At 27.9% G+C, this 123393-nt stretch overlaps 4 protein-coding genes and 1 long non-coding RNA gene across 7 annotated transcripts; 2 read left to right on the top strand and 3 right to left on the bottom strand.

Annotated features, from left to right (window-relative positions):
* The first annotated feature begins 7099 nt into the window (after positions 1-7099).
* Positions 7100-9763, top strand: LOC136081907 (uncharacterized). 2 transcript variants are annotated; one of them, XM_065800300.1, is made up of 3 exons: positions 7100-7275; positions 7378-7434; positions 7570-9164. In XM_065800300.1, exons 1-3 carry the CDS (start codon positions 7260-7262, stop codon positions 8055-8057), a joined length of 561 nt encoding a protein of 186 aa, XP_065656372.1. In that variant the 5' UTR covers positions 7100-7259; the 3' UTR covers positions 8058-9164. The 2 variants fall into 2 exon arrangements, with proteins under 2 accessions (XP_065656372.1, XP_065656371.1); XM_065800299.1 differs by having other exon boundaries at positions 7104-7275; positions 7570-9763.
* A 10926-nt stretch (positions 9764-20689) lies between these two features.
* LOC136081905 (uncharacterized) lies at positions 20690-21547 on the bottom strand. The gene is made up of 2 exons (XM_065800298.1): positions 21139-21547; positions 20690-21037 (listed from the first exon to the last, which is right to left on the bottom strand). Exons 1-2 carry the CDS (start codon positions 21247-21249, stop codon positions 20834-20836), a joined length of 315 nt encoding a protein of 104 aa, XP_065656370.1. The 5' UTR covers positions 21250-21547; the 3' UTR covers positions 20690-20833.
* A 792-nt stretch (positions 21548-22339) lies between these two features.
* On the bottom strand, positions 22340-24325 carry LOC136081904 (uncharacterized). Its single transcript, XM_065800297.1, has 2 exons — positions 22845-24325; positions 22340-22735 (listed from the first exon to the last, which is right to left on the bottom strand). Exons 1-2 carry the CDS (start codon positions 23142-23144, stop codon positions 22475-22477), a joined length of 561 nt encoding a protein of 186 aa, XP_065656369.1. The 5' UTR covers positions 23145-24325; the 3' UTR covers positions 22340-22474.
* A 669-nt stretch (positions 24326-24994) lies between these two features.
* LOC136081906 (uncharacterized) lies at positions 24995-30308 on the bottom strand. Its single transcript, XR_010639239.1, has 4 exons — positions 29796-30308; positions 29550-29651; positions 29328-29438; positions 24995-25130 (listed from the first exon to the last, which is right to left on the bottom strand). It is a non-coding gene; the product is annotated as an uncharacterized LOC136081906 (long non-coding RNA).
* A 53-nt stretch (positions 30309-30361) lies between these two features.
* LOC100206706 (protein PF3D7_1417600) lies at positions 30362-83971 on the top strand. Of its 2 annotated transcripts, XM_065800295.1 has the most exons (17): positions 30362-30641; positions 35160-35341; positions 36252-36667; positions 36741-36816; positions 39458-39623; positions 39798-39870; positions 40020-40199; positions 46230-46334; positions 54268-54351; positions 59054-59337; positions 59422-59445; positions 65772-65987; positions 67469-67778; positions 67931-68187; positions 68265-68293; positions 68489-68611; positions 80911-83971. In XM_065800295.1, exons 2-17 carry the CDS (start codon positions 35240-35242, stop codon positions 81094-81096), a joined length of 2631 nt encoding a protein of 876 aa, XP_065656367.1. In that variant the 5' UTR covers positions 30362-30641; positions 35160-35239; the 3' UTR covers positions 81097-83971. The 2 variants fall into 2 exon arrangements, with proteins under 2 accessions (XP_065656367.1, XP_065656368.1); XM_065800296.1 differs by lacking the exon at positions 46230-46334.
* The last annotated feature ends 39422 nt before the right edge of the window (positions 83972-123393 follow it).

Raw genomic sequence — 123393 nt, 5'->3', positions numbered from 1 at the left:
GTTTCAAAGAACTTTCGTTAAAGGTTGTTTGCGTTTTCATTTAAGTGTTTCCAATGTAATAATGAGAGCTGATTTTTGAAAGACTCAATATTTGATGGTTTAAAAAAACGTTTTTTTATAACTTTATTTAATTTTTGTTGTGGTTGGTCAGTGTTTATGGTTAGAAAAATAGGAAAGTGGTCTGAAATATCTGTTTTTAAGATGCCCAATTTTATATCACTGTTGAACAAGTCTGTGGAAATAATATTATCCAGCAAGGTTGCTGAATTTTTTGTTACTCTAGTTGGACGATTTATTAAAGGAATTGCTCCAGATTCAAAAATTACATCATAAAATTTCTAACTTTGTTATCGTCATTGTAATCAAAACAATTCATATTAAAATCACCAATTAGTAAGTTTTTTTTCTTTTCCTTGTTACCTTTCGCAATAACCTTTTGCTGTAAAAACATGCTCAAGTTCTCGCTCACGCCATCTGGCGGTCGATAACAACAGCCAATTAAAATGTTTTTTGTTCGCTCATTAATAATCTCAATTGTTAATATTTTTCCATCGTCGTCAGAAACGCAAAGATCATTTCTAATATTTTCATGAACGTAAATTAGAACTCCACCACCACGCTTATTTATTTGCCTTTCAAGAGAAATCATTTCAAAATGAGAAAGATAAAAATTAGAATTTTTATTAGTGTCGTTTGAGGTAGCCCAAGTTTCAGTTAAGCAAGTAATATTAAAAAAGTATTTAGTTTCCTCAAGTAAATTTTGGAACTTTTCAAAATTACAATTAATGCTTCTGATATTTACGTGTAGAATTCTAATTTGAACGTTGCTTTCCTTGTTAACATTCTTAAATAGAATTCCTTTTAATTCACTTGGATAATAGTAAGAACATTTGATTTTTGCATCATGAAAATAATTAATATCTGGGTCGGAGTTTTCGTGTGATGAAAAAAATTTCGTTTCAAAAAAATTAAAGGCAAGAGTTTCAAAGTCACTTTTTAAAGCCATGATTCGTTATATAACAAATAAATTAAAAAGGATTTCTTTTTAAGAACGAACACATTTACTTCCGAAATTCTCTAGAAAAAATTTTATCATATTTTATAACTGCATACTTACCATCAAGTCGCAGCTTTTTTGACTTGATCCCACATATATATATATATATATATATATATATATATATATATATATATATATATATATATATATATATATATATATATATATATATATATATATGTATATATATATATATATATATATATATATATATATATATATATATATATATATATATATATATATATATATATATATATATATATATATTATAATATATATAATATATATATGCCTATATATATTATAACTTAAAATGGTGTTTTCACAAGCCAGCTGCTTAGTGATGCAGCAAGTTCTGTTTTGAAGGGAAAAAAAGTGTTAGTTAAGCTGCTAAAGAATTCGACATCAAGAGAATGACATTAACAAGATACATTTTAAAACTAAACTATGATGGTTACCCATCCATGGGTTTTTCAAAACCTAGATTAATTTTTTCCCAAGAGCAAGCGAACGCTTTAAAAAATTATTTATTCCAAATGGCATCTATATTTTACGGCTATACTCCTAAAGATATTCGTTCTCTTGCTTATGTGTGTGCTCTTCAATACAAAATCAAAATACCAGATTCTTGGACAATAAATAAGATGGCTAGTAAAGAGTGGATGACTATAGTCATTCACTCTTTACCAGCCATCTCAATTGAAGATTTCTTTTTAAAAAACTATAGTTTTGTAAAAAGAAATCCTCAATTATCTGTAAGGAAACCTGAAGCAACTAGCCTTGGTAGGGCAACATCATTTAACGCTGCAAATGTAAAAGTGTTTTTTGGTAAACTAGGTGATATATACAAATTCAATGCTTCACAAATATGGAACGTTGACGAAACTGGTGTATCTACAATTGTAAACCTAGTAAGATTGTGGCTGCAAAAGGCAAGAGAAATGTTGGTATTATGACATCAGGGGAAAGAGGCACTAATGTCAAAACGGTAACCGCTGTATCTGCCTCAGGTAATACAGTGCCTCCAATGTTTGTGTTCCCTCGCAAAAATTACAAAGATTATTTTGTTAATAATGGTCCTACGAACTGTATTGGGGTAAGTAATGAAAGTGGCTGGGTTACAGATATTAAATTCAAAAATTTTATGCAACATTTCATTAGGCATGTGAAGCCTTTAAATAAATATAAAATTCTGTTGATTTTGGACAATCACTCTTCTCAATTACATTTTGAAATACTAAACTTAGCAAATAAGAATAGAATAGTCATGTTGTCTTTCCCATCACACCGCAGCCATAAGCTCCAGCCACTAGATGTGTCATTGTTTGGACCTTTTAAAAAGTACCTATCAGTTGCACAAGATGCATGGCTGAGAAACAATCCTGGAAAAGCCATAACAATTTATGATATACCAAAAATTGTATCTGATTCATTGCCATTAGCTATAACAGAAAGAATTATATTAAAACAGCAGCAAACTAAGAAACTTAAAAAAGTTAAGAAACAAAAAAAATTATCTACCTGTCAATCTTTTTCAAATAATAATAAAGAGCATGGTAATAAAGAGACTCAGTTACATAGTATATTAAAAAAAGTTAAGAAACAAACAAAAAAACTGAAAAGAAAAAAATTTTAAAGAAACCACAAAAACGTTCTGCCGATCAATCCTTTGCAGATCATGGTAATAAAGAGACTCTGCTGCTTAGTATATTAAAAAAATTAAAAAAACAATCAAACAAAAAAACTAAGATGACAAAACAATTAAAGACAAGTGCAGAACACGATTATGCTTGTCTTGTATGTTGGGAAACTTATTCTGAAAGTCTACCAGAAGAAAATTGGGTCCATTGTCAAGGTTGCAATCTATGGTCTCATTTAAAATGTGATTCACATTCTGGTCAAAATTATATTTTGACTGCAAAATGGAAATTGAAGACTAACATTAAATGTTTAGTTTTTATTTTATCATAATATTAACAAGTTTTGTTTAAAAATGTGCTTAAAAAGTATATACTTATTACTTGAAAGTATATACTTAATTAATAAGGAAGCTATGTTTTGTTTTTATGACAGAGTTAATAGTTGTCACAGAAATGCATTCATTTTTTTATTGCTCAATTTACCCCACACAATGCTCAACTTACCCCGCTGGGGTTGGTTGAGTAGCCTAATAAACTTTAGATTATATTTTCTGAAACAAATCGAAATAAGTTTTTTGTCTCAACCATTTTTTAGCAGATCAAATTATCTTTCTAATAGTGAAAAAATTATATTATTCCGATGTACCGTTCAAGAGATCTATTAGATTTAGTAAAAATTGCCCAACTTGCCCAAGCCTATTGTACTGTTTCGTTTTTAAGTTTTTCATTAAAGTGTTTACTTTAAGTCATAAGAAAGTTGATTCAATAATTAGATGTATTGAACTTGGTCAAATTTATCAATATCACCAAATACAGTGAAAAGTAAATATCAATCAACAAAATAAGTCTGTTAAGAGTAAATTTTATTTAACAATGTAATTACAACTCTGCTAAGCGAAAGCTCAAAGATATGATTTTACAAATTGATGGTTTATTAATATACATTCAATAACTTTTAGTATTTCAAAACGAGTATTTTTTAGAACAATTTAAACAGCAATTCGTTATAAAATACTAAACGAGAGTTTAGTATTTTATAACGAATTGCTGTCTAAATTGTACAAAACACATCAACGAACGAAACAAAAAACATCAAAACGTTTTTGTATTTAATGTAAATGTTTTTATTAGCCGAACGGCAAAAATTTAAAAATGCAAGAATTGAATTCTAAGAGTTTTTCAGAATAATTATGTTATCTTTATTAAAAAGTAATTTAAAAACGTTCTAGCTTTTTGATATCTCTAACTCATTTCTATGCGTCCGTTTAATTTTCGTACCTTTTAACCAAAGCAATCCATTAAATAACTTTGATACTTTACTTCTCTATTGCCCCCCTTTCCATCTTTTTCCTTTCTTCCCATTACCTTTATTATTATATTCATTCTCGCTTTCTTTCAAACCGTCGATTCTCAGGTTACTCTCTTAAGCCATCTTTTCTCTGGTTATTCTTTCATTGAAAAGATAAGGATTATAAAGGATAGTTTTCCCTTTAGCCCTATCCTAATAGTAAGATATATTACAATGGACAAACAGCAATTTAAACATATAAGGCATTTAACTAATAAGTATGACCGACGCCATCTGGTTGACATGGGCACAGAGCCCCATCCCTTTGGTCTAAAGGACCTTTTTTTTTATTTTAAGAAATTTCAAGATATAGAGGATTTTTTTTTAATTTGCAATTGTGTACACACATTTTGAAACCTGTGTTGTCGGCCCTGATAAGTTGTTATGTCTTTTAACTTATTACTAATTTGCCATTTTGTGACATATTAAAATAAGATTTATGACGTAAGACTTATTAACGAAATTGAGCAGTTGAGTTAAATAAGTTAAAAGCAAAAGTTTTGATTATCGAGAAAAGATGTTCTGAAAATACAAGTGCGAACCTAATTTTTTAAGTGCTAAATAATATGAAGTAATTAGCGAAATTAATAAAAGTAACCAAAAAAAGTAACCTAGCGTCAACGTTTCTGTTTGCTTTTAACACAAAATGATTATTTATAACACAAGATGATTTCGTCTATTGACAAGTAAAACTCATTAAGTGATACTGCAGCTAATTTGAGATAATCAAGTTTTAGTTAGTTTACTTTATTAAAATTCCATTTATCGAGATATCAATGTGATATTTTGGATTAATAAAATAAATAAGTTTAGTTATATATTACTAACAACATTTATTTCATAAATGCTATTTATAAGCAGAAAACACACTTAGTGAATTTTACCTGCCAGAAAAATGAGAACATAGAAGGATGTAATGACAAATACTTATTATTAAAATGACATTTATTGTATATATATATTTTTTTTTATTTTTTATCTTTTTGTACATAATATAAACAAATATATTGTATACTGGCGGGATTATTGCCTTTATGTAATTTCTTCCAAACAGCCAGATTACAAAACTATGATAAAATTATACCTATATGTACATCAACAAAAGTATGATAGTGTAGTGAAAGATGGAAAAAAAGATAAGAAAAATACATAACACTGAGATAAAAGTTCAGATAAAAAATGTTTTAAGATTACATCGTAAGATGGCTTTGGTAATCGTTCTGGAAGACCAATATTAATTGAAGGTAAACTTTTGTACCACGGAATAACTTCCTCTGGAATTTGACCAGCATCACATAGCTTTACAAGGTCAGTCTTTTTTGCTTGTGATATTAGAATAAGACTAACGTATCCCAGCTTTAGTTCAGCAGGGACTGTTCTTCGACAACCTCTTCCAGCAAGAATAATTTTTTTATAGTCAGAAGTGTGGTCATATCTGTAAAATATGGTTTCAGGAAATGTTTTTTCGAATTTCAGGCATTTTATTTTTGCCATTACACTTTATCACCACACTCGTTCTTATTCCTATTTTTAATAGTAATAGCCGCTAGTTCATGGAGATTGTAGAAGTCAGTGTATTTTAAAAGATGTACTTGGTAATTACCTTTGTTTTCGTTTCTTTTAGATCTTGCAGTTTTAAATATTTGTAACCAATCAGACATTATATAAGCATTTTTTTTTCTTTGCTGACCCTATTACAGAATGCATAGAATCACATTCTATGTGTGAATGTCCCGATTCTAAAAATCTTAGCTCAACTCTGTTTAAATTGGGTAAAATTTGTACAACGTACATCAAAGTAGCAGCCACTTGCTGGTTTCTATTCTGACCACGACAAGTATCACAGAATAAAGAAATATCTGTCACAGTCAAAGGTAATGATTTAAGAAATTGGAACAAAATTGAACCTATCTCATTGCTACCACGCTTGTCTTGTAATTCGTTGCACGCATAACAATGAGCAATCTCTCCATTTCTTACATAGATGGTTAAATTATAAACGCAAATCTTTCTAGAATAATAAAATAGAGAAACATTAGAAAAAGGCAACTGTAGAACACTTTGTAAGTCAAAAGCAAGCGCTGTCAATTCTTCTATATTTACATAGTTTAAAGTGTAATCGTATGCGCAAGGCATTATGGGATGTGTAGGTAGTATAAAAATTAACTCTCATAACAAATTTTTATGAAACTGTAAATTGTTTTCTGTATATTATATTGCGTTTTTTCTTCAATAAGTTATAGTTTTTAGTCTAAAGAAATGCCTTTATATTGTGCAGCAGTTAACTGCACAAATACCAGTGGAGTAGCCGATAAAAATGTGTCCTTTTTTCGTTTTCCAAGAGACAAAGAAAGGTAAATACTTAACTTTACTAAGCTAGCGATTCCACGGCTAAACAAAAAACATTTGACGTTTGACAAAAAACACGTAATTTTCATAAACTTTGCTCTGTTATATCTTTTTGTATGGTTAAGCCAGCGCCTTGAGGTTTTTTGCATCAGTTAGTGTTACTCAATTTCTTTCCAACCATGTATAGAAAGTACTAAGCTTTGTATGGCTTCATTTATATATTACCCATATTTTGAGACCACTTTTCATAAAAAAACTTGCCGCGGGAACGTTTTTTTAAAACGAAGCTTTTGAAGGTAAGGATTCCTAAGATCTTAAACACATCTAATTTTTATGAAACTTTCCATATTTATTAAGAAAAGGACGGGGAATCTAATGGAATCTGGACGTTTTTTAACATTTATACAAAAAATTTTAGTTCTCAGCGTTTAAAAACTTCAAGGTTGATTTATATAGAAAAAAAAGTGTTTTTGAAAAACGTCCAGGTGGAAATTGCAAGTTTAGCCTTTCCTCTATTTAAAACAAGTATTTACTTAAGTTTACCTAAAGAATTGGTACTTAGGATTTGCACATATAAATTATGTGTATATATATATGCTTTTGTTCGCGTATTTAATGACGTTATCTGTTTTGATTTTTGCGTTTGTTTTGGTTAGATTATGAAAATTAAATTGAAAGTGAAAGTATAATTCTTAATTTTAATCAAATGAAAATACATCTTTTACTTTTTCCCAGGTAAAAGGTCTGCATTCTTCAAGAAAGTTAAAATCTTGATTTTTACTATTTTAACTACAGGTTGCTCTTATTTAAACTGTTTTTTTCAAAACAAAAACCTAAAAATAGTATTCAACAAAAGCTTATGAAAATGGAGTTGTGTAAGAAATTCTTTATATCTTTTTATATTTATTTGCCTCTATTTGTTTGTTGATTAAATACTATGAACTCTTGTAATAATTATTTTAATTCCTTTTTTTTAGGTGTTGACATTAACAATAGTCTCACCAAAATGGTTGCTCCACCTATAAGTCAAGAAAGTAAGTCAAAATTATAAATTAGGAATACTGTAGCACAAATTTTTTTCATTTTATTAATTCAATTTATTGAAACCAAAATAATTCACCCCTTATTTTTCTTTATGTCACTTAAATTAAGTTTAATTTTAATTTTAGTATCTGACACTGTTATGGATTATCTTAATATTAATGGAGGCATTGTATCCCTCAAAAATCCAGATTTGGTTTTAACCAATCGCCATTTTTTACAAATTTGTAAAGAAAAAGATAAATTTAACTTGACATGGCCAAATCTTTCAGTATTTTTTACATCCTTGTTTAAATACCCTATATCTAGAGTTATGCTGATCAAGTGCCTTCAAAAGTCAAAAGGTTTTATTGCAAAAGTAAATCGTGCCAAAAATTTTGATTTAAGAAAGTATTTTTTAAGCTCTGCTTTATCTTTTATTGGTGCTTTTCTGGATGTTGTTGGTTTGTTACCTTCTGATGCTTGTTCTACCCCAACTTCTATCCACAATAGTGAAATTGTTCCAAATCAAATTACTGTTTCTGTATCTTCTTATTTGAACTTGCAAATTGCTAATGATAATTTTTTTGTGTTCTGTTACCCCAAACTCTATTGTATACACCCCTTTAGGAAATGATTCTGAAAATTTTCTTCTTGAAGCGCAAGTTAATGAAGTGAATCTGCCAGTTTTCAATTCAGATAAAAAACTACCTATATTATCAGATGATTTGGCCTATCAAATAAAAAAATACAAACAGAGAATTAATTATCTTAAATTACAAAATAGACAAATTAATAAAAGATGTAATGAATATAAAAGAAAATATCAAGCAATCTTGTCAAAATATAATGTCAGAAATGTCAACAAAAGAGAAGTTAGAAAGGATTGTAGGATTAACCAATTGTTGCAAAAAAATTTTAGATTAGAAAAAGAAATTGATATGGCTAGAAAACGTTCACAATCAGATGTCTATCTGAGGCATGGTATTTTAAGAAAAAAATTGAAAACACTGTTTTAAAAACATCTGATGAAGCGAATGATTCAATCTTAAAGGAGAGTTTAAATTACTTTGAAAATCTTTCAGAAGAGCTGAAGGAAAGAGTTAACTTTTTTGAAAAAAATGTAATTGATGTTTTTGAAGGAGGTAGATATAATGATGAAATTCGCTCTGTATATTATGACCTTTTAAGTAAAAATGTTTCTGTTAACAATGTTGAATCAGTTATCAGAACTGTACTACAAAAAATGGCTGGAATTTCATGTGGCACACTTCCAAAAAAATCTTTGGCTGCTGAATTTTTTAGTGAAATGAACCTTTTATCAAAAGCACAGGTTAGAGAGGCTATATTGGATAGTACACACAATGTTCTTCATACAGATGGCACAAAGTATAATTTTAGAGAGATTGGTAGTTTTCAAGTCACAACGTCATCTGGAAGCTACACGTTTGGGATAGAAGATATGTTTTCAGGCGAGGCACAATCTTATTTTGGAGAGCTAAAAAATTTACTCACTGATATGTCTCAGATATTTTCTCCTGAAAAGGAAAACTATGAGGATGATCTTCGGAAGCTTATTTTTTCGTTCAAATCTTTGATGACAGATCGCACCATAGTTAATTCAAGTTTTTTTAGCCAATTTAAACATTGGAGAGAAGCAATTTTGCCTTTTGTTGTTGAAAACTATGATCTACTTCCTTTAAATGAAAAATTAAAAATTTCTCAAATGCATCATGTTTTTTGTGGCTTACATGTTATCCATAATTTAGGAATATATGCAGAAAAAGCAATCATAGAATGGGAAAAAGTGGTTGAGCAGGAAGGCAGTGTTCATGGTGGTTTTATAAATTCTCAAAACTCACGTACCTTTGATATTTTGTATGAACTTTCAAAACTTACAAGCTATAGACATGGCGATCAACGGAACGGGAAAGCTGATGAATGGAGGGCATTTTTGCGTAAAAAGTTTTCAAAAAATTTTATGGTTTCATTTCTGCATCATCGGTTTAACATTATATTTTTACTTGGTGGAGCAACGTATTTTCATAAAGATCATCTTAAAGAATTTGTTTTTAATCTTGATGGTTCAAATTTCCTTCATGAATCAATTAGGCATGATATTGACAACATAATTTTTCATGCTTCAACCAGAGCTCTGAGAATTTTTAATAAACTGATATCAGGACCTCTTTTTCGTATTATTGAAGAGGAAGGTCATGTTTTTTCTTTAAATACCGTTTGGTCGCAAATGTTTAATTATTTTGTTTGTTGTTCTTCTGATGCATCAATAATGTTAAGTGGTTCTACATTTTTTGATGTCAAATATCACTAAGGATGAATTGTTTGATTGTTTGTTTTTTAACTGTAATGACCCACTTTTGGATGCCTTAACACAAGAATGTGTTAAGGCATCCAAAAGTGGGTCATTACAGTTAAAAAGGCAAGGCTAGTTTTACTAGCAAGGCGAAATAGAAAAGGATATATCAGAAAGTACAGAGAAAAAAAAGCAAATATATTGCAGTACAAAATTGATGAGATGGACAAGCGCAACTTAGAAAAGGAAATAAAGGAGCAAAAGGCAAGCGAAGAAAAAGAGTTTTTGACAACAGAAATTGGGAAGGATGGTGGTTTAATTTTGTGTAAAGAGGATTTGGAGCAAATCTTAGGTACTGAAAATGAAATTGTAATGAAGTTGCAAAGACAAATTAAATTTCGAAAACAAGTACTACAGCAAAAATTTCCAGAAAAGTGGCTACAGTTAGGAGAAAAGGTAAAAGGTGAAAATTACAAAAAATTTGGTATAGAGGCGTTAAAAATAAACCTGCTATCAATTTTTAAGTTTTTAAAAGATGCTCCAGAACAACGAGCAAATACAATAAAATGTTCAGTCATCAGACAGAATAATGAAAGACAAGAAATGTTGTTAACATTAAAAAAAAAGGTCAGATTAGAGGGTGACACTAGATTATTAATGGAAACTAGAAAAATAATAAGAGCAGGCACATCAAAGGGAGGGGTTCCAAAGTTTTTAGGAAAAAGAATTAAACATAAAATGGTAGATGAAGGTGGAAAGGATGTATGGTATTCAGGGCTCGTAGTAAGTGTTTTAGATGACAATGAATTTGATGATGAATGCGAGTTTGAGATACTATATGACGGATTTGAGGATAAATACGATATTGAGTTAGTCAAAGAGTGGAGGATGAAATGTGTTGTGATAGAGGGAAAGGCTGATGGTTATGTGGAGGGCGAAATTCGAAAAAAACAAAAATGTTGTTAATATTGTTTTTGACGCAATGTCAATTCAGCTTCAATTTATTGCATTTATATTTGCTATTATTATTATTATTCAATTTAATGTCTTTATGTTTGTATTCTGTTTGGTCATCTGGAGCAGTGTTTGCGCACCCACAATTCTTTATATGTATATTTGATTTCTGTTGGACCTCTGCAGCCATGACAACATACTGGTAAGTTATGCTTTCTATTTTTGCGCTGATGTACCATTAATATATCTATCCTTGTGTTTAGGTATTTGTGAGTCATTATATGTATATTTTTGTAGGTGCATCTACAAATCATAATATGAATACCTGTCTTCTGTTCACCTTTACAGCGGTGTTGATCTACTGATTAGTAATTATTTGTATGTTTGTGTTTACGCACCCGTAAGTCATTATATGTATGTTTGTGTTTATGTACTCGTCAGTCATTATATGTATGTTTGTGTTTATGTACCCGTCAGTAATTTTGTGTATGTTTGTGTTCTGTTGGACCTCTGGAGCGGTGTTGACGCACCCGTATGTCAATATATGTATGTTTGTGTTTATGTACCCATCAGTCATTATGCGTATGTTTGTGTTCTGTTGGACCTCTGGAGCGGTGTTGACGCACCCGTAAGTCACTATATGTATGTTTGTGTTTATGTACCGGTTAGTCATTATGTGTATGTTTGTGTTCTGTTGGACCTCTGGAGCGGTGTTGACGCACCGTAAGTCACTATATGTATGTTTGTGTTTATGTACCGGTTAGTCATTATGTGTATGTTTGTGTTCTGTTGGACCTCTGGAGCGGTGTTGACGCACCCGTAAGTCAATATATGTATGTTTGTGTTTATGTACCCATCAGTCATTATGCGTATGTTTGTGTTCTGTTGGACCTCTGGAGCGGTGTTGACGCACCCGTAAGTCACTATATGTATGTTTGTGTTTATGTACCGGTTAGTCATTATGTGTATGTTTGTGTTCTGTTGGACCTCTGGAGCGGTGTTGACGCACCCGTAAGTCAATATATGTATGTTTGTGTTTATGTACCCATCAGTCATTATGCGTATGTTTGTGTTCTGTTGGACCTCTGGAGTGGTGTTGGCGCACCCGTAAGTCAATATATGTATGTATGTGTTTATGTACCGGTTAGTCACAATTCTTTATATGTATATTTGATTTCTGTTGGACCTCTGCAGCCATGACAACATACTGGTAAGTTATGTTTTCTATTTTTGCGCTGATGTACCATTAATATATCTATCCTTGTGTTTAGGTATTTGTGAGTCATTATATGTATATTTTTGTAGGTGCATCTACAAATCATAATATGAATACCTGTCTTCTGTTCACCTTTACAGCGGTGTTGATCTACTGATTAGTAATTATTTGTATGTTTGTGTTTACGCACCCGTAAGTCATTATATGTATGTTTGTGTTTATGTACTCGTCAGTCATTATATGTATGTTTGTGTTTATGTACCCGTCAGTAATTTTGTGTATGTTTGTGTTCTGTTGGACCTCTGGAGCGGTGTTGACGTACCCGTATGTCAATATATGTATGTTTGTGTTTATGTACCCATCAGTCATTATGCGTATGTTTGTGTTCTGTTGGACCTCTGGAGCGGTGTTGACGCACCCGTAAGTCACTATATGTATGTTTGTGTTTATGTACCGGTTAGTCATTATGTGTATGTTTGTGTTCTGTTGGACCTCTGGAGCGGTGTTGACGCACCGTAAGTCACTATATGTATGTTTGTGTTTATGTACCGGTTAGTCATTATGTGTATGTTTGTGTTCTGTTGGACCTCTGGAGCGGTGTTGACGCACCCGTAAGTCAATATATGTATGTTTGTGTTTATGTACCCATCAGTCATTATGCGTATGTTTGTGTTCTGTTGGACCTCTGGAGCGGTGTTGACGCACCCGTAAGTCACTATATGTATGTTTGTGTTTATGTACCGGTTAGTCATTATGTGTATGTTTGTGTTCTGTTGGACCTCTGGAGCGGTGTTGACGCACCCGTAAGTCAATATATGTATGTTTGTGTTTATGTACCCATCAGTCATTATGCGTATGTTTGTGTTCTGTTGGACCTCTGGAGTGGTGTTGGCGCACCCGTAAGTCAATATATGTATGTATGTGTTTATGTACCGGTTAGTCATTATGTGTATGTTTGTGTTCTGTTGGACCTCTGGAGCGGTGTTGACGCACCCGTAAGTCAATATATGTAAGTTTCTGTTTATGTACCTGTAAGTCATTATATGTATGTTTATGTTCTGTTGGAATTGTATGTATGTCTGTGTTCTCTGGCACACCATTCATGCACGCGTAAGTCATTATATGTATATTTATGTTTTGTTAAAGAGAAAAAAAGTTTTTAGACCATGAAGGAACATATACAGTAAAATGATGCTGAATGATTACTCACACAAATAAGAATTTCTGTAGCACTTAGGGACAGTCACAGTAAAAGGATGAGACCTAATTGAATGATAAGTAATAAAAGAATGAATTTTAGCAGATGGCATAAGAGACACTAGCTCCTTAAAACATCACCCTTTATAGTATTTGTAGAAAAGAGTAAGAGAAGCAACACTATGACAGTGCGACAATGGTTGGATACAGCGGCATGGCTTGGTATTCTATAATTATTTTTATTTTTAATTTTTGTTAATAAACCTGTGTCACCCTCTAATCTGAGGTTTTGTTAACAACATTTCTCTTTTCTTTTTGATTTTTTTTTTTTTTGAAATTTATTTGTCTTTGCAACTTTATCACAATTTCAGTCACAATAAAAGGATAAGACTTAATTGAATGACGAGTAACACGAGAATGAATTTCAGTAGATGGCACAAGAGACGCTAGCTCTTTAGAGCAGTGCCCATTATAGTATTTGTAGAAAAGAGAAAGAGAAGCAACATTACGACGATGTGATAATTGTTGGAGGTTGGCTGCAAGAGCAGGTCCAACTGTTTACAATGCATTTTTGAACCTTGACTAAAAGAGAAAAGGCATTATTGGAAGATCCGCCCCAGATGGGGCAACAGTATTCCATACTAGGAAGGATTTGAGATTTATAGAGATAAAGAATAAAATCCGGAGTAAGAAAGTGTTGAGCTCGATAAAGAGATGCAACCTTAGCAGATGCTAATTTTGCAATGGATTTGATATACAGTTTCCAAGAAAGATAGGAAGTAAGAGCTAATCCTAGAAGACGAAGGGTAGATGACTCATGGAGTACATTACTGTTAATAAGTATAGGAAGATCTAGATTATGGCGATAACGATTAGCTGAAAAAAATTAAGTTTTCTTTGAGTTAAAGTTCACCAGCCACTGTGAGCCTAATGCTGTAGCAGAAGTGAGATCCTTTTTAAGCTCAAATGCCCTCTTCAAGCAATCAGAGAGTGTTGCGTTCTTATCAAGGCTGGAATAAATGGTAGTATCAGCTGTAAAATGAGGCGATTGAAATCCATAGTGATGATCAGAAAGTAAGTTATTAGATTCAAGAGGAGAGCATAAGTGTTTGTTAATTAAAGACTCAAAACCCTTGCTTATAATTATAAGACCATTAGATATATCTACCTTCTTCAAAAACCTCAATTACAAGTTACAAATTAAAATGTCTTTATTTGATAGGTGAAATCACCAGGTAATATAGGTAGTATCCAAATTAGAAACTGGAAGATTCTCTTGATTAAATTGCGTTTTAATAAGAAAGTTTTTAGAACCATTTCCTTAAGGGATGTATGCAATAGAAGTTGGGGTAACAGCATGAAAAGTCATCATTAGCAATTTTCAAAATTAAATCAGAAGGTACAAAAACAGTAATTTGATTGGGAACAATTTTACTATTGTGGATAGAAGTAGGGGTAGAGCAAGCATCAGAAGGTAACTACTTTTAAAGTTGGAAGTTACTGGAAGAGCCTAGATAAAGTTTATATATATATATATATATTTTTTTTTTTTTTTTTTTGTTATTCACCTCCTCAAGGCCAAGAAGGCCACTACAGATGAGGAGGCTACTTAATAGTGGTTGTAACCCTCTCTCAACTCTATAACTCCGAAACACGAACCTTGAAGAACAAGGCCGCTGCTCGGAGAAACTAGTTGAGCGTGGTACTACCAGGGATGTGGTAGGGATCGAACTCGGAACCTCTCGCTTATGAAGCAAGCGTTTTACCGCGACGCCACTACTGCATATATAGCTAGATAACAATTAACAGACAACTTAAAAAATTGCAAAAAGATGGGTAAGTCCATCATGCCAGACTTTACCGAAAGCCTTTGATATCCAGAGCAGTAGAATTTGCCTAACCACCTCTATGTAATGCTATGTAGTACCATTCTATTACAACAGTTAGCAAGTCAGTTCTTAAACAAGATGATTGAAATCCATTTGTTTCTTATGTCATCTGCAAATAGAGCCACCTTTAAGCTTTTCAGGATGATCACTAGTTTTGGTTAAAAGTTAACCCATTACTTAGTGACACAAGTGTGACTTAGGAGCGTTTAGTGCCACAGGGTCTGTGTGTTTTGTGATTGTGATGTTATTGTTGTGATGTTTTGTGTTGATAGACAACTTGGCTTACCTTCTCGATGGTGTCTATTGTTAAAAATGATTATTAGTTTGTTTCGTTACTGAAACTTGCTACTTCCAATCATTCACTAAAAGCCAAGAAATAAGTTTTAGAATAAAAACATTTTTCTATGTTATTTTCATTTTTTTTTATCTTAGGCGTTTTCATAGGTTCACATAAGCAATCTTAAAGAGTAAGTTTCTTATTTTATACTTATTTAGTTTTAAATGTTTTAAATTTATATATTTTTAAAATGAATTAACAAAATATTTTTAACACGTTATTGTGTATCTGTGTTTCTAATAATAATATTTTTACATTTTTAGATATAATTTCTGCTGTTATACCTGCCTATTGCAGTTGTAAGTACTCCAAATTTCAGAAAGTTCGTTTGCTGTAAGTTATTTTCATTAAAAATTAAATTTTAACTTTATTGAAGAAACTTCTGTTTGTTAAATAGGTTATTCTGAATAATTTCGACAGATTTTAATGCCCTTTTGTAGTAATTTACTGACCAGTCTGTAAATTATACAATAATTTCAAAATGATGTATGATTTGGATTCCATGATTCCTTTATGCATATTTGTATGGTGTAATTATAATAAAACCCCAAATTTTATTTTCCAAAACTAAGTAAATAAGTGAAAACCATCAGTCTGTAAAATAGATGATTCTGGTTAATCTTGTCAGATGAATAAAAATGGGACCATTATAAAAAATAACGAATCAAATTTAATAACGGTTGAAAAATATCAAATATATTCAAAGTGCCCAGTTGGTTTGTGTAGCCCTTTTGCAGTAATTTACTGACCGGTCTGTAAATTATACAATGATTTCAAAATGATGTACTATTTGGATTTCATGGTTCCTTTATGCACATTTGTATAGTGTTATTATAATATAACCCCAAATTTTATTTTCTAAAACTAAGTAAATAAGTGAAAACCCTCAGTCTGTAAAATAGATGATTCTGGTAAATCTCGTCAGTTGAACAAAAAAATTTTGGGGTATTTTATTTTCTTATAGTTGTTGGATCACAATTGAAAATTTAAAGTCAAATGTAATAACGGTTCAAGAGTTATTCAAGAGTTAATATGACACCAAAACTAAGTAAATAAGTAAAAACCCTCAGTCTGTAAAATAGACAAATCTGGACAATCCCGACTGAATTAAATAAAAATATTTTGGTATTTTATTTTCTTATAGTTGGTGAATCATTATGGAAAATTTTAAGTCAAATGTAATAACGGTTCAAGAGTTATTCAAGAGTTAATATGACACCAAAACTAAGTAAATAAGTAAAAACCCTCAGTCTGTAAAATAGACAGTTCTGGGCAATCCCGACAGAATTTAAAAAATTTTTTTTTTGTATTTTCTTTTCTTATAGTTGTTGAATCATTATGGAAAATTTCAAGTCAAATGTAATAACGGTTCAAAAGTTATTCAAAAGTCAATATGATCCAAAAATACTCTCTTTTTCGGTGCCATAACACTGCAAATTTTCCATACTTAAGCCCTATACCTTTCGTCAAAAAATCATCAATTTTTGCACTACAAAAAATTCAATAACTTTGGATCCGCTTAACTTCAAAGGTCGAATGACCCCTCATTTTTTAAGTCAGGTCAAGCTCTATACGATGATATAAATTATATATGTTTTTTTAGATTATAAAAAAATCGTCTGGAATGGCTAACTAAGCATTATGATTTAAGTACTTAATTTATATAATTTAGTACTTAATATATATATATATATATATTTTTTTTAATTTAACACATCATTTTTGTAACACAAAATTAAAGTAGGCTATTGTGCAACTTTTCAAACTTATGACATAAGTTTGAACAAATACACATAAGTTATGTGTATTTGTTTTCTTTTAGAATAAGTTTTTGTTTTCATTTTATCGAGTTATTTTACTGATTAATTTATGTAATGTAATTGTAATTCAATTAGTATGCAACGAAAAGTATATGTTATTCTTATTTTTAAAGGTGCAAGAAATGGGTTATAAATTGTAGAAGAGGAGATCTAGATAGAAAGTCTGTTGAAGTTTTGAACAAAGAATATCGTTTGTGTAGTAACCATTTTGAAAGTTTAATGTACTATTTTACAAACAATGGAGGAAAACGTCTGCTTTATAATGCAATCCCTACATTTTTTAATGTTAAAAAAATACAAAATGAAAATAATGATAGTAAAGTTGAAAATACTCAAGCCAATATAGAAACTGTAAATATAAAAAAGTACAGAAAAGTCTTAAATTCATTGCGTACATCTCGTGTTACAATATGCAGGCTACGAAAAAAAATAAAACTATTAGAGAAAAAAAAGCATAAAAGTTGCAATAACTTAATTAATCATATTTTAGATTTATCTAAAAACTTTCTTTCAGATGATCAACAAAAATTTTTTACAAGTCAAATAAAAATGAGTTACCGCCATAAAAAAGGAAATCGTTGGACAATATCAGATAAATTACTTGGACTACGAGTTATTTTTCATAGTCCACAAACTTATAAAATGTTAAGTAATATATTTTCTTTACCAAGTCGCAACACATTGAAATTGTTTCTAACAAGAGCTTATGGCGATATGCCAACTGGATTCTCACAAAAGTTGTTTACTTTACTAAAACTTCGTGTTAATAACATGAATCAACAAGATCGTAATTGCAGTTTAGTATTGGATGAGATGGCACTTAAACAACCCTTAGATTATGATAAAAGTGTAGATGTTGTTTTTGGAATAAAGAACAAGAAACCACTGAATCAAGCTCTAGTTTTTATTATCAGAGGTATTGCCACTAAATGGAAACAACCAATTGCATATTTTTTCAGTAACTCAACTGTTTCAACAGTTAATCTTATTAAGTTTATTCAAGAAGCTATATCAAAAGTTCAGGACTGTGGATTGTTAGTTCGGTGTATTGTGTGTGATCAAGGATCAACTAATATTGCAGCACTTAAAATTCTTGGTTTTTCAAAAATAAAATCTTATATTCAACACCCGTCTTTAAAGAATAGAATTCATATTATCTTTGATCCCCCTCATCTAATTAAAAGTGTTCGCAATAATCTTATGCGACATAACATTAATATTGATGGTAAAATTGACTGACAAACATCTCGATCCTGGAGCATTTCTAAAAATGAGAGTTAATCTAGCAACACAAGTATTAAGTCATCAGGTTGCCACCGCATTGTCTTTGTGTGTCACTGCAAATATATTACCGTCAACTGTAAGAGTGACTGCCCAATTTGTTGAAAAAATGGATATTCTTTTTGATCTGTTAAATTCAAGAAAGCTTCAGGGTGATAAACCTGCTTGTTGTGCTATAACAACTAATGGAAATAACATTACATTGTTAAAAGAACTCCAAACTTGGATTAAGAAATGGAAGTTTTGTGATGTACAATCCCAATCCAAGATAGCTAGTCATTGGGGGTTAAATGTTACAATTAACAGTATACTAGAATTGTGCCAGGAGCTTCTCTTGGAAGGATTTCCTTTTGTTTGCACATCTCGCTTCAACCAAGATTGCTTAGAAAGTTTTTTTGGAACTATACGGAGTAAAGGAGGGTGGAACCGACTGACAGACTGACTGTAAGACAATTTCGAGCAGCTTACCAGAATGCCCTTTTGCTGTTGTCAGTAGAAACTAGTAAGTCTAATAGCAACTGTCTGGCAGAAACAGATTTTAGTGTGGCATTGGATCTAAATTCCTTATTTGAAAATTCACAAAAAATACTAACTAAAAAAGATTGTCTATTTTTTGATAATAATACAAAAAATAATGTTCTTTTAAACAGATTTCCTGTTGCTATCCTTATAAAACAATCTATTGAACAATCACATACATATTTCTCTAACTTGTTAATAAAAAGAATCTCTCTGTGTCAACATTGTAAGGTAGTACTTTGCAGTGAATCGATTGATTTTACAATAGCTGGTAAGAATGGTATGGAGACCAATAAACAAACAAACATCCAAAATTGTTATCCAAATTCATTAGTTTCTTTGATTTCTAATATGGAAGTAGTTTTCATAGAATATATTGAAAAGTGGCTTGATATGGAAAACCTGGCTTTTAGATTATCTTCCAAAATAATGGAAATATGTTCTTTTGAGTTTTTATTCAAATATCACTTCGAACATGCTTTTTACCTACAAAAAAAAATAGTCCATATATTCGTCATATCACGAATATTTTATTTTATTAAACTGTATAACCGAGATCTTTCTCCACGCAATAAAAAAAACTATAAAAAGATGGAACGTTTGCTACACAAATAATTTCAATTGTATAATAATAACAATTATATATATATATATATATATATGTATATATATATATATATTATATATATATATATATATATATATATATATATATTTCTGATTTTTCTAGTTTTCAGAGTTGTTTTATATTTTTTTATAGCAACCAGATTTAAGTGGGTTCATATTTTAAGTCAAAAATGTAATTTAACAAATCGAGTCCAAAATTTGATTAAAAAACCAATAAAGTATTTAGAAATATTTCATTACTAATAGCATTTGTTGCTTTATATAACTTTATATATATATATATTCGTTTTTAATTTGTTTTTTAAATTTTATTCTACCCGGGCATCCCATAATCCTCTGCAAACAAATTAACATTTTTTTACGCAAGTCGACAGCCCTTGGTCAAAAGTGCAAGTAATGAATGTGGCATCATCCTTGCATCTCAGCTTATTATTATTTTCCTTGGCTATATTACATTGGCTTTTTCTTATTAAATGTAGAGAATATTCTGCTTCTAACTCTCTTTTGTTGATGGTAGAAGCTTGATCATATTTTGAGCAAGTTGCGCATAGATCTTTTGTTTGGCTTGAAAAAGGAAAAATTATAATTGTTACAGAAAAACCACCTATAATATTTTTCACTGATAGGTTCTGTAATGTTATGTTCTATACAGAAATCTTTTCGGTAAAAATCATACATCTTCCAGATAGATAAGCTACTATCTAGATTAGAGTTGCAAAAAAAACCGTTTTTTTTTAATTGTGTTTTTTTTGCAAAAAAAAACATGTTTTTTTTGTGTTTTTTTTTGTTTTTTATAGTTTTTTTAGATTAAAAAAAATTATTTACTTTTATTTAATTTCTATTTTTATTATAAATGTAATACAATATATAATAGTAACATGATATATGATAAATATATAGTACATCACTTGAAAATTTTTTTTTTAATTAACAAAAGACTCTGTATTCTGGCTTTCTTGTTCATTAAGGTCTTCTATTGTAAAGTCAAATCCGTATTCTTCAGAGTCACTTGATACCTCTGACTATAAACTCTGTGAAGTACCATTGTCCAGAAAAAATTCTTGGCTTTGACTTGTTGATGATTCTGAATTACATTTTAGATTTTTGAGTTGTAAATTATGTAATATAAATACTAATTTTGAAGCTCTGTCATTTGTTAATCTATTCCGTTTTTGATTGTGGATCCAAGATTGTCTACTAAATGATCTTTCGACTGCAGCACTTGTTGGTGGGAGTAATAAAATTTTACTTGCAATATTTTATAGTATTGGAGCACAAGAACAACATATTCCCTTCCACCAACTTACAGGAGATGAATGTTTTACTGAAGCCCATATAAAAGGTTTTGCAAAAAGTCCTTCGTTTGATCTATAATCAGCTATCTCACCCAAAATTTTGTCATCACATTCTTTAATAGAAGAATCCATTTTTCCTAATTTATGTAGCGTTTCAATGGCATCAATCTAAAGAAGATGTTTTAAAAAAGGCATCTTAATTCATTTTAAATATAATTTCCTTTTTTTTCAATTAATTTAAATGAGGATTAAGTTTTGAAAATACTCACCATTTCATCTCTAGAGATATGACATCCTTTGTAACGTGGATCCACTAAATTTGCAGCAAGATGAATGTTTCGAATGTGAAATTTCCTTCTTTTGGCAATTATTTCCATCATAGCATTTTCCTCGCTTTTTAGAATTGGACTGCAAAGGATATTGCCCTGAAAAGACTTTTCTAAATCTGAAAATGTTTTTGCAACAATGGAGAGACTTAATTTATCTCCTTCAACTGCTGCAATGGCTATGGCTATTGGTTTTAATAACCTGATAAACCCATCCACTTTATCCCAGAACACTTCTGACAACAATAGGTTTTGAATAGGCTTAGCAAGAGAATTTGCTTCATCGTCAATAGCTAATCCCCGTAGTGCTAATCTGTTGTTATGAAGATTTTTTATACAATGTATAATTGAAGCCCATCTGAAGAATATATTTATTTATAATTAAATATTTATTTGCCTAATGTTATTTCCATACTAAGTATTTTTAAAAATTTATAATAATACTTTTTATGTTTTATTTTTTATGTTTTTATGTTTAATTTTATTATAAAATTAATTTTTAATAAACCTAGTTGTTACTGGAAGCTTTAGTGATTGTTGAATGATTTGTTCTGATTTCTGCTGATGTTGTTTTAACAAAGCTGATAAAATTTGAGAGTTCTTTATCCCTTTTACCACCATTGTGCAATTTCTTTGGGAATCTGCTATTGATTTCAAGTTACTCGCATCAGTAAAAATTAAATTTAAGGTATGTGCCAGGCATCCATAAGGATATATGTGAGGAAATTCAGTAACTATTAGTTGCCATGCTTTTTTCATATTGGCTGCATTATCAGTACAAACACCAAGAACTTTCATAGGTCCAACATCGCATATTATTTTTTTAACTATATTTGCCATATATTCGCCAGTATGACTTTCTGCGCCTAAATAAAGAGTTATACGTTTAATAATTAAAATAAACTATAAAAATTTAAATATTTTTGAAAAACTTTACAACTTTGGAGAATATAAAATAAAACTTGCTATCTGACAATTCTGAAGACATGATAACTAAAATTAATCTAAAAAGACTACCTGTTTCCATGCTGGTCCAAAATATAGGTTGAGGTACTGTTACAACAAAATTAATGATTCCTTCATTCCTGTAAATAGTAAAATCTATCTTTATTACTGATTTTTATTATTTATGAATTATACACATGAAGTTAGAATGCACCTAAATTATATATGTGTAGCTTACATTGTTACATAATTTTGTTATATAACGTTTAAAAGTATCTAGGTATTGGATACTCCTATACTAGTGCACAAATCAGAACGTAGATAAATAGTCCTACTATTCTAAATCATATTTTCCTTGCCTGATTTTGCTCCACCCATCACACAAAATTGCTACACTTAAAGCTGTTCCCACAAGTTCTTTAACGGTTTCATTATAAACCCTTTCAAGTAGGGAATTAGACAACATATCACGGTTAGGTAATTTAAATGCAGGTCTCAATTTTGCAAAGCTGTTTATCCATAGTTTATTTTCAAAAACTCTTAATGAGCACCCAGTACCATAGACAGCGCGTGCTAAATCCATTTGCGATTCATCCTGTAAAAACATGAAATTTACAAAAATTGTTATTACAAAAATTACTTATGTACTAAATAAGGTTTGCTAAATATTTGAAAGTATTAAATATTCTAAATATAATTCTTACTATTTGTTCATTAGTCATTTTGTCCGAGAAAATGTAGGATGCAATTTTATTTTTCTGAGGTGTGAATGGAACTCTTGTTGAAGAATGCAATCGTTTCAAGGGAGGCTTATCTGAATTGGTTTTATTTGGCTTACAATCTACAAACTTAGGGATTGTAGACCTACTTTGGTTTCCACAACAGCTTGGGGTTCGAAAGAAGGACTCAATTGGAATTTGCAATATAGCAGATGATAAACATATTTTTTCCTTTTTTTCGATACATTGAATAGGTAAGTTTTCAGGAATATCTTCTTCCATCATTAGTTCAGTTTGAACTTTCTTTTGTTGAAAAAGGCATATCGTTCAAATATTTGTTTTTTATTTGATCTCCACATTTCATACATTTTGCAATGTGCTCGGTCATTCGAGTGCCATTTTTTGATAGCTTTAAGCTGCAAAATTTGCATATAACTTGTTGAGTTTTAGAACCTTCAGATTCTAAAGGTGCCTCATTGAACAATGTAGCTACAAAACATTTCTTTCTGCCTGGCATTTTTTTTTTTAGATTTCTTTTTTTTTTTTAATAAATATAAACAATATTTTTAAAATTGTTTAATATTAAGTTTTTTTCATTAGTTATGCAAACTTAGTTATTGTGTTATTTTTATTTACTTGAATACTTTTTGAATGAATAAAATTTTAGATATCTAATTGCAATTTGAATAAACGTTTGAAAAAAATGATTTAAATTTTCTAAACTCAAATGAATCCAAGATAAAAAAACTTATAAAAAACAAAATTAAATCTTCAAAATAAACCAAACTATTTCAATTTTAAATTCCAATAATTAAAACTAGTTAAAATTTCAATTTTAAACTCTGTTTAAAATTGAAATATATAAAATAAAGAAATAAACTATTAAAATTTTACAAAAGTAATAAACAAGAGTAAACATTAAAGTAAATTTTATATAACTGTTGGTTCATTTTTGTATTTTGCAATGCAGTGATATTTCATTCATTTTTATGAATGAAATAACACTGCTAAAATAACATTTTTATTTCATTCATTCAGTAGTGTTATACTTACAATTAAGTAGTAGCTACTAGTATAGTTTTTTTGAGATATATTAAAAAAATTACTTAATTTTTTTTTAATATTTAATACTGTTTTTTTTTAAATATGCATTTTATTTAATAGAAAACATTCATATTTTGAAGGTTTAATGCCTCTGAAACTGTTTCAAGTATTATTAATATCTTAAATTTAATAAATACTAACAAAATAAAAAATAAAAAAAACTATAAAAAACAGTTTTTAAGAAGAAAAAAACCGTTTTTTTTGGGTTGCAACTCTATAAATTTGTAAGAAATATTATATAGGGTAAAATACATTACATTTAATAAAAAACATGTATATTTTGAAGGTTTACTGACACTGTAACTTTTTAAAGGATAATTGATATATAAAATTTAATGGACACCTAAAAAAAACAAAAAAAACCATTAAAAACATGTTTTTAAGACAGGCCTGTTTTTTTTGAGTTGCAACTCTAATCTAGATACAATTTCTTTGTAGATGTTCGCTTATAATGCAATTCCAAAACAGGGAAGCTTTCTATGTCTTTTTTTACACAAGCTACTATAGATTCCTTTGTTTTTTTACCAGGTGTATTTCACCATCCTTTATCCATGCCCACAAATAAACCAAAATTGGCACCTAGGATTGCTGTATTAATAGGCCCATTTGATATGCATAAAGTCTTCTAAAAAAATTTTGCACATGCTCTATGACTGCCATTATTGTTTTCTAAAAAGTAAGTTTTAGACACATGACGTTGCCTTATTACTATCAGCATCAACTTTTTTACGTTTTTGTAGCTCTGTTGCTACACATTTAATTATAAAATCCTTTTGCCTATTATAATCGGAAAACCCCCAATATTTCCTACAGATTTCTTGTCTGTCCTCTTCCAAAAAATTATTTGTACAACCTAAACTTGCAATTTGAACAATTAAGAGTTTTTGGTGCTTTGGCAGGAAAACACTTTTTTTTATTACTAAATGGCAAACAATTTGCCCTTTGCGATTTAGTGATATTTTCCTTCCACCTTTCTGGGTGACTTGTTCTATGTCTGGTCAACAATTATTCTTTTTCTTCACACATATAATCAGAAAAATTGGAAATTTCAAATTAATCTCGTTCGTGGAGCTGGAAGGTAGTGTCATCATCGGAATCTTCACTTAAATCATTTTCCTCGTCGTTATAAATCTTGCGGTCTACGTGCCGCCGCGAGTCAATTTTCACCTAAAAGTACAAATTATTCATAAACGAAACTTAAGTAATTACCCAGTGGGCACAATGACGTTGAAATAACGTTGAAACAACGTCGCAAACCGACGAAATGCTATGTTGAAACAACGTTGAAATTTGGTGGAATTGGAAACAAAATCCGACGTTGAAAACCACAATGTTGAAACAACGTCGATGAAAACGTTGTTTCAACGTTGTTATAACGTCTTATCGACTACATATCATCCATATTTCAACTTCAATAAAATAAAAATTAAAAGTTCAACGTTGAAATTACGTTGTTTTAACGTCTTATCGACAATATATCAACAATATATGGTTGATATATTGTCGATAAAACGTTAAAACAACGTTCAAACAACCTAATTTTAACGTTAAATTTTGGTCATTTGATAAAAATTATGCAGCCTATTGGATATAACTTATATCCAATAGGCTGCAGCCATGTTAAATTGTCATCGTTAACATGTTAAATTGTCTCGACTTAGATTGCGATAAAATAAGACAATAAAAAAGCAATATTTTGCGCTAAAAGTAGTGTATTTCATGTTCAAAAAATTATTTAAGGGAGTTTATATAAGAAATAGATAGAATGTTAACATTTTATATATACATTTTATATTAAAATATTCGAATCGTCATTTACGCACCGACCGCCACCATTAGATCTGTCGGGTGCATATTTCAACAAGTTACCAGGACTCTAAGCATTTGAATATTGAGATAAAATAAAAAAAAATAAAAATTATAAATAAGTAATTAACGGTGACATCAACGTTGTGTTATATTTCAATTACATCTACGTTTTTGAAACAAAAAATTAGTACATGTTATTCTAGAGTATTTAGAGATAAGAAAAACCAATGTGTGAAATAAATTTGTCATAGCATGTTATCTCAGTTATACTTTGAAAATCACAGATTAAAAAGAAAAATTTCTTAAGAAACTTATTTTTTGCCGCACAATAACTAATAATTACCACAATTTGCCATGTGTTGTCTTATATTTATTTGAGCTATATGATGCTTCAATCGAGTTTTAATTGATTGCTCGTCCCCTTAAATCCCCGTTCAGATTTTATGTATGTTTTAACTTGGTTGCTATGGTATTAAATTTTGCATAGCAACAACTCATTTTTACATTAACGTTGTTTTAACAATATTTTACTTGCGCTAAATACACAATATTGGGGGTATGTATTAAAATGAGATTCAGAATTCTTATGAGGTTAACTTTTTTTGGTTACTATGGATACCTTACTTTGCATAACATAGCAACAACATATTTTCGGTAGTTGTTAGTAATTTAATTACTAACACTGACAGTAATTTAATTACTTTTAATTTTAATTACTAACACTTGTAGTAACTTAATTACTAACAAGTATTAGTAGTCCAGGCGGCATATATATTATAACATTTTACTTTTAAATACAAAATACTTGTTACAATAATTATTTAGATATGGTTTTGTTAAACTTAGACATTCATAATTTTCTCCAAAAAAACAATCTTAGTATTTCAAAACAAAATATTACTGAAGATATATTAAAATTTATTCAGCCAAAATTTGCTGATTTTAAAGACGTTGATTTTAGACATGCTGTTCAACGATTTGTTTACTTGTATAAAAAAAAGTGGAAATCTGCAAACTATACTGTGAAAAATTTTGAAAAGAAGTTTGTGAACTGGCTTAATGAATATTTAATTGTCAGAAAAAAAGACAATGAACCAACTGCAAGTAGACGTGGTCGAAAACCAGTTGCATTTGATAATAGTTCTAATAAAACTAAAAAACGGCGTGTATCTTGTTTAATTAAATCTCATTCATCCAATGAATTATTTTTTGCTGCTAATAAAAAATTTAGAGATGAATCTGTTGTTATTGCTGCCAAGAATGTTTTAAATATATCAAATACAGATAAAGCAACTAAATATTCAGCAGAAGAAGCACTGGCTTTAATAATTGATGCAAGTCTGACAAAAGCTTCCTATCAATTGATTAGAAGCGGAGCCTTGGAGAAAGAATATAACATCTACCCCGCTTACAATGATGTCAGAGATGCAAAATTGAAATGTTATCCTGCAAACATAACAGTGGAGGACTATTCAGCTTCAGTTCCTTTAAAAGATTTAATGACTCATACTTTGCAAAGAATCTGTGCAGTTCAGGAACCTGTGCTAAGGCACTTGATATTGAACGACAAAGCAATAAAAACAATGACACTAACGTGTAAGGCTGGTTTTGATGGTGCTACTGGCCAAAGCATTTATAAACAAGTTTTATCAGAACCCGAAATTAACAGAGATTTAAAGCGTGAAGAATCATTATTTATTACTTGTCTTGTCCCATTGGATTTGACTGGATTTAACAACAGCAACGAAAAGGTGCCAATTTGGAGAAATCAAAAGTCGTCCTCCACAGCCTATTGTAGACCCATAAGATTTGCATACAAAATGGAATCCAAGGAATCTGTGATTGAAGAAGATCAGTACATTAAAAGTGAGATAGAAAGCTTGGGTATGATTTTATTAGAGGTTTGCGGATCTTCTATTGAAGTGAATTGTATTATTGAACTTACAATGATTGATGGGAAGGTTCAAACAATATTATTTGAAAAAAATAACTCATACCAATGCTGTTCAGTGTGTGGTGTCTCTCCAAAAAATATGAATAGTCTTGATATCCTTAATATAGATTATACTAACAGAGAGTTCAAATATGGTCTTTCCAGTCTTCATGCATGGATTCGATTTTTTGAGATGTTATTGCACATTGCATATAAAAAAGAAACAAGAAAGTGGCAAGCAAGATCTAAAGAACACAAAGAAAAGGCATCTGTAGCTAAACAAAAGATTCAGACTGATTTTATGAACAAAATGGGACTTGTTGTTGATTTCCCTAAAAGTGGTGGTTCTGGAACAAGTAATGATGGCAATACCTCAAGGCGTGCTTTTGCACCATATGAACAAACAGCTGAAATTCTGGGTATTGACCAAAACCTTATATTCAGATTTTACATTATCTTGGTAACGCTCTCTTCAGGATATGAAATAGACTGCTTAAAGTTCAAGGATTATTGTTTTGACACTTTTAGACTATATGTGTCCCTTTATCCATGGTATTACATGGCTCAATCAGTTCACAAAGTATTGATACATGGACATGACATAATTAAAAGCCTTACATTACCCATCAGACTTATGTCAGAGGAAGCTCAAGAGGCTAGAAATATAGACTTTAAATCTTATCGCGAAAATTTCAGCCGAAAAACATCCAGAAAAGCAACAAATACTGATCTTATCAATAGACTCCTAGTTTCCAGTGATCCTGTTATTTCATCATTGCGTAAATCAACATCACACCAAACAAATCATAAAGCATTTCCTTCAGATGTTTTACAATTACTTAAACGATCTTCAAACGATATTATTGTTTTATAATTTTTTGATGTAATTTAAAATTGATAACGTTTTCTTGCACTATTTTTTGCTTTTATTATTCCTAAAACATTATTTACCTAAATACTCAATTTTTATTCAATATAGGTGGGTCAAAAATCCGATAAGATATTCAAATATCAATTTACCACTTTGTAACTAAGGAAAGTATCCGGTAACTAAGCAATATAAGTATCCATAACAACTAAATTTAAAAAATTATCACTTTTGTAAGAAGTGTGATCTCATATTGGTACTCATGCCAAATTTAGTGAATATAGCACTTATAAAATATCTGCAGATAACAAAAGTAGGTTGTTGCTAAGCAAAATAAAGGTATCCATAGCAACGAAATAAAAAAATATTACCTTCATAAAAAGCGCAGACATCATATTAGTACTCATACTAATTTTAGTGAATATAGCTCTAATATTAAATTAGTTATGAATTTTGTCCAGTAAAAGTGCATTCTGGCCCACTGTGCAATGACTCGTAAAGTCACGCATGCGTATTTGAGTTCTCAAAACGCAAAACGAACGGTGAAACTCATCATATAGACGTTGAATTAACGTTGATTCAACGTCGTGTTAAGTTGATCGTTTTCAACGAATTTTCAACGTTGATAAAATGTTGATTTTTGGTTATGTGACGTCGCGACTAAAAATCAACCTTAAATCAACGTTGAAATTGCGTCGTGTGTCCACTGGGTAATGTCATGATCAAGTTAAAAAGATATTATAAAGAAAATTACCTCATTAGCATTTTTACTTTCTTCTCTTTTATCAAGTGTATGAGTACATATTGAATCCATGTTAGTTACTACTTTCTCATTCACTTTTTTTTGAGCACAAGTTTTGTTTTCCTACAACATCAATTATTATGAAATAAATAAATAGCAATAAAAATAGATATTGTCAGTCAGGTGAGTTACACTACTAATAGCTTCTTGGTTATCAAAATAAAATAAACTTACAATTGGGTTTGTATTCAAAGTGTAACATTGTGGTAGCTAACTAATTCCGGCAGACTCAACATCATTCGTATGTTTTTGAGCACGAATTGTGGCTTCAAAATCCTAAAGTAAGATAATATCTAAGCATACCAATAAAGTACAGAAACACGAAATAATATTTACAATATATAATAACAGTAAAGTTTTAATAACTTAACATAATTAAGAAAACATTACGTAATTATAAAGGTTAGGTTATGTACTTACTGGATTACTTATAGTTCCGGAGTGTCTTTGTTTTTTTAATGCCAATTCGACTAAGTATTACCCTCTTGAATTACTCATTATAATATTATTTCACACCCAATACTATTTATTAAGTAATTAAATGAATCAAACAAACAAAAGAGTAACTAAAAAGAGCGTGCTCGAAAAAAAATACATTTGACAGATGTCATTACGAACCCGTTTATGGTTATGTATTGCCAACAAGTACGCTCATGACTTTTACCTGCCGTAAGAACTTGCAAAACAGCAATTAATAATATCTCTAGATAAAATACTACGATTTCGGATTGGTTTACGTACTTAGTGACTTTTTCTTGCAATATGTTGTTAATATTTGGGCATCATAGTGTACTGTACCCATAAAACTGTACTTAATGAGTTTTACTCGTCAAACGACGATTTATTTCGTTGATATTGCAAGGTCTTCGCAAATGGCGGATGCGTTTTTATAACGGCAAAAGAGAAAATTAAAGATAAATATAAAGAATATTGAAAAAAAAAAAAAAAAAAAATCTATATATAAAAATATTAATTATTTATTTTATAAGCACAAATAACTTATCAACGATCATATAAATTAACTTGAAGCAAACACACACCAAAAAGCATTCAAAAAGGAAAAGAAAAAATATATATAAAAAAATAAAAAAGAACTTCGAATTTTTTAACACTTTATAAACTTAAATAAGAAAAGAAAAAAAAAAAAAAAAAAAGAAGGAAAAAAAAAGGTAAACAAAAGAACGAAAAGTAAAGTAAACAAATAAAAAGAAGAAAAAGATAAGAAGAATTTAATAATCAATTAAAAAAGAAAGAAGAAAAAGTAGTGTTAGAAGATTTTTTATTTTTTATTATTTCTTTATTTTTTGTTTTAGATAATTTTCTTTTTTCTTTACGATAAAACTTGTAATCATGATTATAATTCATTAGTTATTATTTTTCAGTCATTATGTTATTATTTATTTTCTCACATTATTTTATTTATTCATAGTTAATTGTATTTATTATTAGTCCTCGTTTGATATCTAGTTATTTAATATATTACATTTATTTTTAATATTATATTTTTATAAACTTATTTATTATTGACTTATTTTTATTTGTTATTGTTCTAGTATCTTTGTTGATAATAATATTATTAGTAACAGTTAACAGTAGTTATATTATTATTAGTTTATATTATTAATATACTAGATATTATTATAGTATTAGTTTTTTTATATTCGATATTTATTGTTGTCATTGTTACTTTTAACATTAGTTCGTGGTTTGTCTAATTTTAATTTATTTTGATTGTTTAATTTTATAAAAGTTAGCTTTTAATTACCTTTAATGTGATTCTTTTTTTCTATCATTGTTCTTATTTTTTTGTATTGTTTTAAAAATTATTTTCGATTACTCACGCTAACGGTTACCCAAGTTTTAAATTATTAAATTTAGTCTTTTACTTTGCATTAATTTTTTAAACCTCTATTTTACACTTTAGTCACTTTAATTAGTTAATACTGCATATACATAAAAATATTTTTTCTAAAGATTATGGCATTCAAATCTCTCTGCAATACTTGTCATAAAAATATAACTGATAATCAAAGAGCCATCCAATGTGATCTGTGTAACTCATGGGTCCATGCAATGTGTACTCATATTAATGCGTACTCTTATAATCTTCTTTCAAATGACTCGTCAGATTTTTATTGTCATAGTTGTTTATCTAAGAGTATGGCGTTCAGCTCGATTTCCAACTTGGAGCTTAAATCAACATTATTATGTAAGAATATACCTACTAGTTCATTAAACTCTTTTGAGACTCCAAGTAATCATAAAAAGATCTTTAAAGATCTAAATAAATTTCCCAGTTCTGTTAATTGCAAATACTATGACGTTATTGATCTCAATAAAACTATGCTCCCCAATTCGGAACTATATATTCATCTTAACATCGCTTCTCTGCCATTCCACATTGACGAACTCTGTAGTCTTATCAGCTCTCTTAACAATTTTCCCTTAGCAATAGGTATTACAGAATCTAATTTATATATAAACGATACAAATATAACTGATATATACATAAACGGGTTTAATATTGAGCATTGTCCTACTGAGGCTAAAAAAGGAGGAGCACTTTTATACTTACGCTCAAACTTAAACTACGTAGTTCGCAATGATCTTATGATTTACTCATCTAAATATTTAGAGTCTATTTTTGTTGAAATCGAAAAACCTTGTGAATCAAACATAATAATTGGCTGCATTTATCGTCATCCCTCAATGAATCAACATGAGTTTACTTCTTCCCACTTAACTCCTCTACTTGAAAAGCTAAGTAACGAAAAAAAAAAGATCTTTCTAATGGGTGATTTTAATATGGATCTATTAAGTCACAATGAATCTAACCCTGTTTCTACATATCTTGATTCTTTAACTTCTTACTCACTAAGCCCTTCTATAATTTTACCATCACGCATAACGGCTACATCTAAAACGCTGATTGACAACATATTCACAAACTTTCATTCAACTGATCAATACTCAGGTAACCTTACGATTTCAATTTCAGACCACATGGCACAATTTATTTGCATTCCTGGCATACCCAAACACCCCAAAAAAGTAAAAACTTACAGACGATGCTTCAAAAAATTTAATAAAAGTTTATTTATTGAAGAAATTTCTAATATCAACTGGGAACTCTCTATTAAAAAAGATGATGATGTTAATAAGTCTATGGTTTTTATTTTAAAAACATTTGATGAAATCTTAGACCGACATGCTCCTTACAAAATACTAACCAACCAACAAATTAAACTAAAATCAAAACCTTGGATAACGTATGGAATACTTAAATCTATCTCAGTTAAAAACAAACTTTATAAAAAGTTTATAAAATCAAAAAATATTTATAAGAAAAATGAATTATTTACAAAATTTAAATTTTATAGAAACAAAATTTCCAATTTATTAAAATTTAGCAAAAAAACATACTATATTACGTATTTTAATAATAATCTGAATAGTGTTAAAAACACCTGGAAGGGAATAAAAGAAATAATTAATATTAGACCTTCAACACACAATACATCTTTTAAACTTAAATTGAACGAAAATCTTATCACTGATCACACTGCCGTATCTAATATATTTAACAATTTTTTTAGCACTATACATAACAAACTACTTAGCAAAGCCATACCCCCAAAACGCGTATTTAGTGACTTTCTTAACATTCCAAATGCTAAATCGTTTTTTATTAATCCTGTTACTGAAAATGAAATATCTGGTCTCATTACAAACAAGCTCAAAACTGAAAAAAGTCTTGGTCCTAATAGCGTACCTACATTCCTCCTTAAACTAGTCCCACACATTATTTCAAAGCCTCTCTGTACTGTTATAAATAACTCATTTAAAAGTGGTATTTTCCCAGATATTTTTAAAGTTGCCAAAGTTATTCCAATATTTAAAAAAGGCTCTTTACTAGATTTCACAAATTATCGACCCATCTCCTTGCTTTCTAATATAGGTAAACTATTTGAGAAGGCAATGCATATTAGGCTTTATGCTTTTCTTGAAAAATTTAAATGTTTTTACACCCATCAGTATGGATTTCGTGCCAATCACTCCACAACTCATGCTCTCATTGAAATGACTGAACTGATTAGAAAAGCAATCGATGACAAATATTTTGCATGCGGTGTATTTGTCGATTTACAGAAAGCGTTCGATACAGTAGATCATTCAATTTTGTTAAAAAAATTAGAATATTATGGGATCAGAGGCGTACCCCTTAAATGGTTTATTTCGTACTTAAACAATAGAACACAATTTGTTGCTATTAATGACTCAAAATCTACCCTTGTAAAATGTTCTAATGGTGTTCCACAGGGTTCAGTATTGGGACCACTGCTTTTCCTTCTTTATATTAATGATCTTCATACGTCCATTAAGTTTGCTACTGTTTACCACTTTGCTGATGACACTAACCTAATGCTAATTAATAAATCCTTAAAAAAAATTAACAAACACATTAACCATGATCTTGCCAATCTAGTTCAGTGGCTTCGCTCCAACAAACTTTTTCTAAACTCTAACAAAACTGAACTTATTATCTTTAAATCAAATAAAACAAAAATCTATAAACATATGAACTTTAGATTAAGTGGCAAAAAAATTGAACCTGTTAACTCAATTAAATATCTTGGTATAAAAATTAATTCAAATCTTTCCTTTTTATCCCACTGTGAAGACTTAGCAATGAAACTAAGTAGATCTAATGGTATGTTGGCCAAAGTTCGCCATTATGTTAATCTTGAAACACTTTTGAACATATACCATGCTATTTTCGGCTCACATCTTATATATGCATGCCAAGTATGGGGGCAGTCCCATCAACAAGCTCTTATTAGGTTATCCCACCTCCAAAACAAGGCTTTAAAAATTATTTATTTTCAAAATATTAAATTTAATTCTAATGTGCTCTATCTAACTTCTAAAGTATTAAAACTATGTGACTATATTCAATTTTCAAACTGCCAATTTGTCTGGAACCACCAACACAATAACCTACCTTTAACTTTCATCAATTTCTTTTCCAAAAGTGCCAACTCTCGTTATCACCTTCGTTCCAATAGTAATTTAAACCTGTCTGTCTCTAAACATTGCTCTCATAAATACGGACATAAATCTATAAAGTATCAAAGCATTAAAACTTGGAACAACCTTCCTTATGAACTAAAAGCTCTCAATTCATTCTCAACCTTTAAAACTAGATTATTCTACTTTTTATTAAAAAAATATAGTTAGTGTTTATAATTTCTATTATCAATTTTTGTTGTCTTTAGTATTTTTTTTTTTTTTTTTTTTTTTTTATCATATATTTTGTTGTCATTACTATTGCTTATTGTTATTTCTATAAATATTTACATTACTATTATTAACTACTTTTAACTATTACTACTAATATTAATATTGTTATCATTATTATTATTATTATTTTTGTTATTATTGTTATTATCATTATTATTACATTATTATTGCTATTATTATTAGTGGTATTATTAACACCGTTATTTTTATGTTATAAAGTTATTATTAACATCGTTATTTTTATGTTATAAAGTTTATTATTTTTATTATATATTATGAAAATTAGCATTATATTTATTTGAATTAGATATTATTAACATTAGCAGGTGTTTACTTTATATTAGTAAATTTACTATTTGTAAACTTCCTTGAGTGTAAAATCTTATTTCAGAAATAAATTATTGATTGATTGATTGATATTGATTATTTGATCACGTGAAATGATGTCATGAATACGTCATAAAAATTTTATTTTTTATCAAGGAATAACTGCGACAGATAAAAAAAAGCGAAAGATGTCCGTAACTAAATAAAGTTCAAATTTGCTAAAGCAAAAGTTCATTATGGAAAGATTAGAAAATTTGATTGTTAAAGCACACTATGGAAATGTTGTTAGGCGTTTCAGTATATCTTTTCTGCTTACGTATGCAAAGTTGATAAGCATGGTAAGTTTGTTGTTTATTATTAAGTTTATTTGTAAAGACAAAACTAAATTAGGAAAGAGCTATTTAGAATTTCAAAAAAATATTTTTTAGCAGCACATAACAAATAAAAGTTAAATGAAGTTACAATTGACTAATTGAGATTACTTTTAAACAGCAACTTCAAAATTGTTTGGCTTTTTTTTTTATTAATAAAAGTTACATATTTAATTTGCATGGTCAGGTTCAGTGTTATTCATATAGTTAAAAACTAATCATTGGAGTGACACCTTAATGAAGTAAAAAAACATCTAAAAACAAAAGTATTTCAAAATAAAAATATGAAATCACTCTAATAATAGCAGCAACTAAGAATTATTGCTAGATTACATAAAAAATGTCAATATAAACAATACACAAAAGTACATGACACTATAAAGAATATTCAAAAACACAAAACAACATAAGAAAAAGTATTTAATAATATAAATAATATACATAAGTTATTAAATCTTAAAAAATTGTTCTTTTTGTTTTTATTCATAATATTTAGTGGTAGAAAAATCCAAACCATTTTTATATGTTAATATGGTTCTTTTTATTATTATTTACCATTTTCGAATTAATCACTGCTTTTAGTTTTTTTTTCTTTAATTTCTTTTTTTATAATCTTTTTTTATTTTCTATATATTTTCCTATCACATAACATAATAAAGTTGTATGAGTAATATACACATAATAGTATAATAGCTATTGTAATATTTAAATAAACGTAAATAATTATATATGATTTTGTATAAATTATAAATTGTTTGTAATATAGTTTTGTTGTTATATATATATATATATATATATATATATATATATATATATATATATATATATATATATATATATATATATATATATATATATATATATATTTTAATGCTAGTTGAAAGAACTTCTTGAAATTGATTTTATTGCCAATTTAAAATTCATGGATGAAGAAAATGATTTGATAACTGTAAGTACAGAAGAAGAATATAAAGAAGCTTTAAAAACAGTTTCAAAAACTGATGGTATCTTAAAACTCTTTGTTAATGATGGTTATACAGTACCACAACTTCACAATAAAAAACCACAACTTCACAATAAGAAAGATACTAATCAAGATAAAACAATAAAAGAATGTAAGTTTGATTTAAACACTGATAGTACTGGTTTTCAACATATACAATCATCTAAAAATGAGTTTGTAGAGAACGAATGCAACCATATTTCATCTGCAGATAATAAAAAATGGAGTTTCAATTCTAAGAAAAATGAACGGAAGAAAAAACATAAAAGTTCATCTGATGATTCAAGCAGGTAATTTGGGTTAGATAGTTACATATGTATTTATAATCAGTTTATGTTTTATAACTTTTATATTATTGTTTAGATCTTCCTCATCAGCTTCATCATCATCTTCTGATGAAAGCTCATATTTAAGTGCTCAACATTCATCTGTGAAAAAAGTATTTTTTTTTTTTTTTTTTGTATATATTTTCTATTATAAAATGTAATAAATAAATCAATTAAAGGAAAAAATAGAGTGACACCCTTCTTTTGTAAAGATTTGCTCACTCTATTTTTGCAAAAATTTTATCATCAATAACCAATCATTGCCATACCCAGCAATTGCCATACCCAGCAATGGTTCGGACAATATTGCTTATGACAATTTTAAAATTTTCTTTATAAGGAACAAAAATGAATAAATAATAAGGTCGCTTCATTAATATAGTTTATATAATTTCATATTATTATTATTATAAGTATTATATTATTATTTTATAAATTATTGTTATATATTACAATATTGTTATATTTTTAATTAATATATTATAATTTAATACTTTTACAGTGACTTACATGTCTTTTAAAGCCAAAAGATAGAAAGAAATATAACTATAACATGCCCAACTGCTACCATATTTGTTTGTTAATAATTACCGTAGATTTCCCTAATTCCGAACAAAATCATACTTAAAGTTGAATAACTCCGCTTGCTTTTTGAATTTTATATTTTAATTTATATTATATAATATTTTAATTTTTTTAAATAAACAAACTGGAATCTAAACTGAATCGAACCATATTAAGCAACAAGTATATTTATTATAAAAATATTATTAATTTTTAAATTTAAAAAGTCAAGTTTTTGTTCGGAATTAGGAACGCGTGTTCCTAATTTCGAACGTACATATTAAATCCTGAAATATGGCATTCAATTTCAAAAAAGTAAATAGTTTATACTAGCCTAGACCTCTAGCTTAGAGTTAGGTATAAAGATTTTTAAAATTTAAAATTACATTTATTTTAATGTAAGGGTATAACATTGTATTGGTGCAGAGTGTTGGTGCATAGCTTCCATTATTTTTTTTTAAATCCGTTTAAAAAAAAACCTTCACAGTCACTGCCTGTTTCTGTCAGTTAACCGTCGTTAGTCAAAAGAAATCTCAGTTATTAGTATCAGTTTGGTTGCAGCCTTAGAGAATGCTCCCCCATTAATCAAATAGGAAGCTTTTATAGAGTGGTTTTATATTGTTGGTTTTTCAGGGTTTTAAAAAGTGTTTTGCTTGCAATTAAAAAATTTAATGGTATCAATATATATTTTAAAAATATTTTTTCATATTCTCATTACCTTAGTCTTCCAATTTATTAATCAGTTTTCCTTTTAAAAATCCCACAAAAATAAAAAATGTAACAAATGAACTAAAGCTGTTTGGATTTAGGGACTGTTCGGAATTAGGGAAATCTACGGTATGTGTTTAAAAAGTTATTATTAGTGGTCAAGTCATATGTGAATGGGTTTTTAAAGCAGTTTATTTTAGATACTTACATTAAAGTGCAAGTTGCAAAGATATTCCTTGGACTATGTTATTATATATTATTATATACATTATTATATATTGTATATTTTTATTTGTCAATGTAATAACTTGTAATTTGTTGGGAAAGAAAAAGTATAAAAAAGGAAACAAATTATAATCTTATCATTAGTTTTTATTTCAAAAAACCTATTTGATTTTATTAAATAATGTTGCACATTATTAATGTTTAAGTTTATAATTATGTTGTGATTTATAAGTAATTATTAAATTTATAAGAATTAAATGATTTATGGAGTTTTTAGTTTAGGCGCCCAAACTAATGCCCAAATATCCCATATCGTTTTACTGGTAAAACAGTATGAGATTTGGTATTTGTACGGCTATGCCAATCATAGATGTCCTTTTTTTTAAAAAAAAAGTGTTTCACCTCCTGCATTATTAACAGTATAGTAACAACAAAAAGCAATTAATGTCAAATAAATTTTAAATGGTTGAATCTATATACTTTTAAATGCTTAACTTTAATCTAGGCGTAGTTTTAAAACCCGAACGATTTGTAATTCTTAAAATCTTAATTGTTTTTAAACTTCAATTTTTTGTGTTTTCTGCTCATTTTTGACTATTACTATTAAATATTTTTAAAAAGTAGAATTCAAGTTCTTATATAATTATTTTTATAAATCTTAATCCAAGTATCAAACAAAATAAATCTTTAACTATAATATATAAAATAAGACAAGAAGAACAAGCCTTAATAAAACAGTTAAAACAAATGTGTTTAGTATTTGCAATCCAAAAATTTCTACTTTACTCTAAAGCAAAATGTTTCCAGCATTAAAATATTCATATTTTACCTTTCCGTAAACAGAAAATAAAGTGAAAATCATAATTTTTTTATACTTCAGACAATTTCCCTAATCTCTTTATAGTCATTTGAATTAATTGCTAAAAAAAAAAATGTTTCCACTTTTATAATCTTGCCCCATAGTAATTAGCTAAAAGTTGAAACTCATGAAAATTCATTAAACATTTATAAACAAAATAAAACAATGGTTTCATGGTTTTTTTAAAAAAATGAATCAATCAGGACAAAAAAGAAAAAAACAAAAAAGAAGTCAGCATTTTTTAAAAATGAAAGAGTCTAAACGCCAGGTTTTCCTTTAGATCTCTCTGTAACTATGCTGATATGTCTCTTAATTTTTGTGTTAATAAAATATATCATTGTATTAAATATCAAAAGCAGTAATAAATCTCATAAAATCTTGTTCCATTTTTTTGTTAGTATCTCAAATCATTTAAGAAAGAAATTAACTATGAAACTGAAAAAAAACTGCAAAGTTTGGAAGATAAGATAACAAATGCTGTATTAAAAAAGCTTGAAAGTGGTATCCATTCTGTTCCTGGAAGTAATGTTTTTAGTTTATCACAATCTAAAAAAAACTCTCGTGGTAAGTGTTTTTATTTTAAGTTTGTTTACATGTTTACTTCTTTAATTTTTATAGAAAGAATTTTTTAGAATTATTAAATACTTTGTTTTTTGTTATTGTTTTTTTGTTTGTTTATGTTTCTGTTATATTTTTTTTAAATTTAGTTTCAATTAAATTAAGTTTCTTAATTTATAGCACGACATCTACATACCAATGTAACATGTGACAATTGTACGATAGAGATATTTGGACCAAGATACAAATGTGGGTAAGAACAATTTCACTAAAAATTTTGTGAAATTAATAGCTTAAGCCTAAAAAAGTAAAATTTGAGTGCCCTCAAAGGTTTTTATTTGAGATCATTTTATTATAAACAATGTTTACGCATATTTAATAGATTTAATTTTTCTCCTTCAGGAATTGCAGTGATTATGATCTTTGTGAAGAGTGTGAAAGTATAGAGGGTATACATTCACCAAGTCATGTTTTTTTAAAAATACATTACCCCTCAAGTCATTCTGGCAGAAAATTTGGTTGGATGTCTCGTCCTTTATTGCAAACAAATATCTATGAGGAAAGAGAAAAAGAAAGAGAGAAGTACATGACCTTCATGTGTTTATTGTTGTTACACCATTATATGTGTGATATATCAAGCCTTCTCAGGAGGCGCATGCGGTCGCACATCTTATATGACCATGCATACATTTTTTTTTTTACAATTTAGCCACGTTTTTTTGCATATATTGATAATTTGTGTTTTTAAAAAATGTGCTGAAAAAATAAACTAGTTTTATAAGAAAAATTAAAAATAAACAAATCATAAACTGAAAAGAGACATGAACTTAATGATAAAATAAATATAAGATAAACCACAAATAATAAAAGCATAAAACTTATTTTTTTTTTCATTTAGATGTGTCATATTATATTATAATTAATAGTTCAAACTTAATTAATTCAATATTAAGGTTAATTTTTTTATTGTTTTGTTTGCTTGGTAGACATTAGAAAATATTAAACCTTCAAGTTTTTAAATAATTAAGTTTCGAAGTAATTAAGCTTGGATTAAATAAATTACAAACTTCAATTTTTTTTGTAGGGAAAATTTTATACTTTTATTTTTTCTGGTTCATTTTTTATTTATTTTATCATTCGTTCATTTTTTATTTTAAATTTAATTCTGTATTTTTTTTTTTTTTTAGTTTTTATTTTACTTACCAGTTTATTCTTTGTTTATTTTTAATTTTAGTTCAAGTTTACATTTGTTTATTCAGAGCATTTTCTGAATGTGTTCATTTGAAGCAAGTAAGAAGCCGTGGCCAAGTTGTCAAAACAAAATATTATATGGGTGATCATATAAGGCGTGCGACAGCTCATATCTCCTGAAAAGACTTGTGTAGATACAAATATATCACACATATAGTATGTGGTATATGTATATATATGAGATATACTTTTTATTTTCTACATGAATTTTTTAATCTCAGTATTATAAATACCCACAAAAATGCTAATAGGGTATGCACCATTAAATGCGCGATGTATTTTATGCAACAATATGTGTGTGAAAATGATTATGATAATTGATTATGTTTTAGTAATAGTTTTTTTAGTTACACTGTAATGTTTTGTATCATATTATAAAAACATCAGTAACAGTTGTTTTTCTGATATTTATTCATTCAAGCATTGTAACAATTTCTAGAAAAAATTTATAAAAAAGTGTTGCATTTAAACAACTCTATTTTAGTATATATTTAGACCCCTTTTTATTGAAACGATTTATTATTTTATAAATATTATTTTGTGTCGCGTTTCTTTTTATTTTCATATATAAAAAGTTCATTTGTTTCTTTTCTTTGTGAAATTTTATTTCTAATTTGAAAAGTTTAAAAATGGCACTGAAAGAGCAAGTAATTATATGAAAAGGCTTTAATAATTAGAACTTGAGTTGTTGAGTTTGATACTTTTTTTGCTCAAATTTAAACAAACAAATTTTTATAACTGCTTATTAAAAAAGATTTTATTCAAGTAAATGCGTGTGTATTTATTATTTTCACTTTATTTCACTTCATCTATTAGATTTTGTGCTAGGTATAAAGCTGTAGCTAACTTTTACTGTGTTTCTGTTTAAAATTTTATGCAGTTAGTTATTTAATAATGTTTGAAAAAATGTTTGTTAATTAGAATCAAAAATATTTTCTAAGATTGGCACTAACATTTTTACTAAATGGATAGTTAAACTAGGTGATGTTGTATGCTCAGTTCTTTTTTTGAATTGATAATGCTTTAGGATGATAAGTCAGAATACATATATAACCAGACTTTCATTAGGCTTTATTATTCTGAAGGACAGTGTTATGAATGTTTCTTTCTTAGAAGAATTTAAAGACAATCTAAGCTAAGTTTGAGTGTGGTATTTGTTTCAGTATACTTGGAGGATGATTTGAATCAGCATGGGCATAATTTAACTTTCATGTTGCATTGTATAGATATTGATTGTCATTGTAAATATCATTGTATTTAAATATTTTAACAATATGTTTTTTTATTCGTTTCATTTTATTACTAAAAACTGCTAAACCATTTTCACAATATAAACCAAACTTAAAAATGTTATAAAATAATGAAATTTATAAAATAAGAAATGTTTCTGCTAGCTCACAAATCTCTGCACCATTAAACCCTCCCAAAGAAATATTGAATATAAATCACTTGACTGTTTTATCCAAACCTAATCATTATTAAAAAGCAAAGGCTTTCTAGCGTAAAAAGTTAATTATATGTTCTCTTTTCTTATAGTTTGGCGTTGTTTCTTGAAATTAATAGATTTTTTTAGAAGTCTTTTACTGATAGAAGGGTAGAATTCAATATCAATTATGAGAAACTTATAAAGGTGTTTGTCTTTTATAGCCTTATTCCAATTAATAATATTTCAAGAGTTTTTTCATTGGTTTAACTGTAGGATATTTCATAGGTCTCTATTAATTTTAGAAAGAATATCTTTTTACTAATTTCATAACTTCATTTTTAACAGTGTTCAATAAATAGACTGTTCTGTTGTTTTGGCAAAATTATCTTGATGGTTATTTAAAGTAATAAACAATTAGAAGCTGTGTTAATGTTAATTTTATCAAAACTGCATGATTTTTAAACAGATGTTTACCTTCTATGTTTTATTTTTGTATTCGATAACTTATAGTTTAAAATGATGGGATCTTTTAATAAGTGGTTTCAATTGTTTTTAAATAAATTGTAAAGATTGGATGTTTTATCAACATAGTATAAATGAGATTAGATTTGCAAATATATGTTATATTTTGTTTTAGTTTATTTTGAAAACTACTGTATACTTTTTGAAACTGTAAGTGTAATTGAAGGTGTAAATTATAGCGGGGTCTGAGTTGTGATTTTCATTTTGGATAATAATGTTTTGGTCAACATCTCCCTTTTTTAAATTTACATTTTTCATTATAAAATCAAATCCACTAAAAAAGAAAAAGCTAAAAATTATTCTTCAGGTGAAGAATTTAAATACACAAAGTAAAAGCTTATATTTTGATTATAAATTACCCAGAAATCATTTTATATATTCAAATAGCGGGTCTCTGTCCTCAGCAAAAAGTTATAATGTGCTGTAAATTTTTTTAACTGTAAATTTCAAATTAGGTCATATGTTTGGAGTACAGAATCACAAAAAAATTTATTCTGCAAAATATATGGTTATAAGTTAAATGAAATTTTTTCTATAAAATAAAATTAAATATAGCATAATTGGCCATTTGTATTATTTAAAATAATAAATTTTGGTACATTTGAATACTTAGTTTATAGATTTTGTATTTATATTTTTGCTCCTAAATAGCAAACATGTTTTTGAAACAGGCAGGTAATGGTGAAATCTTTGAGTTCCTGGTTCTTCGAGTTCCTGATATTGTTTTTTACTGCTCAAATCGTTTATTTTCTATAGCTCTTAAAAGCATTTTCTAGCCTTAAAATTAGACTGTATTTGGTTAAGACTGTTTCTGTTTCTTCTCTGTTTTTTTATTCATTATTTGTTTATTATGTTTCTTTTCTGTTTTTTATTTATTTATTATGTTTCTTTTCTGTTTTTTTATTTATTATTTGAAGTAATATATAAAAAAAAATTCAGACGTATAAAATTTGTTATATACACTAGTTTTTAATAATCAGCATAATTTAATATAAATTAAAAATGACTGATTTACAAGTCTACATTTTATGATTTTGTTAAAATCTTTTTTCCAAATTTCATAAAAATGTCTGATTTTTTTATTTATTTATTTTATACACTTTTTAACGATATATTGTTGATTAATATCCAACAATAATAATTCCTTTTCATTCAAAAAAACTGTTCAGATAGACCATGTTGATGCCTAAAAATAATTTTTAATATTGTATTCTTCACCTTTTTTTCAACCGCTGCAATTCACTAAAAGGAGTCATACCTACATGCATAATATTCCTACTTGTGCATAATGTTCCTACTTGTGCATAATATTCAAACTTGTGCATAATATTCCTACTTGTGCATAATATTCGTACTTGTGCATAATATTCCTACTTCTGCATAATATTCCTACTTGTGCATAAGCTCAAAATTTACTGTACTTGCATTTTGGTACATTTGAATACTTTACTTGGATTTTGTGGTACATTTGAATACTTTGTTATATTAATTGATTTTGTATTTCTATTATTGTTCTTAAATATCAAACATGTTTTTGAAACAGGTATGTAATGGTGAAATCTTTGAGTTCCTGGTTCTTCAAGTTCCTGGTATTTTTTTTTACTGCTCAAATTGTTTATTTTGTGTAGCTTTAACATAAACCAATTCTTTTCAAATTTTAATGAATTTTATTATTTGCATTTATGGGTGCATTATTGCAAATTTATAGATTGCATTAACTATTAATGCTTCATTTCTAATTTCTCAAAAATCTAAAAATATTTTCTAAAAAAAAATATAAAATATTTTTAAACAAATATTGTTTTGTTAAAGAAAAATGACCAGTTTATTAATAATTTGTGCTTTTTGTGTATTTGTGTATATTTGAATTCCTCACCCAAAGATCAACAATGTACTTATTTTTGGCTTTCTCTTTTTTATAGGTTTCAGTTTAAAAAATTTAAATTTTAGAATGGTAAAAATTAAACATAAAAAAAAGCGAAATTGAAACAATCATAACTTAGGAAATTCTTCGATTGAGACCTTGAATTTTTATGAGACCTTGTATCTTTTATTAAGTACTAAGGTGAAAATGTAATAAAAATCCAAAAGTATAAGGCTGCTTAGTTTTTTTTTCATAGAACTATCGTTTCATATGTATATGAATTACATACATATATGTATAAAATCAAGTTTAAGGAAAACTTAGATGTGAAACAGAAAACATAATTTTAAAGAAATATGACCTGTTGTTACTTTAAGGATACTGTTGTTTCTTTTCCTTGTTTTTATTTTATTTAGTGAAATAGTGTAAATATATTAAGTATTCAGTATTTAAAACCAAACTTTAAAGTTTTGAAAGCTAGAATAGTTTTTACTTTATTATAAAAACATATGTAATTTTTTTATTCGAGTTAATTTTTACAAAGTCTGCAGTTTAGTAAAATTTCAACAGCTTAATTTTTAAAAAAATTTCTGTTTTAATAAAGAATATTGTTTATTAGAACATTTTAAATTTTATATTAGTATTTATTATTTTTTAAATAGAATATAAAAAATAATTGACACAACAATGAATTTCATGACTTTAAGTAAATCATGCTGTCCCTTTTTTTTTTTTTTTTTAAAACACTATATAGGTTTTACAATACAACATGTGTGGTCGGCAGGTGCACTTGTACTCTTATATTCATATTGGAACTCATTCATTGGAACTCACTCATTGGAACTTAAAGTTGCAATGAAAAAATGTTTTAGAAAAATGAAAAAACTAATTATATTAAATACAAATGACTTTTTTTTGCAGATAGGTTTTCACAAACTTGCAGTGCTAAAATTGCTTTTAAGAACATGAAAAGTGTGAATTTTACAGTGCAAATTAACTAGGCCAATTTTAGGCCAAGTGTATGTATATGTATTATGTGTATAAATTTTTTTTTTACATATATATTATAGCTTCGACTCAGTTCATCGAGCACTTTTTGATAGTATATGCACTTCAAAACAGCATCACTACAAGCATATATATATATATATATATATATATATATATATATATATATATATATATATATATATATATATATATATATATATATATATATATATATATACATATATATATATACATATATATATATATATATATATATATATATATATATATATATATATATATACATATATATGTAAACACATAACACATATAAATACAGATGATATATGATAATTTTTATTATATATTATGCAATTTTTGTTATATACTATAAAAGTACTGAAATGCTTTTTAAAAAATAAATATATAAATATATATATTTTTTTGCTGTGCTCTCCTGATTAAAAAACACACATTTCAGTCATTTTGTCATAAATTGATAAAGTGACTGAAATATCATAAATATTTTCCTGAATTTTTTTTTTTTTTTAATATGTAGAGAAGACTTGTTACAACGAAAATTGTCGTCAGGCTCTGAAGTGAATGTCAAAGCATTTGAAGAAATTGAAAAAAAATCAAAAATCAATGATGCTGATGTATTAAGGTTTGAACCATAGAACTTTTACTGTATACATTTAAAGGTTTTTACTATATATTTAACTTTTATATATACAACCCTCGGAATTAGGGTCGGCATTCGGCAATGCCGACCTAACTGCCGGCCTGAAAGTATTTGAGGTCGGCGAAAAATTGCCGACCTCGTTTTTATGTTTTATGGTCAGACCTTTGTATCAAATAATTTTTGCCGACCTGATGCCGACCTCTAAAAGATTGAGGTCGGCAAATTATTGCCGACCTCAATTTTCCTAATTCCGAGGGTTGTATATATGTATAAAATATTTTTTTTGAGCATAAAGGAATAGTTACAGTAAATGTGACTAAATTAGGAGTCACACAAGAATAAATTTTGGTTGATGAAAGAATAAATAAAAAAAAGCTTGCTTAATCAGCGACTATGTTAGCATTTGTAGAAAAGAGAAAGTGGTTCAACCTTAAAATGATAAGACCTGAAGCTCATGCTTTACAGCTAGACTAGTCCCAACTCATTTACAATTTTGGATCTACTATAAAAGTGAAAGGATATTGTTAGAAGAATTTTTGTTCCTCCTTTACAAAAGAGAATAAAAGGTCATAACACAAAATACCTGACAAAATAGTGGGTGCCATATATCACCAAAAATATTTTTTTCAAAATATATCAATTTAGTCACAGAATAATATTTTATATAGTATATATTTTATTTAATGTATAATTTTTTAAATAGTTATATTTTTGCCCAATAAATGTTGTGCAAATTAATAAAAGTAATAAATATTAACTTATAAACGCACTATGAGTTATACTAATCACTAAAAAAAACAATACACTAAAAACTAAATAAATTGCCAAAAACTAAACAAAACATTCAAGACTAAAAAAAAAAACACTAAAAACTAAAGAAAACACTAAAAACTAAATAAACACACGAAAAACTAAACAAAACACTTAAAACTAAATAAACACACTAAAAACTAAACAAAACACTTAAAACTAAATGAACACACTAAAAACTAAACAAAACACTTAAAACTAAATAAACACACTAAAAACTAAACAAAACACTCAAAACTAAATAAACACACTAAAAACTAAACAAAACACTCAAAACTAAATTAAAAATAAAAAACACTAAAAACTAAACAAAGCACTTAAAACTAAATAAACACTAAAAACTAAACAAAACACTCAAAACTAAATTAAAAACAAAAAACACTAAAAAAATAAAATAAACACTTAAAACTAAAAGTCTCACTTAAAACTAAACAAAACACTTGAGACTAAACAAAACACGTAAAACTAAGTAATAAAAAAACAAAACAAAGCATAATTGAAACAAAATATTTAGTGTCAACTTTTATAAACAGATTTTTGTTTGAAGTCTTTGAAATTTTTATCTGTATGTGTATTAGGGTGGTTCTAAAAACAATATTTTTTAAAAATGTTTGATGGCACCCCCTAAATGTGTTTTATGTAATAAATAAATACTACATTAAACAAATTTTTGAATAAAAATTTTTTTTAGGGGTTGCTCAAGACCCTTAAACATCAGACGAGTCCCTAATATTTTGAAAAGAAAAGTTCTTTAAAAGCATATCATGTTGGGTCTCATAAGAAGTGAAATTTTATAAAACATCCAAAAACAATTATTTTATATAAAGATTACTTGTTTAAATTTTATGGCTTAATAACTATTGTTTTTTAACAAAAAATAAAAAGTACATATTTTCATAGTTTTTTAAAATAAACTTTCTTAATTTTTTTAATTATTTTTGAAATTTTTATAAAATTTTACTTTTTTTGTTTTTTCAAAACATTAGGGACCCATCTGATATTTAAGGGTCTTGAGGGAACCCTGAAAAAAAATTTTTATTCACACATTTTTTAAATGTAGTAATCACTTATTACATAGAACACATTTAGGGGGTGCCATCAGACATTTTCAAAAAATGTTGTTTTTAGAATCACCCTAATTTGTATGTAATTGAGAATCATTATAAGCTATCTATGCTTTTAGATTCAAAAAAATATAAATTTATAAAAATATAAAAACACAAATATAAAGAGTAAACTCTAAATATGAATTTGTTTTTAATTCTGTTTTCTTTTTGTTGTCCTAATACTCTTTTTGGAAACTAAAGCATCGATAATGTAACTTTTATTGATTCCTTAATTAAACCTTGCTGATCATAGCATAACCATTACCTTCTTGAACTCCATTCTTTTTAATTATTGAGTGAGGTTAACATAATAACACAAAATGATTTATTTCTTTTCTTTTTTTGATATCTTTGTTTTTATTTTATGATGCTTTTATGTTTTATTATGGTAAATATGAAGTTTAACTTTATATGTACACTGTGTCAAAAAATGTTTTCATCCACCTGTCCTGTTCATTTTTCAGACGCGATAACTTTTTATTGAACAAAAATATAAGCAAAATTTCAATTAAATGATATCAGTTAACCATTCAAGAAGTATTGTAAAAAAAGATTTTACAAAATAAAGAATTGAAAATTAAATATCGCATTTTAAACTACACAATGCCTGTTTTTTGCACTAAAAAAGTTTTCATCCACTTTACAAAAATCAAATAAAATTGTTATGCAAACTCAATTTGCTAGTGTTTTAATATCTTGTGTTTCCACCGCGAGCTTTTATTACCTCATGCAAGCTGTTTTTCATAGTATCAACTAATTTTTGGGTAATTTCTGGAGTGATTGAGCCCATATCTTTCATAATTACTGATTGTAGTTGTTGCCGATTCCTCACACCATGGTTCCTAATTCTTCTACCCAATTCATCCCACAGATGTTCGATAGGATTTAAATCTGGAGATTGTGATACTTAGTAAGTCTCAATTTTAGGCCTTGTTACAAGATTTTGCTGCATAACGAAAACGCATAATGCATTTCTAAGAAACTCAACTCAGCAAATATAATTTGTTATTGTTAGAAGTTATATTGCGTCACTAGCGTCTTTTCAAGTACCGCATTGTAATTAAAGTTATTTTATTAACACGTTAAAAATCATACAAACAGTTTTTTTTTTCTCACTATAACAAAAGTTACAAATAAAATCTAAGTTCCTATTTAATAAAATATTTTTATTATTTTTTTCAAATATGAACTAAATTTTATTTTGAAAAAAATATTTTTTTCATAAAACATAAAATAATATTTGTTTATTTTCTTATAATTTGATCATAATTTATTTTCATAAATTAAACAAACGCCATTAAAACTATACGTTATTGAATTAACAATAAACAAAATATCTTATTAATAAAATATTTACATCAAAATAAATCGTGCATTACTGTTTCTTTAACAAAAAATCTATTAGTTTACAATTGCGGTTAAATGCTTTTACTTACGACTTTAATTCTTCTGAATAAATGTCACATTAACGACATCAAAAGATAATTTAAATAATCTAAAATATAAAAGTTTTTGCATAGCGCAAAACTGCTGAACGCGTAGGCAAATTGCCTTTTCGCAGGCAAAATGTGAGCTGCATAACGCTTCTTAACAAGGCCTGCAATTTGTGGGCACTTTCTTCCAGATCATTTTTTAGAATGTTTAAATACACATTTTGATCCATATTTCCATCAATGAAAACCAAGTTTCCTACACCTGAAGCACTCATGCACCCCCACACTAAAACACTTCCTCCACCATGCTTCACCGTTGGACACAAGTTTTGTTTTTTAAATGCTTCATTTGGTTTTCTCCAAATTTTAACTCTTCCATCTGATGAAAACACATTAAATTTTGATTCATCGGTGAAAAGGACAGATTCCTTGAATGTTTGTGGTTCATTAATATAAAGCTTTGCAAAGTGTAGTCGTTTGGCTTTGTTTACTTTGCTGATGAAGGGCTTTTTCAATGGTACTCTACTATTGTATCCAGCTCTTCTTAAGGTTATTCTAATAGTTTCAGGATCCACTTTTAAATTGTAATCATTTTGCAGCATTCCAGCAAGTTTTGGAGCACTTATTTTAGGATTTGGATGACTCTTCTCAGAATAGCTTGTCGATGCAATACTTGAATCTTATTTAGATGTACTGTACGTGGCTTATCAGGAGTTTTTTTGGTGGTTTGGTATTTCTTGATAATGGACTGCACAGTTGAACGTGGTTTCTTTACTATTTCTCCTATATTTCGCTGTGATTTTCCATCCATCCATAGTCTAACGATAAGTGATCGAAATTTCCTCTGCAACTCTCATTTTTAATAATTATTCTAACAAAAATTAAAAAATATAAAAGATTCATATAAAGAAAAATAATACAAAAATCTTTACATATCCAACATTGTATTTGAATGTGAAATTCAACATTGTATTTGAATTTCACATTCAAATACAATGTTGGATATGTCAGATAAAACCAGCACAGTAGGGTGACAATTTTTAAGAAAAAATAAAAAACCTCCTGAAAAAAAACTAACTATATACAACAGAGAGAGTTTTAAGTTTCAAGACATAACGTTATTTTGTAATATGTGTTGGTTTGTATAATGATATATTATATTAAGATTTGATGTGTAGAGCAATTTATTACATAACTATATTGGGTAATTTTTTTTATGGTTTAAATAAAAGGTCTTTTTGACATTGGCAAAGCAAACTTTGATATGGAAGATCTTTCATTCATTAAAGAGCAGAAGAATGAAAGAGTTCAGTTCATTAGTCACATTAGGGATAAGGAATTAAAATCAAGAATTTAAAGGAGATGGAGAATCAGGTATGAAGAATACAGGAAGAAAATTGTGGCAGATGGCACTTGTGAACTCATGAAGTCAATAATTGTTTTTGGTTATGGTTCAGAATTGGAACCCAATTGCAAAAAAGCAGTTATGTTTAGAAGGTATTTGTTTGCTTATTAACTTGTTTATATCTTTATTTAGCTTTTATAAAAATACTTTTTTATAATTTATAGTTCATATAGATTCTAAAGATATGAGTTTAAAGCAGAGCAAAAACAGTTCCCATGAAGTCCAAATGCCTAAAGTGAATAAACATGCAACTGCCATTATTGATCATAACATTATTACCTGAGATGGCCTTATAGCAGCAACAACACCTTTAAGTGCAAGAAAAAGAATCAGTTAAAGAATTCATTACACAAGTAATGAACTAGGAGTAAAAAAAAGAAATTAAATAGGGAGACTGTAAGACAGACATGCCATGAAACTGTAGTACACAAAGGTATTAAAATATGAAAAAAACTATAGAGATGAATAAAACTTGTTCTCCATTTTGGAAAAAAACTTGTTCTCCATTTTGGTATGATGGTAAAGTAGTTAGACATATTGAAGGAAAATTGAGCAGAAATTTTAATTTCTGCTTCTGATGCTAAATATAGATTTAAAATGTTTTCTATGAAATCGCTCACTTTTGGTTCAGGCATATACAATTTGAATTTTGAAGCAATGAGTTTTACCGAGTTTTCTTTTGATAACACAACTTTTCCAAGGAATGATTAAAAGCACTTTTATAATATCTTGCTTTTTATTTTAACATCAGCTCTGATAAGTTGAAAGATTTTAAAATTTATTAGCACGTTGTCTGTTATGCAGCTCGTTTTATGGCTGATTCCATATACTTGTTCTTGTTCTTGAACTTTAAAATACGTTCTTTTATTCATTGGAAGAATATTGTATGCAATTCACAAGAAAAGAGCCATGCTCAAAAAAGTGTAATAATTAATACCTACAGAGCCATTCAAATCCCATTCATACTAAAGGCAACTTAAAAGAATTCTTGAACCTAACAATAACTTTTTTTTTTTTTTTTTTTTTGTCAAAAAAGTGTCACAAAAGATTCTGCAGAAAGAAATAATCCAGCAATTGGTTGGCTCTCAAAATAAAAAACAAAGACAAAATATCCTATTATTAGTCAGATATCATTGCAAATTAATCTCTATGAATATTTCTCAGAAAGAAAGAAGCCATCTTTAATAAATATATGTTAAAATATTAGGAAAATGTTTTTATGTAGTTGTTTTTATTTTATACACCATTGTTTTTGAAATTATAGCCCATAAAACTGTTAAAAATGTGTTTTATTTGAATAAAACCTAAGTCCCTTTTAAGTAGACATAGAACAGCTATTTACATAGTGGTATTTTAAATTCCAAAAAAAGTTAAAAAGAATTGTCACCCTGCAGTGCAGTCATATTGAAAATAAAATAAAATAACATGCTGACATGCTGAATGCATACTCTGTTTCTAAAGCAGTTTTTGGTCTATAGCTTATTTGCCAAGCAATTACAAAGATAGATATTATTCTCATATATATATATATATATATATATATATATATATATATATATATATATATATATATATATATATATATATATATATATATATATATATATATAGAGAGAGAGAGAGAGAGAGAGAGAGAGAGAGAGAGAGAGAGAGATCTATAGTTAGTTGTCTTTGGGAAGAGCGGAAGGAAAAAAGTGATTCTTATGCCAACGCATACGTCACTTTTAATTACTTTTGACTTTCGTCCAACATTTGTGTGTTGGACGAAAGTAAAAACCATTAATTTAATTACAAATAAATGGTTTTTTAAAAAAACCACAAAAACGCATATTTAATTGACCAGAATGTTTTAAAAATATTCTGAATGTTTTTAACAATATAAACAATGTTTTTATTTTTATTTTTTTTAATAAAATGTTTTTATTTTTAATTTTTTTAATAAAATGTTTTTATTTTTATTTTTTTTTACTGTAAATCATGCGCGGAGTGTTGCTACATCGACTATTTTATAGCCTGACTCTCAAGGGAGTGCTGCTACATCGACTGACAAATAGCCTGACTTGCAAGGGAGTGCTGCTACATCGACTGACAAATAACCTGACCCGCAAGGGAGTGCTGCTACATCTGCTATCTTTTAGCCTGACTCGCAAGGAAGTGTTGCTACATCGACTGAGGGTTTGGTTGGGGCAGGCAGTCTATCAATTAATAAAAAAAAATAATTCCGGTCTTGCATTTTAATTTTTACTTTTTGTCAACAAAATATGGAAAAAACTTTCGGACAACATCTACGGGTTGTATATATATATATACATATATATATATATATATATATATATATATATATATATATATATATATATATATATATATATATATATATATATATATATATTTATATATATACATATATATATATATATATCTATATATATATATATATATATATATATATATATATATATATATATATATGAGAATATATATATATATATATATATATATATATATATATATATATATATATATATGAGAATATATATATATATATATAATATATATATATATATAATATATATATATATATATATATATATATATATATATATATATATATATATATATATATATATATATATATATATATATATATATATATGAGAATATATATATATATATAATATATATATATATATATATATATATATATATATATATATATATATATATATATATATATATTATATTTATATATATATATAATATATATATATATATTATATATATATATATACACAACATTTTTATAATTATTTTATATAAAAATAAATCTGTTTAATTTAAAATCATAAAAAATAAAGCTTATTCACAAAATTTTTTGCTAATTTTTTTGACTTTTTTTTTTTTTTTTTTTTCAATATTTTTTTTTTCGTTTTTTTATAATATAATTATCATTTTAAAAATTCAATATATGTTTAAGGGTCTTGAGGGACCCCTATTTTTTATTCAAACAATTTTTAAAACTAGTGGTTTTTTATCATATAGAACACATTAAGAGTGTGGCAGCATATATTTTTCAATTTTGTTTTTTAGGACACCCTAATATATATATATATATATATATATATATATATATATATATATATATATATATTTTTTTATAGAGAGATTTATGAAAAACAGTTAAAGAAAGAAGTGAAAAAGAGAAGAAAAACATTAGCCAAAAAGTTAAGACAGCAAGTAAAATTGTATGTTTAAATTCATTTTTCTATGCTTATATCTACCTTCTCTATATGTGTATGGGTTTTTTATTTTAGTCAATCAACACTAATCTACTGAACTAAAAAATTTTTAAGTAAAACATTTAACTTCCTATTTTTTATATGTATTTAAAAAATAGGAAGACCTCTAAAAACTTGAGGTCGGTAAATTATTGCCAACCTCATTATTCCTAATTCCGAGGGCTGCATATATATACAGGCCTAGTTTTAAAGCATATAATGGCACATTAAAATTGTTTTAAAGCATAAAATTTACATATGCCTTAAGCCATTTAACTTAAGCAGTAAGCCATTTAAGTTGAGCCACTTTTATATCATTTTTTAATAACTAAACAAGTCTAAAGATATTGTTTAAGTGGTAAGAGAAGTAATTAAGAAGTAATTAATGTTATAAAAATCACTTATGATGTTTGATTGACGATTACATAATAAAGTTACAATTATATTTGATACAAAAATATAACTACATTTGATGTTAGCGCAATTTATATATTTAATAATTTAAGAAAAAAAAAAGAAATTTCTAATAACTTAACTTTACCATCAAAAATGTTCGCCAAAAGAAAAAAAAAGATGTTATATGGCTTGTAAATAAAAAGATATCATAAAAGAAATATAATAAAAAAACTTCAGTTTATTATCTTGCAAGCTCAAGAATATTAGTTTAGACAATTTCTCATAACAAACGATAAAAAAATATTTTCCGAATTTGAAAAAGAAAAAATAAATTATTGGCTAAAATTTAGTACATGTCAAATTTTATTTTATATTAGAACCGCTGTTGATATTTTATTATTTTTGTTTTTGTTTGTTTTGTTATAATGATTGATTTTATCAAAAAATGAAAAAACATTATTACAAAAACTTTAAATTTCATCATATAAAATTTTTTTTTTAAATGATCTTATAAAGAGTTTATTTTCTTATAATTAAAAAAAAAAAACTTTTATGGATATATTATTAACTCTATTATTAATTTTTCAAAGTAATATTCCCACGGAGTTTTGATTTTTTTAGTTACTTGTTATCAAGAATAAATATACTTGATAAAGTTATCAAGTATAAATATATTTGATAAAAACACAATACATCGTGGTATCTAAACTCCCTCAATATATTTTGTTGAAAAATTAATAACAGAGTTAAATCTATAGAAGTTTTTTATTTAATTAATTATTACAAGTATTTATGCTTGAAGCAATATAGCACTTGCAATGTCTTCGTTTATATTTTTGAGTTTCATTTTGCCAAAAATAATACTTTAGAAAATAATATTTTATAATAGTTACATCAGCTTTATATAATTAACAGATTGTGCGATGTTAAAAAAGTGAAACAGAAATTTCCTTATTATAAAAAAAAGCATACATTAAACTTGTAATAAGGCAAGTGAAAGCGCAACGGTATATATTTTTTAATGAATGGCTTATAGCCTGCTGTCGTAAAGGAGTGCTGCTGCATCTACTAAAGGTTTAGCATAGTACAGCAATCTTTTCCTTCTTTATTCTTTGTTTTTTTTTCCTTTAATTTCTGAAAAATTAAAGCCCGTGTTTTTATATTAAGAGCTCAAAAATGATATTAGGTAATTGTGTACCTCACTATGTATGTGTGTGTGTATATATATATATATATATATATATATATATATATATATATATATATATATATATATATATATATATAATATATACTGTGTGACAAAAGTTATCGTACGCTAAGAAAAAAAAAAATATTCAATATAGACACAATTTTTCTGCTATATTTAATGAAAATTATTTATAATTTTTTTTTTAATAGTATTTCTTTTGTTAATTTATGAAATTTTTGGAATTTATATTGAAATAACATTAAAATTAGGCTCAAAATTTGAAAAAAGTACATTAAAGATGATGACAAAAGTTATCGTACACTTGGCGTACACTAATATTTATTAAACTCCAAACCGTTATGTCCACCATTTTTCATACATTTTTGAAAATAAAGTAAACTATATGATATATAACTATAAACTATAAAATATATAAACACTTTAAGATTATTTTCAATTGTTTTAAATGAATTTTTTGGTTAAAAAAAAGTAAAATGAGCTCGAAACGGGTTAAGACCACTGTAGAAATTCGTAAGCTAATAATTAAGCATTGTAATGAAGGAAAATCGTTAAATTATATTGCAAAAATTGTTGATTCTAAAAAATCCACAGTTTCTTCAATTATTAAAAAGTTCAAAAAAACAGGAAAATTAGCTGATTTGCCCCAAAGTGGTCGTCCAAAAAAACTGAATAAGCATGCTGAACGAAGCTTAGCTTCCACAATCAAGAAAAATCGTTTTGTAAGTGCCAAAACTTTAGCTTGCAAAATAGAAAACGATTTGGGGGTTAAAATTAGTCCCAAAACAGTCATTCGAAGTCTTAAAAGACAAGGAATAGTGAGTCGCGTTTTAAGAAAGGTTCCTTGTATAAAAATTATAAAAATTGTAAGCTTCGATTAAACTATGCTAAAACATACATTGATATGCCAGACTCATTCTGGAATAAAGTCTTATGGACAGATGAGTCTAAATTTAATGTAAAAAGATCTGATGGTAGAATTCCTGTATGGCGTTCATCAAAAAATTGCTTAGAAAATGGAACTACAGTCCGAACATTTAAACACGGAAATGGATCAGTAATGGTTTGGGGATGTATGTCGGCAAAGGTGTTGGAAAGTTAGTATTTATTAAAGGATATATGGATAAACATTACTATAAACGTATTATTAAAGAAAGTGTTGAACAATCAGCACGTAATCTTGGTATTGGTGATGACTTCGTTTTTCTTCAAGATAACGATCCTAAACATAAGGCCAAAGATGTGATGGAATTTATGGAAAAAAAAAGGTTGGGACCTACAAAATCATCCACCTCAAAGCCCTGATTTGAATGTAATAGAACATTTATGGGATCAAATCGATAGACGAATAGATAGAACAGGTGTAAACAACATTGAACAAATAAAAGTCCAAATTGTAAAGACGTGGGAATCAATCGATCCGTCTATTACAAAAAAACTTGTTGAATCGATGCCAAGACGTCTTGCTGCTGTTGTAAAAGCTAAAGGACAAAATACACGATACTAAAATATAAGTTTAGTTCCCATAATATTTATCAAAGTGTACTATTTTGAAAGCGTACGATAACTTTTGTCACCTTCTTTTTGTTACTTTTCTTGCTTTTTCATCAAGATATTAAAATAAAATTTTTTTCTTGTTCTGTTTTTTCAATTTTTGTTTAAATAATTATAAATCAAATAGTTTTTATTCAGTTTTTAACTTGTTCCTTGCATTTCTTTTATTCTAAATTAAGAGTTAGTAATTTTTTTAAAGTGTACAATAACTTTTGTCACACAGTGTATATATATATATATATATATATATATATATATATATATATATATATATATATATATATATATTTATATATATATATATATATATATATATATATATATATATATATATATACATATATATATATATATATATATATATATATATATATATATATATATATATATATATATATATATATATATATATATATATATATATATATATATATTAAAAATTTTCTAATATATATATATATATATTAGAAAATTTTTAACTTTTTTCAGAAAAATCAATTGCTTCAAGCAGGAATATCTTTATTATACTTCAAAACTATTTTGAAAGTTGGAAGTCTTTTTAATTCCATCTTATTTTGATTTAATTTTCTTATATATAATTAACTATAAAACATAAAACATATACTAGAGTGAGTTATAATTAATGAATTTTTAAAATAAGTGTTAGTGTAAACATTTTCCCTCCTATTATTATACATAATGAGATGTAAATAATTTATTTTTTTGATTTTTATAATTTTATAAAAAGCCATATAAAGGTGAACTTATGTAAGCAAAAAAAATATATAAAAAAACATGGTTTTAAATGTTGCAACTTATTTGGGTTTAGATAAAAAGTTAACAATAAAAATTTCAGATATTTTTGTTTTTAAGTTAGAAAAAAACAAGTCATCTTTTTAGCTTGAAAACTTTTACTTTATGCAGAAAAAATAAATAAACCACTGGAATTTTTTAGTTTTATTTACGTTTACTTATTTTTAATGATGCATTTCTTTGTAATTCTACAAAAAATAGCGTTTTTAAAGTGGTTTATTATTTTCGCTATATATGTCGCTATTTTCTGTAACATCATTTTTTCGCTAATTTTTATAAAGTTTGTTTATGTTGATTTTTCATTTTCAATTTATTTAAAAAAAAAAATATAGCTAAAAGTCAACTTTTGCATTTTATATTTTTGAGTTAACTCTTATTTTCTTATAAACTATCTACTCCAGCTTGTAGCAATTTAATACCAAAAGTTGCTGGTACCTAATATACATACATACATACATACATACATACATACATACATACATACATACATACATACATACATACATACATACATACATACATACATACATACATACATATATGCATATATATATATATATATATATATATATATATATATATATATATATATATATATATATATATATATATATATATACATATATATATACATATATATATATATATATATATATATATATATATATATATATATATATTCGTTTAATTATTTAGAGCATGCAAGAGCTATGATTTAACCAAATATGAATTGCTGTCTGAACAAAAAGTGAAAAAAAATGATTTAAAAGATGTTTCATTAATTTCATCTGGTTCTTGTTTTACTCCTTTAAAATCAGATTCAAACATAGATAAAGTTGATACTATAACAAATCAATCTAATGTTTTTGTTGGTGCACCATCATTTGAATTAGTTGAGAATTCTTTAGATCGTGCAGAAAGTACACAATCTGATAGTGAGATTGTTGTTGTGAAATCTGGTGCTAATTTTCAAATGTCAAGTAATATTTGATTAAAAATTTAATTAAAATGTGTTTTTGCTTTTTTAATTAACATTTTTTCAATAATATTATTATAATTTACAGATTCTGGCTTTATGTCTAAACCAGGTTAGTGGATTGTGTATACAGTTTGTTTTTAATGTACTTATTTAGTTTATTTTTGAACATATTTTAAAATATTGTTATAAATATAATTTATAAAAATATAAGATAATAGAATAGTTAAGCAGGTATCATTTTTTATGCAGTCACGAACAAGTTGGTGTTTTTTTGAAAAATGCTTCTGTCTTGAAATTTTTAGCAAAGGTTCTCTTTGTTAATTCAATTCATGGAAAAATTATAAACTGTAATAGTTAATTAAAGTTTAATTTTTTTTTGATTAATTGAATAAACTTCTGTGCAAAAGTTTAGAAAAAAATGAGTTTTATAAATTTATTTCAAAAATCATTTAAAATGTCACTTTTTCAATAAGATAGTTTCAATAGGACAGTTAGTATTTGATGGCATATCCATTTCTTTTCAAAACAGCATTATAGCTAAGGCATCAAATCAACTAGATTTATAAAAAAATCCTTTGATTTTCAATCAAAGCAAATATATGGTCTTTGTTAGTTGTTTTTCTACCAACTAATTGTTGGTTTATGTACCCTCTATGGTGCGTAATAGGATTGAGATCTTTGAAGGCCATTCAAAAACTTTATTTTTTCGTGATTCAAAAAAATTCCTAATGGACCTGGCTTGATGCTTTAGATCATTTATAGTATCTTTTATGCAGTGAATAGGACTCACATTGTCATGACTAAAACATTCCCAAACCATATAATTACGGCCACCATTTTTAACAGTGGGTAATAGAATTATTGGATTGGTTTTGTCTCCTACTAAACGTCTGCGTACCTAATTTTGTCTCTACTGAATATTTCAATCAGTAGTGAAATAGAAACTTTGATTTGTCAGTGAAAAAAGACTTATATGCTTTTTTATTTTGGTCTAGACAATAAGTTTTTGATTTGGTTTTTTAGTAATCAAAGAACGATTGATCTAACGCTAACTAGACAATGCTTTGGATACTAATTGATTTTATGCTAAGCCATTTGTAGTTAATACAAAGAACACAAATAAAAATGATAAAATATAGTCAAATTATTAAGATTGAGATAATTTGATGGGGTGGTTTTTTGTTGTTGTTGTTGTTGTTGTTGTTGTTTGATTCAACTTGACTCTTAATGAAACTTATTAAGTAAACTTGAAATACACAAATACTTAAAATTTATCGAATTCGTTTACTAGTATTGCTGTTGTGGCATTTTTTTTAATTAATATTATTTGTATTACAATAGTCACATTTTTTAACCCTGTCACATGTAATATTAAGTTATATTACAGTACTTTACATTTTACAAGATTCTGTTGAATTAATTCAATATTCTGATTCTACAGTAAAAGGCAAATAAATGATGGTTTTAGAATATAAAGTTGGTTTAATTGATTTTGAGTAAACTAAATTAGAATTCAATTAGAGTAGAAATATTATTATTTATTATTTAGATATTAATAAATGTCAGTCCTGAGGATCAGATGGAATGTAAGTCTGTAGAATCTATTCGGTATAGGGTTGGAATCCGACCTCAAACCGCAATCATTGCAGCAATATGCAATAAATCAGACATGAATCTTGAAAATATTCATATTTTCTTAAGCTCTGTTCATCAAAAGAGTTTTAAGAAGATTGAAGATCTAAGTAAGAATTATTTGTAAAAAAAATATAAGCTAGGATAAATGAAGATTTCATAACATAAGTGATAAAGTTGTTTTGGTTATTAGAAGACCAGATAAGACGATATAAAATGGAAACTTTAAAGGGAAAAAGACTTCTTGTGCACTTCGACAGCAAAAAGATCAAAGAAGTCTAAGATAATTTGAATATTACTGTTACTATTGAAAAAATTTCTACAAGTGTTACTTCATCAGATATTGATGATACAAATGGTTTCTCTTTGGAGTAGTATAAACTGAAAGAGAGTTGACCGGGCAGATGTAATCTTAAATCTTCTAGAATATTACAAAATTGTTGATCAGATCTTCGCCATATGTTGTGACACCACTGCTTCTAACACTGGAGAACTTGTTGGCGCCATTACCATTCTCACAAATATTCTCAACATCCTTTTTCTCTGGTTTATCTGCAGGCAACACATGTTGGAGTTACACATTTCTTATTTTATGGAAATGCTTTGACTACAAAGACATTTAACAGGAAAGACTACAAGAAGCTCTGTAAACTTGTCTTTTATTTAATAGAAAATATACCAGGTTTTCATTTTTATCAACCTGTCATGAAGCCAGGTATTATAGTTATAATATATTTTCAACAATTTTTATTTTTAGTGGAGAGTACATTTTTAATAATGATAATTTATTTATAAAGTTCATGGCAGATGCTCGATACCTGCTGACCTTCAAGATGACTGAGTAGATAGCCCTTGTAATGAATGAAAAAGAGAAGAAGATGATAAAGACTGCAGCATTATTTGTTTGGACCCTGTTTTTTAAAAGTCTATATGACCAAAAAGTCAACTTCCAATGACTTAGCTGCTTTTAAGTCATCATTTGAAATAAGGGACTATTTTCCAAAACTAGGATAAGCCCTTCTTGTCGCTAACATCATCATTAGCTAGGCCAGTATAACAGTTAGTTATACTGGCCTAGCTAATGATGATGTTAGCGAGAAGGTTAAGAAAAAGATGTTGGAGATATCGATCATGTGTGATGTCCCCATGCAGTTTTATATTGGGAAACCAAAGTTACCGGTTATTACAAGGTCAACAGAGCTTACTGAACTGGTAGGTTACCAGAGCTGGATTCTGTTCAATGTAGTTGAGGTTCCTGTTGGAGAGGTAGAGAAATGGATCAAGGGAGGTGCCAGCAAGACATTTAGTTTATTTAAAAAAAATTTATAGTCGTTTGTATGTGTCAATGACTGTGCATTAAAAATTATCAGACTGATCCAAGATTTTGATGGAGGATACAGGTCGGAGACATAAAACAGAATCTCATGCTCGTTGCCAGAGACAGCAGAAGGAAATTAAAGAAGGGCTTGACAAATAAGCAACTTAAAAATGTTAAATTTTTAAACACGAAATATACATTTTAAAGAGAGTTCCTAAAATATGTGTTTTTTTCCTAAAAAAATTAATTTTTAAAAAAAATGAAGTTTAACATGCCTCTTTTAAACGAACAAAAATGCTTTTTTAGTTTTTTTTTAGCCTATTTGGACCATAGAGAATGAGAAAATTTTTTTTTTTTTTTTTTGTACACCCTAATACACATAGTGGCATATTTAGATGTTTGTTTCACAGACAAATAGTTCTTATAAATTTAAGTTAATTAAGAATTAAAGTCTCCTTGTTCTCTAAAAAAATAGTTTTATTATGCTTTTTATTTCCTGATCCACTACTGCTATAGTTTTAAATATTTCATTATTTTTATATGACGTTGTTAGACCCATTCTTTAATTCGTATGACGTTGTTAGACCCATTCTTTATTTCGTATGATGTTGTTAGACCCATTCTTTATTTATATGACGTTGTTAGACCCATTCTTTATTTATATGACGTTGTTAGACCCATTCTTTATTTATATGACGTTGTTAGACCCATTCTTTATTTTGTATGACGTTGTTAGACTCATTCTTTATTTCGTATGATGTTGTTAGACCCATTCTATATTTATATGACGTTGTTAGACCCATTCTTTATTTATATGACATTGTTAGACCCATTCTTTATTTTGTATGACGTTGTTAGACCCATTCTTTATTTTGTATGACGTTGTTAGACCCATTCTTTATTTTGTATGACATTGTTAGACCCATTCTTTATTTTGTATGACGTTGTTAGACCCATTCTTTATTTTGTATGACGTTGTTAGACCCATTCTTTATTTTGTATGACGTTGTTAGACCCATTCTTTATTTATATGACATTGTTAGACCCATTCTTTATTTTGTATGACGTTGTTAGACCCATTCTTTATTTTGTATGACGTTGTTAGACCCATTCTTTATTTATATGACGTTGTTAGACCCATTCTTTATTTTGTATGACGTTGTTAGACCCATTCTTTATTTTGTATGACATTGTTAGACCCATTCTTTATTTTGTATGACGTTGTTAGACCCATTCTTTATTTTGTATGACGTTGTTAGACCCATTCTTTTATTTGTATGACGTTGTTAGACCCATTCTTTATTTATATGACATTGTTAGACCCATTCTTTATTTTGTATGACGTTGTTAGACCCATTCTTTATTTTGTATGACGTTGTTAGACCCATTCTTTATTTATATGACATTGTTAGACCCATTCTTTATTTATATGACATTGTTAGACCCATTCTTTATTTATGTGACATTGTTAGACCCATTCTTTATTTCGTATGACGTTGTTAGACCCATTCTTTATTTTGTATGACATTGTTAGACCCATTCTTTATTTTGTATGATGTTGTTAGACCCATTCTTTATTTTGTATGACGTTGTTAGACCCATTCTTTATTTTGTATGACGTTGTTAGACCCATTCTTTATTTATATGACATTGTTAGACCCATTCTTTATTTTGTATGACGTTGTTAGACCCATTCTTTATTTTGTATGACGTTGTTAGACCCATTCTTTATTTATATGACGTTGTTAGACCCATTCTTTATTTTGTATGACGTTGTTAGACCCATTCTTTATTTTGTATGACATTGTTAGACCCATTCTTTATTTTGTATGACGTTGTTAGACCCATTCTTTATTTTGTATGACGTTGTTAGACCCATTCTTTATTTTGTATGACGTTGTTAGACCCATTCTTTATTTATATGACATTGTTAGACCCATTCTTTATTTTGTATGACGTTGTTAGACCCATTCTTTATTTTGTATGACGTTGTTAGACCCATTCTTTATTTATATGACGTTGTTAGACCCATTCTTTATTTTGTATGACGTTGTTAGACCCATTCTTTATTTTGTATGACATTGTTAGACCCATTCTTTATTTTGTATGACGTTGTTAGACCCATTCTTTATTTTGTATGACGTTGTTAGACCCATTCTTTATTTTGTATGACGTTGTTAGACCCATTCTTTATTTATATGACATTGTTAGACCCATTCTTTATTTTGTATGACGTTGTTAGACCCATTCTTTATTTTGTATGACGTTGTTAGACCCATTCTTTATTTATATGACATTGTTAGACCCATTCTTTATTTATATGACGTTGTTAGACCCATTCTTTATTTTGTATGACGTTGTTAGACCCATTCTTTATTTTGTATGACATTGTTAGACCCATTCTTTATTTTGTATGACGTTGTTAGACCCATTCTTTATTTTGTATGACGTTGTTAGACCCATTCTTTATTTTGTATGACGTTGTTAGACCCATTCTTTATTTATATGACATTGTTAGACCCATTCTTTATTTTGTATGACGTTGTTAGACCCATTCTTTATTTTGTATGACGTTGTTAGACCCATTCTTTATTTATATGACGTTGTTAGACCCATTCTTTATTTTGTATGACGTTGTTAGACCCATTCTTTATTTATATGACGTTGTTAGACCCATTCTTTATTTATATGACATTGTTAGACCCATTCTTTATTTTGTATGACGTTGTTAGACCCATTCTTTATTTTGTATGACGTTGTTAGACCCATTCTTTATTTTGTATGACGTTGTTAGACCCATTCTTTATTTTGTATGACGTTGTTAGACCCATTCTTTATTTTGTATGACATTGTTAGACCCATTCTTTATTTTGTATGACGTTGTTAGACCCATTCTTTATTTTGTATGACGTTGTTAGACCCATTCTTTATTTTGTATGACGTTGTTAGACCCATTCTTTATTTTGTATGACGTTGTTAGACCCATTCTTTATTTTGTATGACGTTGTTAGACCCATTCTTTATTTTGTATGACATTGTTAGACCCATTCTTTATTTTGTATGACGTTGTTAGACCCATTCTTTATTTTGTATGACGTTGTTAGACCCATTCTTTATTTTGTATGACGTTGTTAGACCCATTCTTTATTTTGTATGACATTGTTAGACCCATTCTTTATTTTGTATGACGTTGTTAGACCCATTCTTTATTTTGTATGACGTTGTTAGACCCATTCTTTATTTTGTATGACGTTGTTAGACCCATTCTTTATTTATATGACGTTGTTAGACCCATTCTTTATTTTGTATGACGTTGTTAGACCCATTCTTTATTTTGTATGACGTTGTTAGACCCATTCTTTATTTTGTATGACGTTGTTAGACCCATTCTTTATTTTGTATGACGTTGTTAGACCCATTCTTTATTTTGTATGGGCAAGTTTAGAGCAATAAGCAGCTATTAATTTTTTTTTTTCATAATTTAGATTTGGTTGGTTGCACAAATGAATGTCCTAATTCTTTGAGTAAATATTCCAGTGAGTATAGCATGTCAAATAATGAGTATCCCAATGACTACTCCATGACAGATGATTTCATTGTTGTATCAAAGTTTTTTGATTTGAATGTTCCAATAGATGGTTATCAATACTCATCTTTAGTAAATCCTGCTCTAAATCCTATATTACCTAATGGAAAAAAAGGTACTTTTTAATGATTTAGTTGATGAATGTAATTTATTTATATAATTAATTTATTTATCTTATCTCAAAAAAAAATGTTTAAATAAAAAATATACCATAATATTAAAAATTGCATTAAAATTAGTTTCCTGTTAAAGTATTTTGATTTTTTTTTTTTAAATCTATTTTGTTAATTATTTGTATATTTACATTCTAAATTCATTCAAGTATAGTTTTCATCAAAATACCATCAATAAATTTGATTATCAAATTAGATTTCCTTTCACCACAGTGTTCTTAATTGTTACAAAACACGATTTGATTAGAAATGTCGTTATTGTGGTTGGCATAGGGTTTTTGTCCTATACAAAATTGTACAAGTATTGCTTGGTAAAGAAAAACACATTTGTTTCAGCAATTTATATGAAATAGCATTTCAATGGTTTTTTTTACTATTGAATAAAATATTTTTGAATGTGATTAGCTTTGAGTGTATATGTACTTATGTCCCTGTTACTTCATAATTTTCTAAGTTTCTTTTATAATTTTTTTCTTAATGTAATCTCTCTTTTTTTAATTTTGTTCTTAATTTTATATATTTACTTTATTTATTCTTATTCAGTGTAGTTAAGACAATTTACAAATTATTTGAATTCTTTTATATGAAATTAGCATGATTTTATCAGCGTAGTATATTTGAACAAGAGCTTTAGGTGTTATAATTTTTTTCGATTCAGGTTTTTTTAATATTTAAAGAAATTTTTCTTTTTTTATATATAATTTTCAAAACCTATTTACTACCCCTAATAGTGAATCTAAAAAACACCATTTTGGAATCTTTTGATCAATTTCGCTTATGCCTTAACCCATTATAGATCCTAGTTCTAATTAGATCTGACGTATATTAACTATATATAGTTGTCAAAATACAATATATCTATCAACTTTCCCAAAAAATACTAGAATTCTGAACAAGAAAGAGCTTATAATTATGGAAACTTGCCAATAAACGATTAGAACAGATCATATTTTTAAACTATAATGTTCATTTCACCTAAAAAATATATTTATTTAAAATCTTATTCAAATTTGGACGAATGATTGTGATTTTAAGAAAATTAAAAAAAAAAAAAAGAATATTTGGTCTGGGTTTTTTTGCTACAAACATTTATATTTTATGATACTGCAAAGTTTATCATTTTAATTTTTTTCGTCTTTTTATAATTCACAGATCTGATCATTTAACGGAAATATGTTGTAGTCAACAAAATATACAGATGCTATAACATTTTAAAATTGCCTTAACTACACTAAGTAGACAAAAAAAAAAATTTTTAAAAAAAGAAAGAAGCTATTTGAGTTAACAAAGAACAGGCAACAAACAACTTTTGCGAATTCCACACATAACTGTAATGTAGTTTAATTGTAATATTTTTTTGTTTTTGTGGTTGTAATTATCTAATTTTTTGTTTGCATATTTTTTTTATTTTTTCAAAATAAAGATAAAACTGAAGAAAGACTAGAGTATCCAGATTTAGGGCAATCCAAAAGTTCTCAACAGACATTAATAAGTGAACCCAGCTCAGAAAAACTTGATCATGCATCATATATTAATCTAAATGTTGATCTTGTATCCAATATTAATCCAGGTGTTGATCTTGTATCCAATATTGATCTTAATACTTGCAATGCTCCAACAACAATTTCTGATGTTACCTTACCAGCTCAAGTAGTTGATAAACCTGTGAAGGACTTTAATCCCACTGATCAGGCTCCAGTTGATCTTGTAGCAAATGTTCCTTCGATCTCAAGGTTTGTTAAATTATTTGAACGTTTTTTTTTATTTTCGCTTCAAGTTTTTATCACTAAAATTTATTTCATCATCAAAGTTTCAAATTCTTTTGTTTTTTTGTTTTTAATATCATTACCCATAAATTTTCAAAAATTTTCACTTTTCATTATAGTCAACCTCCTGATATAACTATACCTGGTTCATCGCTTAGTACTGAAAAGTATTTTGAAACAAGTCCTGTATGTCATAATGCTGTTACATCACAACCTGATAACTCACAGTTAATAACTCCAATTGTTACTCAACCATCTGTAGATTGTAGGAGGAAAGTTAACCAGCCACCTTTAGAAAAAGATCCTATTCGATTGTTGGATCAAGCTTGTGCATTCAAAGAAAGCGCCAAGTTGTTATTTGATTCAAATCAATCAGGTGAGGTTGTTTTTTTTTTATATACTTTTTTAATCAGTGTAAATAAATTATTAAATTGTTTTTAATTATTACTTTAGTTTCTAAGGACAACAAAAGTACTTATGAGGTAATCATTACTTTAAAGTTTATTGATTTTTGAATGGTTAATACTAATAATGCATAGCTGAATGTACTATTCCCCTGAGTCATAAATGCACTAATCATATAAATATATTTTAGTTTATTTAACAATGCACAAGAATGAGATACACTAAAAATGTATAATAAAATTGAGCTGAAATGATATATCTATTTTATCTAGACAAATTTCAAAGATGGAAGCAATCCAATATCTAAAACCGGATTTTCAGCATCTAATTTTGTATTTCCGGAGTCAGAATGCCCCATAAAATACAGTTCTTGTTCTCAAAATGCAGTTATTCCAGTAAGTTATTTTATTTTAAGCCTATATATACATAGGGGGGGGGGGTATAGAAATCTTTTGGGTTGCAATTATTTTGCTTGCCCCCCTTTCCTAAATTTTTCAGTTAGAAGAAGCGTAGAAGTAGGCTAAAACTGCTAACCATAGTCAGTAGCAACACTTTGCAAATGCACTAGTTTATTTTACAGGACACTTTGCTTTTTTTCTCATAGAATGCACTAGAACAGCATTCCGGCACCTTTTTTTTTTTTTTTTACATATAAACATTTTTTTCCCTGTTCAAAAAAAGTTGTATTTTAATTTGAAAATAAAAATGTTAGTTGTAAAAATCAAATAAAACATTTTTTGCAGATTTGAAAACATTATAGTGCTGTGATTTAGTATCTATTGTATCTTAGCCATTTGTAAAAACTAAATTTGCTTGAGAAGAATTTACTTTAGCTTATTTTCTTAATAGTTTTGGTTTTGATCACAAAGAATCTGCAGGACATCAAGCTGCATTAAACATGTAAGAAGAAGCTAAAAAAGAGACTCAAACAATATTTTAAAGTCTTAAACGCGCAATAAAATTGTAACAGCAAACATTTTTCGAACTGCATATAAAGTTGCAAAAGGAAATAGTTCCTTTTAATAACTTTGAAAAGGAATAATTGATCTTAACGAAGTTGAAATGGGTTGTATTCTTTCTACAAACCAATGCATTAACATGATCAATCATATAGATAACGAAATGAGGGAAAAATTATCACATAAATCCAAAGAGTAAGATTTTGTAAAATCAAAGAGTAAGATTTGTTAATGGTTAATAAGTCAACCACTTCAAGCTAAAAATAAACACTTGTAGTGTATATTCGGTGCTGTGTAAAGGGCAGTGGAATGAATTCACCAATCAATTTATTTTTGGATTTAATGGAACTTGAAATCGTTACCGCTAAAGGATTATTTTATACTTTACTTGAATGTCTTCGTTCTTATTGGATGACGGAAGAATATTTGAAGAATTATTTAGTTTCCGTAGCATGTGATGGCGCACCAGTGATAATAGAAATCAAAAGTGGCGTTTTCATGTTAATCAATGTTTTTTTTTTTTTTTTAATGGTTTGGCATGGTGCTAATTATAGACTGGAATTATCAGTAGGTAATACTATTAGGGATATTTCAAGTATTAATAAATTCAAATCATTTATTGATAAGCTTTACTTCGTGTATCATGCTTTTCCCCCAAAATAACAGAGAGTTACAATCATGAGCATAGTTACTTAATATTCAGCTGCTAAAAATTGGTCGCACTTTAAATACTAGATGGGTGTCATCTAGTTTCCATTCAGTTTTTGCGGTATTAAATCATTTTGAAGAAGCGATGGTTGGTTATACAAAGAACATAAATAAAAAATCCACTTATGAAGATTTAAAAAAGAAAATTACATCTACTAATATTCTAATGGATCTAAAATTGATGTTTGATGTTAAGAATCTAAGAATTGTGGGAATTTATTTTGGACCTCTAAGACCGCAACATTGATCTGTACAAAGCAAATCAAAAAACTAAAGGACTTGTACAAGTATTCAAACAAAGTAGAAAAAATGGTGGTCTCTATTACAAATTAGCTTCAGTGTACAGAATCTCCGTTTTTATATAGTTTTACTTCATACCAAAAGTTCTAAAAATGATTCGGCTATTGATTTGAACGCCTTTTACAGAAACCTTTATACATAAAAAAGACTCAATTGGGAAAAGTTGCTTGATGACAAAGATGTTGAGTTAGCTCAATGGACTTGCATCTTAGACCAATAACAATGGCCAGAAAAAATTAACACTCAGGTGAAACTTGGAGAAACAGAAATAAAAAATCTGTCAATAAGACTACAATTAAATCAAAGAGAAATGATTCATGGATTCTGTGAATACCTTGTAGAAAAAATATATACTAAAAATTAGTTTATTTAGTACGCGCTCTTCATACTGTCCCTATTTCCTTAAGTGAATGGGACCGAGGGTTTTTACAGATGAACCTGATCATCACACCAACAAGGGCTTCAATAATAACTAAAATAGTTTCAACGTTGCTATTCATCAAATTAGTGGGACCACGGCTAACAAACTTCTATCTTTCAAAGTACGTCGATTAGTGGCTATTTAGTGGAAGGCATCGAACTTTAGACAAGGTGCCAGGAAAGGAGACGATGATTTGTCCAAAGAAAATTAGATAAAACTCTGGGAGTTGTTATAGAAGTTTATGGTTTTGTATAGTTTGTATCTTATATACATGCCATACATGACTCAAAAGCTTATATCAGAAAACGGCTTCTTTTATTTGTTCCTGCTTTATTGGGTATGATGTGTGGGGGATCCTACCAACGACTATACATATGTATAAATTTTATTTACAAATTTAATTGCTAATTTTTGCTTCATTTTTGACTTATAAAGAAAAATACAGGTGAATTCCAACACCTTTTTCTCTAGAAAAAAAAGCGCTATATATACATACATATACATATATATATATATATATATATATATATATATATATATATATATATATATATATATATATATATATATATATATATATATATGTATATATATATATATATATATATATATATATATATATATATATATATATATATATATATATATATATATGTATATATATATATATATATATATATATATATATATATATATATATATATATATACACATATATATATATATATATGTCAGGCCTTGTTACGAGATTTCGCTGCGTAGCAAAAAAGCGTAGCGCATTTCTAAGTAACTCAACTCAGCAAATATATTTTGCATCGTTAGAAGTTATATTGCGTCACTAGCGTCTTTTCAAGTACCGCATTGTAATTAAAGTTATTTTATTAATGCGTTAAAAATAATACAAACAGTTTGTTTTTTTCTCACTATAATAAAAGTTACAAATAAAATCTAAGTTCTTATAAAAAAAAAAATTTTTTTATTTTTTTCAAATATGAACTAAATTTTATTTTGAAAAAAATATTTTTTTCATGAAACGTAAAATATTTGTTTATTTTCTTATGATTTTATATTTGGTTTTTGGTTATTTTATTAACTGTTAATACATTTTTTCTTATTTAATTTGTGAACTCTTTTTAATAATGTTTTTACACAATAAAGTTTTTTTTTGTTATTTATCAGTTACCGATAACATGTTCGTGATCATAATTTATTTTCATAAATTAAATGAACGTCATCAAAACTTTACGTTATTGAATTAACAATAAACAAAATATCTTATTAATAAAATATTTACATCAAAATAAATCGTGCATTTTTTAAACTTATTATGACTAAAAATAATTTTTATATTTAAAAGGAATTTATATATTTAACTCCTTAAGATAAAACTTAAAACACTTTTTTTTTAAACTAATTTTTAATAACAAAAAAAATTATGAAACAAACTGTTTCTTTAACAAAAAAATCTATTATTTTACAATTGCGGTTAAATGCTTTTACTTACGACTTTATTTCTTCTGAATAAACGTCACGTTAACGGTAATCAAAAAATAATTTAAATATTCTAAAAGAAATAAGTTTTTGCGTAGCGCAAAACTGCTGAACGCGTAGGCAAATCGCCTTTTCGCAAGCAAAATGCGAGCTGCGTAGCGCTTCTTAACAAGGCCTGATATATATATATATATTAGGGTGGGTCGTACTTTTAAAATTTTGGATATGGGAGCGCGCGCAACATTTTTTTTATGTATTAGGGTATTAGAAGAGACGTGAATAATTTTTTTTTTCTTAAAAAGTTTATCTAGTGTGGGCGCAGGGCGTTTGAAAAATGTCAGTTTTACGAAAATCTTATCATATTGGCATTTTTCGGCCTTTTTTATATTAGGCAAAGGAAAGGCAATTATTAAAAAACAATCAGACATAATATAGACATAAAAAAATATATATATATTCGGTGCTACTTTTTTAATGCTATACAAACACGATAGACGTAAGAAAAGGTTGCTACCATTATGGATTTTACAAAAAAGTTCTACTCATTAATTTTAAAAATGAGAGCGTGCGTGATATTATTTTTATGTATTAGGATATTAGGAAAGACGTGAATAATTTTTTTTTCCTAAAAAGTTCATCTATTGTGGGCGCAGGGCATTTAAAAAACGATAGTTTTACTAAAAATGCATCAAATTAGCACTTTTCTGTCCTTTTATTTAAGCCTATGGCGATGCAATCATCAAAAAACAACCAGGTATAATATAGACATTAAAATAAAACATAATTTGGGGTGCTACTCTTCATAAAGTCATAAATAAAATATATAAAATGTCATCTAAAAGATACAATATATTTAAAGTTCAACTTATTTACTGTGATCATAAATAATCAAAGCAAAACATCAAAAAATTAATATTGCTTAAATTAATTTAAATAGATCTTTTTTTGATTGGTTCAAGGGCATGATTTCTCTATGTGCTAATGTTGCTCTTATAAACCCATCTCTTCTATCTTTTCCAAATACCGATTGAGAAGCTCGTGTGACTTCTTGGACACATCGTTCAATAGCTTGCCTATGAACAGGAAAACAAGGTACATACATCGGAATATCATTGTATTTTAAAAGTTCATCCTTTGACAATAAACATGTAAGTAAAGGTTCGTGTGCATCCAAGCTCCAATCAATTAGATCAAAAAGTGATTCAGCATTTTCATTATGTATATGATGTTTTCTACTTCTTACACTAGTGTTTCCGTATTTTAAATCTCCTCTTAATTTTAAAATTGTTTCAACTGCAAATTGTCTTTCTGTTTTTTCTAGACTACATAACAACGTTTGAAGAACATTTTCACTATGACCATTCCATGAAGAAGATAAAACGTAGGGCATTACAATGTCTTTAACTTTAAGTCTTTGATGACAAAGAAGTTTTAACTGCTTGAGTATATGATTAGGCCCTTCAGTCCACTTCCACTTTACTTTGATTTCAAACCAAAGTGGCGCATAAACACCAACAATAAACTCCACCAGAAGTTGCAGATTATATGTTTCTTCAACTGAAAGTACGATTTCGGAGCACCAAAGTAAACATATTCTATTTGCAAAATTCAACCACCTTGCATGCGAATGTGGACCAATTTCTTTACTTTTAAGATTTTCCGGAAAAACCCCAGCGTTAATTGCATGGGTAATTTTATAAAGATACTTTTGATCATCTGATAGCGACTTTACAACTTCAGAGTCAAGTTCTATTATTGCATTAGGAAATTCAATTTTTACTATGCTATCTTTGACTTTGAAGCTAGTTGCCTTACCTATAACTTTTCCAATAGAACCAGAAAAATTATTTTTAGACGTAGTATTTCCATCAAGCTGAATCATTAGATGTCTGAGAGGTAGTTCATTTGTATGAAGAGCACAAATTATCCACATTAATTTTTTATCCAATTTATGTTCAAGGAAATGGATAACACCTCCTTTCCAACCAGTGTTTAAATTTGTTGAGTCTGCACCAATGGCAACTAAATAGTCTCCGACATCATGATTCACAATCAGTTCGTAAATATTATCAGCTATTTGCTCAGCTGCAGTCTCTACTCTTTCTTCAGAATTGTTAGTGAAATGAAATTGGTATTTTCCTCCAGGTTCAGAACAAACTGAATAATGTTCTTCTTTTTTTTCCGATGGGTGTAATTTTCCATCTTCTTCTTCTCTCATGTACTTAGTCAAATCTTTTCGTCCATCAAAAAATATACATTGAATATTATCATTCATCGCTACTTTTTCAGCTCTACCTCGGATTTCATTCATGAACTTAGTCTTACTTCGTTTTATTTTGTTGTGATCAACGAAAATATCAGTATTTTTCTTTAAAAAATTTGCATCTTTTGCAGAAGCTAAAGTAGTAGTAGCTATGGCTGCTGCAGCTCTGTTAGATACCCCATACCTAATAGCTGCTTGAGAAACCCTGGTAATATCTAAGTAATTTTTTTTCAAACTGAAGTCAACTTTTTCTGTATTATCTGCATTTTTGTTGCCAATGTCCGAATCGTCTGTTGTTTGAAATTCTACTGCTAAAGGAGAAAATAAATTATGTTAAACAATTTTAATGAAAAAAATTTATAATCAATTTATACTCAACTTTTTAATTCACAGTTTAAACAAAAATTGACAAAAATATTTTTAGTATTTTAGCATTTACTTGCATCCTCACTAAGTGTTCCAGGTATTTTAGAGTCTGATTCTTTTCTACCTAAATATCTTGTTAACCGATGTGTCTCTGGTGTATCAACTAATCCTATTAGTAAAGAACTTTTGTTACCAATTTTATTTCTTTGAGCTTGTAGGAAAAATAGTTCTTGCAAAGGTATCTTTGCTACTTTTGGACATATGCAAGTTACATGAGCTTTAAAAAGACAACCATTGCATCCATTTTCATTACAGCTAAAGATGTTGCACTTACATATCGTCAAGTCAAATAACTTATCAAGCTTGTCCGTATACATATTTCTTTTTTTTGTAGTTCTCAGTTTTCTAATGTCTTTTGCAATCTTCCATTCAAGGACAAGTTTATCGACTGCGTATTTTTTTGAGACCAACGGGATTGTAGAATTTGCTGACATCCAAATACTTTTTATTTTAATAAATATGTGTATACACATACATCTTGTATTCAAATGTGTAACTGATCTATCACGCAACAAAATTCCATACCGTAAACTATCTCTCAGCGTAGGCAGCTCTGATAAACAAAGTTCGAGTCCATTACCCAATAGCTCATGCAATTTAGGGCATTTTAACATTGTTTGAGCTCAAGTAGATTTAGCCATTTATAGCAATGAAATTGATGTTATGTTTGTTAAGAAATATTGGTACTTTTTGTAGTAGGTAAAAAAACGACCTTTATAAATATGTTATAAATTTGTTAATTACATTTTTATTACAATATTTAGGATGCCAAAGTGATCATAAATAAATAAAACTCGTTTAAACCGCAAATCGTCAGGAAACTATTATCTTAGTAATTATCCTACAAATAAGCTATTGGAACTTTATAAAAATAAAAAATCCTACACCATTTCCTGTATTTAAATAATTTTAATGGTTTTTAATAATAATGGAAGGGAGGATATAAGTACAAAGCCCACAAAGTTTGATGACTATGTTTCATGATTCACCTCATTTTATACTAGTAGCATTACGCACATTAAAAATAACAACAACAAGTTTTGTATACCAATTTTTTTTAAAGTTTTTCGTAAAACTGTCGTTTTTTAAACGCCCTGCGCCTACAATAAATGAACTTTTTAGGAAAAAAAAAATTATTCACGTCTTTTCTAATATCGTAACACATAAAAAAAACTTTACGCGCGCTCCCATTTCTAAAATTTATAAGTAGATATTTTTTGTAAAATCCATAATGGTAGCCAACTTTTCTTACGTCTATCGTGTTTGTATACCATTAAGAAAAGTAGCACCGAATATATATATAATTTTTTATGTCTATATCATGTCTTATTGTTTTTTAATAATTGCCTTTCCTTTGGCTAATATAAAAAAGGCCGAAAAATGCCAATATAATAAGATTTTTGTAAAACTGACATTTTTCAAACGCCCTGCGCCCACACTAGATGAACTTTTTAAGAAAAAAAAAATTATTCACGTCTCTTCTAATACCCTAATACATAAAAAAAATGTTGCGCGCGCTCCCATATCCAAAATTTTAAAAGTACGACCCACCCTAATATATATATATATATATATATATATATATATATATATATATATATATATATATATATATATATATATATATATTATATTATATATATTATATATATATATATATATATATATATATATATGTGTATATATATATATATATATATATATATATATGTGTATATATATATATATATATATATATATATATATATATATATATATATATATATATATATATATATATATATATATATATGTATATATATATATTAGGGTGCATCCAACGCCCCATACATTCAAAAATTGATCTGTCCCTATTCTTAAAACTTTCTATTGGTTCTCACAAGACACCCTGTTAAATTTTTTCAAAATTGAATGAGATTTAGGGGGGCCACCTCAAGTCTGAAACTTGCAACAAGACCCTAAACAGAAGGAAAAAAACTTTTTCAAAAGTATGTCATGTTGGGTCTTAAAAGAAGCGAAACTTTATAAAAATTTCAAAAATAGTTATCATTTTTTTGTTAAAAATACCTTGAAAAATTTTTTTGACAAAAACATAAGAAAAAAGGTTTTTTTTAATTTTTTGTTAAAAAATAATAATTTTTATGCAATAAAACTTAGAATAATAATTCTTGTGTAAAATTTTGTTATTTTTGAAATTTTTATAAATTTTTGCTTCTTTTGAGACCCAACATGTCATACTTTTGAAAAAAAAATTTTCCTTCTGTTTAGGGTCTTGTTGCAAGTTTCAGACTTGAGGTGGCCCCCCTAAATCTCATTCAATTTTGAAAAAATTTAACAGGGTGTCTTGTGAGAACCAATAGAACGTTTTAAGAATAGGGACAGATCAATTTTTGAATGTATGGGGCGTTGGATGCACCCTAATATATATATATATATATATATAAAGATTTCTGTAGACAAAATTAAGCATCAAGAGATAACCAAAAAAGTTAAAAATCAAATAGGGAACATAAAGCTTTTATAGGTTTTGTTGTAATATGTATTTTTCATAGAGAATTGGATATGCAAGGTGCTGCAGCAACAGACTTTTTTCCAAACCATTAGATTAAAAAACTTTTAATTCATCATCACCCAAGGTTCCAGAGCCATATATACTACTTGATTTTTTATTTTATTTGCAGTTCTCTAACAACCCTAAATTCTAAAACATGAACCTTGTTAAACATGGCTACTGTACAGAGAAACAGGTTGAATACCCAACTTTCAGAAGTGTTGGGTGGATCTGAACCTCAAATCTCTTAATCATCTATATATTCATAAGTGCATAAGTGTTAGCTGCTTTAATCAAAACCTTTCTCTCCTAACACAGATTTGCAAAAACAATAGTTGTGCACCATTCAACACTCATTCAATATTGTGTTAATAAACTTGTGTTAATAAACTTGCAACAATAAATTTTGCAAAATTAAACTTATCAGATTCCCTTATACAGTCCCAAGAGGTTAAGTTAATTTTCCTGCATGACTGTTTAAATTGAGTTATATTAGGAAGATCATTATTATAGACAAAAAATATCATAAGACTAAGAATAGAATCTTGTGTTACACCAATAGTTACTGGAATCAAAGAATAGTGTTATTTATGATAGAGAATTTTGATATATTTATAATATTATAATTTTTTTAAGAGGATATGAAGAGAGTTTATGGAGAAGACCAGTATGCCAGTCTTAAACAAATATTTTTTGGTATGTCAAGCTTGATAGTCCTTGCCTACCAACCCATCTAATGCATGATAGAGCGTTATTGTTATAACAATTTAAAAAAATCAGCAGTAGAACGAAAGATATTAGAAGTTTTTTAATTTTTGATAAATTTGATTAATTAATTGAATGAATTAATTAATCAAAGACTTTGCTAATGATAGTAAGCAGACTGATTGAGCGATCAGATATTGATTGATAGGTCACTAAGTTATTAGACTCAAGATAAGATGTTAGAAATTTGTTAGTTTAAGGCTCAAAGTTTATGCTATAATAATAAGAAGACTGGTCAAGAAATATTTAGATGCGTCAGAGTAATTTCCAGAGTTTTTTAAAATTAGAACTACATGTGTCATTTTCCAGCTAGCTGGAAAACAAGAGTCAGTTAAGCACTCAATAAATCACTTAGAAGGTATTGAAGAAAGATCTAGAGAACGCTTTTGTAACTATACCGATACTTATGTAGTTTATAACTAGAATGTTGTTCCGATCGCAAACTGAATAAGAGTTTTAGTAAAAAATATGAAAAATAATTGAGTGAAGAGGTGTTGAACGAAAGTAGTGAACGAAAGAAGTGAACGAAAGCACTGTCAGCGAATTCAAACCTGATTTCACAACAAATAGGTGAAATGATATGTAAGTATATGCATGTTACTATTAGAGTCTTAGTGATTCAAAGTACAATTGCAATTAAGATATTGTAGATAGTGCATGACAACCTAAGATAGTGCATGACAACCTAAGCAGTAAGTTATGCAGTAATCAACACAAAGTTGTAACAAAGACTTGTTATGTGGCCACAATAAAGCATCAACATGGACATCATCCATGCACAAATGGCACTGTTTATACTCTGATTTTTTAATTTGTTGATGGAATCAACTTCATCAAGAACTACTACAGTGTTTGGAAACCTAATTATCAGCTTGGCATTGGCTAAAAGTAGGCATTGGTGCACCTCTACTATATATATAAACACAGTTATGGCTGAAAATGATCCGTCCACCCAATATTTATTACAAATTTTATAAACTTTTTTCAACTGTTTTTGAAAGAATTCAAGTTGGGTGAATTGAATAAGAACATTAATAGCATTTCTATGGAGCCAGTCAATTTCACCTGATGGCAAGTTGCCCCAGTAAACTTTTGGCAGTGGCTGCACCAATTGCTGTCACATTCATACCCAAATCATAATTACTGAGTATTGCTTAACAAAAGGTTAACAAAAGATGCAATGTATATGAGATTATAACTTGAGTTTGATGGCCAGCGATATCAGTTTACTATGTTGCAATTTTTGTATTAATAATTCTTAATCTTCCACAGGGTTTTCTAAATTTATGCCATCTTTTCACTTGATATGCTAAATAATACAAGAACAGTTGTCTTAAGCATTTGAAATTTGCACCAATTGTCCAGTGAGACTTGCTGTCTTCTATTAACAGTTATACTTTTCATTACCAAGTTATGTTTTAGCCTTAATCTAAGATTATAATGATTGAATTACATATGTTTTTAGTTACCTATAATCCATAATATTAAATATCATTATCTATAATATTAAATACAAAGCCTTACATATCACCAAAGACTATTAAAGATTAATATGACAACCATAAGATACAGACTAATCCAGATAGATTTTATAAACATCTATAAATGGCTAAACAACTGCTACAACTGTCAAACGATTTTTCCAAAAATAATTATAAATACTATTACAAGGGGACATTCATTTAAACTAGAAAAACTTTATTTTTGTCTAGCTTCTTGTCAAAACTTGGAAAATCCAACTTACGAATTCAACAAAATTCGTTAGACAGTCCCTAATATTATCAAAAAAAAGTTCTTCAAAAGTATATCATGTTGGGTCTCAAAAGAAGCAAAATTCTATAAAAATATTAAAAATAATCATTTTATAAAAGAAATTATTATTTTAGATAAAAAATATTCACTTTTACAAAAAAATATTATGATTTTTTTTTTTGAAAAACTTTTTTTTGTCAATATTAGGAAGCCGTCTGATATTTAAGGGACTTGAGCTACCCTAAAAATCTTTTTTTTATTGAAAATTTCTTTAATTCCAGTATTATTACATAAAACACATTTAGGTGTTTAGAGTAGACATTTTCAAAAAATGTTATTGTAAGGGTTTTGGTTTGGGCACCAATTGTTTTTACATTTATCTTTTTTGCCTCTTCTTTTTCTGAAAAATTAAAACACACATTTTAAGAAATAAAGCACACAAAATATATAAGGAAATATATTGTTAAAGTGACATCATTAAAAAGATAAGATATTACATCATGTTTGGTTATAAATTTAAAAAATTATTTTATTATTTTATTGTGGTATTTTGGCTAATATAGTATAATATAGGGTGTTTGTCAGTGATATTGTACATGTGGTGCAAGTTTCATCAGTGAAACAAGAAAATATCAACACCTGTTAATGAACTTGAAAGAAATATAACTAAAGGAAATCAGGGTGCATCAGGTGTAGTTAAACACGCGCAACATTATGGTGATACAATTAACTGGACTAACAAGTCCGAATATGTTATGTTGCAATGAAATTATTTTTACCGAAATATGACAATGAAATAATAAAAATTATAAATAACTGAACATAATGTAGTTTTTTTATCATTTTTCTTATTTTTCTTTATTATCATACTAAACTTATCTTTTATTTGTTATTTTTCAAAAGCCAAGAAATGCAACATTTAAAGTGTAACCCACCCAAAAGTGACTACCCACTATAATAATAATAATAATCATAGTTAATTTTTTTACAATACAATGTTTTAGAAAATTGTCGATTCTACTTACAATGTTATTCAGAGTTATTATTTTACTTTTTAGCGTGGTCTTAATCCTAATCAAATTTACTACCCAGCAGAATCTAATGAAATGCAACAACTTCTTAACATGGGATTTTTTGACCGCAAATTGAACCAAACTCTTCTGACAAAACATTTAAACAATGTTGGAGCTTGCATTGACGAACTTCTTAAATATAATGATAATAATTGGAACATGCGTCATTAAATAAATGATCATTAGCTTAACCCTATACTTTATGAATTAAAATAAAATTGAATAAAAAAATATTTTTGTCTGGAATTATAATCATCTAATAGGCTTTTATTTGACTAATATTTAATGAATATGGGGTTTGTTAATTTATAGCAACATTATGCAAAAGGAGAAAAAAATTTAAATAATTTTATTTTTCATTTATAGATATGTAAAACAGTATACACATTCTCACAATCGCAGTTTACATTTTCTCAATAAACTTTAGCGACATCATTTTTAATTTATTTCACATTGTTTTCTCAATAAACTTTTAGGATGCCATTGTGTTTAGGGTTTTTAAATTGTTCTTCATTTTTTACTTATTTCACATTATTTCACTAAAAGCAGGTAAAAGTTCAATGCTGTCAGTTTGTTTAGAATGCAGGGACAAATGCAACAAAATCTTTTTTTTGAAGAGTGTGTTACATCTATTTTTGATTTAGTCTTTTGACCTCGTTGCTCAACAGTAGATACTGGGTTTACTGTCTTATATCATGAAAGTAGTGTTACCCCTTTATCTTTATTTTTAAACCATTTCACAGCCTGAAGTTCATTATTGTTAAAATTTGTGCTTAATAAAGAATTGATTCTTTCTCTTTTTTTTTTTTTATAATTTTTTTCTTTGATAACTGGTATTGAAGATATAATTATTCAAAACAGCGTTTTGAATGATTATATTTTCCATACCAGTTATCAAAGTATAATTTATGCTATCAATAGAGCTGTATGATTTAAATTGTGTCCATGACCGTAAGATCTTAAAAAAACATAAAATTTGAATTCGTGTTTTTGGGGTTTTTTTGGGTTGTACTGTTTCATTGATGAATTACTTTTTTGTGAAACAAACTGTTTATCAATCCATAAAACAAACGTTTCTTTGTGTTTCGGTTTAAAGAGGAGTGCTTCAACATTAATAATAGGTCGCATCTCCCATCAATTATCTTTTATTATTATCAATTATATTCTTTGTTTGGTATATTGTTATCATTGCAATTGAAGAACTTGTTTTGTTCAAGATAATTGACAGTCGTAACTTCCTCAGTTTTTTAAAGTATAAGTCATCATTCCAATGCATTCTGGTCGATGGCATTTGAACAATGCTCATAGCATATATGTTTTCAATAAACTGTTCGATTTTATATTTATCAAGTTAAAGTGGTTTGTTAGAATTCTATTGATCATCATATTTATTAGATTTTTTGACAATTTATTGTGACATTTGGTCACTTAAGGAACATTTTACATACTAAAAATACTCAAGAATATGTGCATCACCGTCTGTTTAATTTTCAACCTAATAGTGAAGAAATTTTACTAAATTTTGTCTGGATTTTATACTAGATATGGCTCCAATGGTTTTTTATGAAGGTTTAGCTGAAAATTTTTTTTTTTTTTCAATCTTGTAATCATTATAAAGGAACTTTAAAGATTTTTAAGTGTTTAATTATTATCAGATTTATCCTCTGTATCAGTTGAAGCTTTTTATCCTCTGTATCAGTTGAAGCTTTTTATCCTTCGTATCAGTTGAAGCTTTTTATCCTCTGTATCAGTTGAAGCTTTTTATCCTCTGTATCAGTTGAAGCTTTTTATCCTCTGTATCAGTTGAAACTTTTTATCCTCTGTATCAGTTGAAGCTTTTTATCAGTATATAAATCACTACTATCTGATGTTTCTGATTTTAACTTTTCGTTCTGTCTATACGTTAATCACTACCATATGAAATTTCTGGATTCTGGGCTCCAAATTTTATAAAAGCGTGATGAAGTTTTTGACAAGGATAAGTCTCCATAAAAGCACATTCATCATCAGTCACAAATATGACTTTTCAAAAAACTTTACTATACATTTTAAAAAACACAAATCAGAAATATGTTATTATTTTGTTTTTTTAAGCTAAGGTGCATGATTTGCTTTAAAGCAACAATTACCACGTTTTTTTAGGGTTTTTTTTACCTTTTTACTAATTATAAAATCTAAATATTTTTGAAACCTTATTTTGTCGTGAACAAAAATCAAAGTAATCTCAAAATGCTACGAAAGTTACCACTAAATTAGTAACAACGGTTTCTCAAAAGGAATTTTTTTATTTTTATTGTAAAGTAGTCACAATCAAAACTACAATAATGTATCAAAACTACCAAAATGATGTTATAGTTTACTACCTTTTAGTTGGACTCTGTATTTGATTCCATATACGGTATGTTAATTTAAAGGCACTTTGCAATATAGGGTTAAGTTATTTCTTTGTTGTGATCTTATTTTATTTGTTTTGTTTTGTCATATTAACAATTGTTTATTTTTTTATAAAGGGAGTTGTAATAATAAAGTAAACTAAGGCAGTTAACAGTACGTTATATTAACATGTTTGTTTTTTATCTTATATATAAAAAATCTTTTGAAAAAGTATATTATTCAATTAATTATTATTAAATACGCAATGTAATTTTTTTGCTGTTTTAGCTTAAGTGAGAAAATTGTTCAATATTTTTTTTTAGTTTTTAAAAATGTAGTCGAACTGGTTTTATATTTTTAGCATTCAACACTTGCTAAGCCGTAAATAATTGCAATATTACCGATATGATTTTCAGTTTTGTAAATATTGCACACATTGATGATAAGCTCTTCTATATATTGCCAATATGTTGCAATTGTTTTGGCTTATGTAGAAATAAAATGTTTCAAGTTTTTTTTTTCTTTTAAATTTGTGTCAGTTTTAAGTAATTTTTTTGTGTAAATAGTAAAGTAAATAATTTCTTTTTTAATTGTCCTCTTTTTTTTGCTTTTGTATCGTAGTTGTACCATTTAAACTTTTATTTGCATAATATAAAGCATTTAGTTTCTGGTATACATTATCCTTTTCTTTACCGTAGTTAGCGACTATAGCCGACGCGAGCAGGTATCAAGTGTGAGTGTGGGAAGAAGGGTTGCTTTACGGTTTTTGCCGACTTAAAAAATAAGCTCCTTTAATTCCTTACTTTGCTAACTAAAGATAAACAGTCCAAATAAAAAAAATGTTAATAGTAAATAAAACTAAAGATAAATAGTCCATCCTATTTTTCCGATTAAAGAAAGTTTCCAATTTGCCGACTGAAGTACAAAAAAGTCCCAACTTGCCGTCGGGCGTTATAAAAATTAAGTTGTGTGGGGGAGGGGGATCACACTCCACCTATTAAAGTGGCGTTTTAAATATTAATAAATATTTCAAAAAATGCTGAAATTCGGCACAAATGTTTAAAGATTTAAAAAAATTAACTAATTACATTAATAACATAACTATCTTGATAATGGGCAACAAATTTCTACCAGTTTTTTGATGTTTTTAGAAATTTTAGGCTTTTTAAAAATCCTCTCTCTTTCGTTTGTTACAGTGAATATCTTCACGTAAGTTATGTATATAATATCTATAAAACTTCAGTAGCGTTTTTATATTGAGTTGTAGAAAAATCAAAAAAAAAAAGTAAATAAATATTAAAAAAAAAAAGATTCCAGTGGTTTAATTTGAACCACGGCGTTTTGCTTCTGAAACCCTGCGAGTTAACCCCTCGGCCACACAAGCATTTTGACTGATGATGATTTTAAAAGTGTTTAAGGAACAAAAGTCTTTATAAAATGGAAATATATACCAAAATTAAGGATATGTTGCCGAAATGAAATTATCAAGTGAAAAAAAAACTCAAGAACTTGATATATATTAACATTACATAATTTAAAGTTTATTTACGCTAGATATTTTTGTACATTTTCGTATAAAACAAAGTGCTGCGACTCTTTCTCGCCATTATCTCGGTTGCAATCGCTGCCCAGAGTTCTGTGTCAAACGCGTTCGAAAGGTGGGGTAACCATTGTCGCGGTTTTTACGTAGGATAGCGCTACGCTCTCCTGCTTAAAAACCGGGACAATGGTCACACAATCAAATAGGCACTGCTACTATTAAGTTGAGCATTTTTATACCAATAATATAAAATAAATATAACTATATATGCTTTAATTAATAAATGTAAATGCAATTATATATGCTTTAATTTATAAGTATAAACACAATTATATATGTTTTTACGATAAATTAAAAGTGAATTGATTTAAAAAAATTTTATAAAATATTGCTCAATATTTTGTGAACTTACAATTTGTTTACAACTTACAACTTTTGGAGTCATTTGGAGTCGAGCAAACTACGCAGCAATATCAGCACATGTTGCAGCCGTTGAATGGGAAACAGTATTCACTGGACTAAATGCAAACGAGGATTACCAGCTTCTAGCAAACGTGTACAATGAAGCCACTAACCTACATATTCCGTCAACTATCACTCCCTTTAGAGAAAAACAGGAGCAATCGGTAACACCAGAACTTATTGAGGCGGTCAAAGCTAAACACACCTCTTGGGCCAAGTACATTAATGCAGGTCAAGATACACACAAATTTCTCAAAATATTGCATCGTACTGCCTGAAAAAATATAAAAAAATGGTCAAAGCTGGTAGGCAGAAGTACGAAGGGATTCCGAAAGCAACCCTAAACGCGTACATGCATATGTAAGAAACAAGCAGAGCGTCAGTAACAATATTACATCGCATGAAACAGTCAATAGCAACATCTCAACTGATACCGGCAATATATGAGCATCGTTAAATAACTATTTTCAATCAGTCTTTGTTTTAGAGCCCGAAGGTTCAATGCCAGGCTTTGAAAGTCGTACTGAACCAGTTTGTGTCATCGATCCAGCAAGTTTCTCTATTGATATAGTACAAAAATGCCTAAACAACCTTGATGAAAGCAAATCAACCGGCAACCATGGCTTACATCCACGGGTCCTTAGTAAATGTTCACCTTTGCTAAGCCTCATTCGCTTATCAATAAGTGTTCGTTTGCAACTGGTGTAGTTCCTAACTTGTGGAAAAAATCGAATGTAACACCTATTTTCAAGGAGGAGAGTAGGCTAAAAGCATCCAACTACCGGCCAGTCTTGCTTACTTCCATACCTTACAAAATTATGGAAAGTATTTTACAAAAAAAGAATAATGGAATACTGCATTGCTAATGGTCTAATTTCGCCAAACCAGGTTTGGCTTTGTTCATCGTAAGGAATACGTATCAAACCTTTTAAAAACTCGGAACATCATGATGGAAGCAACTCACTGCAGATACGCAGTAGACGTCATTTACACAGACTTAGCAATAGCGTTCGACAAAGTACCACATTAACGCCTTCTTCAAAAGCTGAGAGCGAACAGTATTCAAGGCGCTCTCGTTGACTGGATCGCAGCTTGGCTAAGCAATCGATGTCAACGATTGGTTATATACGCCATTACTTCTGAGTGGAAAGCTGTCACTAGTGAAGTGTCTCAAGGCTTGGTCTTGGGCCCATTGCTATTCGTAATCTTTTTAAACAACCTGCCGGACAGAATTACTCATCATATGAAACTGTATGCCGACGACAGCAAAATAATAGGGATAATTAAAAAGGAGTCAGTCAACATCACTCTCCAAGATGACGTTGACAGAGGAATGGAATGGTCACATATTTGGCTCTTGCATTTCAACGTTGAGAAATGCAAAGTAATGTATGTTGGGCGCGGGTGTAACAAGTCAACGTACAAATATTCAATGTCTTACGTCGACGGCACCCGTCGTCCTCTCAAAAAAACCGCCGTCGAAAGAGACCTTGGTGTGATGGTCTCAAATGACCTTAACGTCAGACCGCAAATAGAGTCAGCCGCATCAGTAGCAAATAGAATGCTAGGGCGACTTAAAAAAACATTTCGCAGTCGCAGTTTTTATTTATGGTGCACTCTGTATCTCACTTACATTCGCCCCCATCTTGAGTTTACTGTACAAGCCTGGTCACCGCATTTAAAATCAGACATTGCCATTATCGAGCAAGTCCAAAATCGAGAAACAAAAACAATATCGACTATTAAACACCTGTCCTATGAAGATCGACTCCAACGACTCGGTTTAATAACTCTTGAAGAACGCCGCAAAAGAGCAGATCTTATCGAGCAATTCAAAATCACTCGTAAACTCGAGCGTCCGCAAAAATTTTCAAAAAGTAAAGATAAGTATATTCTAAGAGTCCATAACCATAAACTAGAACGTCAGATGGTAAAAAACTGTGGGGAGCGATATAACTTTTTTTCAAATAGAATTGTCACCCCATGGAATGCGCTTTCGCAAGAAGCAGTGAAAGCTCAATCCATCAACGCTTTCAAAAACAACATAAGAAAGTAACTTTATAGATACAATTGCTGCTTTGTCTGTAGCTTCTGTATCTCCATGTTCGTCAGCATAGAGGGGCCTGGTGTAGTACCTCTTCATCAAATTATAAATAGATTATTGTATTTGTATTTGATCACTGAATAATAATAATAATAATCCTGTTCTGCAGTAAGGTAAAGTGTATTTTTTTTTTTTTTTTTTTGTGATGAGCATTAATTTTTTAAAGAAGTATGATTGAAAAGCGTTTTCAGATGTTTACTAATAAAATAAAAGTGTTTTTACAGTCATTTCTAATGCTAGCGACAAACTTCAACCAGACTGGATTGATTGCTTGTAATTTTTTGGAAAATTGTTGCTTCTTTTAAACATTGCAGATCGAGTTAAAGAGCTGTAAACAATAGCCCAAGGGCAGATCCATAGAGGGGTTGGGGCAATGGGGGCAATCCCTCCCTCCCTTACATTAATTAAAAAAACATTTTTTGTATTTAGTGTATGTAGCCGTTTATAAAAAAAGTATACTTGGTTTGTTGATTATGTTAACAAATCATATTACAAATTGATCGCGTGTAGTATTCTTTCATTGAATCTAAAAGTATATTTTCACGACATGACTGTCGTTGTACTATTCTTATCAGGTAAAACTACCATCTTTTTCAAATATTGTTTTTTCTGCGACTCTAAAAATTTTCCTAAATATTTCTTCGCAGTTTTCTGCTTTATGTTTTAAAACAATTAACAGCTCTTTAATACAATTTTTTGCTTTATATAAATCTAAACTTTTTTTATTGAAACAACTAACTGAGCCCATTTGTTAAAGAGAACACATTTACTGCACAGCCTAAGATACAATAAAATCACTTTCTCTAATTGATAATAATAAAGTTCTTGCCTTTGATGAAGATGTTTTGTCATTCCATTTAGATATATTGTCCAGTGCATCAATTATTTGTGGAAACTCAATACCCATCGTGTTTCGCAGAGTGAAAGTAGTTGCGAGTTTAGCTATTTTAATAATAAAATTTCGTTTCGCAGAAGCACTAAAAAAAGCAACAACTTCGCAAATAACTCTCAAACAATTTCTTATTACTTGTACGTTTGAACTCTTGAATAAAATTAAATTTAAAGCATGATTATAACATGGACATCAAACAGCATTTGACGCAACTTGTTGAACTTAAACTACTGCTCCTTTTTGCAATGACGACATAACACTACAACCATCTGTCCCCACACCAACACATTTTTCTAATAAAAAATGTGTAACTTTATTTTCCAACACTTTTATAACAGATTAATCAATAACTTTGACGTCAAGAATAGGTTCATCGTAAATGGATGCATTACTTTTAATTTGATAATTTTAATCATGCAAATCAACAAATCCAACAAAATCTTCTTGAACTGATCCATCAGGCATCAAAGAGCGTAATATTGTTGTCATTTGCGACTGATATGATGCATCAGTTGTTTCGTCAAACACAATAGCATAAAAATTTGATTCTCTAACACGACTCACAATTTGTTCACATATTTCTTCTCCAGGGCATTCAATTAAAGCATTTTTTGTGGTTTTGCTAATGTATGTTGCAGAAGTCCTAGCTGTTTTTAAATGATTTTCTAAATTTAAATTGCCACAATTTATTCTAAATTTTAGCAACTCTCGAAAATTACCTTCAATTGTTGTTACATTGGAATCGTCTATATCTAATTAGCTGCCATTATCTCTGTGGCCTCTAAAAGGAACGTTTTGTTTTCCTAAAAATATAACTGTTTCAACAATAGGTGCCAATAGTTGACAATTTTCTAAAACCTGTTGAAGCCGTTTAGTGTTTACTCTGTTTACAATATCCATTGCTGGTTTACTATAGTTTTTTAAAAAACACCTTCCTGCTTCAACAGTTTTCTTGTGATACGTTGCTTTATCGTGACTTGTTATATCTCTGTCCTTGCCAAACAGTTTAGCAAACACCTGCAATGGCTGCTTAACTAGCATCTGAAGTGTTTGTGAGATCTTGCAGTCCGGTAGTATGAAAATAATGCCTAATATTAGCAGCATAGTTCCTTTTTTCTATCAGAATATACTAACCATTCGTAACCATTCGTATTTTTTCAGATGAGTATGATTAAGATATCGCTTTACTCGATTATTTTTCTTAATGTGAACTGAATGCGGCATTTCGTAGTCAGCTGATGGTTTCCATGGCAATTCTAACAGGTTTTTTATAATTATATCATCAATAGTTGTACCGACAAAGTTTTTAATGTCATTAATAAACCTAGCATTGGAAATCTGGCCTAAACATGTTCGGCTAATTTTAGTGGATGCAGAGTCACGTAGAGGCTCACTTATAATCTGTTCATTTTCTGAAAAAGGCATAACATGTCAAGTGAGATATCATTCCTTTTCTGTTTTCTCCGTTTATGTCTTTTAGTTCTGATTTCTCATATTCAACATGTTGAATAGCAATATTAATACTAATTTCCGGTGATGGTGCTGATGCGTGATGGTGGTGATGGTGCTAAGGAGGTTTTGAGTTCATTCGTTCTTTTAGTATCCTTAATAGTAACAGTAAAACTAATTTAAGTTATTTCAACAAATTTTCATTCTTCGATGCTAAAAAGAATGAATCTTAACTACTCTGCAACCGAAAAGGATTAGTTCTCTTCATTACGTCTCGAAAAAATATTAATAACTATGGCAACAATCTATAACTTTTTTTTTTTTTATAGTAAACTGATATTAAATTAATATTACAAAATTGTTTATAACTACTAGTTTTGAAAGTAATTTTTTTTTTTTACTATTTAGTTTAAGTGTCGTTTAAGTCAATAACATGTAATCAAAAACTTTACTTAACCATTTAATATACTCAAATTAATTGAATTGGTGAGAAGAAGAACAGTACTAGTCCATTTTTTGTTATTTGCACTTTTTTTCATAATTTCATTTAACTTATGTCGATCTCTCTATGTACTACAAAAACAATATTAGTCCATCTTCTTTCATTATTTTTTGCCATATATTTTTCCCAAACTATAACTGTTTAAAACTTAAAGATTGATTACAGGGCCATCCCGAGGGGGGCGTAGGGGTGTCTATCCTTTCTACGAATTTTATTAGTCGGCAAATTGGACACTGGAGTCGGCAAAATTGGATTTGCAACACAAAATTGGAGTTGGCAGTCGTCAAATGTCAGAAAACGTGGATTTTTTCTTTTTTTTAGATTAGTTATTGGCCCAAAAAAAATTTCTTTGGCTTTAGTCGGCGAAAAGCAGACACGTCACCCCCTTCCTTCCTTTAAAATCTCTTCGGGACGGCCCTGATTGATTATCTCGAAATGAAAATATTGGACTAGTACAGTTCTTCTTTTCACCGATTCAATTGCTGCTACCTGCTTAATAAATAGCACTGGTTTCTACTAAAACAACTATTAAATTAATTTAACAGATTTGTATTACGTAAGCTATTCTTTCAAATTATAAAAAAAAAAAAAAAAGAATTACTGAGATAATTGTAGAGATAATTACTTAAAAGAATTTTAGAGAAGCTATCCCTAACGTTCAGTTTATTATGTCACTGAATATATTTGAAGCAATAAAATATTAAACTGCGTCATTAATAAAAAACTAAATGAAAAGTAAAGTAATAAAAAGAAAATGTGTTTTAATGTTTTCTTTTCAAAAATAGAAGCCATAGTAAATAATTAAATAAAAAGAATTTAGTATTTAGAAACTTTTATAAATTCTTTTTCGCTTTTAAACTTTCAACGTACTATCTAAAAGTGATTCAATTAAGATGTGCCTTGCAAATTTTAAACCGGACTACCGAGATACCAATATATGACATCATTTCATAGTTACACCAGTTAAAGTAGTTTATTTAGGGTTAAAGATTAAAATTAAAAGTTAAAGAGTAATATATAAGTATTAGTATAAGAATATGACAGAAAAAGAGTAATATTCAGATGAATATTATATAAAAAAAGATTTGTGAGGTTGCTGAAAAATCACCCCTTCCCCTTACTTGATAGTCTGGATCCGCCTCTGCAATGGCACGGAAACTAAATCCATCCATCCAGTGGTTTAGATCTTGAAATCACTTCTTCAATTGGTTGTTATGGAAAAAAAACTCGTATGCTTTTTTTAATTTTGTTGCAGCTTTTACTTTCAACTTCTTCCGTGTTAGTATCAGGGTTTTTATCAAAATCGTTTAATAAAATACAAATACAAAAACAAATACGTTGATTCTAGATATCCAAATTAAATTCAAATACAGTAGAATCTCTCTAATTCGAATTTTATGGGGAAAAATAAAAGTTCGAATTAGAGAGATTTTCGAATTATAGAAAGTTGATTTTTCTTTAAGGCATTTTACGGCGACTTTGTATTTAATCGAATTATGGAGGTTTTCGAATTAAGGAGATTCGAATTAGAGAGATTGTACTGTATATGCAATCGGCATTTTTCAAATACAAATGCAATTACAAAAAGTCGTAGTTTAGGTTAAGAAAAAATATAAAAATTTTTCAAGACAAAATTATAAAATAGTCTACTATATAGAAAAATGTACTATATAAAAAAATCTACTATATAGAAAAACGAAAACAAGTATCCTTCTTACAAATATCCCTTAAAAACAAATTTTTAATTTATTTTAGCGTTAAAAATGAAAAAAAACAAAACATCTTGACATTTTCTAAATAACACTGGTTAAGCTAGTTTATGAAACTGCAAATGCATTTCAATCAAACAAAAATATTTTAATAATTTTTTAATCAAATACAATGCGAATGCAAATACGCCAAAATAGCTCATTTTTACCAAATACAAATGCAAATACTTATACAAATAAGTATTTAACCCCAAACCCTGGTTAGTATAGTAAAAATTACTATTTATCACGAAGTTTACCGATATAGTTTTACCGGTAAATCGGTAACACAATTTTACCGATTAGTTAGTTTTAGGTAAAAACTCAAAGTTAATATGCACACATCATAAGTAAAAATTTATAAATTTATATTTTAATGGCTAATGACATTCATATAAAGTTGTTTATAAGTTTTTTTTGGTAATAAGATTTATTTATTGTTTCATAGTCAATGTTATAATATTCAAATAATATAATTACAGTTTCTTCTCGACATCTCTACGTGTGATAACAATGCATACTGTGTTAGAAACAGAAACCATAGGCTTAAATCTTATACATGGAGATAAGTGGTGTCCAACTTCTCGAAGTAAAATTACAAAACTTTTATCAAATAGTGAAATAATAAACGAAATATTAGTTTAAAATTAACATGAGGGTGTAGATGCACACTTCAAAATTGCTGGAGTATCACCTTTTAAGGTCTAAGGATTGCATAATTAAGTAAAATCAGAGAAGATAAACGAATCAAATTGACGTTATTAACAAACTTTATTTAAAAACAAGTCGCCACTTCTCTTAACATATATGGAAGAAAGTTTTATAAGAAGTCAATAGTAATAGTTATATGGAAAGAGCAAACTGTTTTGTTTAGATGATAGTATTGTTGACTAATAAAATTGCAGAGTCAACAACATATAAATAAATACAGCTAACTTGCTCCAATTGACTGATCATAAAAAAAATTTTGTGAAAAATTGCATGTAACAAACTATGTAGCTCAACGTAAATTAGGATTAGAAATAGGTATTTTAGCCATGCCTAATCCTAAATTTGGAAAAACTATTCCTGATGCAACAGTTTAACTGGTCAAATCTTTTTACTAAAATGATGGGCATAGCCGTATAATGCCTAGTAAAAAGGACTATGTAAACATAAAGAAAAATGTTGCCATTGTGACCAAAATAGTGTTTTACAGTTAGTGCTTTAGGAACACATTCAGTGTGCGTCTGTGCTATTCATCAAAACTTAATACTGCTTTTGCATCCTCTTGGTGTGACTTTCAAAGAATTATTATCTTACAATTTCTGTGACTATATAAGGTAGAATTGTTACCTTATATTGTCTGTGACTAATAAAAACTGTCTTCTTTTTCTTTCGGCATTTCCCGTTTAGGGGTTGCCACAGCGGATCAAACTCCTCCATCTAGCCCTGTCATGAGTGTCGTCCACTGACACACAAGCCACTCTTATACCCTCCACCACTGCATCCATAAACCTCCTCTAAGGAGTCTACCTCTCTTCTTCTTACCTGGAAGTTCTATCCCCAAAACCTTCCTGCCAATATAGCTCTCCTGTCTCCTGTGTACATGTCCAAACCATCTAAATCTTGATTCTCTAACTTTATCTCCAAAACATGCTATATGTGCTAATCCTCTAATAAAAACTAATAAAAACTGTATGATGTGGAAATGTGAAAGGTTAAACTTAACAAATAACAGAGCCAATGTTTAAATAAATACAAATAGTATGTAAAAAACTGCCAAAACTTGCATCATATATGAAATGACAGCCGTATTTTAGATTGAATATTTATAATATATTTATAAAATCAACTCACAAAGTAAAAATAGTTACCTGTTGTTAAAAAAATCATTTGCAACTTTTTGTGCAACTCAAGCAGCCCTGGCACAGTGGTTAGAGTTCACGTTAAGAGCTAAAAAGTTTAAGGTTTGATGCCGGCGCTGGCTAGATGAACAAATTGATAAGGAAGGCGTAACCTTCCTGATTAAATGCTCTTCCACGGTTCTTCGTAATAAAATTATTAAGTCATCTTGTATTACCATAATAAAAAAAACACGCCTCTTTTGTTTTATTTTTTTTAATATTCTTATTTTTGTATTTTTTCTTAAAATCTTACGCATCAAAAAGCACAGATAATACTGATAATACAATCATGTATTCCAGTCTTTTGAAAAATGTATCACTTTTGATCGCATAGAACTTTTGATTACCACTAACCTCTCGGAAACCGTAATTTTAATCTATTGCAAAGTTAGCATTATGATTGCAAATACTCTTTCTGTTGTTTTGAGAATTTAAAGCACTAAAAATAGTTAATTTCATTCAAATAAATCATTAAATGAAGTTGCTTATCATTTTATTATATATCATAAAAGGTAGTGTCTTTTGTCTTTATATTTATTAAAGTCTTATGTGTTTATTCTACTATATTTCGGTAGCAAAATATGTTATTAAAATTATTTGGTCGATAAAAATATGAACATTATTTAAAAGCTTCACAGACCTTTTTAAAAACTGTTAATCTTGGTAATAGTTCATTAGTAAGTAGTGTCTAATGTTAAATACATATATCGAAATACTGGTAGTAGTAACTTAATTTTATAAGCATTTAACGTGATATTTACTACCTATTGCCTTCTGTTGTGAATATAAAATATAAAAAGTAATGATGATATAATGAAAAAGAATTTATAAACCGGCGCCGCGATCCCTATTTTTTCCGGCGCCACTATTTTTGCGAAATAATTCAAAAAATTTGATCAAGGATAAAACTGACTTTAACTAGTTTAATGTCAATAATGAAACATATCATATTACTTTTAAATGTTACTTTTAAAAGTTCTAAATAATTTAAATTTGATTTAAGTTGCTCAAACGCTTGCGCTTCAGACCGTAAGTGCATTTTTAGAGGAAAAAAAGAGAAAATTACATTCAGTTGTTAACAAAACTTCTGGAAAAATACCATTAACTTAGATGGAAAATTCTCTTTGAATCAATTTTTTGCATTCTTACTAAAATTTATACTGATTTTATATAGATCTTTTTGTAATGGAATAAAGATTTCAATCTATCAGAATGAACATATGCTTGCGGATTACTGCTGGTTTTTAAAAGGAATCTTCAAACAACTTACAAATAAAACTAAAGAACACAATCCCACAAAGCCATTTAATAATTTTCTCACTATACCACCTACTAAAAATTGATTCATTGCAGTGGATTTCTACATGTCACGTATGCTACTACCTCTTAGAACTTAAAATACTAAATACTTAATGCTCCTGGTTAGATAAAGGCTTGCGATAGTATTTCCATTGAAATACTTAACTTGGGCGAATGTAGATTGATCTGAGCCTTGTAAAAAACTTCCTGAGCAAAAAAAGTTTTTGGAATACAGTTTTCTTTCTTGACTCTACTCAAGGTTTTTTTTTGTGTGCCTCTTTCCAATAACTGCTCAAGGTTAGCACGAATCCTGATAATACCAACCTAGTTGACCCAAGATCGCCACTTATAATTGGTGATAGTCTACACATCAAGATACCCTGTAATTCAAACTTTGAAATCTTTTTGTCTGCGGAAAATAATTTGATTTGAATGTTCAAGTTAAGTGAAACTTTGACTTTATAGTGCGATTTAAAAACACTTGTAAAATGAGAACCACTGAATATAATTTAATAAAACTTGGTGCAAATGTAGCATATGGCCACACTAAACTCTGGATAAAACTTAGATTGGTTAAACTGGTTAAAGATTTATGGTAGTTTTAATTTATATGTTGTTAGTTTTTGCTACGTAGACCTCAAAACATTACCGATTACTGTGATATTCGATCACTATTTTTAAAAGAAATGTTACATGAGTGATCTACTACGTAATATCAAAATTTTTATTATAATTGTTTTATTTTCATTCCATAGACAAAAATATTGATTTGCTATTTGAAGCGTGGTTTGAAATGTCTTATCCATAGCGTAAATATTTCAACATTTCCTAAAGTATAAACTACTGCTAAAATGCAAAAAAAAGTACTAAAAAAAGTACAAAACCTGGCAAACAGACTAACAGTTTGTAAAACAAAAAAAGTTTTTGTTAAAAGAGTTTTTATTGGCCCTTGTAACTTTCTTAAATACATTGACTTTCAAAATGAAGTGAAAAAATAACTATATAAACTAGGGTTGTTCGCCGAAAACAAAAATTTCGCACTTTTATCTTCCGTATTTCAAATTGCTGTTGCGAAAGTTGTACATGCACAAATTCATCTTCCGTAACGGATTGTACGAAAAAAATTAATAATAATAGTTCCGAAATAACTCTTTACGAAAAGAAGCTTGCAAAACAAATCATTTCAAAAGAATACTTGCAAAACAGTTTGTTACGGAAGGAGCGTTTCGAATATGCGCCTACGGAAAAGACTCGAAAGCATTCGTTATACTGTTATACAAAAAAAAATGTTAATAATTATTAGCTAAATATAAAAATAGTCTGGGGCAAAGTCTGTATATATATATATATCTGTATATATATATATATATATATATATATATATATATATATATATATATATATATATATATATATATATATATATATATATATATATATATATATATATATATATATATCTATATCTATATATATATATATATATATACAGATATATATGTATATATATATACAGATATATATATATATATATATATATATATATATATATATATATATATATATATATATATATATATACATATATATATATATATATATATATATATTATATATATATATATATATATATATATATATATATATATATATATATATATATATATATATAATGGAAAAAGGTATGCCATGCAAAAAAACAATAATTGAATTTTTGAAATTTGAAAAAAAATTTATTTCTTTTAAATAAATATATAAATAATAAAAAAGCACTAGAGGCCTTTCACTATTTTCATCAGTAGTGCTATGTTTAATGCTTTATCAAATTTTTTTATATTACTGTAGAAAGTTAGATAATAGAAAAATTAAATTGCTATATTGTAACTATGAGTTACCATTGTGACATTTTTTTAAAAAAGGAAGTCTCAGTTAAATGTGTCATGTTTTTGTTTATGTAAATGACTTTTATATGACAACAAAGTTTTTTCACTTTTTAATTCAAGGAAAACAAAGAGTTGGAAAAAGGGTTCTATAGTTTTGTTGTGCAATCTCTGGCATTCAAATACATGATTGTCAAATTGGTCTGTAGAATTTCCTGTTCTGCAACTGGAAATATGACCATTAGTACGGTTTCTTAAATTATTTGTTTTTCCAGTGTAAGTAGATAAACCATTACATGATAAACACTTTAAATAATAAATAACATTTTTGCTATTACAAGTAATGCGACTTTTAATATTCCAAATAGTTCCATTAGACGTCTCAAACTTATCAACTTCTTGTAAATATAATTGGCAAATTTTACAACGAATATCTTTACATTTGAATAAACCCGTTTTTTTGATAGATGAAATAGAATGAAATTTTGAAGAAGTTAGTTGTCTAAGTAAATTTGGTGGTTGTTTGTAGGCTATTACTGGATGTATATTTGAAAAAACCTCCTTTACCCTTGCATTAGTAGATAGACTAAGTAAAAGGTTAGTTTCTGTTAAAATAGGCTGGCAGTTTAAATTGCTATAAAATGTAGTTACCAGAGGAAAAACTTCTTTGGATTTTTTTAAAGGTGCTGGTCCTTGTAATTTGGCATTATGAAATGCTTTTTCTATAATATTATCTGGGTAAAGACAATCTTTTAACCATAATTTTAGTTCCGTTAAACGTAGTTTTTCTGTAGCATAATCCGAGGTAAAAACAATTATTCTTTTAGCAAGATTATATGGTATATTCTTTTTTATGTGGAAAGGATGAAAACTATTGTAATTTAAATAGTCGTGGGTATTTGTTTCTTTGTAAAATATATCTGTTTTGATATGTTTATTGTTTTTAAGAATAACCGATACATCTAAAAAATTAATGACATTGTAGATATTTCCGTTTTTATTGTATTGTGTACCTAAATCAATCGTAAAATTAATTGAATTATGTAGTTCTTCTAGAGACCTTTTAAACTTGGCGATGTCTAGATTTTTTGGCCATATGTTAAAACCATCATCAACATATCTAAAATAAAACTGTTCAATATTTTTAACTTCTTCTTTTGAAAAGTATTTTGGTAAGATTTTCGGAAAAAGCAAAGTTTCTTCTAAAAATCCAATTGTAAGACATGCATAGTCTGGGGCAAAGTCTGTACCCATGGCTGTACCTGTAATCTGATGGTATACTTGATCGTCAAAAATAAAATTATTGTTTTCTACAATGAAAGATGCCAATTCTAAGAGGAAATCGGAGGTGAATCGATCTGCTATTAAATCTTTCTGTTGTTCAATCCAGTATTGTAATGCTTTAAGACCTAGATTATGTGGAATACTTGTGTATAGATTGACAATGTCACATGTTAGTATTACACTGTCTGAATCAATATTTCTAGGGATTTTTCTTAAGAAATCCCAATCATCTTTTATATAAGTTTTTTGTTTTTTTACAAGCGGAGATAATATTATATGAAGAAATTGGCTTAAGTGTGATGTTGGTGAGTCTATTCCACCAATAATAGGTCGAGCTTTTAAATCTTTTGGAGGTTTCATTTCTATAAACGTTGAACTAGATTCTTGATCCTTTTTAATTATTTCATTGCATTTATGAATTTTTGGAATAACGTAAAAAGTACTAGATTTCCATTCAAAATTTGTAATGTAGTCTATTTCGTTTTGTGTTAGACATTTATGTTTAGCAATCATTTTTGAAAGATTTTTGAAAACTCTTTTATCTGAGTCAAAATTTGTTTTTTCATAAGTATTTAAAGAAGATAGATGATCTTGATTAACAAGTTTATCTTTATAGTATGTTGAGTCCATTACAATTAGAGTGTTACCTTTATCTGCTTTTTTGATAACAATGTCTTTCATTTCTTTAAGTTCTTTAAGTGCTATCCTTTCCTGTAGTGAAATGTTATCAACTGATTGAAGTTTGACAGGATTCACTTGCTCAATTTTCGATATTATTTCATTAAGTTCAGATATATTTGTTTTAACGTTATATTTAGATTTCTTTTTTATTATACTAATATCATTATTTTGCAGTTCGTAGAATTTTTCTTTTAATCTAAGTTTTCTTGTAAATTGTCTAATATCAGAGTTAATATGTAAATAATTTCCTTTAGTTGTTGGGCAGAATTTAGGTCCTTTTGATAGAATTTTTATTTGGGCAGTGGTCAGGTATTTGGTGGATAAGTTGATGACCTTAGGTTGTATTTTTTCGGAACTGCATTTATCCAGTTTTTTGAAGACAGAATTTCTGATTTGTTGTTTTCATCAATAAAATCAATTGAGGAAAAACTCTTATGATGTTTTTTCTTTTCTTTTTCATCAAGACTTTTCGAATTTTTCGAGTTAATATTTAGTCGATCTTTCTGGAAAGCAGAGTTTGTAGAAAATGTTTTTTTTAACCATTTTCTATCAATTCGGCCTTTGTCTTCAAGTTTACATTCTTCATATCTGAGTATCAGTTTTTCTTTTAGAGCTTCATTTTTTGTATTACTATTTATAAAGTTTGTCACTTCAGCATTATAGAAATGAAACCTCCAAAAGATTTAAAAGCTCGACCTATTATTGGTGGAATAGACTCACCAACATCACACTTAAGCCAATTTCTTCATATAATATTATCTCCGCTTGTAAAAAAACAAAAAACTTATATAAAAGATGATTGGGATTTCTTAAGAAAAATCCCTAGAAATATTGATTCAGACAGTGTAATACTAACATGTGACATTGTCAATCTATACACAAGTATTCCACATAATCTAGGTCTTAAAGCATTACAATACTGGATTGAACAACAGAAAGATTTAATAGCAGATCGATTCACCTCCGATTTCCTCTTAGAATTGGCATCTTTCATTGTAGAAAACAATAATTTTATTTTTGACGATCAAGTATACCATCAGATTACAGGTACAGCCATGGGTACAGACTTTGCCCCAGACTATGCATGTCTTACAATTGGATTTTTAGAAGAAACTTTGCTTTTTCCGAAAATCTTACCAAAATACTTTTCAAAAGAAGAAGTTAAAAATATTGAACAGTTTTATTTTAGATATGTTGATGATGGTTTTAACATATGGCCAAAAAATCTAGACATCGCCAAGTTTAAAAGGTCTCTAGAAGAACTACATAATTCAATTAATTTTACGATTGATTTAGGTACACAATACAATAAAAACGGAAATATCTACAATGTCATTAATTTTTTAGATGTATCGGTTATTCTTAAAAACAATAAACATATCAAAACAGATATATTTTACAAAGAAACAAATACCCACGACTATTTAAATTACAATAGTTTTCATCCTTTCCACATAAAAAAGAATATACCATATAATCTTGCTAAAAGAATAATTGTTTTTACCTCGGATTATGCTACAGAAAAACTACGTTTAACGGAACTAAAATTATGGTTAAAAGATTGTCTTTACCCAGATAATATTATAGAAAAAGCATTTCATAATGCCAAATTACAAGGACCAGCACCTTTAAAAAAATCCAAAGAAGTTTTTCCTCTGGTAACTACATTTTATAGCAATTTAAACTGCCAGCCTATTTTAACAGAAACTAACCTTTTACTTAGTCTATCTACTAATGCAAGGGTAAAGGAGGTTTTTTCAAATATACATCCAGTAATAGCCTACAAACAACCACCAAATTTACTTAGACAACTAACTTCTTCAAAATTTCATTCTATTTCATCTATCAAAAAAACGGGTTTATTCAAATGTAAAGATATTCGTTGTAAAATTTGCCAATTATATTTACAAGAAGTTGATAAGTTTGAGACGTCTAATGGAACTATTTGGAATATTAAAAGTCGCATTACTTGTAATAGCAAAAATGTTATTTATTATTTAAAGTGTTTATCATGTAATGGTTTATCTACTTACACTGGAAAAACAAATAATTTAAGAAACCGTACTAATGGTCATATTTCCAGTTGCAGAACAGGAAATTCTACAGACCAATTTGACAATCATGTATTTGAATGCCAGAGATTGCACAACAAAACTATAGAACCCTTTTTCCAACTCTTTGTTTTCCTTGAATTAAAAAGTGAAAAAACTTTGTTGTCATATAAAAGTCATTTACATAAACAAAAACATGACACATTTAACTGAGACTTCCTTTTTTAAAAAAATGTCACAATGGTAACTCATAGTTACAATATAGCAATTTAATTTTTCTATTATCTAACTTTCTACAGTAATATAAAAAAATTTGATAAAGCATTAAACATAGCACTACTGATGAAAATAGTGAAAGGCCTCTAGTGCTTTTTTATTATTTATATATTTATTTAAAAGAAATAAATTTTTTTTCAAATTTCAAAAATTCAATTATTGTTTTTTTGCATGGCATACCTTTTTCCATTATATATATATATATATATATATATATATATATATATATATATATATATATATATATATAAATATATATATATATATATATATATATGTATATATATATATATATATATATATATATATATATATATATATATATATATATATATTCACATTTAAATTTTGATCACTTTGCTCCCTGTCGCTACGCCAGTGTTTATATATATTTATAAATTTCAAGTACCGACTTTTGGTTGCTTATTGCCTTTGGCTTTACATTTATACTCTTTTTTTTTTCTCTTTTTTATTTAGGTGCCCAAAGAAGACCTAACGGTCTTGTCACAGGGCACCTCGGAAGTGCATTTAACTGGAAAGTTCACGCCTTCTTCTTTACCGTGACGCGAATATATGTCCACAGTTCGTTTCGAACCTCGATCTCCTGCTTCTAAAGCAAGCGCTCTAACCACTGTGCCACGGCCGCATATATAAAAATACTCTTATATATAAAAATCCAGTAAAATATTTGGTTCCGTTACAAAGTTTAATTAAACTTCACGTGTTGTTTGGCCGTTGTCAGTTCTTACTGAATCGTGCAATTAATTTATCACTACCTTTCAGACTAGCTACAGCTCAAAGACTTTCAGCGATTGTATAGTCCTAGTGAGCTCCTATGGTAAAATTGTTTCCAGGGGCAAAGACCCGAAGAAGCGATGCATTGTACGTGCCCGCTTTTTTGCTAAAAAATCTTGCAATTAATTTTTCGCTTTCCCTCCAAAATAGCTAGAGCTATAAAACTTTCAACAGCTGTATAGTCCCAATAACGTTGATATGTTGCATGTTATAACATTTTCCAGGGCCAACGATACAAGAGGGAGCAAATGCCCTTCCCACCTTCCCACCATAACTTGTTTGTTTTGTTTTTTAATAAAAGAAAAAATTTTAGAATAAATCTTTGAAAATGATGTCTTTTAATGTTTTTTTGAATTTACTTGTTGTTAATAAGGTAATAAAAGCGAAAGTTCATATAACAGAGCACCTCAAAAATAAAAAAAAGCGAAACTGACTAATCATAAAATCATTCCATTTGAAAACAAGTAAGGGCAATTTTTAGGCATTTTAATATATAATTAAATTTTAGCATTCATTACTTAAATTAGGTCACTTTTTGATTTCAACAATAGATTCGTTTCCCGGTTACGCAATTGCATTCGTATGTTAACGTTCTTCAACTAAATTGAAGTTATCTTCATTATTTAATTCTTATTCATTAAATGACGTTTAAAAAAGTTTATTTTATGAAAGTTTTTGTTTATTTATAAAAGTTTACAACTGAAACTTATTAACATCATATAATAATTAGTATTTTAGTTACTTAAATAATTATACGTATTTGATTCATATAACGTAATTAAATACATTTATTATGCCGCGTTTCGTAAGTTTTTTTTCCGTTAAAAACTGTTTCGCAAGTTGGGGCGCGAAATATTTTCGTTTCGAAAGAAATATGGTTTTTATCATAATATTAAAAAAAAAACCTTTAAATGTTAATCGATTTAAATTATTTTCACATACATCACTTACTAACTCAAAATCAATATCATGTAATCTTGAATGTGAAATTGTGTCTGTAAAATCAATGGGGCATGGTACAACAACTTGTAATTCTTTTTTTGGAATAGCATTTGAAACATCCTGCATAAGTCTGAGTTGACGATCAATAGCACGCTCATGCCTAGTAACATCTGCTAACTTTTTTTCGTAACCCATGGATTGATTTGGTATCCAATCTGGGTGAGATTTCTCAAATAGTTTGGAAGGCTTTCCTGTAATATATAAAACAAAAATTTATATTCAGTATTTACTAACCAAAAACTTTAATAATTTAAGTTTTTGTTAATTCAATTAATTAAGTTCAGTTTAACAACAAATTAAGTTGAACTTAAGTTAACTAAATTTGAACTTGCTTATACAACTATATGAATTTACTTTTATAAAAATAAAACTAAAGAAATTTATTATTATTATTATCATTTAATGTTTACTGAATGATTTTTTTTTTAAGTTAAATACTAAACCTGTAATGAAATGATCGGAACAAACTCTATAATGAGTTGCGTTAATATTCATATTTTCACGTTTTATTGCTACAAGTTTTGTTTTTTGATTTAGATTTTGCATCTCAATGATATCCTGGCCTATCGATACGAATACTCTTCCATATTTTTTTGTATTAATATTTTAATATTAAAATTCATAATTACTTACAGCAGTTAAGGATTAAAATGATTAAAATCTTCATTATAAACCAAAAGCTATAATTTTCTGCTGCTAGTTTAGTAAATCAAACTATGCTAGCAGTTCTTTAAAGATGCTTATTGCTCAGATTACAGATCTGATGAGCAGTTTTGACAGTTTTGTTCACTATAGGGTCCCAAGGGGAATCTTTTGCGACTGATGAAATCTTTGATGTGGCAGAAGACGTTGTGAACTTTGGTTATTACGCTTCGGTTGTGAAGAATGCTTTGATTACGTGAAGAATGTTGGGAACCGAGTTTGTATCAACTGGTTGCTGCAGCAGATCCGCAATTTTAAGAAGCTTCCTGCATTCATTTCCCGAGATCTGCTCCCGATGAAACATGCTCAATTAAATGCGGAGGGAGTTTTAAGTATCTTGAAAAGATGATTGACAGCTCCTATAAAGAGTTGCAATTCCAAAGGTGGAGTTATTTCAGAACATTGTCAGGCGCACAGATGATAAACTTTCGAATAACATTGCCAAAAAAATTTGCATGAACAACAACACCGCTAGATTGCTGAAAAGACTTGAGGATAATTTGATTGAGCTTAGTGTTTAGAAGTTTCCAGATATGGCAAAACATTTAGATATGACGTCACACCTTGTACAAAGGTGCATACTTTAATGGGTTTGAAGACCACAAATTATATTTGCTACTTTCGTATAGCAAGCCAAAATTAGTTTAACTTCATTTGCATTAATCAGTGATCAGAATTGTTCAATGTTGGAGTGAATTTCTTGTAAATCTTCTCATATTGCAATACGAATTTGCCTCGTAACTCCAGTATCTTTGCCTTTCCTTAGAGTGAGAGGTTGTTTTGAGACGATGAGCTGGTATCAACCTTTAAGCAGTGTCAACAATGTTTATATAAACCTTGAGAAAATGTTTACCACCACCAATTCCGAGCTTAACAAAATATCCACCAGAAATTTTGAAAGATTGAATAATATGATTCACAAAACTTGATAAATCACTGCAGTGAGCAACAACCCAAACTGTACCAAAATCTCCTTTTCTGTCGGTAACTTTTAGGTCACTGCAGGTGAAAAAATCACACAAATGTTGACATGCTTTTAAGAAATTTTTATAAAAATTTGGCTCTAACATCTTTTGCTTGATGTTAGGTTTACGATTCTGACCAGTTTCTATAATATGTTGTATGATATTTAGTTGTACATTTGACCAAATTGAAATAAAACGCCGTAATTTAATTGTACATTTACAAGAGCTAGAGTGGTCAATTTTGGAGCGCTTGATAGTAATTGGGCACTACTTTGACCCGAAACCAAAATATACTTATTTTATCTTTATATTAAACTTTGTTCAGAAACATTGTTTAAATCTTTCAAATTACTCATTTTTAAAGATTTGAAATTTTTAAAAAAAAATGCTTCCCGAAACCTATATCTTGCCTCTTTTTATAAATGTTGTCTTTGAATATACAAGTAAAAATTATTTAAGTATAAATTTTTACCTAGGGTAAATGTTATAACATTTACCCTTAGGTAAAAAAAAATAATTCCTTATTGGAAATAACTCAAGAAAAAAATAATTCCTTATTGGAAATAACTCAAGATGTAATTTGTTCAGCTGCTCTGGCATCCTTTGCTGCTAAAGATTGAAGGTTTTCCCTGAAATTTATTTGAGAGCATTGGTGGGCCAACTTTTTGCCAATAAGAGCAGAGGATGCGCTGCGACGTACATTTGGTTATTTCTCGATGGAGGTTTGCTCTTTAAGAAGATGTTCTTCTTGCAGCTTTGAACAACCAATTTAGCAGATTAGGCAAGAATACATCGTGCCTCTTGTTTCAGGTCTCACTTGCATTGAATTAAAATTAAACAAAGGAGAGAGTATAACTTCTTTACCCTCTTGTTTCCTATGCAAAAAATTTTCAAACAATAATGTAGAGTAAAAGTCAGATGAACAAAGTAGACAAATAAAAGTTTTATTTGTCTACTTTGAGTTTAACTTATGGAAACCATATTACTTGTATAGTATAGGTATTGAGTTTTTTAAACAGTTTAAAAGTTTTTTAAAAGAGTTTAGAGTTTTAATTCTTTTTTCACTTTTTTTTAATAAGTGCCATCAGTCTTTGTGGTGCCCGAGAAGCACTGATGTTTTTTTTTGTTCTTTTTATTTATTTAAAATAAGTTTTACAATATAAGAATAAATGAAATACATAAAATACATAAAGTAAGAATTACAAATTTTGTTAACGTTACAATAAGAAAGCGGATACTCGCAGAAGATCATAAGATCTTGTTATTGAGAACCACCCAAACAGATTTTAAATAAAAAAATAATCCTTTAATAACTCATATATAAATATTCACTCATAAATGCATATATAATTATTTACACATATGTAAACGTACAGACATATAAATATATATACCTACACAAACATATATATACATATAAGTTAAGATAAAAGATTTCGTATACATAAATTACGATAAAAGATTTCTTAGATTTCTAAAGACTTCTTAATGATTTTTTATTCCATATTAATACAAAACAAAAACAAACTTAAAAATATATAAGAATGTTTTCAATTGAGAAAAGAAGTTTTTTTTAATTTTCATTTAAATAAGAAAAAGTTTCATTTTTGTGAAAAATCAAAAAGTTTTAATGCCTTTTTAAAGAAATGAAGGAATTAATATTTATCAAATTAACATATACCAAAATTTATTATTCATGCTAAAATTTAAATTAGGTCAGGTACCATATTGTTTTATAAATAACTTTTTTAAAAATAACGTTAATAAATAAAACACAAGAGAAGTTGGAGACTTTATTACATCATTTGAAAAACTAAACTCTCCCAATTCTCTATTTCATATCGTGGCCCCTAATTATACAACAAACTAATAGCTAAAAATAAATCAATTTATAATCTAGACTATCAAAACTCTTGAAAATAAAGTTAAAAATCTGGTTCTGAATTTAATAAAATACTCAGAATTTTTCAAACAGACTAAAAATTAAATTAAATACTCATCAAATAAAAAGTTGTAGACCTCAAAATGTTTGTATGTGTTTTATAAAATCCGCTTTATGAATTTTTGGTTTTCATTATATTTTAAAGGTTCTCGATGACATGACTTCTCCTAGTTTTCTGCTAGTTTTCCTTCAACTACATAATCTTACAAATTTTGTGATAGGGTAAGTGGGGGCAAAAACCGCCCCACTGTTTACCCAAACCATGATTAATCTTAAACAGAGAACACCCTTTTGGGGATGATAGCCCATATATTTAAATATAAATTTGTAAATCAAACTATTTATATATTTATATATACCCATACATTTAAATATAAATTTGTAAATCAAACTATTACGTCCAAGAAAGATATTTTGATTTTAAATTTTGAAGCTAATAGGCTTAAAAAATTGCGAAATGACAGAGGTTTTTGCATTTTTACAGAACTTATTACTCAACTTGATTATGGGGAAAACATCTAGAAGTGATTTTAAGTGAAAACAATGTTTCTGAAAATTATTTTGGTTGTTTTTATCATTCCCAAAACAAATACCTTTAAATAATAATGTCTTATTTTTGTGGCGTTTTTTTCGAAAAGTTTCTGGGAAAAAGCATGCATTTCAAAAAATAAACAATTTTCACAACACAATAGAACATATAAGTTGCAAAAATGCCTAACAAAGCCAAAAACTACAAAGAGAATTGAAAAGCTGTTTGTTTTCTGTGCCTTCAGAAGGGAAATCGTGAGAAAAAAAAGATAAGGGTGAAAATCCTCTTTTTCATAGCCTTTACGATTTTAAGAGCATCTCAGTTCAACCAGTTACCAGAGAGTCTCCTTGTAATTGTTTGATCTGTCAAATTGCCAGAAATAGGCTAAACATTCCTCATCCAACTGTCCAGAGGACAGTTTTAAGGAAAAATATAGTTCCATAGCTAGCTTATTAGGTTATATTATTATCAAAAATGGTTTTCACTTGATGAAATAACACTGATAACATACATCTTTAATAAAAAAAATCGAATACTGCTTAATCCTCCAAGGAAGGTCCGAAAAAATATGATGTAAATATAATATTTATTTCAAAATAGACATTATTAAGCACAATTTCTCAGAAACGCATCTGACTCTTTATGACATAAGCAAAATGAAGGAAACTGTTTTACCAACGCGTGGTATGTTTTTTGTCATGTTAGATAACATTTTTCAAAAGGAAATGTTAAAAAACGGTTGTGCCTCCATATGCGGTTATACCCCCACTTCCCCTATATATGTATATTTTCTTTTAAGGGCAATCACGAGCAAGTCCCTAGTAGCCCTGTCGTGCGACGGACTTGCATATATTTTTTAAATGCATGCATTTGTTAAATGAACTTTTTATTTCAACCCTCTGTCTAGCAAGCACGCTAACAGTATTTTTAACATTCACTTATTGTAAATGTATGTGGTGTAATAACTTTTATAAGTGATTTTGTACACACACACATTCACACACAAATATATATATATATATATATATATATATATATATATATATATATATATATATATATATATATATATATATATATATAAATAATATATATATATATATATATAAATAAATAAAAAAATTCAGATAACAACGAATAAGGGAGAGGATTGCTAAATATAGCAATTTTAAACAAGTTTGATTAAATAAAGGCCTTGCTTTATAAAGTAGGCCAATATTTCTTGAGATTTTACCATCAAGATAATGTATATGATTTGTATAAGTTAGGTTTTCGTTGAGGATGATACTTAGAAATTTTGAGGAGTGTTCATTTTTTATAACTTGACAGCCAATCCAAAGTATTGGAAGTTTTAAGGGGATTTTATTGCATTCATGAAAGCATTGGTATACATTAAAAGTATACATTGTTTTAGTTAAACAAAGTTAAATTGATAACTTGCTTGCATTAAACCATTGTAAATTTAACGCAGCCGTGGCGCAGTGGACTTCTGGGAGCACTTTAATAAACACATAATGAACAAATTTAAAAAAGTTTTAAGAGTTCCATGTTAACTGAATAGCGTAATGTTTATGTTCTGAAAATAGATTTTTTTTGCAGTAACGTGAGACATTAAGGGATTTACATTCAGACAAATATTACACAGAATTTCTTAAGCAAGTGGTTGTGGGATTGATATTCGGACAAACAAACAATTTACCGTAACTAAAACGTACGTTATTAAACAACATTTTTATATTATGATGCGCATGAAACAAATTTATATCATTAGCATACAAAATAACGCCTAATAAATCAGAAGAATTGTTTAAATCATTAATATAAATTAAAAATAAGAGTGGTTTTAAAATTGACCTTTGGGTAACCCCGCAGTTTATGTTTCTTCATATTATTAACTTTTTTTAAACCGCGTCATACCTGGAAACTAATATTAAATGGAAGGGACATTTTTTTTAAGCGCAATATTTGTTCATGTCATGAACTCGTTATTTTTAGACAGTTTAACTATTTTCTAAATTATGAAGTGGTGTTGCAGCTTGTATTGCAGCTTGTATTGCAGCTTGTATTTGTGTTTTAACAACTTTAGACCAAAAGATAATGAGGGAAATTTAAGTGTATTGTTTCGTATTCTTATTTATAGGAAGAGAATTGCTTTATTATTTGTTTGACATTTATTTCTAAATCTATATATTAAATTGTGACAATTAATTGTTATATTAACTGTGTGTAGTCTTTTTGTGTCGTTATTTCAACCAACATTGAGTTTGGCGCTACGGCTTTTAAGTGATAACTCCTCGTGCTGAGTTAGTCCCTTAGGGAATACTTTAGCAATCATTTTCTGTGTAAGTCTCCAAAGGCAATTACTTATTCCACAATCGCTAATCGTTATTCTGAACGATTCTTAGAAATTATTGTCCATAGGGAATTGTTTGCGTAACAATCGTTACACCTATAAAAGCTTATCGATTGCCGAGACATGAAAATATTCAGACACTTTACATGAAGCTTTTTAAAACTTCTGGAATGAATTGGCAAAAAGGACATAATATGTCCTTTTTGCCAATTCAATTAAAATATGTCAGATATAATTCTGCCGATTGGAATAGGAACACTAGTGATAACAACGAGCATTTACCATATATTATTGCTCCTCCAGATCAGTCGGAAAAGGTTAAAAAAAGAATTCGAAAATTAAATTTAAAAAAAAGCAATACTAACGCAATTTCGACAACACTGAAAGCAAAGAAATTGTTATGTTTAAAAATGCTTCAAGAAGATATTTAACTGCTTTATCGATAGCTCAAAGTATATATTGTTTTAAAAAAAAGACGAGCCTTTGGTATTTATTTGTGATAACATAGCTATGCACTTCTAAAGGTATATACTTAAATCAACCAAAACAAAAATAAAGGCACCAGTTTTCAGAAAGTGAAATACAAAAAAAATTTAATATTGCTGCCACCCGTATTAATGTCAAGCGTTACATTGATGGAGAGTACATAATTGGAACATTTTAAACAATGTCTGGCTTTTAAATCAAATTGATTTACTGGGTTTAACTTAGGAAGTGTTGTGCCAATTACAAATATGACATTACCTCCTTTAGGATTAAAAAATAAATTTTATAAGTAAAAAAAAATATTTCAAAAAGATATAAAGTTACAAGTAAAAGTACAATATGTTTAAATCAATATTGTTTTCAGAGTTTAATAAAACAATTGATTCTGTGTATTTATTGGCAAGATTTTGAACCGGTTACAGTTTTTCAAAGTTTAGTTCTTAGGCGAAAAAATTTTCTCCAAGCAAGCAAACTTCTTGTTTTCATGATAGTTCAATTAAAATATTTTTGAATTGGATAAAATATTGTCACTGATGTCTAATAATTGTCACCGATGTCTATTAATTGTCACCGATGTCTAATAATTGTCACCGATGTCTATTAATTGTCACCGATGTCTAATAATTGTCACCGATGTCTAATAATTGTCACCGATGTCTAATAATTGTCACCAATGTCTAATAATTGTCACCAATGTCTAATAATTGTCACCGATATCTAATAATTGTCACCAATGTCTAATAATTGTCACTGATGTCTAATAATATATTATTTGTACTCGGTGTAGTTAAGGCGATTTATAAATTATCGGAAATCTTTTATTTGGATTTTGTCAGCATATTATGTCTAAACAAGACCTTTAGGTGCTATAATTTTTTTTGCATCAAGTTTTTATAATTAAAGTGTAAAGAAACTTTTCTCTTTTTTATATAATTTTCAAAACTTTTTTATTACCTCTAATTGTGAATCTAAAAAACACCATTTTTGAGTTTTTAGATCAATTACCCAGTCAACAGCGTTAACTTAACTTTAGTTAAAAAATTTTGAAAAAGTGCCTTAATCTACTATAGATCCTAGCTCTTATCTGCTCTAGTACATATTAATTTAATATGATTGTTAAAACACAATATTGCTATCAATTTTCACAAAAATATTAGAATTCCGACCAAGAAAGACCTTATAATCAAGAAAAATTGTCAATAAACGATCAGAGCAGATCATATTATTAAAATATAATGTTCAATTTACATAAAAAACGTTGCCTTAACTACACCAAGTATATTACTTATTTCAATTAATAAAAAAAACTCTGGATGATAAGATAATAAAATAGAAAATTCAGTATCAGCGCAAAGCATTTGCAATTAGCATTTGATCAATCTAATGATTGAAGGGGTTCCATCACGGTCTTCTGGCCTTGTTTTAACCTCTAAAAGCAAGCCACCAGCAGCAAGAGCATCTGTGCTTGCTGCATAGCACATTTGTGTAGGATGTGCAAAAAAACCACGTTTAATTTTTTTTGATTGAGAAACTTTTTCAAAATATTTCACTTTTTACGATATTTCAGTTTTTTCAAACTCTACTCCCCTTTTAATATTTTTATTGGCCAAAATATTGTCATCTTCCTTTTACCAGTTTTTACAGTACTCTAGCTTTCGATAAAAATTTTTTCCCCCGAAGTCCAAGTAAAAAATGCAATCGAGTTCCAGTTATTTTAAATCGACGTAATTGATTCCACTCTTCAGTGAAGCATGTATATAATTAGCTCCCTGTGGTTTTGGTGAGTTTAAAAGTCTTATATTTATAAAAACCTTGGCTAAACAACTCTTTTTTTGTGCCATTTTTGAAGTGTTTATGTGCAAGTAAGTTTAGGTATTTTTCTTTTGTGGAAGTGTAATGTTGTAAAAATAACAGTAAACATAATACGTGGCAACATAAATCACTTAAACCAACAGGTCAAGGACAATGTGATTTAAATATTACACCATTAATGAATAAAAAAACAGCAGATCTGGGGCATTTTGTTCATAGGACTTTTTTATCATTTCTTTTACAAAAATGTTATTCAAGTCAGCTTGAAAATCTTTAACGTTTACTATTATTTTGCTTTAAAGCATACGCGCAGCTTTTTCTTGTTTGCCAATACTTCCCTCATTTTTATGCAACAAATGTTTTTTAAATATCGTTTGGTCAAAAAATGGCAATTTAGAGTATTTTATTTACTAGCTTCTTCTAATGTGAATCAATTAATTTTGCATGCTTTTCCCATTATAAAAGGAAGTTATGAAAAAATATGTAGTTGTTAGATTGATATTGTTTATATTGTTGTTTGAACATATATTTTATGACATTTTTTTATTTATTTAATTTTTCATGACATTTATATGTACGTGTGTACTGTCTATAAAGCTAAATGTGTTGATTTAAATTAGCTTTAATGTCAAATATTGAAAAAAACCAACTTGAATAAAAGTTTTTAAAATAAACTAAGTATTGCGCTTCAAAAAAATGTCGGGTGGGGCGGGGCGGATCGTTTCTTTATACTGAATTATTTCTCGTTAGAGACTTTAAACAAATTTAACTTCAGCAAACGTGGTTTAAGAAGAAATGGCTATTACAGTTTTGATAAGTTTAAATCATTTCAACATAGAGGTCATTAAAGATCTCATAACCAAGAGTGATGATTAAATAAGACCAACTGCTCTTTACATTCCTGAGGCCAGTGAGGTTTATGTTATCCAAGTAAATAATAGGAAAAGTTAGAAGTAGTGCTACTTAAGTACTGCTGGTATACTACTAATAGTATACTTTTTTTATACCAAAATTTATGCCTACTAAGTAAATTAAGATTTACAGAAAGACAAGACTAATTCCGGAATAACAAAATTTCAAAACACTATAATTAACCATAAAAAATGTTTAAAATAAAGTAGATATTATTTTGAGTAAAATTAGTCTTTATTCAGAATAATATCTATTCTATTTTTCTCTTTATTATACTCGCAAAGTCCATGTTGGCCATCAAATGATGGTATGTGTTGCACATTTCTATTGATTTTAATAATGTTAGTAGATAATATTTTAAATAATGCAATTTAGTGATCACATATTGCAATCCCAAACATGTTGGGTCAAGGACATAATAAAAATTCGCCAACAGAAGCTTGATGTGTTTTCCAGAAATTTGTGCACATTGATCAAAATTGGACAGATGTTGTAAAGAATAACCATTACATTGTAAACCACAATTTGGAAGTCTTAATGCCTCATAGTTTAGGTCTTCTCACATTTTATTACTGATTGTCATTTTGATTTCAGAATTATTATTGTCTTACCTATATAATTGAGTATATAAATTAGTAATTACTCTAAGTAAATATAAAAAATAGTACTTGCGAGATCATTATAAACACAACTCATTTAGGAGATGGAAAACCCTAATATACAATCTTTTAAATGCGGGTAAGGATTGACTGATTGAACAATGGCTGAAAAAAAGAACAATATTTAACTGTTTAGATAAAACACTCTATGATTTCTGTTTTATATTATATGTATAAATATTATGAATTAATTTATTTTTAACTTCTTTACTTTAGTTTTTCTTTACTTCAGACACTTTTGAAACTTTCAATAATATATTGTAATTATTAGATTTTTTAGTCAAGCATATATTTAGTTTGTTAAACAAACTCCCTTATACAGTTATTTAAATGTCTTCAATAATTATTTTTAAAATATTGTATTTTATTAGAGTTTTTGAAGCGCATTAAGTTAAGAAAACAAGTTCGAATAAAAAATTGAAATTAAAAAAAAAAAAGTTATTATGTTTTTATGTTACAGTTTTTTTTTAAATTTCATTTAAAGATATTAGCAGATTTTTTATACATTTAAAGATATTTTAGAAGATAGTTTTTTTTATCTTTAGGGGCTGTTTAAATAAAAGGTGACACTTTTTTGTCCGCTATTTAGGCTTGACAATCTTTAAGAATTTCTTCAATTTGTAAAGTTAAATGTAATTTAACCGTTTTATAATTTATTATTGTATGTTTTTATTCAAAAACTTACATTTTTTATATTTTATTATATTTTCTATATATATATATATATATATATATATATATATATATATATATATATATATATATATATATATATATATATATATATATATATATATATATATATATATATATATATATATATATATATATATATATATATATATATATACTCAGTTTATTAATTTTGCTTTAGTCATTTCCAGCTGGTAGAAATATCTTTTATTGATTATATACATATCAACTGTCTACTTTTTATAATACTATTTTATCATTACTTTAGTTCTACCTCGCTCATTTCTTCCTCATTTTTTTATTTGCTCTTTTCTTTTGCATCATTATTTTGGTTTACGGTTGAAATATGGTTTAAATTTAGTAAATAATCAAGTTTTGAATAGGTTTGCTTACTGTTAATATTAAAAAAAAGGATTGCTATAGTGTTATTTTTATTTTTTTTTAATATATTGCGTTTGTGGTGCTATTAATAGTAATTTTTGCTAAACTAATGGTAATAATGTTAATGGTAAAATTGTAACAATTTGTTGTCTTTTGTTTTAGATGAGAGATATTTTTTATGCTCGAGAGCTTTTTCACAGCACTTTGTTTATATTCAAACACAAAAAATTGTTATTCTAGAAGATTTTATTCTTGTGCAACAAACATTAAATCCGACCGATCAAAACATTTGGTTATTTGGCAGGAAAATCACTTAAAAACTTAGAAGTTGTTATTCATTATATTACCTCCAAACAATCAAAAAATTATGCGGATTACTTATTAAAACTTGGCTGATCATTTAATATAAGTTGGGGGATCACTTGCGGGTCCAGTTTTTTTTTGGTAGGAAACATTACTTAAAGCAATCAAAATATTAAGCGGATCACTTCATATAATTTGCCGGATCACGTTGTTTTTCGGTAGAACTATCACTTTAAAACTTATAAAGTTGTTATTTAATGAAGAAAATATTTTCAACTATAAACATTACCTTGAAGCAATCAAAGTATTAGGCAAATCATTTCATATAATTTGGCTGATCATTTATTATAATATGACTTATCACTTGATATAAATTGGTGGATCAGGTCGTTTTTAAGGTTGAAAAATCACTTAAAACTTAAAAAGTTGTGATTCAAAATAAAACTTATTTTAAACCACAAGCATTACCTCCAAACATTGAAAATATTGGGCGGATTCTTTGAATTTGGATTTTTAAATTTGGCGGATTATTTATTATAACTTGGCGGATCACTTGATATAAATTAGCGGATGACGTTGTTTTTTGGTAGGACTATCACTTTAAAACTTATAAAGTTGTTAGTTAATAGAGTAAAACCGGATCAAACCGCACACCATATCATTCCGCACACTGATCGAAATTTTAAACAAAAACTAAACGAACGTGGCTATGAAAAAAATAAAAATAGGTTCAAATACAGAATCAAAAATAGAGGACTATTCGAATTGATAAAATTATATACCGAATCAACTCCATTTTTTTCTTTTTTTATACTTTAACATTTTATATTTTATTTTATATTTATATTTTTAAAATTATATATATATTTTTTATCGCTGCGAACAAAATAGCGTTTGAACCGAAACTGATATAAATATAATTTTAGCACTATTTTGTTGGAAATTTAATTTTAATTCTGATGGTATAAATTTTATGCAGCTAGAACAACGGTTTTTCTGATAAAACTGCACACTCGATTAATTACTTAGTTCACTTTTTCAGTGACGATAGCGTCAATCTTTATATAATTAACTTAGTGTTAATTCCGGTTTAATTAAAATGAACTATAATGTTATTTGTTAATATAATCATCTCTTACTCATTAAAAACCAATCGTTAAATTATTTCTTAATATAATCATCACTCACTCAGTTCAATTTAACTCACTCACTTTAACGTGTCAGCTAAAAAAATAAAAGCATACAAGGAAGACGATATACTAGCCGCATTAACTGATATGAAAGAAAATAAAAAATTATTGAGAAAAGCTGCATTCAAACATGGCGTTCCAGTCTCAAAGCTAAAAGATCGCAAAAGCAAAACAACAACAAAGGTTTCCATGGCTCAGGTACAACAACGGTATTCTCAAATGAAACAGAAAGATTGATGGTGCATGCGTTCCAATTACTTGGTGACTGGGGTTATGATTTAACCCAAAATAAAATCCTAGAATTTGTATGTGGCTAATTGCACTTATTAAAAAATGGCAAGCCTGATAAAGACTGGTTTTATCCCTTTATGAAGAGATGATCAAAAGAAATTTCAACAAGAAAAGCGGATAAATTAGCATCTAAAAGAACCGCTTTTTGTACGCCAGAAATAATTGATCGTTATTTTGAGTAAAAGACGTACATTTAAAATTACTGACTATAATGAAATAATTCATTATACTGTAAACAATTGCTGCAACGCTGATGGGCATTTTGCACCACCATTTGTGATATACAAAGCCAAAAGAAACTTTCGTCCTGACTGAGCAAGTGGTAGTCCAGTTGGCACCAAATATTTAATTCAAAATCCAGTTGGATGGAGCACGATACGTTTATTGAATGACTGAAAGAATTATTTATACCCAAAACTGAGCAAATTGGTTGTATTCATATTTTAATATTAGATGAGCATATAACTCACATAACTTTGGAAGCGGTATTACTGTGCGAAGAACAAAATATAATTTTAATTTGTCTACCAGAGCGTTCTTCGCTTATTCTACAACCATTGGATAGAGGTGTCTATTGTCATGTCAAACAAGCATGGAAAAATTTCTTACAAAGCATTACAAAGACTCAAAATGTATGAATTTCGATAAACAAAATTTTCCACCATTGCTCCAACTGCTGTACGAGAGTGGTAAATGTTTTACACGCTTGCATGCAATCGCTGGTTTCCAATACACTGGCTTTTTTCTACTTAATAAAAACAGCATAAGTCATAAGGTATTAGCACAAACGTTTAATCCACCTTCATCAAGATAAGCAGCCTCTGCAGCACCTACATTATCTTGCTCAGACACACCTTCAACAGCCGCCGCAGCACCTACTCTAACTGCACACCGATTACCATCTTTCTCAACTACACCACCTTTAGGTTTTGATAGGAATCAAGCATGTGTTGAGCGTTACAAAAACAGTTTCAAAATAGAGTTAAAGCAGTTTTTTTAAGCCAGAAATCAATCGCATGCTTAGAAATCGAAGTAGTGCAACATGTCAAAACTTGACGGAAAATACATTACCGAAGAAAGTGCAATCGAGTTTCTCAAACAAAAAGATGAAGAAAAAGCAACAAAAAAGCCGTGAAAGTTGCCAAACTTAACACAAATCGTACACTCTCTATGCCAAGTACTCAAATGCCTGAGCATAACAATGCTGAGAAAACCTCAGCAAAACAATAATGAAGAACAAGTACCATCAGCCAAACGATTAAAAGTTGCAAAATATAAAAAGTGTAGAGTGCAGTTACACACAGAAATGTTGCAATGCGAAAATTCGATGTGTCGGGAACGGTTGTGCAAAGAAACATGTTTACTAAAGAAATATGTAGTTGAAACTAATTTTTTTTGTTGCAAAAAATGTAAAAACTTTAATATAGTTTCTTAAATATAAGTTGTGTTAAAAAGAAGTTAAAATTTAAAAAATTCAATGTTTTCTCAAGTGTGCGGTTATATCAGAATGTCGCCTAAAACCGCACAACTTTTTTTTTTCTTTACATTTAATATTTTCAATAATTTTATTAATTCTTTTTTAACATATATTTAAATTATCTTATGTAGTTTTTTATTACCTGTCTAATAAAAAAAAAAAATTAAAAATAAAAAAGTTATCTAATTTTTCTTGATAAGTGTGCAGTTTGATCCGGTTTTACTCAATAGAATTTATTTTAAACTACAAACATTACCTCCAAACAATCAAAATACTAGGCGGATCACTTCAAATAATTTGGCAGATCTTTAACTATAAGTTGACAGATCACTTGATATATTATAGGGCGGATCACGATGTTTTTAGTAGAAAAATCATTTCAAAATTTATAAAGTTGTTATTTAATATAGTATTTATTTTTAACTATAAACAGTACCTTCAAGCAATCAAAGTATTTGGCAAATCACTTTATATAGTTTTACGGATCATTTATTATACGTTGACGGATCTTGATATAAATTGGTTGATCACGTTGATTTTTCGTAGGACTATCACTTTAAAACTTATAAAGTTGTTATTCAATGTAGAACTTATTTTAAACTATAAATATTACCTCGAAACCTTCAAAGTATTAGACCAAACACCAAGTCTTTAAAGAACAGTCTTCGACCGCGTGGACACACAAAATAACTGAAAGTACAAATTGTACAAAACTGCGCAGAAAGAAACAACTTTCTCTCTAGCAGTGGTGTCAAACCATGGAATGCTTTAACCCAAAATGCGGGGGACTCAAAGAACCTAAACAATTTCAAATACGAAGTTTCTTTGCTCCAGCGTTTAGTTTTAGCTGAAATCTAAAAACTGTATTTTCATCACAGAGTGGCCTGGTGACAAAGAATGGCCTGGTGACAAAGAGTGGCCTGGTGTGCCACTCATTGTCAATAACTTGTAATTTTCGTTGACCTTGAATAAACGAAACTAAACTAATAAGTTTTAAAGTGATCTTAGCCGAGGCACTGATCCGCGCCGTTGTTTGTAACGTTTTATTGAACTGCCTCTCCTCACTGATTTTACCAATCCAAAAATGCCCCCTCAAGTAAATATTAGTTACCAGGTCTGATGCAATTTGAAATCAACTTATTGTTTCCTAATTAAAAAATAGACTTAAAACCACTTAATATTCAAACATTTAATCTCGTAATTTTCTAGTTTATTTAAGAGAATATAATGATCAACATTATATTCTCTTAAATAAACTAGAATATTGAATGATTTAATGAGATCAATAAATAAATTATATAACATATATTTATTTCATTGAATGCTTAAAAAATATTTTGAACAAGAAGAATAACTGCTTGATCATGGGAGTGATTTTTTTTAGATCCAAATTGTTTGTTATGAAGAATATTGTTATTTTCAAGAAAGGTAAATAGTCTCTGACTCATAATGTATTAAGATTGGTTTGTAACTGGAGACGCTTGTAACATCTCCAGATTTCAAAACTAGTACCACCCTTGCAATTTTAAGTTTATCAGGAAAGATTTCTTTGTTCCAGAGACAAATTAAAAACATGCATATTTGTAATTTGACTTATTTTGAAAAGTTCTTTTTTAAATAAATTTTTCATTGAGGCGTTTTTTTTTGTTTTTTTTTTAATGATTTTACTCTGTTATCCAAGGATTTTGAAATGTTTTTTCTTTATTAAATTTATAATTTTTGGAAATGGTTTATTAAAGTGGTTTTGAATTATCTGATTGAAACTGTTATAAACTATATCAGGAAGACAGAAGACTTTTAAAATGAAATGGAGCATCATAAATTATTCGTTTCGTAATTTTTACTTTTTTGGAAATTTTATTGATTTTTTGTTTTGCTGATATTATAAAAACTGGAAAATGGTCTGAGATGTCTGTTACAAATATTCCAGTTAAATTTTTAAGTTAGCGAATTCGTTAGTTATTATATGATTTATTGAAATGGAGTTATCTTTTGTAACTCTAGTCGGTTTACTTATAGTTGAAATAAAACTATTTTGATATACAATATTGAAGAAATAACGTTTTTATTTGCATTACATTCTAGCACATTCAAATTAAAATCCCTCACAAAATACGTGCATTTTCCACAAATGTCTTTGCTCGTAATTAAACATTTAAATTGTTTAAGAAATGTTTTTATATTGCCGTAAGGCGGTTAAAAGTTCGCAATCATTACTTACTAAAAAAAGATCCGCGCGTAATTTGAAAGTTACCGAGTTATGCACAAAACCCAAGCTCATCCATCTGCTCTTTCAGAGCCTCTAACTTGATAGATGACCTTAAAATTATCAAGTTGAATGTTAGAATCATTTTCAATTTCCTTATCGCGATACCACGTTTCTGTAAGACAAATGATTAGAAAAATTTGGCGCTAAATAAAAATGGTTTAAATTTCTCAAAATTTCTTCGAAGAATATCATTAATATTATTTCATTATTGCTATAAAAGTTTGTATCTTGGTCTGAATCATTTTCTAATAATATATTTTTGATTATTTGAAAGGTTTGAGATTCCATGTTTTGTGAAGCGGTTTCTACAGCCATGATATTTAAAATAAATATGCATATAAAGAAATATACAAATAAAATTTAAAAAAATATATGAAATTATGTCCAATTATAATATATATAATTATTATATATGTAAATATTATATATATGTGTATTACTATTATATATTATAAATATAATATACATAATTCTTATATATATAATTATTATATATATTAATATTAATATAAATATAAAATTAAAAACAGTCCAAGGCATCCTCATAAAATCTTATAAATTCTCCAAGGAGTATGCTATAATGTTATTATTGGCTCCACGTCAGTAGAGTTTTTTTATATTTTTGTTTTCCTAACTATTATTGTAAACTTAGTGTTTTTAAAACGATCCTTAGTTAATTGTTCTAAATCGATCTTTAGTTAAACAAGCTTCAAGAACATAAGCTTGGTCCTTAATTCTTTTTACATACTCAATTTTTTCACTGTTAAGAAATGCTGTGACAGCTTTAAAGTAAAGATGTCGATTTAATACCACTTTAATGGTATTTTAAAAAAATTTAACTTTAACTCTGAATTTAAATTTGACATTTTCTGCACAAGTTTCAATGCCATCTGTGAAAAATTAATTGTTACAAGTAAGTGTACAACTACATAAAGTGTAAAAAACTTTATCATCCAAATTGAAAGTATGAGTTTTATAACTTGCATTAAGTTTTTAGCACTTGGGTAACATTTGTTTTAACTGTGAAGCGGTTTACTCAGGATTTCTGTTTTTTATTTAAGTTGAATGTTTTTGTATTTTTTAATCAATCCTTCAATGTGTACCTAAAAATAATCAAACTTTATAACCACCTGTTCTTAGTTTTTTCCCACTGCTATGTTTGAAGTATTTTTTTTAAAACAGCATATGTTTATTTTTGGTGTTTATTTCCATAAGATAATTGTTTCTAATTCATTTATCCCCTGATTCATCTTGATCAAACTTGACAAGTCAGTATACCCTTAACATATTTTCATCAAAGAAATGTTTCGCAACAATGGGATTTTTCTTTACAAAATTTAATGCAAATTTTGAACATTGTGTAATTTAGTCTAAAAATATTAAATACTATTTAAAATTTATTAAATTAACAAAATAAAATATATTACCAAACTTTAATATATTAACTTTATAATAAACAACATACAGTCAACTCATGTAGCTTTAAATTTGTTTTGCACAATTTATAAATAATTTGTAAATTTTTTGAAAAGGTAACATGTTAAGACTAAAGAATGTTTTTCTAAAAAATATTTACATAAATACAAATATATGTATATATATATATATATATATATATATATATATATATATATATATATATATATATATATATATATATATATATATATATATATATATATATATATATATATATACTTTTAAAAGTAAGACAACTTTTTAAATTTTATTTAAAAACATTTTTTTTACACAAGACATGTTTCGAGTATATATAGTCATCATCAGTTAAAATTTATTTGTTAAAAACGATATTAAATATAGTATATAGTTGTAAAAATAGACGTAATAAAATCCATAAAATTAATAACAAACTTCTTATATATACAAAAAGAATTATTAAAAACTATTTTAATAAATGTCAAATATAACAAATGAATCGGTAAATTAAATTGTTAAGTGTCATTTTAACTTGATTTACTTGTGTATTCATATTGGGTTTTTCTCATCCTATATGAACACTTTCTTTAATTTTTAATTCAATTTTATTATTGGCACAATCCAAAGTCGAAAAGTATTCTTCATTATAATAAGTAAAACATTTTTCTTTTGAGTGAAGATGCTTATATATAAGAGAGTTTTTATCACTTCTTTACTGTTCAATCATTCGTGTCTTTAAGTGGCGAGAAGTTTCGCCAATATAGCAGGATTTACATCCTGCACATATAAATTTGTAAACGAAAAGTTTATTCACAAACATTCCATTACAAGAAACAATAGATAATGCTGTATATGAGCTGTTAAAAAATGCTAAAATTGTTGATGGTCAGAGATCGGTTCACAAGATTAGGGTGGTGGAAGCAAGTAACTTTTAGTAATGAAAGTAATTTTGAAGTAATAAATAGAAAAAATAAGATGTTCTTGTCAAAAGATTTAAATTGGAAATGTATAGTAATTGCTTTGTTGTACCGAGATTGAAAAGTGGCGGCGAGAGTGTTGGTATTTGGGACTGTTTTAATTTAAACGGAATAAAAGTGTGTTACAGGTTGAATCAACCAACATATATATATATAGAGAGAGAGACGCTAGAAAAATGCAAGGTTCCATCAGTGGACATGCTGATTAATTGAAACAAATGGTGGCAATTTCAACAAAATTTGGCGCCTGTCCACACATCTTGTACAGTAAAAGCATGGATGAAAGAAATTAAAATAGATCTATTTGCCTGGCCAGCTCAATTACCAGGTTTAAATCCAATCAAATCTATTTGGGCCTGAATGGAAAAAAATTTGTCAAGGTGCAAATACAATCCATGAATAGTCTAAAGCAAGAATTATATACCATTTAGATAAAAGTTCCAAACAAAATCTGCAACAATCTTGTAAAACCAATGGAAAAAAAATGTCCTGCTTGCAAAAAAAGCTAGGGGGATATTTTAAATACAAGTTTAGATGTTATTTTTGTTGCTTTAATTTTTTATATAAATTTTATTGATATTTTCTGTTATTAAGTTTGAGAACGTTTTTATATACAATTTTATGTTTTAGTACGTCATCCAAGATAAAAGTTTTGTTTGAAAAAAATTTTTATCGAAAATAAAAAAAAAATTGTTCAATATCTTCTTTAGTTTTTATCTTAAGGTAGCATAAATATGCTTTAAGCAACAACTTTTTACTGCGCTAATTTTTTTTCAAAGCACTGTGTGTATATATATATATATATATATGTTTTAATTTTCAAATATATATATATATATATATATATATATATATATATATATATA

This window comes from Hydra vulgaris, chromosome 06, assembly GCF_038396675.1.
Source record: "Hydra vulgaris chromosome 06, alternate assembly HydraT2T_AEP".
In the NCBI taxonomy this organism is placed as follows: domain Eukaryota; kingdom Metazoa; phylum Cnidaria; class Hydrozoa; order Anthoathecata; family Hydridae; genus Hydra; species Hydra vulgaris.
Note: the sequence above shows the minus strand (reverse complement) of the source record. Positions and strands in the feature narration are given on the sequence as shown.

What these genes read in the sequence shown, in the direction of transcription:
- LOC136081907 (XM_065800299.1), top strand. Translation starts at nt 8,667, where the DNA reads ATGGCTGGAATTTCATGTGGCACACTTCCAAAAAAATCTTTGGCTGCT.
- LOC136081905 (XM_065800298.1), bottom strand. Translation starts at nt 21,249, where the DNA reads ATGATGGAAATAATTGCCAAAAGAAGGAAATTTCACATTCGAAACATT. An exon ending in ATATCTCTAGAGATGAAATG is followed by an intron (nt 21,038 to 21,138) that starts GTGAGTATTTTC and finishes CATCTTCTTTAG; the next exon opens with ATTGATGCCATTGAAACGCT.
- LOC136081904 (XM_065800297.1), bottom strand. Translation starts at nt 23,144, where the DNA reads ATGATGGAAGAAGATATTCCTGAAAACTTACCTATTCAATGTATCGAA. An exon ending in AAATGACTAATGAACAAATA is followed by an intron (nt 22,736 to 22,844) that starts GTAAGAATTATA and finishes ATGTTTTTACAG; the next exon opens with GATGAATCGCAAATGGATTT.
- LOC100206706 (XM_065800295.1), top strand. Translation starts at nt 35,240, where the DNA reads ATGGAAAGATTAGAAAATTTGATTGTTAAAGCACACTATGGAAATGTT. An exon ending in TCATCTGATGATTCAAGCAG is followed by an intron (nt 36,668 to 36,740) that starts GTAATTTGGGTT and finishes ATTATTGTTTAG; the next exon opens with ATCTTCCTCATCAGCTTCAT. An exon ending in AATGATGCTGATGTATTAAG is followed by an intron (nt 46,335 to 54,267) that starts GTTTGAACCATA and finishes ATTTTTTTATAG; the next exon opens with AGAGATTTATGAAAAACAGT.